This window comes from Sminthopsis crassicaudata, chromosome 3 (genome assembly GCF_048593235.1).
Source record: "Sminthopsis crassicaudata isolate SCR6 chromosome 3, ASM4859323v1, whole genome shotgun sequence".
Taxonomy (NCBI): domain Eukaryota; kingdom Metazoa; phylum Chordata; class Mammalia; order Dasyuromorphia; family Dasyuridae; genus Sminthopsis; species Sminthopsis crassicaudata.
In genome coordinates this window covers 579,373,403-579,482,799 of record NC_133619.1, presented here as the reverse complement: position 1 = coordinate 579,482,799, position 109,397 = coordinate 579,373,403, and the positions used below count along the sequence as shown (strand labels likewise).

General features: G+C 37.9%; 4 protein-coding genes across 6 annotated transcripts in view; 3 read left to right on the top strand and 1 right to left on the bottom strand.

Moving 5' to 3' along the window:
- Positions 1-2,703: 2,703 nt before the first annotated feature.
- Positions 2,704-9,613, top strand: TOMT (transmembrane O-methyltransferase). The gene is made up of 4 exons (XM_074304940.1): positions 2,704-2,745; positions 7,198-7,466; positions 7,930-8,126; positions 8,716-9,613. Exons 2-4 carry the CDS (start codon positions 7,208-7,210, stop codon positions 9,034-9,036), a joined length of 777 nt encoding a protein of 258 aa, XP_074161041.1. The 5' UTR covers positions 2,704-2,745; positions 7,198-7,207; the 3' UTR covers positions 9,037-9,613.
- Positions 9,614-10,846: 1,233 nt separating this feature from the next.
- On the bottom strand, positions 10,847-19,277 carry ANAPC15 (anaphase promoting complex subunit 15). Its single transcript, XM_074304947.1, has 5 exons — positions 18,359-19,277; positions 14,700-14,824; positions 12,410-12,469; positions 11,384-11,521; positions 10,847-11,084 (listed from the first exon to the last, which is right to left on the bottom strand). Exons 2-5 carry the CDS (start codon positions 14,817-14,819, stop codon positions 11,037-11,039), a joined length of 366 nt encoding a protein of 121 aa, XP_074161048.1. The 5' UTR covers positions 14,820-14,824; positions 18,359-19,277; the 3' UTR covers positions 10,847-11,036.
- Positions 19,278-33,554: 14,277 nt separating this feature from the next.
- On the top strand, positions 33,555-83,349 carry LOC141563598 (folate receptor alpha-like). Of its 3 annotated transcripts, none has more exons than XM_074304920.1 (5): positions 33,555-33,625; positions 80,236-80,394; positions 81,518-81,706; positions 81,820-81,955; positions 82,654-83,349. In XM_074304920.1, exons 1-5 carry the CDS (start codon positions 33,608-33,610, stop codon positions 82,932-82,934), a joined length of 783 nt encoding a protein of 260 aa, XP_074161021.1. In that variant the 5' UTR covers positions 33,555-33,607; the 3' UTR covers positions 82,935-83,349. The 3 variants fall into 3 exon arrangements, with proteins under 3 accessions (XP_074161021.1, XP_074161023.1, XP_074161022.1); XM_074304922.1 differs by lacking the exon at positions 33,555-33,625 and adding an exon at positions 78,606-78,727; XM_074304921.1 differs by lacking the exon at positions 33,555-33,625 and adding an exon at positions 79,592-79,800.
- Positions 83,350-106,972: 23,623 nt separating this feature from the next.
- LOC141563595 (folate receptor alpha-like) overlaps positions 106,973-109,397 on the top strand; it is a 10,623-nt gene continuing 8,198 nt past the window's right edge. The window contains exon 1 of the mRNA XM_074304915.1: positions 106,973-107,109. The gene's annotated coding sequence lies outside the window, so the exon portion shown is untranslated. The remainder of the gene's footprint in view (positions 107,110-109,397) is intronic.

Genomic DNA, 109,397 nt, shown 5'->3' with positions numbered 1-109,397 from the left:
AATAAAATGACAAAAGAACAAGCATGACTCAAAAGATATGAGAAGATATTCTAACCCTATCCCCTTTACAGAGGTGGGAGGTCTGAAATTGTGCTATATTGAATCAACTGTGTTGATCAGTTTTGCTGATTCCCTCTCTTCTCCCCCTCCCCCATTATGCCACTGTTCTCTTTTATTGTCCTGACTCAGTTTCCCTAATTATCCTGACTCAGTCCTGCCTCGGTTTCCCTGCTCAGTTCTGCAAAGCCTCCCCTTCCTCTTTATCAGAATATTTGATAAGGATAAAAGATCTTATGTTTTAGAATATCAGAATGTGTCTCCCCATCCCAAGCTATTATTGAAATGTCAGATACTGTCTTATCAAGATACCTCTCCTCATGTCCAGGGTGTCTTCCCCCTCCCCCTGATTATGTCATCCCTTTCCAGAGGCTCACCCCACCCTGTCAGAATCCTGTTCCTGATCTCAGTACCCTGACTCCACACCTGCCTCAGTCTATCCCCTGTGTCTGAGCCGCATGTATATATGTCATTGAGAACTGTGATTGTGGAATGGATTTTGGAGATAGTCTCATTCAGTCCTGAGACCAAACCATGGATCCATTTGGTTCCAGTATATCTCTCCATTTAATAAATTATTAAATATTCTCTAATCTCTATCTTGCCTTGGTTTCTCTGACATTACACCCCCACTTCTGCCTTTAAAAAATATCTGTAGTATGGGATGGCTCTTTGGTAGGAAGAGAGTGGGAAGGATACTGAAGGATATTATGGTGATATAAAAAGATATCAATAAAAACATTTTTACAAAGGAAAAAATCATTTGATATTCAGGATGGGAGTGAAATCCTATGAAAAGAGATGTTTGGGTTTTAATAGACTTGCAAATTCAAATGTGATTTTAAAAAAATTATTTTATTTTCAATTCACAGAATAAAACTCCAATGTACCACGCACAGATTATTATTCCCTCCAAATATATAAGAAAGTTATCATGTAAATTTTCAAGACACAATCCTACCTTTTTTGCTATTTAAAATATGATGTTCTAAGACCTATGTGATAAGGTGTGAGAACTGAGGTGAAAGTTCCCCTTTGGTCAGAGCTGCAGGTCCTATGCGAAAGAATTTGCAAACCCAAAATCTGTGGCAAAAAGAAATTTTATTTCCCATAAGAAGACAGCTTGTTGGGAAGTCAGCCTTTTTAGTGGGTGGGGAATATAGCAAAGGCGGATTACATGGAGAAGAAAATATCTTTCAACAGTGGGCAAGGTCCTGTTAGGACATCTGCAGGAGATTTGGGTTTCAGAGTTGTCTTTTATTAGCTGTCTGAGGCTTGGGGCTTCAATTCAATTCAAAATTGAATGAGATTGATGAGGTTGAGAGTTATCTAGATTCCTGGTGGTCTAGAGTTAGTGGCTATAAGAGAGTTATTAAGAAATCTCTATTAAATAGGCAGCAGGTTCTAGGAGTGAAAGAATTCACTCATTCCCGAATTATTATTTGCAAAATGAAAATTTATTTTCTGGTTTTCTGGTTATCAGTTTAACCAGGGACTGACTTCTATAGTGGCAGATCTATGGAAAATGGAGTTTTACACTGAGAGAATGTAGTTCTCAGTGGACAGAAAGTCCTGGCAGCTGAGGGAGCCACCGAGGACCATCTGCAAAGACTTTAGTTGATGGAAGCTGTTTTATTGAGTGTCTTAGTGGGGATTGGGAAGCCGAGCAGATCAGAATGCCTGGCGGCTGGCACAAGCCCGGATCTACTATTGGAATTCAAAGGGATACTTTTTGACCAGGATTTGTAATTGAATGTCTGGCATCCTGGAAAGATAATTTGTCTGGGGAGAACATGGCTCAGCCAGGAGGGGTTGGGAATCTGAAAGGAATCACAGATCAATAGGAAATAGTTTCTTAAAGGGACATGTATACATATATTTATACTTTAACGTATTTAACTTGTATTGGTCAACCTGCCATCTGGCAGGGGGGGAAGGGGAGGAGGTGAAAAATTAGAACAAAAGTTTTAGCAATTGTCAATGTTGTGAAAGTAGTGAAATAACCTTATGTAATAAGCTATGAACAAAATGGAAACATTTGAGGTACTGCCTAGGATTTCTAAAGAGGAAGGAAAAGCAATATTTATATTACTTAAACTGCCTGATGGGACATGTTACAGAAACCTAGATATAATTATAGTGGGGAAAATTTTGAAAACTGGTTCTTAAATCATTTATGTTGTGCAAGAAGATAGTGAAAAAAATTTAAATGGTCCTAGAGAGAGATGGACTTGAGAAAAAGAAAAGAATGTGTCAGGAGAGATAGAGCATCTTGCAGTTCCATACAACAACTAGGGGTAATTGTCAGGTATGGAAAATAGACCACTGGCCTACCAGGACAAATACAAGGTGTCTGATATATAGTTATGGCCCTTTTCAGAGTGAATGGGACTGATTGGATGAAGCATTTCTCAGTATTGTCACATGATCCCTGCTTCCACAACTTTGGGACCTGAAGATGGCATTTGTTCTCTGGAGGAATGGACTTTGAACCTGAGATATAGGAACTTGCAGGAAGTGATGTGATCTGTGGAAGGCAGCCAGTATTGGTGATTATTGGTCAAGGATGTTACCTCCTTTTAGTCTATCCAATGAGAAGGCTCAAGTCCTTTGTCTTTTAAACCCTGGACAAGCCAGAAGCAGGTCAGTTTCCAGGGGCACATAGCAGGAGCATGGGATAGCTCCCAGGTGTGTGTCTGAATAAATACATGTTTTCTCTTTGTACGTGATGATGTCTCTGATTAATTAATTGGATTGGGAAAGGGGTCTTGCACCCCACCCATCCCACATGAGGACCATTATTAACAAACGAGAGACATATTGAGTTCTGGTTAAGAAACCCAATGGATGCAGACAACTGCAAACAACTGGAGAAAACAAATAAGGAACCATAAGAAATTTGCAAGAAAAAAGTACTGAGTTTGAAGTCAGAAGGCTTGTGTTTGGATCCTTGTTTTGTCATTTACTACCTACTTGGTGATCTTGGGGAAATCATGTGATTATATGGGCTATGGGCCTCAGTTTCTGTATTTGTAAAATGAGGACTTTGGTCTAGATGGCCACTAAGATTTCTCTTAGCTCTAATCTTATGATCAATTGACCCTATCATTTAACAGCTCCAGCTAAATGAGACCTTAGAAATCTAGTTCCTTCATAAGGAAGAAGAAAAAGAAGGGGGGGCAGAACCAAGATGATAGAGAAAAAGCAGGGATTCACCCAAGCTCTCCCCCAAATTTCTTCAAATGCTTTCAAATAATGACTCTAAAATTTTTAACAATTTTTCAGCAGAAGACAACTTACAAGGTCAGCAGGAAAGGTCTACTACCCCAGGGTGGGAATCCAACAGGCAGTCCTGGTGCAGGCTGTGCCAGCACAGCCCCAGCCAGGGTTGGCACTTCTGAATCAGTGGCAGCACTGGCGGTTTCCAGACCTCTCAGCCCAGAAACCACCAAAGACAACTTGGAAGGTTGGCAGGAAAGGTTTGTTACTGGGTCTTGGGAAACCACTGGCAGTGGTCAGAGGCAACTTCCAGAGCTGTCAGTCTGGAGGTGGTAAGGAGGTTCAATAGCTGATCAGAGAAGGTCTCTTTATTAGCACTGAGGAAGCTCTCGGTTGCTTTAGCACATTAGAGCTTATAATCAAAGTGGAATGGGAACTCTCCTCAAAGTTCTAGATCAGTGCTTGTGGTCACTCAAACACACTTCTCCTTGGAAGAACTGAAAACTTACAGATTCCTAGAATGATCTCTGAAAACAACTGTATAAAACCCTGAAAACTTGAGACATTATACCCTCCCCCCTGGAAACAGAGCCTTACTTTGACAAAGAGCTAAAAGGCAAGTAATGAAATCTAATGACTTTATGAGAAATCGAGAAGTAATAAAACAAAGCCAAAAGAATTAAAAATGGAAAACAATGTGAAATGTCTTACTGGAAAAACAACTAACCTGGAAAATAGATCCAGGAGAGATAATTTAACAAAAAACCCGGACATCATCTTTCAAGACATTATCAAGAAAAATTATCTTGATATATTAGAACTAGAAGATAAAACAGAATTAAAAAGAATCTACCCATCAACTCTTGAAAGAGATCTGAAGATGAGAACTCCTGGGAATATTATAGCCAAATTCTGGAACTCCTAGGTCAAGGAGAAAGTATTATAGGCATCCAGAAAGAAGCAACTCAAGTAGAGTGGAGCCACAGTCAGGATAACAGAAGATTTAGCAGCTTCTACATTAAAGAATCGGAAGGCTTGGAATATGATATTCCAGCGAGCAATGAAGCTAGGATTACAAGCAAGAATTACCTACCCAGAAAAACTGAGTGCAATCCTTCAGGGGGAAAGGTGGATATTCAATGACATAGAGCACAAAAAGAACAAAACTGAATAGAAATTTTATTTTCAAATACAGGACTCAGAAGAAGCCTACGGAAGTAATCAGGAAAGAACAATCATAAGTGACTTAATGTTCATCTGTTTTCATTCCTACATGGGAGGATGATACTTGTAACTCATAAGAACTTTCTCATTATTATGGCAATTAGAAGAAATATATACAGTCAGAAGCAGAGGTGTGAGTTGAATGTGAAGGGATAATATCTAAAAAATAAAATTAAAGGGTGAGAGAGAAATGTACTGGGAAAGGGGAAAGGGTGAAGTGGAATGATATAAATTACCTGCAGTAAAAGAGGAAAGAAAAATCTGGAGGGGAAAGAGTTAACAGAAAGGGGAAAGAGTGATAGAAGAGAGGGTACAGCACGTTGGGAGAAAGGCTGGTTAGAAGCAAAACACTTTTGAGGAGTAATGGAGTGAAAGGAGAGAATAAAATGGGGAGGGGATACAGATAGCAATAGTAATTGTGAAAACAATTTTGAAGCAAGTTTCCCTGATGAAGTCCTCATTTCTCAAATGTATGATAAATTGAGTCAAATTTATAAAAAATAAGAGCTATGGTCCAACTGATAAATGATAAAAAGATATGAACTATACCCAAAGGGTTTTTAAATCATGCATATCTTCGACCTAACAATATCACTATTATACATGACTACTGAAAGAAATTAAAATAAAAAAAAGAAAAGAATCACATGTACAAAAATATTTATACTAATGCTTTTCTCAGGGCAAAGAATTGGAAACTGAGATGCCCATCAATTGGGAATGCTTGAATAAAACTGTGGTATATGGTTTTGATGGAATATTATTTTTGTATGAGGAACGATGAGCAAAACGCTCTCAAAAACACCTGGAAAGTCCTCCATGAACTCCAGAAAAATGAAATATACTGTGTACAAAGTAATAGCAATATTGTGGGATGATCAGCTGTGAATGACTTTGCTATTCCCATTAATATAAGGATCCAAGACTACTCTGAAGGACTTATGGAAAAAACTCTCCATACCCTAAGAATTATTTCTAAATACAGATTGAAGCATATTTTTGTTTACACTTAATTGTTTTTAAGAGTTTTTCTTTGGGGGGTAAACTTATGTTTGTTTGTTTTTTTTGTGGTTATATTACTTTTATGAAAATATTTTGCATAACTTCACATGTGTCTTCTCAATAGGAAAGTGAGAAGAGAATTTGGAACTCAAAAGTTTTCAAAACAAATGTAAAAAATTTGTTTTACTGGGGAAAATAAAAATATTAAATTTTTTAAGAGGGAGAAGGAAAAAAAGTGATTTGCTCAAGGTTACATGTCAACGAAGTGACAAAGTCCAAATTTGGAAAGGGATGTTTCTCAAAGTTCTCAAATTTAGGAAGGAGTCATTTACATAGGAAATCTAGAAATACAATGAAGAGTTCTGTGTTGGAAGTTAATTGTCTTCGATTTCAGGCCTGGCTCAATTTTTGGCTTTGAGGAGAGTCTCTAACCCTAACTTTTTTTTTTTTCTTTTTTGCTGAGGCAGTTGGGGTTAAGTGACTTTCCCAGGGTCACATAGCCAGGAAGTATTAAGTGTCTGAGATAAGATTTGAATTCAAGTCCTCTTGACTTCAGGGCTGGTACTCTATCTACTCTAACACTAAATCTTTTTCTTTTTTTTTTTGGGGGGGGCAATATATATTTTTTTATTATTATTAAAGCTTTTTATTTACAAAACATATGCATGGGTAACTTTTCAACATTGACCCTTGCAAAACCTTCTGTCCCAACTTTTCCCTTCCTTCCCCCTACCCCCTTCCCTAGATGGCAGGTAGAACAATACATGTTAAAGTATGTTAAATACAATATATGTATATTTATTTATACTTATCTTGCTGCACAAGAAAAATCGGATCTAGAAAGAATATAACCCTAAATCTTAAAAAAATCTGGCACCATACCCTTCATATAGAGAACTGAACTTTAAATCTACTTTTTGGAGAGGAACTATTGGGTTTCAGCAGCCATGATCTGGATCCAATCCTTCATTCTCTAAAAATTAGGATCCAGAAGTTTAGAAAGGCCATACCTGAGGCCCTTAGGGGTAAACTAGGAAGCAGACAGCCTGGGGTATGAGAGGAGAGCAGAGAAATAACTCCAGCTTCCACCTGGTCTATAGTAACCTGAACTTCTACTCTCAGGTAACAGTTAATAATTGAAGAGGACTGGCAGCCTCTCCTGGAGCATCTGTCTTTATCTTTATCTCTCTTTTCCCCAGTCTGGGGCTTCTCCACTCTTGTTTTATTCTCTGTTCCAGGCTGGGCCTTCAGATCAGGTAAGTAGGAACTCTAGGAAGCCCCCAACCCCACAACTTAAGGAGAGAGAGTGACAGTGCTAGGAACTAGAATCTAGGATTCCTAACTTATTTTTTCATCTTCTGGGAGTGAAAAGTAATGTTTTTCAAAGTTACCAAATTTAGGAAGAGGTCACTCATTTAGAAAATCTAGAAATACAGAAAAAGAATTTTGAGTTGGGAGTTAGTAGTTTTAGGTTCCAGGTCTGGCTCAGTGTGTGATCTTGGGGTATCTCTAACCCTAACGTCTCAAAAACACTCACTCACTAGCAGCCAGGTGTCTTATTAGAGAGGGTGGCACATAAGAGATTTCACAAGTTGAACCAGTCTAGAGGAGCTCTGAGGGCCCTTCTGGTTTTCTGTGGCTGTTCTCTGAATGTCCTTATCTGTCCTATCTTTTCCCTCCTGCAAATCCCTGGAGGAGCAAAAATATGTCTCCTGCCATTGCACTGGCCTTCCTGCCTCTGGTGGTGACCCTGCTGGCCCGATACCGCCACTACTTCCGGCTGCTGGTCCGGGCTGTGTTACTTCGGGGGATTCGTGACTGCTTGACGGGATTACGACCGGAGGAACGTGCCTTTAGCTATGTGCTGACCAATGCCCTGCCTGGAGATCCTGGCCACATCCTTGCCACCTTTGACCATTGGAGCAGCCGCTGCGAATACCTGGCCCACCTGGGACCTCTAAAAGGTCAGGCCCACCCTAAATTCACCTCCTCAGAAGCCCTCCTTAAGAACCAATTTGATAACAGACGGTCAGAGGATTTCATATTAAAAGAGAGCTTAGTTACTATTTAGTTAAAACAGGGGAAGGCACCAAAGCCCAGAATTATTGAATTGCTTGCCCACAAGTAGAAGACCTGGGACCTGAGTCCTCATTGGCTAATTCTAGCGTTCTTTCCACTCTCCCATGCTGCTGTGCTAAAAACGCTGATGTGGAAAATACCTCAGGCAGATCATGAAAAGGCCTGGCTTCTAATCCTGAAAATGCCATTAATTTACTCTGGGACCTCACCCAGTAATGTCCTTCTTAGACCCCAGGCTCTCCCAAAAGAGGGGTTGTGTGTTCCACCTCAAACCAGAGATTTCCTGAGAATGAGGGGCTCGGTCTTCTTTCTCCCCATGTCCAGCCTGTGGCTTGGTTCTCTCCCCAGGTCAGATCCTGACCCGCCTAATTACACAACAGGCCCCAGAGTTGGTGCTAGAGCTGGGTACCCGCTGTGGCTATGCTACCCTGCTCATTGCTCAGGCCCTACCTCCAGGCAGTCGGGTCCTCACTATTGAGATGGACCCTAAGACGGCAACCGTAGCAGAAAAAGTCATCCGCCTGGCTGGCTTTGATGAGTCCAAGGTGAGATTCTTTCCTACCCTTTCATCTCACTTTCCTTTGGGAGACTGATCCACCAAGTTCTCCTGGTCCCATATAGGCCGGCACACCCTGCCAGCCTTATGGTGGCAGGTCTTCCTCCTTCAGCTTTCCCCACCTAAGATGCTCTTCCCCACACCTCCACGTGAGCCCATATGGTGAGAGCCTCTACCCTGGGGAGGAAAAGCAAACAATGAATGTTAGAACTCTAAGGACCTTTAGAATATGTAATTGTTTTAAAACTGGAAAGAAGCTCAGAATGCAGACCACAATGTTAGAGCTCAAATATCTGCTATGGAAAGCACTTGATTTTTATAAAAGGGGAAACTGAGGTTTAGGGAAGAGAAAAGACTTCCTGAAATTCACAATATAAATTTGACTAATCAAGTTTGAACCTGGACTTCTTTTCACTCTCCCATTTTCTTCCCTGTCTCCCTTGTGTATGAAAGGAGGAATGACCACACAGGAAGTCCCTATAGGAAGAAAATAGGCTTTCTTCTGCCTATCATTTCTTCCCTCTCTCCTTACACTGCTCCTCCTGCTGTCCCTCTTCTCATATGTCCCCATCTGGCAGGTGGAGCTGATCGTGGGGCGTTCTGAAGAGGTGATCCCCAACCTAAAGACCCAATATAGACTACATGGAGCTGGACTAGTGCTCCTAGGGCACCGGCCTCGCTGCTACCTGCGGGACCTGCAGCTCCTGGAAGCCCAAGCTCTGCTGCCTACTGGTGCCATTGTGCTGGCAGATCACGTGCTGTTCCCAGGGGCACCACGCTTCCTGCAGTACGCCAAGGCCTGTGGTCACTATCGCTGTCGCCTCCACCACACTGGACTCCAATATTTCCCTTCCATCCGTGATGGTTTGGCCCAGCTCACTTACTTGGGGCCAGGCTGAGGAAGGCCCATTCTTCTTAGGATCATAGGACGTCGAGCTGGAAAGGCCCTCTGACCACAGAGTTCAAACTCCCCATTACAGAGGAGAAATCTGAGACCAAGGTCATACACATAATAAGTAGCAGACTGGTATCTGCACCCATATTTTCAGACTCCAAATCCAGCCTTCTGCCTCCTTGAACATCCCTCCTAGCACACTACTGATAATAGAAAAAACATTGTTTCTCATAGGAGACTCTGGGAGCAACTGATAAGGCTTTCCGTATTCCCTCTGCTTGGTCAGGGTCTCCTCCCCTACAGCAATCTAGTTCCACAAAGGTCTGGGCTCAGCTTGGACCCATAGTCCACAGAGGGATTGAGAGAAGACAAAGAGGCCAGGAGGAGGGGAGATCTAAGGGCAAAGGGTATCAGTGTGGTTGAAAGAACATTGGGCATGGAGTTAAGAGAGCCTGATGTGAGCTCTAGCTCTCATGTTGGCAGAGTGACCTTGGACAAATCACTTCCCTCTCTGAACCTATCTATAAAATGGAATGCCTATGCCACATAGTTGTTGTGAGCAAAATTAAGTCTTGAAACACTAAGGAATGGGAGCTTTTATTCTTTCTACAGGCCACTGTAGTTCACCTGTCTGGAGACCTGCCTCCTTTCCACATAGGCAGGGGTAGGTATGTCCAGAAAAGCTCAGCATCTATTTTTAGGGCTGTTTTCCACACTCCTGGACTTCTCTGCCCATTCTTTTCCTTTTCCCATTCCAAAACTCCTCATTCCTCTTCTCCAGCCTTCTGGTCTCTAGGACATAGGCTTCTAGCACTTATAGAGTCTTATGTAAAGGAAAAAAGGATGCAAAGCTGGCAGAGTTGAAAGAATCCTGAAGAATCATAGGATTATAGAATATTAGAGCTGGATTTCCAGAAAGTCAAAGACGACTTGTATAAAGTCACATGGCTAATACATAGCAGAACCCAGATCTTCTGATTCATAGTCAAGTCACTTTTTGTGCTGGTTCATATGCTTCCACAAGTCAGAAGACCTTGTATGATTTCCACTTATTAGCTGAGTGACAATAGATTTGGACTTACTTTCCCTTAAACTATTGCCTCATCTGAATATAGAGATAATAATACTTACATACACTAAGTAACACATGCTAACCTACTATAGAAATGTAAGCTATTATTAGTTCCTCTTCTCCAATCAGTCCTCAGCATTAATGTCTAGCCCTTCTACTAAGCAAGAGGTATGGGTGTCCATGTGGCTACTCAAAGACACCAGGGACCAAAATGGTACTAAGGGGCATGCCCCTATCCCTGTCTAAAACCCATCTTGGGGCCCTGAATTTCTAGGAAGGCTAATCATTTTCTAACTCAATTAAGAGTCAAAGTCCTGGGACTTTTAGGGTCTCCTCTCAGTCTCAGGCAAGAACTCCATAGTCTTTTTTCTAACACTGTAAGGTTTTTGCAAGGCACTTTCCCATACCAGCTGTGAGGTAGGTACTATTTTATCTTCATCTTAAAAAAGTTAAGGCTCAAGTGGGTCAAATGACTTGACCAAGGCCCATAGTTACAAAATTATGAATACTGGAGCCGAGAGGCCATTCAGCTCAATAAGCATTAAGTACCTCCTCCAGGTCAGGCCCTGTGCTGTGGGCTGTACAGAAAAGACAACAATATGTCATCTCTGGATGCCAAATGGAGTGCACTTTCCACTAGGTCATCCTGTTCTGAGCATGGCAACAAGAGCAACACTCCCACATTCGAAGTAGAACAATAAGGGGTAAATAGGGATTCCATAACAGATGTGGAATAGAAGACTTTGAAAAGAAACCACTCTGTGTCTTTATTAAAGGTTAAGAGGTGGAGGCTGGGAAGCAGATGGAGGAAGGCCAGCAGCCCAGCCAAGCAGCTCTTAGGGCTTCAGGGGGTAACTGCCCTGTACCCAAGAGACCCAGAGAGGGAAGACAGCTCTGGAGTCTGGTGTGCAGCATTGTCCTGTCAGTCCCTGCTAGATCATCCACTGGTCCTGGTCCTGCTCAGCACCTTCCATATCCACCTGGGGAAGGTACAGGGAGGCAAGCAGAAGTGATAGGCTGCAAGTACCCATGGTCACTAAGCCAATTGAACCAATTCCCTTTCAAGCACCACCCCAAGGGGAAATCCAAGAAATCCCAGACTTAAGAGGGCTTAGGTTCCGGGGATAGTGATAGGCCATGGGTCTTAGACCAAACCCCATCAGAGGATACAAAGTTGTAACCCATGGAGGAATTGTAATAGTGAGGTCCTTTGATTGAGATGCCCCACCCCCCCAACCTCTCACCAAATAGGGCTCTAGAAAGAAGACCCTCAGCCTACCTCATTGATTTCCCCATCATCAGGGGACTCATTATAATCATTCATTTCATCCATGTCCTGCATGTCCTCATCATCTTCTGAGTCTTCCTCACTGTCCTCGTCATCCTCATCATCCTCTTCTTCCTCATCATCATAGTGCTACCAGAGAAAATGGTCGACAGTTTAGGAGAGGGACGAGAATATGGGGCTGACCTCCTACCTGGGAAGGGAAGGTCCTATCACATATGAATCCCTCATATTCCAAATTCCGCACAAGGAGATTAATTCATCCTCCAATCTCTTGTATTACCCTTTAGTACAACGAGGAGACAGGAAAACAGAGAAGGGGCTGGGGGAAGGAATCCTGCTCTTGGGATACTTTCATGGTTTTTATCATTTCTAACCATGACAAGGCTCAGGTTCTGTTTTCTATCTGCTCAAAGGGCAATAGATAAGAGTCTGTCAGGCCCCAATGACAAGTTGTGGTAGCTACAGCCATCATCTCTCTTGTGCTCTTCATAAGGCAGAGAATGGCTTAAGACTACTTCTGAATACATCAGGAAATCCATAACAAAGAATTTTTCTTTGACCCTATTTGGATTCTGTTCCTACTCCTTTTTCAAAGACCTGAGCTTCTCATAGGAATTCTCTTTCACACAGCAACCTTATTCTACAAACAAGCTATGAGAAAGGAGATGGAATCTAGAGAGACCCAAGCTCCAACTCCAGGTGTGGTGCTTATGGAGGAAGGGGGATGTAATAACTTTTCTGTGAAGTAGAGGATGAGCACTTACACCGACTAGTACTGTCTGAGGCGTGCGGATGGTTCCCCCCAGTTACCCATCTCACCCCATTCTTGTGGAGTCTGTTTATAACTTGCCTGAGGGACTCTTCTGCCTGAGTACTTCTTTCCAGTGTTCAGAGACTAATCTGCCCCTCCCCACTACCATCCTTTTTAGGCCTCATTTCAGCTCCTTATTCCCTCTTGGCCCCTGAAGTCCAGAAACCACAGAGTATCCCAATGACCAAGAGATCTGCTGGGCTCACCTCTGAAGCTGGTTTCCCAATGGGTACTAAATTGTTGTCTCTCTCAGCAATACTCTGGAGCTATTGCAGAACACAACAGGAGATAATGGTTACACAAGAGATAAGGAGCACTCATCCTGCTCCCAGACCCTCACCTCAAACGAGGAGAACATCCCTTTCCCCTGGGACACCTCCCCATCTGTCTGTTCTCTTATAACCTTAGACTGTTTCTTCCATGGTAAGAGAGAACATCATCTAAAAGAAATGTGGCTGGGTCTTAATATTAAGTCACAGCATAGTAGGTATAATTTAGATATAGTAAGTATAATTTCTCTCTGAAAAGGGATGTTGAAGTACAGTCAAAGTAATCAGGTTGTTGTTAAACAATCAGACTAGAGATTAAAAGTTATTGATGTTCTGCCTGGCACTAAAAGTTGGTAGCCCAGGGATGGAAAGGAGAACAACCTCGTGTCCTTGACCTATAGCTCACCAGCACCTAGTTTGTCAGGTCTACTTAGGGAAGGTAATGCTAAGGCAGCAATGGTTTTGGGCCAACTGTTCACTCACAAAGACACAGAAAGTATTCCTACAAACAACCAATGAATCATTTTTAGTTATTTTATTGGAAGAATAAGTGTTCTTAACCTTACCTGGCAAGCCAGGAAGAAAGAATAGAAAGCAGGAATACTGTTTATCCATGAATTCCCTATCTCTCCTTCTACAATTCCTTTGGCGCCTTTAGGTAGAAAGAGTGAAATGACTTCATATCACTTGGATGATATTGGAGTCACAACTAACATTCATACAGATCTCAAGACAACTGAGCACTGCCACTTGATCTGCTGGTGTATGTAAACTTAGGATACCAGGGCTTTGCTATCTACTCTGAAGTTGAATTCTTTGTATATAATTTTATTTCCTGATTAAATTGTAAACTCCATGAAAGCAGGAATTGCTTTTTTTGGTGTTGGTGTTTGTTTGTTTTTTCTTTCTCTCTCTGTATCTCTAGAGTTTAGCATAACATTTGGTACATACTAAGTCCTTAATAAATTATTTTTAATTCGTTTATTCACTCATTCATTCTCTGCTGCCCTTATGCCAGATTTCACTTCAAACCCTAATTCAGAATTTTAGCTCAGAAAACACATTTCCTTAAGTAGTGTGGTAGAGGAGAATAAGCCCTGGAGTTAGCAGAGAGCGCCCTATGCTCAAAGTTTACCTCTGTGACCATAAATGTGCTTCCTTTCTCTGGGCTTGCTTCTTTCTCTATAAAGCAGGGTTCATAATACTCAGACTGCTTCCTTCAGAGAGTTGTTAACTAGAAAGTTCTTTGTAAACATTAAAAAAAAACTATAAAAAGGGGAATTATCACCATGTTGAGAGGAAGTCTTATGCTATTTTGTCTTCCTCTGTCATGTCTCCATGATGCCCAGGCTAGACCTTTCTTGCCAATAGCATCATACTTCCCAAGCTGGACTCCATGTTCCCTGTCTGATATTTTGTTTCATATAGGAATGCCTTTCCTTTTAGATTCAGTATCTCTAAAATCTTTGCACTTCACTGCCTAGTTCAAGGCCTACCTTTTCTAGGAAGCATTTTGTAGGCTACATGATTTGCTAGATGAGGTTCTCAATGTATATCCTACCTCTGTGCTCCTTAAGACCTGCGTATCTTTAGACAAAGACAACCTTTATTGGTCTCAATTCTTGCCTTTATAAAATAAGAGAATCAGTCAGATTAGCACAAAATGACATGCAAAAGAAGAAAAGGAAGAAGTTGCACAGAGCTAGATAGAGGCTCATCATGGAAGAGAAGTAGAACTACAGGCATAGAACATTTGAAATGAGAAGGCTGTTAGGTGTGATCTGGTCACTTTCAACAGAAGGAAATAGTCTCAGAAAAGTGATGTGAATTACCCCAAATTGCAGAGATGCAGAGGAAGTGTTCTAGTCAAGATCTGAACCCAGATACTCAAATTCAGTATTCTTTCTATAATCATCCAATTCAATTCCCTCTTTTTATAGAGGAAGAAACATGTTAAGTGAAAGGAAGAGACTTGTCCAGAGCCACATCTTATCAGTGGCAGAATTGAAGTTTGAATGCAGGTTTCCTGATATCCATCCAGTCCAGGGCCATTTCTAGGACGTGATACTATTACCTTTTTTAACATGGATAAAACATGGATAACATGGTGAGTTTCTATGTGAATGAAGAGAGCAGTTGGTACTACAGCCAGACTTCCCTAAAGGCCCCCTCTCTTGGTTTTATCCTAAGAGGAAAAAGAATGCATTTTGGGGGTTTGACTACTCACCCAGGCCTGATGCTGCTGTTCTTGCTGCTGTAGCTCATTTTCATCCACACAGGGTCGATCCAAGTTAAACCACAAGGACTCAGTGACACGGGGAAGTAGTGAGGGAAACAATGTAGACATGACTTCTGTAGAAAAGAATGGATCCCAAGGGATATGGGAGGTTAGGCTGAAACCTTGAGGAATAAAAAGGATGGGGAACAGGCAATTCTATCTCTCTTTTCTCATCAGGAAAAGAGATCAAAATTGTTTTCATTGCAAAAAACTGGAAATTAAGGAACTGCACATCAATTAGGGAATGACTAAACAAATTATAGCATATAAATATAGTGGAATATTTTTGTCCTTTAAGAAAATTATGAAAGACAGTTTTAGGGAAATAGAGAAACCTGCAAAGATATGAACTAATGCAGAATAAAGTGAACAGAAATAGGAGATTAATTTACATAATAACCACACCAGTATAAAGACAAAGAACTTTGAAAGATGTAAGAAATCTGATTAAAACAAAACAAAACAAAACCTCTGGTTAATGCAATGACTAACCATGATACCAGAAAATCAATGATTAAGTGGCCTACCTATCTCAGGAAAAGGAGGTGATAAACTCAAAACAGAACTGAAATACATTTTAGATATGTCCAATTCTTAAATTTTTTTTGCTTGTCTATCTATACATATTTGTTACAAAGTTTTTGTTCTTTTTTAAATTTGAAAGTTGGAAGGATTAGAAAACAAATGAATGTTTATTTTTAAAAAGAGAGGGCACTGAGGTCAGAGGAAGAGGTAAAAAGGTCAGAGAGAAATAAAAAGAGCTCAGAACTAGGGCCAGAATATGAAGAAGAGAATTGCAATCACAGAACAACAGAACTATATTTATAGAGCTGGAAGGTATTATTCCTTCCTGAAAACTTCTACTTTGTTCTAATATTTTCTTATGACCTTTATCACATCACATTTGATGTTAAAGTGAGCACTACACTAGGAGAAAAAGATTCATAGTTTTAGTTTTGCTTTTATCACTGGCTCTACCACCTTGGAAATTCTTTCTGCTCCTTGTTTTCTTCACTTCTCCATTAGTTAAACTGCCCTTTGATTAGCCTATAGTATCAGAAATGTGAAATTCTAATGAGGCAGATGATCCATGCCTACCAATTACCCTATGCTACACTCATCTAAATTTTCCCACAAGTGTTCACAAAAGATTGACAACAGGTGTTACTCATTCACTTGATCTCTGTAGTGTGGATAGTTTGGCCAAAATTCTTTTGGTTACAAATCTCACTTAGGAGACCCTGCCACATTCTGGGGCTTGATTCATTTGGCACATCATCTTAAGGAGAAAAAAAAAAAAGGAACATTTGAAAGACCTCAATATTTAAAGAAAATCTCTCTTCAGTAAGAACATTGCTAGATCTTTCTTATGACAGTGTCAAAACACCTTTGGCAAATAGGTAGTTTGCTTTGTCTTACTTGATATTAAAGATCAGAGTATGCCAAATTATTTCTCTTATTTCTTTAAAGGAAAATTATATAATGTTGACATGTGCATAGGCAATACCTTATTGGAGGAAAGTTTTTAAGGCATTATTTTGATCTATTAAACTAAATGCATTTTTATAATAAATAACAATTTTCTGTATCTTTCAGCTAATTTTATAATTGTAAAGATGTGGTTTCCTATGAAATATCACTTTGAGAAAAACTTGTTTCCTTCTGATGCCTTTAGATAAAAGATGTTCTCCATGCAAGAGTTTATTTTCATAAAATTTAAATTATATAAATGGAAAATATGTCAATAGTTATTATGGTTTTTCAGTTGCTTTTATTTTTTCAGTAATCATAAAGCCTGAGATTTTAATGCCTTTGATATGTTCTCTTTCAGATAATTTAAGAACATTCAGTGCCTTCAAAATTGTTGTATCATTGCTCCCTTCTATCAAGCATCCCACATGCTTTTCCATCTTGTTTTCTTAAGTGCCAGTTTACTTTTTCACATCTGCAAGATTAGACTCTAAATATAGTGATTCTACTGTTCTTGATATTGAAAACTTTTATCACAAAAATGTTAGCTTTATTTAAGCAAGCTATGCTTGTCCTGTTTTTGAATGTTTTATGACATGCTTCTGCTCACAATCTTTACACTCTTTCTTTGAACAATTTTGAAGATGAAAATATATGCTAAATCCAGTGTTTCTGTCCCTGGTTTCCACATTTCTCTGTTTGGCAAAAGCAATTCAGTATTTGTTAACTGAGTTTATGTTAGGGTTCTTTTGGTTTTCTTGTTATGGGGCTTGGTTTATATTAGTCAAGCTTCTGAATGAAACTGGTATAGTTATACATACATACATACACACACATAGGGTGATAGTTATATGTATATTTATAGTTATGTAATTAGTACATTTCTTCCTCAGGGCAGCTAGATGGCAGCAGATTAAAGACTGGTGGGCCTGGAATCCTCAGGACTTGGACAGTAACTGTGTGATCTTGGGCAAGTCACTTAATCCTCAGTTTCCTCTGTAGAATGAGCTAGAAAAAAAAAAAGGCAAACCGCACCAGCATCTTTTCCGAGAAAACCCCAAATAGGGTCAGGAAGAGATGAACAACACTGAAAAATGACGGAGAGGAAAATAGTTCCATCCATTCTCCACTCCTTTAAGAGAAGATAACTGGACTTCACATTTAGATTTGCTTTTCTAATAAACTTTTGGGGATGGACAAAAATTTTCACTCTGGAAGAAAAATTATTTAATTTTTTTCCCTAACAGTTTGAATCTGAATATCAATGAGGCAAGAGACTCTCTTCTTGTTCCATTTTTTTTTTTCAGTCCCATCAACTCTTCATTAGCATATTTTGAGTTTTCTCTTAGCAAAGACGCTGGGATGGTTTACCATTTTCTTATGCGGCTTTTACAGACGAAGAAAATGGGATAAACAGGGTTAAGTGACTTGCCCAGGGTTACACAGCCAGGAAGTGTTAAGTGTCTGAGGTCAAATTTGAACTCAGGGCCTCCAGGCGTCAGGGCTGGTGCTCTAGCCACTGCGCCACCTAACGGCCCATACTCTTTCTCCCATGTTAAGTCGAGTCCAATTTTTCTCACTGCAGAGCTCACATAAGTAACAAGGTCAGGTCAGATAAAGATATGTGGGGACACAGGAACAGCGTGGCCCAGGGAACATGCTAAACATGGCAGGCAGCTTTAAGGCTTTAGGGGAAGAGAGGCAAGGAAGTACAAAGAATGGAGGAAGGCGTGGTCATTTGAGAGCCAATAAAGAAAAGGCAAGAAACTGGGGTCCAGGAAAGCAGAACCGGTGGGAGGAGGGAAAGGAAGGGTAGCACTCGGGTTGGGGGCCCGCTGGCAAGGGGTACGCCCAGAAAAAGAGGGAGGCGGGGCTTAGAACATGGAGACTGGGCCAAAGGCCTGGAAATGCGTATTTGTTTCCAGGTAACGGAGAGAAAGGCCAATGATCAGAGTTCTAGAAGCAAGGGGCGTGACTTCGGGAATAGGAATGTGGTTAATACAAGAGCCCAACCTAACCCCAGAAAACAAGACAGGAGCAGAAAGGAGCTTTCTAGGGCTCGGAGATAAGGTTGAGAATATGGAACTAATCTTGAGGTGTCCCGTAACGCCATCCATAGACCCGCTGCTCTTACTCACCGCGCCAGGAAGTGGTTACCGGTGGCGACCCGGAAGTACTTCAGCTTCCTTTAGCATAAGGTTGCGTCAATACTTGACAAAGATTCGTTTCTCGCTTAACGGTATCCCCGCCACAACCGCCTTCCCTAGTAACGCGCATGCGCGAACCGAGAGATTGGTCTCTACGCTCCCTCTATCGTTTAGAACGTGATGTCGTCTCTCACAAAAGTGTTAGTAGTTGGCTCTGCCCGGTAGCCCCACCCCTTTCTCGATGAACCAATTGTCGCTACTCGTCTGGTTCCACCCACTTCGAACCGCTTCGTGGCCCGAGGATCTGTCCTCTACTCCTTCCTGGGCGTTAACCGCCGCTCCTTTTTTCCTTGATGGCCCCTGGCCCTTTAGAGTTCCGGGAACTCCTCTATCACTTATGTATTCCAAGGAGGGGAAAGCGACTACTTAAGATGAAAAACCGCCGCCCTCATTTCACAAACGAAAAACCCAGGTCCTGGTAGTCAAATGGATCCTTGGTACCAGAATGAATTAAAACAAGCGTTTATAAAGTTTCTACTGTGTATCTGATAACTGGGAAGGTCTGGGAGATAGGACCAAACAGAACCGAACTTGGACCCAGGCCTATACAAAATAAATTAACCAAGGGAGACTAGCTGCGGAGAGAAACCGGAAGGCCTCTGGTCAAGTCGGAAGTAACAAGCATTATTACGCGGAGAGCGGCAAAGAGCCGGGAATACAGCTTCACGGGCATACAAACATACCCTGCTCCATGAGCCTTAGCTTCTAACGGGGAAAGCTGCGCGTTAAAGGAAGCTGGGGGGGAGGGGCGGTAGAAGCGTCTGCCCTGGAGGGCTTGAGTGAAAAAATTAAGGCTAGTCAGGCAGGAGTAATGAACATGAATAAAGGCCTAGTTGTCCTAGGAACTTTGCTTAAGTGAACTGTGAGAAGAGGAAGGGACATAGAAATAGAGTGAACTTCCGGGGTCGAAAGACCAGCAAGGGAATGGATTTCCAGGATAAGGAGGCCGTTTCAGAGGTCTGAGATGAGAGAGGAAACCACAGAAAGGAGGGAGTGCATTTCAAGCACGGCAGTGGATCTGAACAAAAGCAGGAAAGCGGGAGATGGGATGTCATTTGTAAGAAACAGTACGATCTGTTCGGGAGCATCAAGTGGAGAGAGTCTCATAAATTTGGGAAGTTTTTTTGGGTGTTAAGTCAATAAGCATTTAAGGCACTGTGCTGAGATAAGAAAGACAAAACCAGTCCCTGCTCTCAGAGATCTCAAAGTATAAAAAGGTGAATAAGTTGGAAGTAACCAACAAACCATACAGGATAAAGAAGAAAGACATTAACATTAAGGGAACTGGCAAAGAGGTGAAGACACCCATATGTACAAAGATATTTGTGGCAGCTGTTTTTGAAGTAACAAAGAATCCGAAACTTTGCAGGGCTGGTTCAATATTAGGAAAACTATCAGTATGATTATATCAACCAAATGAACAAAAACCATATGATCATCTCAATAGATGCAGAAAAAGCATTTGATAAAATCCAACATCCATTCCTACTAAAAACACTTGAGAGTATAGGAATAAATTGACTTTTCCTTAAACTAATCAGTAGTATCTATTTAAAACCGTCAGTATGCATCATATGTAATGGGGATAAACTAGAACCTTTCCCAGTAAGATCAGGAGTGAAACAAGGTTGCCCACTATCACCATTACTATTCAATATAGTACTAGAAACACCAGCCTCGGCAGTAAGAGCTGAGAAAGAGATTCAAGGAATTAGAGTAGGAAATGAGGAAATCAAACTATCACTCTTTGCAGATGACATGATGGTATATTTAGAGAACCCCAAAGACTCTAATAAAAAGTTATTAGAAATAATCTACAACTTTAGTAAAGTGGCAGGATGCAAAATAAACCCACATAAAAAAAAATTTTTATACATCACTAACAAAATCCAACAGCAAGAGATACAAAGAGAAATCCCATTTAAAATAACCATTGATAGTATAAAATATTTGGGAATCTATCTGCCAAAGGAAAGTCAGGAACCATATGAACATAACTACAAAACACTTTCTACACAAAGTCAGATCTAAACAATTGGAAAAATATCAAGTGCTCTCACATAGTTTGAGCAAATATAATAAAGATGACAATACTCCTTAAACTAATCTTATTTATTTAATACTATACCAATCAAACTCCCAAGAAACTATTTTACTGATCTAGAAAAAATAATAAAATTCATCTGGGACAATACTACCTAAACTAATTTATTTATTTAGTGCTATACCAATCAGACTCCCAAAAAACTATTTTAATGACCTAGGAAAAGTAACAAAGTTCATATGGAAAAACAAAAGGTCAAGAATCTGAAGGGAACTAATGAAAAAAAAAATCAAATGAAGGTGGCCTAGCTGTACCAGATCTAAAATTATGTATAAAGCAGCGGTTACCAAAACCATTTGATATTGGCTAAGAAATAGACTAGTTGGAATAGGTTAGGTTCAAAGGACAAAATAACTTTAATAATCTAGTCTTTGACAAATGCAAAGACCCCAGCTTTTGGGATGAGAACTCACTGACAAAAACTGCTGGGAAAATGGGAAATTAGTATTGCAGACACTAGGTATTTCCCACACTTAACACGGTACGCCAAGGTAAGATCAAAATGGGTTATGACCTAGGCATAAAGAATGAGATTATAAATAAATTAGAAGAATAGTTTACCCCTCAGAACTGTGGAAGAGGAAGGAATTTATGACCAAAGAGGAACTAGAGATCATTATTGATCACAGAATAGAAAATTTTGATTATATCAAATTGAAAAGCTTTTGTACAAACAAAACTAATGCAGATAAGATTAGAAGGGAAGCAATAAACTGGAAAAAATATTTTTACAGTCAAAGGTTCTGATAAATGCCTCATTTCCAAAATATATAGAGAATTGACTCTATAAGAAATCAAGCCATTCTCCAATTGATAAATGGTCAACGGATATGAACAACAATTCTCAGACGAAGAAATTGAAACTATTTCTAGCCATATGAAAAAATGCTCCAAGTCATTATTAATCAGAGAAATGCAAATTAAGACAACTCTGAGATACCACTACATACCTGTCAGATAGGTTAGAATGACAGGGAAATATAATGTGGAATGTTGGAGGGGATGCGGGAAAACGGACACTGATAAATGTATCAAATGTATTGGTTGAATTGTGAATATATCCAGCCATTCTGGAGAATTATTTGGAACTATGCTCAAAAAGTTATCAAACTGTGCATACCCTTTGATCCAGCAGTTTTATTTCTGGGCTTATATCCCAAAGAGATATTAAAGAAGGGAAAGGGACCTGTATGTGCAAGAATGTTTGTGGCAGCCCTCTTTGTAGTGGCCAGAAACTGGAAACTGAGTGGATGCCCATCAATTGGAGAATGGCTAAATAAATTGTGGTATATGAATATTATGGAATATTATTGTTCTGTAAGTAACGACCAGCAGGATGATTTCAGAAAGGCCTTGAGAGACTTACATGAACTGATGGTGAGTGAAATGAGCAGGACCTCCTGATCATTATATACTTCAACAACAGTACTATATGATGATCAATTCTGATGGACGTAGCCCTCTTCAACAATGAGATGAACCAAATCAGTTCCAATAGAGCAGCAATGAACTGAACCAGCTATACCCAGTGAAAAAAACTCTGGGAGATAACTATGAACCACTACATAGAATTCCCAATCCCTCTATTTTTGTCTGCCTGCATTTTTTATTTCCTTCACAGGTTAATTGTACACTATTTCAAAGTCCGATTCTTTTTGTACAGCAAAATAACTCTATGGACATGTATACATTTATTGTGTTTAACATATATTTTGACATATTTAACATGTATTGGTCAACCTGCCATCTGGGGTAGGAGGTAGGGGGAAGGAGGTGAAAAATTGGAACAAAAGGTTTTGCAATTGTCAATGTTGAAAAACTACCCATGCATATATCTTGTAAATAAAAAGCTATAATTAAAAAAAAGAAGAAGGAAAAAAAAAGAAAGAAATGACCAACAGGATGATTTCAGAGAGGCCTGGAGAGATTTACATAAACAGATGCTAAGTGAAATGAGCAGAACCAAGAGATCATTATACATGGCAACAACAAGACTATAGGATGATCAATTCTGATGGTTATGAGTCTCTTCAACAATGACATGATTCAAACCAATTCCAATTGTTCAGTGATAAAGAGAACCATCTACACCCAGAGAGAGGACTATGGGATCTGAGTGTGGACCACTACATAATCTTTTCATTCTTTTTGTTATTGCTTGCTTGCATTTTTGTTTTCCTTCTCAGGTTTTTTTTTTTTTTTTTCTAGATACGATTTTTCTTGTGTAAAAGATCACTGTATAAATATGTATACATATATTGGATTTAACATATAATTTAAAATATTTAACTTGTATTGGACTACCTGCCATCTAGGGGAGGGGGTAGGGGGAAGAAGGGGAAAATTAGGAACAGAAGATTTTGCAAGGGTCAATATTGAAAAAATTACCCATGCATATGTTTTGTAAATAAAAAGATATAATAATAAAAAATTAAATTAAAAATTAAAAAAAGACTTGGAAACTTGAGTGCCTATTAGGAAATTCTTGAACAAGTTATGGCATATAAATGTGATAGAATATTGTACTATAAGAAATGAAGGCAGTTTCCCTTTCCCCTTAACCCAGAATGAGCCAGAATCACTCCAGAGCTTATCTAGGAGAAGGGATTACAAAAACTAGCTATTAGATTTAGCTAGACTTCTGTGGAGGATGTCTTCGGAGGATGTTTACAGCTCACTGCACTTCAGCTGATGCCCAGGCTGGCTAAAGGAGGCTAAAAGTTCATGAGCTGGAACCCTGGCTGCCATCAAAAAATAAAGTTGCAACAATATTGGGAATTTTGAAACAAGTATATGACATCACCAAAATATTAAATGAATTTTACTTCATTCCAAAAAAAAGAACTAATGTCTATTTGGGGGGGGGGTGAGCTGAGGAAGACTGCACTCTTTGATTTTGTCAATGCTGTCAAAGGGGATTGTTTCCTTTGATTTTCATCAAGCCATTTCATCATCCACTTTTTTCTTTCACCATATCTCCCCTCATAAGTCCCAAGAGACCCTTGGAAAAGTGTTTGTCTTTGGTCTAAAGAGATGTCCACATTACCATTTTAAAAAATAATCATTTGTCCTTGTTAACAAAATGATTAAATTGCTCAAAAAAAAAATCTAAAAGCCAAATCCAGTGAATTGGATTTGATCTTGGTAGCATTGGATCCTTTGATCCAATAAAAGAAAAAGAAGTAAAAGTAAAGTAAAAGAAGATAAGGGATAAACTTACTGATTAAACAGATGACAAAGAAAATGAAAGATACATTTATGTGATCTATCACTATATTCACAGTATTCAAGCTTTTCCATATTGTTATTCAAGTCAAGACTCTGGATGAAACTAAATTGGAAGGGCCATCTCTTTTTTCTTCTTTTTTGATTTTTTTTTAAGCTTTTTATTCTCAAAACATGCATAGATAATTTTCAACATTGCAAAACTTGTGTTTCAAATTTTTTTCTTTCTCTACCTCCTCCCATAGACAGCAACTAATCCAATATATACTAAACATGTTAAATTCTTCTACATATATATATATATATTTCTACAATTATCATGCTGTACAATATAAATCAGATTAAAAAAGGGGGAAATATGAGAAAGCAAACAAAATACAAGCAAACAACAAAAAAGTGAAAACTGAAAAGAAGATTCTCACCACAGAGGAAATTAAACCAACTTGACAAAAATCCCTGAACTCATTCTAGGGTTTTAATGTTCCACAACAATTTGATCTACTCTACTGTAGATGTCCTTCTTGGTTGAGATGATAAAACTTACTAATTCATATAAAACAGTGTTCATTTCTTCAAATGTTTCTGGCTTATATTATCATGTTCCACTTCAAACAAATATTAACAGCTACCTTTGTGCTCTTTATTTGTACTGTTTCTTCTTGAGATGGCATGTCCTGGCAAGGAACTAGAAACTAAGCGAAAGCCATCAGAGAATGGCTGAATAAGTTATGGCACATGAGTGTTATGGAATATTATTGTTGTATAAGGACGATAAGTTGGATGATTTCAGAAAGGCCTGGAGAGACTTACATGAACAGATGCTAAGTAGAACCAAAAGAACATTGTTCACAACGATAAGATTATATGATGATCAATTCTGATTGATAATCAAAACTGATTCAGGCCAGTTCCAATTAGTCTTGTGATGAAGAGAGTCATCTGCACCCAGAGAGAGGACTGTGTATGAATCACAACATAGTTTTTTACTTTTTTTTTGTTGTTTGCTTGCAGTTTTTTTCTTTATCACTTTTTTCCTTTTTGATTTGATTTTTCCTGTGCAGCATGATAATTGTGGAAATATGCATAGAAGAATTGCATATGTTTAACATATATTGGATTTCTTGCTGTTTAGGGGCAGAGGTGGGAGTAAGGGAGGGGAAAAATTTGTAACACAAGGTTTTGCAAAGGTGAATGCTGAAAAATATTTTTGCATATGTTTTGAAAATAAAAAAGTTTTAACAATTAAAAAGCTGTAAAATTATAAAAAAAAAAGATTTAGCTTGCCAGAAGGGCATGCCCAACCTCTTGGGGTGCTCCCTTTCTACTGAGTAACTTGTCTTTCATATGCTCTCCCACTCTTTAATATTTATCATTCTGGGGTCAGCGAGGTGGTGCAGTGGATAGAGCACTAGCCTTGAATTCAGGAGGATTGGAGTTCAAATCTGGTCTCAGACACTTAACACTTCCTAGCTGTGTGACCCTGGGCAAGTCACTAACCCTAGCCTCAGGGGGGGGAAAATTTATTATTCCTCAGCAAAACAACTATTTGGACATGTGTACATATATTGTATTTAATGTATTCTTTAACATATTTAACATGTATTGGTCAATCTGCCATCTGGGGGGAGGGAAGAAGGGGAAAAATTAGAACAAAAGTTTTGGCAATTGTCAATGTTGTAAAATTACCCATGCATTTATCTGGTAAATAAAAACTATTAAAATAAAAAAAAAATTATCATTCCTGGTGTCTATTGTACTCCTTTATTTTGTCTGTTACCCCTTCTCTAAATAAGTCTACCTTTTGCCAAAGAAAATGGCCACTGTGAATTCTTCACATGACCGAACTTCAATTTTTGATGCCAAACCCTACATCATAAATCACATCAGTTTTAATTGCTCAAGATATATTTTTCTCATTATTTTCATTCACCTAAGACAAGACTGGCTACATTTTTTCCTCAGCAATTTGAGAAGTCTCTTTAGTGTTATCAGCTTGAGCAATCATTGTAATATATTCCTCTACTGCCTACAATCTCTGCTACAATCTCTGCCTACAATACACTGCTCTACAATCAGTGATTGGTGCCCTAGATTAATTTAACCAATATCAATTAGCTTTTGCAAAAAGACATTTATAGCAAATACTAAAGACAGGAGAATGAATCTTTTTCCCCAACTGTTTGTTATACCACCTTAGTCCTAGGGGAGAATAGACCAAGACTTAATACATTTTCTACATGGCTTTTTTTCCACTTAATTCATTGTAGCATGTCATTGTATGTAGCATGTAGCATGGTCATTGGATAAATGAGTCCTCTGCTGCTGCTGAAATGAACCAGGCAAGTTGCTAGGTTCTTTGCTCCTCATTGTCTTTCTTTTAGCAAATCCTGACACAGACTCTACTCCTGGACTTGTGATGGCTTTCTCCTCTGGCTTTTTTGAATCTCACAAGGTTATATCTATTTTCTATCTACTTCACCTAAAACAAGGTAGAACAAATGTGAAAGAAGCAAAGAACAAAGGCCCAAATTCATGAGCCATACATTGGTCTTAGTCAAGGCTCTTACTTTACAGCATCATATCTCACCTGAATAGCAAGTAGAAAAGGAAGATACCAAGAACCAAGCAAGGGCCAAACTCTTGCTGATTAATTTCATGTTTTTCTTTGCAACCAATAAAAAAAGTCTTCTTTTTATTTTATCAAATTTTATTTTTTTTTAATTTACAAAGATCTCTCTTAGCTTCTTGTCATTAGGGGAAAAAGAAAAGAAAAAAAACCTCTAACAAACATGCATAGTCAAGCAAATAAAATTCCTACCTTTTACAAGTTGTCCCCACCCTCCCTCCAAAAAACCAACCAACTCATTCTTCATTACTCTTTTAAAAAGATTTCTTTTCACCATGTGGCTAATGAACTAAAACTAGTTACTGAATGTTTGCTCATGCTCAAGTTGGCAGAACACATTGTGGATGCTTTTAAGGATGGAGCTTATTGGCCAGTTCCTCATTACATTCAGATAACAGATTCTATGTTGTAATACTTTGAAGCATATTCCATTTCTTCTTCTGAACTAAATTGAACTGGTCCTTTGGGAGGTTAACACACAATCTACTTCAGAGCCAAATACTTGTCAGCACTATATTGGAGCGAGTAACCTAAGTGTTTGTAGGCTCTGGTGCACTCTTGTGGCCAGAAAAAAAGAGTACAGCTTATTAATAAAACAAATGTTCCTTCAGAAAGTGACTAAAGAGGTCAAGGTTAGTATATATTCTAATCTTTTTTTATTTTTAAAATTCCTTTTGCTGTATAAATAGTGCAGAGACATCCTATCTCCTCATATGCTTAAGCCAAGCAGGACTGAACCACAACATTACAAAAATAGTCATGAAAATAATATGTATGTTCAGTAGTAGTAGACCTTAAACTATGTTACAAGGCAAAAGTGTTGTTAAAGTATAAAATGGATAATTTTGATTATTTTAAATTAAAAATCTCTTGTATAAATAAAATCAATGTAGTCAAAAATAGGAGAAAAGCAGAATTGGGGTAAATATTCATATGCAATCTTTCAGATAGGATTGTGTTGGAATACTACTGTAATATAAAAAACAATGAGCTATGCTAAAGATGCAGAATTACTTTTAGCATCCTTCATCAGGTCAGTTTCACTTACATGCACTTAAAGCTGTTATATGGGCTAGGGAAGATAACTGAAGTGTCATTTGTGAAAAAAAAAAAAAAAGATTCACAGATAAAATGAAAGATGTTCTTCACTAGCAATATAGCAACAATGTATTTTTAAAGCTTAATTTTATCTTTGAATATTTATCTCCAAACACTTAGCTTACACAGATGATGAATCTAGAAAATATAAACAAATATTGCTACATACGTTACCATAATGAATGGGTATGAGATAAAATTGACGAAATAAAAATGTGACAGATTGTAAATCACATTTCTAATGAGTTTCAATGACAAAAAATATTACAATTTTTTCTTTTCCAATGATTTAATTTAGATCTTCATATAAATTCTCATTTTTTTTTTTTCATGACACAGGTGGCTTCTTTCATTTTTGTTGACCCATATATCTCTTGCTTGTTTTGAGCATGAGTAAAACTTTCCACTAAGGACAAATATTAGCTTTCCTGTTTTCACTTTAATATGTAAAAAAGTCAGAAAACCCTTCGCATTAGGATGTTATTTTTCTTATAAAATGCACATTTTAACAATTCAATATGAGGGAAAGATTTGCTAGTTTTACAGAAAGATTTATTAACTTAAACTGTGTTTTTTCTATTTTCATGTAAACAACCAGGATGTTATATTTTAATTCTTCCAAGATCATGCTTGTGAAATTAACAGTATATGAAAGCCTTCTTGCCATAAACATTATATGTAGTCAGGAGTGTTGAAAAATCCTAGCAATGTGAACTCTTTAACCAGCTCATTCTACAAATGCTAAAAGAAGCCCATCCTGTTCCCATTATCAATCATAATCACATGCAAAAGGAGGTCAGTTTCTCTATTATTAGCATATTAAAGACAATCTCAACCTTCTCATTACACATCTTGTTACTTGAGTTTGTCCCTCCCTAACTCCTCCCACATTCCTTCCCTTACTCCTCAGATCCTGCCTGCCCTTGCTCCTCCTCTCCCCTGAGATTTTAAAGGTTCCTGAATCCGAAAGAAAGCTGCTTAATCACCTTTGATTTCTGCTTTGCTTAGGTTCATGAGTTATTTCATATAATGAATGGCAAATTACAAGTGAGGAAGTCTCTCTCTCCCTCCCTCTCTCTCTCTCTCTCTCTCTCTCTCTCTCTCTCTCTCTCTCTCTCTCTCTCTCTCTCTCACACACATACACACACACACACACACACACACACACACACACCCCCACACCAAATTAGATTGACCTCCCAACATAGGAAAACATGGTCAAGAATTGCACAAGATATGCAAAATGGGTAGTTTGTCATGTCCATTATCAGAGGTAGAACCACATTTTTGAGACCACAGATCCATTTGTATATATGTTACTATTATTGTTGTATTCAATTAAAAAGTAGTGGCATGTAGGCTACCAAATATATAGAAAAAATAACAAACCTTATTAGTGAGAAGAATAATTGAGAGAATGCCAATACCTATTACCTTGGTTGCCTTTCTCCTTTTTATAATAAATGAAAATTATCTACACATTATCAGGCACATCCTTGATAAACCTATAAGAAGGGATCAGGCAGCTTTCACAAATAGTATTTTATTGTAGACAACATTTTCACAATCACATAATTTACTGAAAGGAATACAGGATTCTATTGGGTTTATTACATGCTTGATGTGATAGAGTGAAAGATAGCTTGAAAGATGCTCCTCCAATATAACACTTATGTATATGTAAATGTAGTGGCGATGATCCTGCGGAATATGTACTCTGACTCTGGTAGAGAAGAACTTGGGTATTGCTTTTTTGCTGAGGGCCAGGTACTTTTAATTTGCTGATGTGATGTAGCAATTATTGATTATTGTCTGTATGTTCCCACAATTGGAGGGTAGAAGGTAGGTGTCTATCAAATAGTAATGGTTTCTTCCCTTAGGGATCAATTACAACTTCATCATAGCTGCTGATAGAAAGATGAAAAGTGACATACTCCCTACCCTGAAGTAAGTTATATAAGGGAGAAAGAATATGAATCTCCTTTTCTCAAGTTAGTTCATGTAGTAACAGTATTTAGTCATAGATGATCAGGTTCCGGTGTGTTAATAAGTATAAAGTATAAAGTAAGGACTCTACTTTTAAAAGGTATGAATAAGTCCGTTGAATGAATCAAAAGGGGCAATGTGATTGGCTGAGCAAAAAACAGATCATGCTTCCATGGGCCATTAAAAGACATGGTTGTTAGAATTTTGGCAGCTTTAAGCTGGGTGTCAGAGGTGGCCATTTCTGGACGGGGAGGTGTCACTTTTCAACTTTCTATCTGCAGCTATGATGAAGATGTAATTGATCTCTGAGGGAAGGAATTTCTGGCTGGGCCTGAGAAGGTGTGGTTATAGGTACCTGAAGGCCAAGGTGAGTACATGGGGGCAAAAAAAGAATCCTAAGAACCTGATCCATGAAGCCGGGGACGCAGAAGGCATTTTATTCTGAGTCTATTCCACTGAGACCTCTATGTCAACAGATTTACAGAGGAGACAGTCATCAGCTTTCATACTCTGGAACTGAGTGAAGAAATGAAGGTCATCCTTCTTTGGACTTGTTCTTTAGCCATAAAGCAGTTTAAAGAATAAGGGAAAGATAGCCAATAATTGGTGAGGTGAGGGATGCAGAAATGTGAAACAATAGCCATTGGGTTTCAGAAATAAAGTTTCCCTTCCAATCTCATAGAATCATAGAATCTTATGATAGGGTATGAGAGTGCAGAGATTCTGAACTGCAAACATATATTGGGGTTTCAGGACTCTCCCTGTATAGTCCACCAAATGTTGGGGAGGAGTTTGGACCCCAAAATATATCGGGGTCTCAGCTCAGTGTGATGAGATGCCAAGAGAATTTTTAGGCTTAGACTTTCTCCAAATCAAAAAGCAAAGAATTTATTATTATGCACTGGCATGCTGAGAGGAAAGACTTGAGGTAAATTCCCTGGTGGAACTCACAGTTAACCAGGGAGGAAGATGCTATAAGGCATGGCTACATTCCTAAAGAAGTTAGCCACTAGGATGCTCAGTAAGCAGGTTAACCCTAAAAGCAGATATAAAAGGGAGAAAGACACCATAAGGCAGGCAGAGTCCCTAGAGAAGTTGCTGCCATAAGGCAGGTGATTGATTCCTCATGAGCCAACAATGCCATAAGGGAGACTAAATTCCCAAAAAAGGAGTTTAACGGGGAGATTATGATACCAGTCGATTCTTTTATAGGGGAAAAAAATAACCTTGTGGATTAACATCAAAACTTGGCCTTCTGATTGGGTACATAATAACTGAGATTTGTCAATGAGAGAAATTTGACAATGAACAAAAGGTCCACGTAAGAGTTAATAATTTTGTCACTGCTCCTCTCTGCTTGCCTCTGTAAAGTAAAATTCAGGCTCGTTCTTGTCAACACCCATCTACCTACCCAGGACCAAGGACCCATCCCTTAAAGTTGGAAAATAACTCAAAGATTATTTATCCAAACCTCTATATGAATGTCAATCCCTTCTCCAGTATCACTTACAAGTGATCTTCTGATTTCCATTTAAAATTTTTTAGTGTGGGAGAATTTAGTTATTTCCTGAGGTAGGTCATTTCATTTCTGGATAGTGCTTAATTCTTAGGAAGTTTTTCCTTACAGTGAATTAAAATCTACTTCTCTAAAGAAAATACTAGTAATAGCTAGCATTTACATAGCACCTGCTATGTACCAGATATTGTGTTAAGTGTTTTACAAATATTTCATTTGAGTCTTACAACCACTGTGAAAGGAAGGTACCATTATTAACCCCCATTTTATGCTTGAATTAATTGAGACAAATGTAAGTTCAACAATTTGCCAGTGGTCATACAGTTAGAATCTGAGGTCAAATTTGAACTTGTACCTTCCAAATTCCAGGCCCTATGCTTTATCCACTGTACCTTCCAGCTGCTGCTAACATCTGAAACATCTTGTTCCTTGTTCTGCCTTCTGATTTATAGCAGAATGCAATCCTTCTTCCAAGGGACAGCACTTAAGATACTTAAAAATATCTGTTACACTCCATCCCATTTTGTTCTTCTCCAAAGTAAATATCCCCAGTTTCTTATCTGATTATCCTCTGGCAGGGACTCCAGGCCTTTGGCTATCCTGTTCACCTTACTCTGAATATCCATGGGTCCAATGACCAGACATGACTCTGGAGGGGAAAGTGAGGCAGGTGACCTTGTACAGCCCTTTTTCACTAAAATCCAATTCACTTGGACTCCCTGATGTCATGGTCTCCTTGGAGAACAAAGGACAAATAACAACTCTGAAAGTAATCCAGCTTATCAATATCTTTACTAAAATGTTAAATCCCAAATTGAACACAACATACCAGCTCGTCATAGAGCAGGGTTATCACCTCCCTCATTGTAGATTATCTGCCTATCCTAATTTTTCAAAGATTGTATTAACTCTCCATCGGCCATACCATATTGTTGACTTACAATGAATTTTTATGCTTTTTGTTTTTTAATACAAACTTTTACCTTGCCATCTCTTTCTCATCTTTTATTTGACAGTGAAAGAAACATATCTAGAGAAAGGAAATGACTCAAGAATTATATCATATCACCACTGGAAAAGATCTTAAATTTTAGCTTTCTCAATTCATTGATTTCTCCACATAAGGAAAGTGAAATCAGAGAAGTAATGAGAGAGGGAATCTCACCTAAGGCCAAGATTGGTTTTGTTAAAATATTTTGGAGACATCCTGTGCAGACTATGCCCTGAGCTTGGTATAACCATCTGTTGTGAATAACAATCTCAGTGAATGAGCATTTGTTTTCCACAATTATGAAAATTAAATTGGAAAAATGAAACTTAAATTAGAAAACTGAAACCCAAAAGATATCAAGGAATAGTTAAGGGTAGAGTTTATCTTCTCCCAAAAGAATGGAAGCTCCTTGGGGACAGGGACTGACTATGTAATGAGGGGTAGAGATTCATGTTTTGTAATTTCTGTAACATCTAATTAATGGGGAATCAGGGGAGGGACTTATGGTTCAGGATAGGAAATTAAAGCCTTTGGATTTTTAAAGATGTGCCTTACCTAGGCATCCATTATTGCAAAAATGTAAAATAAATCTTTCCTGCATTCATCAGTGAGTCAGTGGAGTTCTTGGTAAGATATTTTGTTTCTTACACTGGATGATCTCTCTGTCAAGGTTTATTGCTTTGTTCAGTGTCAGGTACTAACTGAGGGATTTATAATTTTAATCCTAATTTTGGAACCTTCCCCCCACTATTTTCAAGGAATCTGAGAGCCATCCATCACATGTGAGGATGTGATGTTCACAATCACAATTTCTTGTACTGCCAAATGAACTAAACCAAGGAGATTCTGTACCCCTCTGTGGGACAATCAACTTGGAGACTATTCCTCAGGACTGAGAAATACCTACATTGCCCATGCTTAAGCCACTACTACTCAAGACCTAAGAATGCAGGGTCCAATCCACTCCTGGCTTTTTAGGTATCTAAAGTCCTGCCTTTGCCCTAACATGTTAAAACCTTCCTTCTCAGGACAACTTCCACTTGCAAGCATTTCCCTTACAATGAAATTAAATAAATTTGATTCCCGACTTTCTTGTCTCTAGCCTGCTGTTTAGCTCTGGCCATTCTCGGATTAGAAGCCACTTTCGGGTCAGTTGACATTAATTGGTGTCAGAAGTGGGATTTGACATAGAACAGGGCCAAGTGGACTTTCACTTATCAGTGGGTTTTAGGACAGGCAGTAGTGGAGATTTCTCCAGAGTTCAATTTCCCCTCATCTAGTGAACCATCCCTTTCTGCTCAAATCCTCTGGGATCACCCTTAATTAAGTTCTCCTTTCTTTGTGAAGAAAACTCCAGTCCTTTGCTCCCTTGACCTGGTTTAAGTAAGGATAGCCTATGGATATCTCTGGTTTTTTGTGCATACACCAAGTGTATCCCTAACCTATTTTCCTTGCCTTCTCTGTTTGACTTGACCTCCCAGGCCAGGAAGCTTTTACCTGCCTCCCCACCCCCATTCCTAAGCCCCCAGGTCTACAGGTGCACCTCTGTACTTTGGCCTCTTTGGGTATCTCTAGTCTGTGCATACGTCTGGTTTCTCTTCCCTTCACCCCATCCCCTGTCCTCATATCTCTGGATGGCCCAAATCAACCAGGTAAAATATGATTTGAACACTTTGCTGTTTGTATTTGTCTTGTTATTTTTTCTGTGTCCTTGTCTTTGAAAAAGGCACAATGTCCGTCATGTTTGTGTTGTGAGCTAGATTCTGTTACCTTGAAAGACTTAAAATGCAGCCAGTGAGAAAAAAGTAGTAAAAGGGCTATAGCCAGAGGAACACTGAAAAAGATTAATGAACTTTCATAACTGAAGCAATTGTCCCAGTAAGCAGGACTAGCTTCACTTTAGGCTTTCTGCTAGAGAATAGGTTATAAAAAAAAACAAAAACAAAACCAAAAATAAACCTTGTAAGATACTTTTTCTTATCATTTCACTTTTGGCATGCTGAAATTAGAAAAAAATGTCAAATAAGCAGAGTTTGTAGAACTGCTAAAAAACCACTTTAGCAAATTCTGGAGTTTTTGAGGTTAATCATTAAGGAGTTTGGTAATTAATCACTTCAGGAGAGAACTCCTGTGACTTTGGGGGTAATTCCAGGAAATCACTTCCTCATGAAATTCTTGATAAGCTTTGGAGTACTACTCTACATCTGCTTACCAGATATTTGAAAATCATTAAATATTTAATGAAGTAATAATATTTACTGTAACAGCAAATTTTCATTTGAAAATTTTGGCTATTATGAAAGTATATAAGGTAGCTTAAAGATCTGGCTTCAACACAATGTTTCATGTCTGAAACCCCAGTGGTAGTTTTTATTTATAAATAAAGGATTAATGACGTGTTAACTATTAGGGAAATATCAGGAAAAATACTCAAACTTCAAGCTGTGGTAAAAAAATGGCCTGTGCTACAGTATGGAACTGCTAAAGGTAGACATCCCTTTTGGGGATGACTTTGGACATGGTGTAGGTAGGATCCCCCTGACTCTATTTCCCCAACATGCTATTTTTCTTTTTTAAAAAAAGGAAATTCCCACCTGGTTAATCCTGCACCTTGCTTTTAAAACTCTGTGACTAGATGATTGGCTATTAAATACGACTCCTGCCTGGAATTAAACAGAGCTAAGGGAATTTTTCTCTCTGTTGAAAAATATGACATTATTATAACTATATCTCTCTTTTTCCTTCTATAACAAATTGATATAATCAAGAAATTTTGTAAATACAGCAATAAATCTCCAAATAATAGGTTGATACTGGAACATCTGAGTTACTATAATAGGATACAAAAACACCTTGAAATTTTCACCAATATTTGTGTTCAAATGATAACATAGGAATAATATGCTCCTAAGAGGGGAATGATTAGACAAGATAAGTAAATATAATAATAGACATTTTGAGAAAGCAATAGAATGATATTATTTTATCAAAAAATTATATACACATCTATATGATTGCTTCAAAATTTATTTATCATGAAAATTTAAGCTTGAGTTTTAGTTTTTGAGTTTTAAGTTTTAGTAGTTATGTTTAAAATTGGATTAAAGATTTTAAGCATAAATTGTACTGGTACTGGTAAAGAGTAAAATTATTGGCTCATTTTTAAAGAATCTGATAATTTTAAAACATTTTTATATCAAGCACAAGATTAGATAAGGATAGATATAGCAAATGGTATATAAATTGAAATTCTTTGAAGTTGTGATGTCAGAGAGGTTTTTCTTTAGTTCCTCCCTTTAGCTTCATTTGTTGTATCCTTTCCTCCATGATCTTGTGTCTCTTTTCTTGGACTATTGCTTCATGCTCTAGTCCTCTTTGTGGACTCATCAAAACCGGCATCCATTCATCTCTTCATACTTTGGTACTTCCTATTACTCTGATCCTTAATTTCTTTCTCTGATTCTCTGAATAGAATCACAGAACTTCAAAGTCAGAAAACAACCTCAGGTGGCATCTAATTCAACATCTTAGGTCAAAGAATGTCATCTGCATCTGCATCCTTCCTGATGGGGGGAAATGTCACCCAACATTTGCTTAGATACCTTCAATAAAACAGGGAGTTTATTTCTTTCTGAAGCAATTTGTTACATTATAAGATGAGTCTGATGGTTATAAAGATTGATAAAAAATTCTGATTTGTCGTTACTTTTTTTGTTATAAAATTGTTATAAATTATTGTAATTATTATATACTTGTTTGATATAAAATTCTTATTATTGAACTTAAATCTGTCTCTGCTTCTTCTGTCCCCTTAACATAATAGGAATAAGAGAGCTAAACCTCTTAAAAAATCATTTGCAGGTGAGGAAACTCTGGGGAAAGTCTGGGGATAGGAGGTGGCTACTTGTCCAAGTTCATAGACAGAATTTTAGAACTGCTAGTATACTTCCAATAGAAAAACAACAAAAACAATTTTAAAAAACCTATTTGTGTACTCTAATAACAGAATTCTCTGTCCCTTGAGGTAGATCAAACTGGGATTACTTTACTATTCCCAATTCTTCCTCATATTGAGCAGTGAATCCATAGTAGAGCTAAGAGTAGAATCTAGAGCTTTTGTCCCCTAGTTCAGCTTGTCTACAATCTCATCTGACATTCAACACACATGTTTTATATTACTTTTAAATTCCTGTCTAATTTCTCAATAATGTGTATTGATTGATTGCTAGGGAAAGCCAGATTGGTGGTCAGAGGAGATGCAAATGGAAGAAAGTGAATGGGGGCAACCCTGCTAGCTCAGATCAGCCCCCAGGAAGCAGACTGGATTTTTGTTTTCTGGAGTTCTTTTTCCCTTTGTGCAATGTTGCAGAAGCCAGGGACCTGTGTGAGGCCAGGAAAAATTTGTAAATAATTTGTTAGCCCATAGACTTTAACAGTAACTGGGAAGTTGCCTGCTCTTTCCCCTTCCCCCAACTACTCTTGCCTTTTATCTTAAACTTACACTAACCAAGGGAAGATCGGACAGGAACATGGAAGACCCTATATATAATCACCTCAATTTAATCTTTAGAACTTTTCCTTTTGCTAAATACTAAGAGTCAGAGCCTTACAGAATATTAAAACTGGAAGGAACCTCAGAGAATATTTCTGCCTTTATTTTATACCTAATATGTCTCTGGTATTTACTCTTCCAAACTAAATGTGCAGGAATCCCTGGAGAACAACTACCTTTCCCCTTAAGGGTCCTAGCATATATACCCACAAGGGGCCAGAAGTGTCTTTCTGATGCTACTGACTTAAGTTCCCACTTTAGTATGTTCTCTTCAATATTAATCACCAGGGCCAGATGATATGTTTTCAATAGAATTAACTACATTTTCCTTACCTCAATTTTTAAAAATAGTTTTTATTTACCAGATATATGCATGGGTAATTTTACAACATTGACAATTGCCAAACCTTTTTTTTTTTTCTAATTTTTCCCCTCCTTCCCCCTCCCCAGATGGCAGGTTGACCAATACATGTTAAATATGTTAGAGTATAAATTAAATACAACATATGTATACATGACCAAATAGTTGTTTTGCTGTCCAAAAAGAATCAGACTTTGAAATAGTGTACAATTAGCCTGTGAAGGAAATCCAAAATGCAGGCAGACAAAATTAGAGGGATTGGAAATTCTATGTAGTGGTTCATAGTCATCTCCCAGAGTTCTTTTGCTGGGTGTAGCTGGTTCAGTTTATTATTGGAACTGATTTGGTTCATCTCATTGTTGAAAACGGCCACATCCATCAGCATTGATCATCATACAGTATTGTTGTTGAACTATACAACGATCTCCTGGTCCTGGCTCATTTCACTCAGCATCAGATCATGTATGCCTTACCTCAATTTAACTAGTTAACAAAACTGTTCTGATTTCTCAAAGCAATTAAGTTTAGATCAAAATCTGCCCCCCATATATCAACATAAGCTCCCAATGAGTAGATGAACTATGCAGATTATCCATGCAGATGATTCTCAAATTTATTTTTCTTTTTTTTTTTTTTAAATTAAAGCTTTGTATTTTTAAAACATACATAGATCATTTTTCAGCATTCACCTTTGCAAAATCTTGTGTTCCAAATTGCTTTTTCTTCCCCTCCCCTGACCCTCTCCCCTGGATGACAAGTAACCCAATATGTTAAAACACCTGCAATTTTTCTATAAATATTTCCATAATTATCATGGTGCACAAGAAAAATCTGATCAAAAAGGAAAAAACTGAGGAAGAAAACAAAATGCAAGCAAACAACAATAAAAAAAGGTGAAAATACTATGTTGTGATCCACACTCAATCCCCACAGTCCTCTCTCTTCATCATAAGACCATTGGAACAGTCACCTTGTTATTGAAAAGAGCCATGTCAATCAGAATTGATCATCATATAATCTTGCTGTTGTTGTATATAATATTCTCCTGGTTCTACTCACTTCACTCAGCATCAGTTCATGTAAGTCTCTCCAGGCCTTTCTAATCATTCTGTTGATCATTTCTTGCAGAACAATAATATTCCATAGCATTCGTATGTCATAATTTATTCAACCACTCTCCAACTGATGGGCATCCAGTCACTTTCCAGTTTCTTGATACTACCAAAAGAGCTGCTACTAATATTTTTGCACATATAAATCTTTTTCCCTTTTTTATGATCTTTTTGGGATACAGGCCCAATAGAGACACTGCTGGATCAAAGAGTATGCACAGTTTGATAACCCTTTGGGCATAGTTTCATTTTGTTCTCCAGGATGGTTGGATCAGTTCACAACTCCACCACCAATGTATAAATGTTCCAGTTTTCCCACATGCCCTCCAAAATTCATTATCTTTTCCTGTCATCTTAACCAGATCTGTTTTTCAAGTGCTAACCTCTCTTCTGACCTCTAGGCTTGTATTCCAAATGCTTATTGGACGTCTTGAAATGGATATCTTGCAGACATCTTAAGATTTAAGATATCCAAAACTAAATTAATTATCTTTTTCATCAGATATTCCCTTCTTTCTAACTTCTCTATTACTGTTGACGGGACCATCATCCTCAGTCACTGAAGTTCATAACCTAGATATCATTCTTGAGTCCTCACAACCTCCTATATCCAATCATTTGCCAACACCTATTATTTCCATTTTTATGACATCTCTTCATCTCTTTAAAATTGCCACAACCCTGATATAAGCCGTTATCACCTCAAATCTGTACTACTGCAATAACCTGCTTGTTGGTCTCGTTCTCTTAAATCTTCAAAGTGATCTTCCTCAAATGTATATCTGACTATATCACCCTCTTATTCAATGAACTCCGCTGGCTTCCTATCACCTTCAAATCCCAACATAAGATCTTCTGTTGGCTTTTAAAGCTCTTTACAACCTATTCCCATTCTTATCTTTCTAGTTCTTTTAGACCTTAATTTCCTCCAAGTGCTCTTAGAAATATAAGTCTTCCTGCTGCTCCTCATGTAAATCAGTCTGTCTTTTGGGACTAGGCCATAGATTAAAAAGGAAGAAACTCAGACTCATACAGCTTTCTCCTGAATCCCCAAGGTCCCCTGGCTACCACAGGAAGTTTCCTTCCTGTGTCATTCCTCATAATCTGCTTTCCTTTTTCCCAATTAAAGATAATGCCTTTTCCCTTTCCAAAGGCCAAATCTAGCTCCACCTCTTCAAATATTTACTGATTAGTTCCCTCCTGTCTGATAATCCCTTTGCTTGGCAACACTGGGTAGGAGGGAGCAAGTTGAGAAAAGATTCCAACTTGTGATTGTTGATATCTAGCTAGAGACAGGAAATACCATATTTAGAACAATAATACCAGCTTATATGTGTGCAGGGCCAATGAGGAATTCAGACTTTAAGGCTCTTTAGAGTTGTGAGAAGAGATAAGGAGATTTTCTGAAAGAGGTACCACTTGATATTAGTCTAATGGACAAATAGGATTAAATATAAAAATATTAAAATTTAAATTAAATTAATTTAATAATTAATAATAAAATTAAAATTAAAATAGGAAAAAATGAAAATATGGAGAGATTCAGTAAGTATTCCAGGTTAAGGAATAGCTTAAGTAAAGTTTGGAAGAGTAAATTATCCTATTGTTGGAAGAGGATAAGGGATCCAATTCAGTTTGAAGTAGGAAAAGATGTTAGAAGGTTGAGATCAAACCTTGGAGACTTCAAATACCAGACCAATGTGTTTTCTTACAGTGAACTATTTCTTCCCTATCAGTGTCAGCTTCTTCAATGATCTTCCATTTGCTTAGAGCCCTAGTTCTTAAAGAAATAGTGCCTTTTTCCCAGTAGGACCTCACATGTTTGCATTGTTTTACATACAATTTACATAATGTGGTTCCAGCTGAGGACTTTTCACTGTGTGGATGCAGAATATATCAGGAAGGAGCTCCTGACTTTTAACCTTAGAATGAGACTGGCCACAAAGACAAGTCAAATTTTGGGGGGATTATTCCAATAGTGAAGCCAGATATGACTGAGAGACAAAGCATCTGGGGATAGGGAAGAAGTACAAAGGTCTCTTTATACAGAGATTGAGTAACCTAGAGTGAAGAAAGAAGAAAAATGTACACTTATTTAATTCAATTCCATAAGCATTTATTACTCATTCCATGATTCTATCTCTGTTTGATTCATTAAGTCACTCATTCAATTACTTAGTGACTCATTCCATCACTCACCAAATCACTATTTTTTCATTCATTTACTCCACTTTTCACCCATTATTTCACTCATTTGCTATTTTCACAGATCTGTGATCTCAGCAATGAGTATATATCACAGTCTATTTGTGATTCCTTATCATAAGTAATTTTCCCCACCTCCTACTCCATGTCTTTCTATAAATCTTCCCCCAAAAGCATCTATTCTATGTATTGGAGCTCTTCCTTTGGATCTCTTAATAAATTTGCAGTTGACAATCCATCTCTTACTATTGCCATAGTCAATCCACTTTCTTTTCTAGGCACACATGTTATTGCTAATATCTTTTGTACTGCCCTTGTGCCCAAGTCATTGTGGGTACAATGTTTCAGCCTATCATAACCCTTTGTATTATTTTGTATTCATTGTCTATCTGGTGCTTACCACAGGTCTTATTTCTTTGGAAAGCTGAGTAGAACTCTGAAAATTCTGAGAGAGGGGAACAGATTAGTAAGACACTGGGAAGAGACTTGTTTTCAGAAGCAAATGTTTTTAGAGTTGTGAAGAACTTCACAATCTATCTCCAAACCACTTTTCCAGATTTATTGAGCATTGGTTTTATATTCCAGTCATACTAAATTGTTTGCTGCTTCCCTTAAACAACATTACATTTTTCATCTCTGTGACTCTGTGTAGTTACTTCACACTTGGAAGTACTATTTCTTTACCACTTTCTTACCTTTAGAAAATTCCTGCCTTCCATAAAACCTTAGCCCAAAGGTTCCTACCTGAAGTCTAGTGCTTCTTCCTTTAAATGACCTTGTTTCTTCCTAATATTTGTATAATTTTACATTTACTTATACGTGAATATGGAGGTGTAGATCTTTTCACAGACCTAATAACAACAAAGGGGCCAGACAAAGAAGTGTAAACTGTAAAATGCATTAATGCCCAGCCATCTCTTTAGAATGAGTTCTTGAGAATGAGACCAGTTCTCTGCGAGTGGAGCTGCTAGGTATTTGGACAAAAGTTGTATTACTGACTCTCCTCTACATCCTGTCCCTACCCCATTCCCAACTGAAGATCCCAATGTGATGATCCTATATCTTCTTTCCCCAATTAAATAGCTTCAAAGAAGCATGAAGCTTTTTTCCCCCCAAGCCATAAGGAAAGAGGATTTTTTTTTTTTTTTACCTTTGTCCTTCTTAACACTAATAATTTCTAGTATGGAAAATATTTATTGGGAATATCATTGGAAGGAAGCAATTAAGTTAAAGGAGGAGAGGACCATCATAGAGAGAAGACAGAGAGATAATCCTAACACTGTCTCTGAATGGGGGCTTGGAGCTAATGAAAAAACCAAGAAAGAATTGCACATTTTTTATTCTATTTTTCAAAGTGGAAACTAACTATTTATATTGGAAAAATTCATTTGGACAAGAGCTAAGTTGTAAAGTGAGTGAAACCACCAAAGGACTAGATGCCTGTGTTGTTTCTTCTTCTTCTTTTTTTTTTTTTGGTGAGGCAATTGGGGTCAAATGACTTGCCCAGGGTTACACAGCTAAGAAGCACTAAGTGTTTAAGGCCATAATTTCAAATCTGATCTCAGATACTTCCTAGCTGTGTGACCACATACATGTTCTATTGGTTCTGCTCACTTCACTTAGTATCAGTTCATATCAATCTCTCCAGGCTTTTCTAAAATCATCCTGCTGATCATTTCTTATAGAACAATAATTGAATCGCCTTTCCTTGCAAATGCAGGGAGCAGACAATGGAGACCTGTTGCAGGTGAACTGAAATTGTCTGTCTTGTGACTAAGCTTGTCGCTTAGAATTAATCACCCACCTTCTTAAGATTCCTAGGAGATGGAAAGGGACCTGTATGTGCCAAAATGTTTGTGGCAGCTCTTTTTGTAGTGGCTAGAAAATGGAAGATGAATGGATGTCCATCAATTGGAGAATGGTTGGGTAAATTATGGTATATGAAGATTATGGAATATTATTGTTCTGTAAGAAATGACCAGCAGGAGGAATACAGAGAGGCCTGGAGAGACTTACATCCACTGATGCTGAGTGAAATGAGCAGAACCAGAAGATCGCTGTACACTTCAATGTTGTATGAAGATGTATTCTGATGGAAGTGGAAATCTTCAACATCAAGAAGATCCAACTCACTTCCAGTTGATCAATGATGGACAGAAATAACTACACCCAGAGAAGGAACACTGGGAAGTGAATGTAAATTGTTAGCACTACTGTCTATCTACCCAGGTTACTTATACCTTCGGAATCTAATATTTAATGTGCAACAAGAAAAGTATTTACACACATATATTGTATCTGGGTTATATTGTAACACATGTAAAATGTATGGATTGCCTGTCATCAAGGGGAGGGAGTAGAAAGAGGGGGGGGATAATTTGGAAAAATGAATACAAGGGATAATATTATTTAAAAAATTACTCATGCATATATACTGTGGGAAAAAAATTCTAAAAAAAAAAAAAAAAATTCCTAGGAGAAACTAGGTGTCAAAGTTAAGAGAGCACGGTACCTGGAATCAGGAAGATTCATCTTCTTGGGCTGAAATTTCGCCTTCGGCACTAGCTATATGACCTTGGGCAAGTCTTTTAATTTTATTTGTCTTAGTTTCTCATCTGTAAAATTAATTGGAAAAGGAAATGGTAAAGTACTCCAATATCTTTGCTAAGAAAACCCCAAATGAAGTCACAAAGATTCAGACATAACTGAAAATGACTTAATAACCTGGATTCCCATAAAACAACAAAGATAACAGTTTTCAAGGTATAGGAAGCAGAGACCAAAGTGCTAGTGAGACTCAAGCTCCCTGTCATATGAGCAGAAGACTGGACCAAACCACCATGGATGGTAAGTAGATCTGAGAGTCATTTGCATAGGTATGAAAATTGAAACCATGGCAGCTGATGAGCTCACCAATTTTGCCAACTACCATGACTAAAAGTTCTGTTTACTGTGACAAAGGCTGGCAATGAAAGAGGTAAGAATATTTTAGTAGAATGAAAGCCCTTTGAAGGTAGAGAATGTTTAAATCTGGAAGCCAGGAAAAACATCTCTTCTCATGCAAGCTTTGCCAACTCTGTTCTTCATACAGTCATGGTATGTTGGATAATTATTCCTTCTACTAATGAAGAGGATCTTATGCAAATGTTCTGTTTTAAGCCCTAGATTACATCCTTCCCTTGGGCCCAAACCTTTTGCAATCCCTTGAAAAAAATTACCAAAGGCAAAATTGAAATTAAAAGAGCTCACCTCTAATAGGAGAATCAGAATGCAAAGAAGTATGTATAAACAAGATACATATATATGTATATGTGTGTGTATATACAATAAATTGGGGTAATTTCAGAGAAAAGGTGAAGATTAAAGACTTCAACAGCCTTCTTGCAGAAAGTAGGTCTTTAGCTGAGGCTGGAAAGAAGGGAAACAAGCATTTATTAAGCACCTACTATATACCAGTGCTAAGTACTTTAGAAATATTATGTTATTTGAACCTCTCTGCAATCCTGGGAAGAAAGTACCATTATTATCCTCATTTTGTAGTTGAGAAAACTGAAGTAGAAGTTAAATGATTTGCCTAGGGTCCTAAAGTCAGTAAGCACCTGAAGCTATATTTGAACTTCAATCTTATAAGTCTCTAGGAAGTCAAGGTATTATAGAAAAGTCAGAATAACCAGGAGATAGAGATGAGGAGGAAGAACTTTCTAGGACAGCCAGTTAAAAAGCCCAGGGGTTTAGAGATAGAGTGTCTTGTGAAAAGAATAGCAAAAATGCCAATATCCCTAGATTATAGAATATGTGAGGTAAGGTATAAGAAGACTAGAAAAGCAAGAAAGGGCCAGATTATGAGAGATTTTAAAGCCAAACAGGATTTATATTTTATTTCAGAGGTAAAGAGAATCCCTGGAGTTTTATTAAATCAGGTTGGATGGGCTAGAACGAGGTGAATTTGGTTCTACCTTTGTTTTAGGAAGATCAATTTGCTCCCTGAGTGAAGGATGAATTGAGGAAGACTTGGGACAGGAAGACTAAAGAGTTGGCTATTTCAATAGTTCAGATGTGTAGAGATGAGGGCAAAGGAAAGAAGGGTGAGTATATGAGAAATATTCCACAGGTAGAAATGAGAAAACTTGGATATTGAAAGTGACAGAGAATGAGCAGAGGATGACAGAGAAGTCTGTTGCCAATCTAGGTGAACGGGAAGATGGTGGTGCCCTCTGAAAATAACAATGCAATCTGGAAAATGGGAGAGTTTGGTGAGAAAAATAATGAATCTACTTTTAAATTTGTTGATTTTTTTTTTTTTTAAGGAAGAACTTAAAATGTTTTTCATTCATTCAATCTAGCTTCAGATACTGACTAGCTGTTTGAATCTGAGAAAGTCATTTAATCTCTGTTTGCTTCAATTTCCCCTCAGTAAAATAAAGATAATAATAGTACTACCTCCCAGGGTTGTTGTGAGGATCAAAAGATATAATTACAAAGCACTTCCTTCAGGGCCTCATACATCATAAGTACTATACAAATGTTAAGTATTTTCTGTTTGTATTTACTGTTTGTTATTGAGATAGTTGGAGTTTTGAAAATGGAGGTCAAGAAAGATGTTAAGGCTTGATAAGTAGATCTGAGAGTCATTTGCATAGATATGAACATTGAAACCTTGGCAGTTGATGAACTCAACAAGTAAAATTGCATAGAGGCAGAAGCAAAGGAGGCCCAGAATAGAGCCTTTCATGCCAGCCCCACCCCAACCTCAGTTAGTGAGCATTGAACAAATGATATCCTGCAAAGTACACCTAGAAGGAATGATTAAGTAGAATGATTAAGAGAAAGCAAAGTCACAAAAATCTAAAGACAAGAGAATATCAAAGAGAAGAGGGTAATCAATAGTGTTAAAGACTGCAGAAAAGTCAAGGACCCTCAGTAACTAGGTGTGGTTGGCACAGAAAGAATGAAGTATTGATGGAATTGCTCCCTGAGGCAGGCAGGGAGGAGTAGAGATGGGGATCAGTTTAGCCTCACAGTCCCACCCTCAGTGGAGGTCACCAGTGGTTCCCCCTTGCTATGTCCTCTCAGAAATCGGTTATGTCATAACCCTGAGGTTGAATTTCCCCTATAAATCTGTCCATGGCTCACACCATCTTTGCTGAACCCCTTTTGGTTCAGTCCACTATAACACTCTTCCCTCATTGTGTTTCTCCTATCCTCCCCCACCATGTCTCTATTCTTTTATCTTCTGAAGGCTAACTGTCTCTTGTAGGGTGCTAAATCTCTTTGGCAATTTAACCTGCTAGTTAAGGGGATATTTTAGCCTCATGGAGTGTTCCCTTTTTCTTAGTTAATTGTTAGTTCCTCTGAGGAACTTGCCTTTGCCATTATTCATTGGTAAAACCCCTTTCCTTGCTAACTATATATTTTTCCAACCATATTTCATACTTAACATTGCGGGTGTCTATTATATCCATTTTGTCTGTAACTTCTCCTAAATAAACCTACCTTTTGCCAAAGAGAATGGCTATCGTGTAGAAGTGCAAATTGGGACAACTCTGAAGTGCCACTTTGGACCTCTTGGACTGGCTGAGATGACAGGGAAAGATGGTGATAAGTGTTGGAGCGGATGAGGGAGGGCGAAGGCACTGGTGCATTGTTGGTGGAGTTGTGAACTAGTCTGACCATTCTGGAGAGTGGTTTGGAGCTGTATGTAGGGAGGTTATGGAACTGTGCAAGCCTTTTGATCCAGTGTCTCTGCTGAGTCTGTATCCCAGGGAGATCATAAAAGAGGAAGGGGGACTCAAATGTGCAAAGATATTTGTGGAGGACCTTTTTGTGGTGGCTGGGGGTCAGAGGCTGGGTGGATGCCCATTGGTTGGGGAGTAATTGGATAGGTGGTAGTGTATGAATGTAATGAAATATTTCTGTAAGAAACAATTATCAGGCTGATTTCAGAAAGGCCTGGAGAGATTTGCATGGAGTGACATTGGGTGAAGTAAATAGAACCAAGAGAACATTGTGCAGAGCAAAGCAAGATTATGTGATAATCAACTGTGATGGACTTGGCTCTTTTCAACAATGAGGTGATTCAGGCCTTTTCCAATAGACTTATGATAAAGAGAGCCATCTGTATCCAGAGAGAGGACTATAGGGACTGAATGTGGATCACAACACAGTATTTTTACCTTTTTTGTTGTTCTTGTTATTTTTTCTTTTTGATCTGGTTTTTCTTGTGCAGTATGATAAATGTGGAAATATGTTTAGAGGAATTGTATATGTTTTAACTATATTGGATTACTTGCTGTCTAGCGGTGAATGTTGAAAACTATCTTTGCATGTATTTTGAAAAACAAAAAAGCTATTGTCATTTTAAAAAAAGAGAGAGAATGACTTATGAATTCTTCACATGACTGAACCCCACATTTGATGCTTAAACCCCAAACACATTATTTTGAATCAGGAATTTCTCTCCTAAATCACATTATTTGGAATTAGAAATTGCTCTTCTAAGCCACATCAAAATGTCATATGATTTGTGCAGCAATAAATTATATTCAAAGCACATTTCAAATGGGTGATATATTATTAATGCTTAGATACATGTGTAACCTGTACAAAATAATTAATAGCATTTATGTACATTTTAAGTTTTGCAGAGTACTTCACAAATATTATTTCATTTTATCCTTATAACAACCCTGAGTGGTAAGTGCTATTATTATCTCTGTTTTATAGTTAAAGAAACTGAAGTAAAATGACTTACAATCACACAGATAGTGTATGAAGATAGATTTGATGGTCTTGACTGGAAGTTCAACATTGTCAGTTATACCACCTCATGCCTTGTATATTTGAATTTAAATTTAATGTGGTAAATTAGTGAAATTCACTGACAGGATTTCCTAGGTTTCATTTAAATCTACAAGATGAGGGAAGACTAGATCTTTAACTGAGCTCCCAAGGCAGCAAGTTCCACTTGGCCTGTGTTATGGGCCAGAACTCTGAACCTGAAACAAGGATTCTTACAAGGTACTAAGTGGAATTGATGAGACAATGGTTATCTAGTTTAGCATGGGTCAGTATGATTTATTTAATCTTACAACAAATAATGGTTTCCTAGTGATATAATGATTGGTTTATACTTAGTGTAGACTATGTAAGCTAGGAGTCTCAGCTAGCTTCATTCAGAGAGAGAGAGCTACAGAAGACAAGCAGACTGAGGTCTGGAACATAAGTCCTTGGATTCAGATTCATTCATTCTATCTTACACAACCTTGGTGGCAGGCTCTCCTCCTTAGTTTCTCCATTTTCTGCCCAGCATCAGGAAGGAGATAATAAAGAATCTGGCTGTTCTTGTGGTGATTACTGAACTGAAAAGAAGGCTGCCCCCAGACACCCCAAGAAAATCGAACAAAGAACATTACATTTTGGCAGTATTACACATACATAATTTCATAAATTCCATAAGCACATAGTAATACAGGCTAGTAGTGATGTGACAAATAACATGAATCAACATGAGGAATTATACATGTCCATAAGTCCTAGAAATAGTTCAAAACCAATCTATTGTCCATTACTTCACATGTGTAGGGAATCCAATGATTCCTGCAAGTTTTGAAATCCTGCAATAGTCTCATCAACAATTTTTCATTTCAGGGAATCCAGTGATTCCTGCTGGTTCTGAAGTTCTTCAACAGTCTCATTATCAACCATGCTCTTTCAGTGTCAGATGTTTCTTAGATCTTCACCTTTGTTTCAATGTTTTTCTCTTTTTCTGTCTCTCCCTGATGGACAAGGTGAATATGACTCATTGGCACCCATCTGATTCCTTTTCCATCTGTAGAGATACAAGTAAACCCTCTCCCCCAAGCAGTAAATCTATCTAGTCCCTTCCATTCACCACTTTCTGGATCTCTCCACATCACCTGGCGATTATTTAAAGATAGTGGAACTGCTCACACTGGACACTGCCCTTCCAGCGGGTTTTAAAACCTGTCTGCCCGAGCTAGTGCATCTTCATCAAAAATTAAAAAAAATTAAAGGTATAGAGAGCTAAATTTAGAAGTTCTTTAGGGTTACCTGTGGCTCCCCCTTTCTTTTGTTTTTGGAGAAGTGTCTTAATGTTTCTGTTTCTTTCTTTTTTTTTTTTTTTTTAAGTCCAGATTCTTTATTATCTCCTTCCTGATGCTGCACAGCTTTCTGGACAGCCTTTCAGACCAGCCTTGGTCTCAGTTGAGAAATGCAGGAGGCGAGACTGCCACCATGGTGTGTGAGATGGGATAAATGAATCTGAGTCCAAGGGCTTGTGCTCCAGTTTCCAGCAATTTGTCTTCTGTACTCTCTCTGAATGAACCTAGCAGAGGCACCTAGCTTACATGCTCTACACTGAGCATAAACCAATCATTATATCACTAGGAAACCATTATTTGTTGTAAGATTAAATCAATCATACTGAACTTAGAGAACTATTAAACAGCATTCTAAACTAGATAACCATTGTCTCATCAATTCCACTTAGTACCTTGTAAGAATCCTTGTTTTAAGTTCAGAGTTCTGGCCCATAATAGGCTAAGTAGAAGGCAAGGGCCAGGGGATTTAGTTGAATCATGGGACCCCTTGGAAAGGAAATGCTGGGGGAAAATTAGAATTACTATTATATTATTAACTGCTTAAAACTTTCATAGTGAGTTCTGCCTGCCACTCAGTTAAATTCTACTTTCCTGGCTACCAGTCAACAAAAGCAGTAGTTCTACTTTTCAAACTACTGAATCAAATTCAACTTCCATTGTGTAAAGATTTTATCTATGTTTTTATTTTTTGATTTGTTGTGCTTACTGTCTATATTTCATGATCAGCTTTCTGATAGGTACAATCATAAAAACAGTATAGAGGATTCTAGTTTACTGGAAAATTCTGCAAATTAGAATGTTTTAGAAATTAGAGTGACATGTTGAAGGAGAATCTAATCTACAAATTAGAGAGCCACTATACAAATATGATAATTCTGTTCTGGATATAGAATACTCTCTGTTATAGATAATATGATTTTTTTATATATATACAAAAGGATCCTAGCTACAGGACAAAATAATTATCTTACAGGTGCAAGAAGCTTTGTTATAGGTAAAGACATTGGTGTCTCAAAGATCTGAATCTCTAGATATCAGAGAGATGTTAATCTTTTTTTGTTTTATTGTTTTGTTTTCATTTTTCACATTTGAGTTGTGCTAGAGTCTTAGAGGACAGACTTTGAAATCTTTTAATTAATGGAGACTGACTCTATTGATATATATGCAGTGTGTTTACTGCATGCAGTTTATGTTTATATTTTTTGGTAGTTTTTCCTGAATGATAGACTCTGACTGAAAAAGTAGTATAGCAGATAGCACAAGGTTTCAAGCAGCTGGAAGAATCTTTGTTGTGCAACTTTTCCCACAAATAGAGGAACAGAACTTACTCTAAGCAAAAAGGTTTTTTTTTTTAAAGAAAAATTACTTCTCTTACAAATAGGAGCATCCCTGAGCTGCCTACACAAGAAACTTAATAATCAGGCTTTGAATCTGATCTTTGATTCTGTGGACAATACATATCAATTCTGTTTCCGATTGGTAACAAATAAGAAAAACTGTAGTACAAAGACAGCTCTAATTATTAGAAAACAAATCTTAATGCTAAAATAATAGGTAAAATTACAGGAAATATTAACATCATTTTTACTGGAGTTCCTCTAGAAAAGTTATTGAGATCATGAATCCAAGGAAATCTGTCAGTTCAACTGGGAGTGACAAGGAAACATGCCATCAAAATGAAATGTACTGTTTACAAAGTAATAGCAATATTGTGGGATTATTAGCTGTGAATGTCTTTGCTATTCTCAGCAACATAGTGATCCACAACAACTCTGAAGGATTTATGATGAAAAATGCTATACGTACCCAGAGAAAGAACTGATTATATCTGAATATATATATTGAAGCATACTTTTTTATATACTTCATTTTTCTTGAGCAATTTTTTTTGGAAGGGGGAATCTGTGTTTTCTTTCAAAACAAGACTTTATGGGATTGCCTGTCATCTAGGGGAAGGGGTGGAGGGAGGGAGGGGAAAATTCGGAAAAGAAGTGAGTACAAGGGATAATGCTGTAAAAAAAATTACCCATGCATATGTAATGTCAAAAAACTATAATTATAAAATTAATTTAAAAAACCCCAAAAAACAAGACTTTTATGGAAATGTGTTTGACATAACTTCACATGTGCCTTCTGACACTGCCCATAACTGCATTCAAACTACAATACTACTAAGTGTAGTACAAATCAAACTAAAATGTAATTGGAAAATAATTGATAAAATAAAGTAAAATGCAATAAAACAGATAATATTAATTTGTGCTTTTCTAAGTCAATATACATTTGACTTAGTGGCTCCCATTTTCATTTGAGTTTTACACCACTGATTTAAACTACCAAAATATTTTTAGATTTTTGACTTTGTCATCCAACCTTCTAGTCAGTATAAAATAACTTGACTTAAAAAAAAAAAAAAAGAACTTATCAGCTTTTTAATTACTGAATCTTAATAATTGAATCTTAAATTCAATGAGGAATCTGCAATTGTCATTACTCAATTTTAAGCCATATTTAGGGACTATAATTGCTTCAGGAGATGTTACTACTATGATTTAATGAAAACTCTTCTTTCTCCCTTGGAGAAAGGATCACTCATAGAGGGCAATAAAAATAAATTCAGCTGGAGAAGCAGCTCTTGTGGGTCCAGGTGCTCTTTCTAACTGGCCTTTACAAGATCTCTATTGTAACTCCCACCTTCTGTGGAGTACACCAAGTATTTACAGATATTCATTACCTAAAGGAGTAGAAACTTGTATCTTACATCCTGACAACTGCAATAAATTCCAAGAGACAATGAAAGGAGAGAATGAAATTCTTTTTTGCTTTTATGATAGATTATGCAAAAGGATTAGGTGATCTGCTGGGTTGGGCTCAATTAATCCAAGAGATGCTAGAATTCTTATTATTTTTCAATCAATCCCTACCAGAAATTTGTCATTACTTTCATAACCATTGTTCTGAGTGGCATGAAAAGAACACCTATGAATTTAAAAGGACTTATACCACCAATTCTTCCCTATTAATGTTTCTATTACCTGTGACTGTTTCTGGAAAGTCCTCTTCTCTTAAGAACTGGGGAAATATACATCTCATAACTAGACTTCATGGTGAAGTATGACGGGTTCTACACAACCTCAATATAATTGGACATCATGGATGCTGGGAGTGCCTTTATATGCATCAAGGAATTCCCAATTCATGCTACTATAAATAAAACAATTACTTAACAGATCAACTTAACCCAGGAGAAAATTATGTTATGAATGTCTCTCAATCTTGCTGAACCCTATTATATTTTTGCTCTTGTTAATTGCTATATTATTATCATTTCACTATGTTGAATAATGCCACAGAACATCACATTTACTCAATACAGTCCTGAGGATATCTATTAAAACAAAGGAGAACCATCATTCTCAATAAGTCTAAAGGTCTTTTTTTTTTTTTTTTGGCTACCTTTATCCCAGTTTAACTATTGATTGTATCAACCAGTCAAAGAGACTTTAGAATAACTATAGTTTAGGAAAGGTGCAGAATTGTAGAAACTATCATTTCCTACTATCACTTACTTGCTAGTGACTCCTTTGTATGCCCCCTTGCAAAGTAGTATAATAATTCTAAATTGATTCAATTATTTCTTAGAGATTAATCACTCTGGGACATCTTTTTCTTTATGATGACAATATCCCAGAATTTATTCAATTTGTTGTGCCACAGTTCCCTTTTAATGTTCTGACCCAGTTTCCCTAATTGTCCTATTCAGTTGCTCTGCCTCAGGTTATAACCATTCCCCCTTAATATTTGATAGAATAAAGGTCTTATATCTTAGACTTTAGGCTATAATCATTCCCTCTTAATATTTGATGAGATAAAGGTCTTTATCCATTTTAGACATCATTAGACTATCAGGAGCCTCTCCTGTATCTCCCATTATGTCATCCTGGGTGCCTCCCCCCATTAGGTCATCCCAATCCAGATACCTCCCCCTTTATGTCATTGTTCTTGTTACCCAGTAAAAGAATCTTGTATCTGACATTCGCTTCTGGATTATTTGAGATGATAGTCTCATTCAGGCCTGGGACCAAACCATGGATCCATTTGGTCCCAGTAAATCTCTCCATTAAAAAAATTATTAAATTGTTCTTTAATCTCTATCTTGCTCAGTTTCTCCGGCATTACAAATCCTCCCTTTAAAGTGGTAAGATGTGGAATTCACCAGCTTCTTCCTTCAGTTGAAGTTTTCAATCACTCTGTAAATTTGGTTGGAAAAAGTTCTATTAGGAATTTAAGACTGTGGGGGAGCAAAGTCATCAAAAATGGAATGTTCCTAATCCTATAATAGTGATATGAAATTACTTTGGTCCCTTCTTTCTTTCCATAGGAGTTATAGCAGTGGAGGAAACAACTAAAAACCTTTTCCTTGAAATTGAAAAGCTGGTCCAAAATACTTGTAATGTCACTGAGACCATTTATGACATACCAAATTCATGAAAGGCAGCTATTTCTGGCCTCCAAAATGATGTAAATTCACTTATCCAGGTAGCTATACAAAATCACATAGTTTTAGATCTTGCCTCTCAATGAGTATGCCTTTTCTCCCAGTTAATTGTGAGTTACCCTAGAGATCTTAACTGCTACAATGGATTATGATCAAACAAGGTATCTAATTTAGTCTCAGAAAGATGTAAGCTCAAAGAAGTAATAATCAGGAGCATGAATACAGAGTTGGATTATAGAAGAATGATTCATTTTTAACCATGTCATTCTGTTCGTATTTGTTTCCTGCTTTGGAAACTTCTTCCTTTTAAGAATCAAGGTAAATATGCCTCTGTTTTTTCCAATTTCCTATGCTTTGTCACTGGGAACTCCACAGATGGACTGTCAAACAGCCACATTTTGTTATACTCTTGAATTGCCAAGTTTGTGGAGATGTTGCTTGTTAAGGTTCACCATCCTCTTGTTTATTGTACTAAGAAAAATTATTGTTTAACTGATATATCTGCACAGCAATGCCAACTAAGGAAACTGGGCTGCCAGGTTGGCACAAGAACAAAATTGTAAAAGGATTGTTGTGTTCAAAGCATTAGATGCTATTTTAAATAAGGGACAACTCGTTGAACAGGTAGTTCAGCCTGGTAGAGTCTTTGTTGTAATTTAGGCAACCAAAGATCTTTCCCTAGAAACAGGAAAATTAACTCATTATCAGTGACAATAGTTTCCTTTCAGGCCTATACAAATTCAATGGCACTACTGATTAAACTACTTAGAACAATTGAAGGACTTTGAATTGATGAGTGATCCATAAATGACAAAATCTTTCAAGGATCTAAGAGGATAACTGGAAAATGTGATTTTGGAATAAGTTTTAAATGTAAGCTGTAACTCCATTCCCTCCCAGTTTTTGAAAGGAAGAGTTATTTATGAAGCTTCACTTAGCACAATACACCTAAAAGGAAATCATGATACAAGGAAAGAGTTAAATCAAGGCCTTAGAATTTAATACAAACACCAAGACCAAGTCCTAAAGTATCACATTGCATCTCAGAATTATCCCCATTAACTTAAAGAAAACAAAAACAAAAACAAAAACACCTTAAATATACATTTAAGGGCATGGTTTTTGAATCAATCATTAAGAACAGCTCTGACTTGAGCCTTTAATAAATCATCAGGCTTTATCAAATGACTTTCTTTCTTTCTTTTTATTTTTTTTTCCGGAGGCTGGGGTTAAGTGACTTGCCCAGGGTCACACAGCTAGGAAGTGTTAAGTGTCTGAGACCAGATTTGAACTCGGGTCCTCCTGAATTCAGGGCTGGTGCTCTATCCACTTCACCATGTAGCTGCCCCCATCAAATGACTTTCTATTGGGTAAAAGTAGTAAGCCTAAGTTCCCTGTTTTGCTAACCTCAAAAATGCCCAACTTTTTAATATTCTCCATGTTACTCAAGATTTTGTAACTTTTATTCCCTTTTTGCATTCCCCTTTACTGACTACAAAAGAGTTTTGTAAAACCCTCAGGGCATCCATAGTTTTCATGGGTGTGAATCATGAAACTGTATCCCCTTTAATCTGTAAAAGAAGGGAGATTGGGGGTCTCAAGCTCTCTCCTGGGAAAAGCATATCTCTCCCAGACAATGCGCTCCTAAATGATTTCATTCAGTTGAAAATCTTGGAGGGGACTAGTTGCTCCCCCTATTGAGTTGAAAATTAGTCCAGGACCACTCCCAGTAGCTCAAACTTATGTGATCTCATTCAGTTGGAGATCTTGACCTGATAGTCCTATTGAGTGGCTTGAAACTCCAAGATAAGTACTCTCTTTTCAATTGGAAATCTAGGCCTGCAGACATTGACAACATTGAGGGATTCTCATTCCATTTTGAATGGAAACCCTAGCCTCATACCACCAATAAAAGACAATTTTGAACTCTAAATCTCTGCAGAAGTCCGAAACAGGGATTTGCTTTGCCAGGAAGTTCTCTTCTTGGCAAAACTACCTGCCAGGACTCTTCCCCCCTGTGAAGATATCCTATTTTCAGTGTTAATCTTTGTTATTTTCCTGAAAGGACCTTGCCACTAAGAAGCCTGTCTTCCTAGCAAAGCTGGCTTCTTATTCTGGCCAGTAAAATTCTCTTTTGCCTCACATTTTCAGGTTTACAAACTCTTTCCAATTGGACCTGTGCCGACCAGGGAGCATTCCCCACTTCAATTCTCACACCACTAATACCACATCAGTTTCTGAGGAGTCTTAGATTCCATGTATTGACATTTGCTAATTTTGTCAATAAATTTATTGTGCTTGGAACTCAGAATCTTTTCATCTTAGATCTCAAGTTTTATACAACATAGATACAGGAATCCTCTGAGATTTATCTCTGAATGATTTAAAATTAATAAATGGGGACTTTGTAATTAAGATGGCAGAGTGAGAACAGAAATTCCTGAATTTCTCCCAAATTTCTCTTCAAAAAATTTTGAAAAAGACCTCACAACCATTTTAGGAGCAGAGAAGCAACTTACTAGCACAGCAGGAAGATTTTGTTTCTCTGGAGTAGGGGGGAGCTCATTTGGAGAACAGCAATGGCACTCTGAACCCCAGGGGCCTAGTCTGTGAGGTTCCAAATCTGGAGGCAGTCAAACAGTGGACCTGCCCAAGCAAGCCAGTAGTTCTAGACCAGCTGCACAGCTAGGCTCCACCTTAGAGCACCCCAGAGCCTCATTTCACCAATAAGGCTGACAAATTACTGACCAGCAGCAAGACCTTAGCCTTGGGGCTGGACAATAGCAAGGCAACTGTGACCTAAGGGGGAGGTGAGAGTGCCATCCAGGACTTGGACCAAGATCTGAGTTTGGGCAAAGCAACAAGAGTCCTCCCTCAGTGCTAGTTCAATCTCCTTACTATTTGTGGGTAGAGAGAGCCAAAAGGAGCTGCTGCTGATGATGATTCAGCAGCTCCCAAGGCCTATTTCTGGTTTGCTGGACTGTTCTGGTACAGCCTGAGCTAGACTGTGCTCCACTCTCAGACCTTCCCTGCTGACCTTTAAAATTGTCTTGAGCTGGAAAATTGTTCCATTTCTTTTTTCTAGATTCTGCCACTCTAGAATTTGTTTAGTCTTTATTTAAGTGTATTTTGGAAGATTTGGTGGAGAGCTCAAGTAAATCCTTGCCTTTACTCCATTAATTTGCCTTTACCCAAAAGAGACAATTTAAGAGTTAATTGTCTACCTGAAAGCATAATCAAAGCAAAAAGAGCCTAAAAATATATAATCTTTCTAGAAATTATCAAAGAAAACTGCCCTGATATCTCAGAGCCAGAGCTAGAGGGCAAATTAGAAATTAAAAGAATCCATTCAATTACTACCTGAAAATTCCCAGGAACATCATAGCCACAGTTCAGAGCTCTCACATCAAGGAGAAAATACTGCAAGAAGGTAAAAGAAACATTTCAAATATCATGGAACCACAGTCATGATTACATAGGATTGAGCAGTTTCTTCATTAAAGAACAAGAGGGCCTGTAATATAATATTTCAGAAGGCAGAGGAGTTAGGATTACAACCAAGAATCACCTACACAATAAAACAGAATATAACTTTTCTTTTTGTTGTTGTTGTTGTTTTCTCTCTCTTTTTAATTATATTTTTAAAATTAATTTTATAATTATACATTTTTGACAGTACATATGCATGAGTAATTTTTTTTATAACATTATCCCTTGTATTCACTTTTCCAAATTTTCCCCTCCCTCCATCTACTCCCTCCCCTAGATGACAGGCAATCCCATACATGTAAAATGTGTTACTGTCAGAATATAATTTTTCAAGGGGAAAATAGATATTTAATGAAATAAGGGAATTAAAAGAATAGAGCTGAATACAAAAAATTGATCTAAAAAACACAAGACTCAAGAAAATATAAAAAGAGAAAGCATAAGATGTTCTATAAGGTAAAATTGTTTATATTTCAACAGGGCAAGATGATATCTATAATTCTTAAGAACTTTATTACTCTAATTCTGGAAATCAGAAATATACATAGTTAAGGAGTGTGAGTGTAAGATGATTATAATGTGATGGTGTCTAAAAAAAATAAAATTAAGGAACAAGAAAGAAGATTGCATTGGAAGAAAGAGGGAAAGGTTAGATAGAATGGGATAAATTATCTAATATAAAAGAAATGTGAAAGAACTATTATAGTGGAGGGGAAGTTGGAGTGTGTGAGGTAGTCAAAGAAGGAATGACACACTTAGCTGGATATAGAACTGCATCTTACCCTATAGGGAAGTAAAATGGGACAGAGATTGTGTATTTATTCTATATAGCAGGTCTAAATCTCTTCCTCTGAATGAAAAAGTTCAAAAGTTTCTCTCTTAGATGCCAAAAGTTTAGGTTCTCTATGAATCATTTTAAAGAAAAACTGAGCTAAAGTTTAGAAGGTGAAACATTCTAATTATAAGGAAGTTATCTTAGCACTAAAGTCACTTTGTTCCAAGGAAGCTTGTTAGTCCTCATAATTTCAGCTCCTGAGAAACTGCATGATATCTTTGTGCTTATCCTTGAAGGTGGACAAAGCTGACATTGTTCCATCTTAGCTTCATCCTTAACAACCAAATATGGTCCTAATCTCACTTTGAGGCATCTGTGAGTCTGCTGCTCCTGTCTGATATCAATGACCTTGGGATGCAGCTAGGTGCCATGTATTCATAAAACATTTCTTTAAGACAAAGAAAAGTAGTCTTCATCCCCTGTATGAATATATGCCTACTTTTTTTCATGTAATCAATCACAAATATTCTCTTCACACCCATAATGTTACCAACCCTATATCCAATGGTATGGTATTCTCATTTACTTTGTTCTGTTCTTTGTTCTATGATTTAGAGTTGTTTCTCTCATTTTAGATATTTGGCCAAAAGCAGTGCCATTAATCCAGCCTTTATTAATAAGTTAAACATCCTATTAATAAGCTGTTAACAGGCTCAGAGCAAATTATCTCAGTCTAATTTTGTGAAATCTTTTTTTTGTTTTGTTTTGTTTTTTTTACTCATAACAGTTCCAGACTCTCTAATGATCCCTTGATTCATAGCACTAAAGAGAATTAATTTTAGTATTTGTGAAATTTTAGCAGGAAATAATAAACAACAAACTGGGACCCACTACTTGCACACTTTGACCATTCATGAAAATTAAGTTTTCTAAAACTAAAAGAGTTTCTAGCAAACATCTCAGAAATTCTAACTACTTTTTACAAATTTTAAGAACAGTTTTTTATTTTCAAAATGCATGTAAAAATATTATTCAACATTCACTCTTGCAAAACCTTTAGCTTCAAATTTTTCTTCTTCCATTCCCTTCACCCTCCTCCCTTTGACAACAAGTAATCTAAAATAGATTAAACATGTGCAATTCTTCCAAATGTATTTCTATCTTTATCATGCTGCAGAACAAAAATCAGGTCAAAATGGGAAAAAATCAAGAAAGAAAAAAACTAGCAAACTACAACAAAAAAGGTGAAAATACAAGGTTGTGATCCATATTCAGTCTCTATAGTCCTTTTGGATGCAGATGGTTCTCTCCACCACAAGTCTAATGGAATTGGCCTGAAACATCTCATTGTTGAAAAGAACTATGCCCATCAAGCTGGAACTAGATGACCATCACATAGTCTTATTGTTGCTATGTACAATGTTCTACTGGTTCTTCTCACTTCACTTAGTATCAGTTCATGTAAGTCTCTCCAGGCCTTTCTGAAATCATCCTGCTGATCATTTCTTATAAACAATAATATTTCACTACAATCACATACTATAATTTATTCAGTCATTTCCTATACTGATTATGGGTATTCACTCAGTTTCCAGTTCCTTGCTGCTACAAAAAAGCAGCTACAAACATTTTTTTTGCATATGTGGGTCCTTTTCCCTTTTTTAATGATCTCTTTGGGTTATGGACTCAATAAAGACACTTCTGGATCAAAGAGTATGCATAATTTGATAGCCTTTCAAGCATAGTTCCAAATTGCTCTCCAAAATGGTTGCATCAGTTCACAACTCCACTTACATTGTATTAGTACTGCAGTTTTCCCACGTGTCCCCCAACATTTATCAATATCTTTTTTCTGTCATGTTAGCCAACCTGAGAGTGGTACCTCAGAATTGTCTTAATTTGCATTTCTCTATTCTATAGTGATTTAGAGCATTTTTTCATATGACAAGAAGTGGCTTTAATTTCTTTGTCTGAAAATTATTCATATCTTTTGACCATTTATCAATTGAAGAATAGTTTGCATTCTTATAAATTTGAGTCAATTCTCTATATATTTTAGAAATTAAACCTTTATTAGAGCCCCTAGATATAAAATTCCCCCTCAGTTTTCTGCTTCCCTTCTAATCTTGCCCTCATTGATCTTGTTTGTACAAAACCTTTTTACTTTAATACAAACAAAATTATCCATTTTGCATTTTATGAACACATTTTGACCTTATCCCAATATGATTCATAAGGAAATATGTAGGGACAACTAGATAGTGCAATAAATAGAGCAGGAGCTCTGGAGTGAGGAGGAAATATGTTTTAAAAAATGATGTATAATCAAAAAAAAAGTTTGGTTTTTTTTTTACATGTAACCAGGGAAAATAAAAATTTTTTAAAAGTTTGGAATGCTGAAGCCCTAGAATTAGAATTAGAATCTTAGATCCTCCTATTACATCAGGCTCACTATCTATAGCCATCATCAATACAATATCTGCTTAAGTAAAGGCTAATTCCTCTGGGAGATAAATGAAATAAATCAATCAGATGGTAGAAAGATGGTTCAAATCCCAACCTCCTTGTGATAATCCTGAGGCTAATCTCCAAATAACTACATTTACTTTTATCTCCCCATTGGTTTCCTCCCTCCATTCTACAGCTTCCTAACTTCCCTTCTCTTGCACTAGTCCTCTGTCTATCAAAAGATTTATAACTCAGTTATACTCTAACAGCTATCTAGGTATTCAAAACCATAGGTCATAAAGTTCCAAAGAATTGACCAAACCTCTGTGGCATTTTTATTATTATTTTTATTTTGGATGAGAGAGTAAGGCATTATAAAATGCATTAAAGATCTTATTACATTGTCCTTCCTTAACAAAATCTACTTATCTTGCAAACTTCCCTCTTTGTTAATAATATCACTATCATCCTTCCCAAACTTAATATTATCTTCTACTCCTCCCTCTCCCCATACATCTAATAAGTTGCCAAGTCTTCTCAATTCTCTCTCTAATGCATCTTACTTGTATATGTCTTCTTTCAGTACAAGTCTAACTTTTCTCTCTAGGCTTGTTAAATGTTCAAACATTTCCCCAACTATGAGAGAACTATAGATGGAGCCAGGAAACCAGGATTCTAGTCCTAGCTCAGGATTCAACCTCACTCTAAGGATGTGCTAGAATTAGTTCAAATTAGCTCAAAAATTATTTAATTTTCACTGTGAGCATTTATTCTTCATAACTGGCAAAGGCTAGATCAAGGCTTGATTTCTCCTTTTGATGACTGTCATGGTTTAAGAAAGTGGTGGAGAAAATGTCAGTTTATAGATTAAACTTAAAAGTGTGTTGTTTTCTTTTTTGAGATTTAGTTAAACATTTACCAACATACTCTTGTATTTATGCCTCTCTGACCTTGAGTTTTCCTATCTATAGAATGAATTAGTTAACCTAATGAACTGGATGACCTCTAGGATCTCTTGAAGCTCTTAAATTTGATGAGTCTATGAGTCAGTGATTAACTCACTAGACCTGACTAAATGTACCTTACCACTTGAGAACACATGATTATCCATCCATAAAAACAGAAGAATTTTGCAGGTTGTTTATTCTAGGAGTTTGATATGGAAGATCAAGTAAATTTTTATTAGTTTTTTGGTCAAATTAATTGATCTTGTCCAACTTCTTTATCTAAAACAGATAAGGCACAAAGCCAGAGCAGCTAGATTATATTTACTGAATTAAAAATCTCACAGTCATCTTGACTCTACTAATTAGAAAAAAGACAATACTTAGAATTGATTTGAGAAAGAGTTTCTTTTAGAGTATACACTAGACAGAAAATATCTATGATGTCCTTTATCTAAAAGGATATATGAATATGATATCCAGAAATTCATATATCTAAACTATTGTATAATAAAACTGAAGGCTCCCTATATACCAAAATATAAATGGATGTATAATTATTGGGAAAAATTGATGTGTTTTGACATAAGAATAAATGGAATATTGCTGTGCTGAAACATAAAATGTGACAAATACAAAGAAGCATGGAACCGTATACATAAACTGATGCAAAGTGACATAAACAGATACAGGAAACCAATATATGCAATGACTATAACAGTGTAAATGGAAAAAGTCTAAAACTGTGCTGGAAAATAATGATGACATAACTTGACCCCAAAGAAGAGATATAGGAAGCTCTCTAATGTCTTTGCAGAAGTGGCAGACCATGGATAAGAGACATTGCTTTTGTCAGGCATTTTCCATTTTACTCAACTGTTGGCCCCTCTTTTTTGTATCCATTGTCACAAAGCATGACTCTCTGGGAGAGGGAAAAAAGGATCCTGGAAAATGTAGGTAATATAAAAATAAAATGTATCAATAAACACTCATTTAAAAAAGAAAATAGGGATGGAGATTAGACAGGATTTCACTGAAATGATTAAGAGGCCCCTCTACCAAATGTGCGAAGCTAGTACATTCTCTTATAGTTTTAAAAAATTTGGCTCTTCCGAAGTCACAGAAATGGGACCTGAACCCAAGTTGGAAAACATGGCTCTGTGTGAAAAAGTTAGTTCCATGCTTTAATCTTTGTGTACATGTGCATCATCTTGCAGGGTAGAGTGGTCCAGAAATACCCTGCATTCTAATCCGGTCTTCCTATGATACACAATGGGAAAGGAGCTGAGACAGGACTAATTCTGCCACCTCATTGGAAAAAACAAAACAAAAACATGAAAACTATGTGCTATTCCAGATAGTCTTGCCCTTGTATGGATGTCACTATAGAAGAAGCTCATAGTTTGAATCTCAGCAAGCTGAAACTAATCATAAACCACTTTGGTGTACTAAATAAAATCCTTTTACCTTTCTTTTCCTGAGTTTACCTTATCAACCAGAGTGAGGAACCAATTAAGATTTCTTTTAACATCTGAACATCTCTATTCAAAACAACTTCATTTAACATGTGTGTGTGTGTGTGTGTGTGTGTGTGTGTGTGTGTGTGTGTGTGTGTTTGTGGGTATATGTATCTGTCTTTAGTTAGATAGGTACTCTTCTTTTTCAAAAAAATTATTTATTTATTGTGGACTATGCTCTATCCACTACATAATATAGCTGCCCCAATAGATGTTCTTTCAAATGGAAGTCCATTGTCCCTCAATTGTTGTAATGCACCAATTTGCCAATTTATCATTTTTTTTTAACTCATTTCATATTTTGGCAAAATATATCAGAGTTATACATCAAAATTTTTTTTTAAATTTCGGCCTAAGTCCAAGAAATAAAAATAAGATTCAGGCTCCTGCTATTCAGAGGCATTGACACCTATCTGCTAACCATTCTCAATTTGACTTCCCGATTCACACCTATGTGCAGTGGTTTTGATGAGGGTTGGGGTCTCTTTAAGATTCCTTTCTAATTGCCCAATCCATGGCTGACCTTGATTCACAAATCCTGGTCAAAGGCACTCTTTGAATATCCAGGCCCAACCCCACTATCAGCTCAGCTTCCCCCAGCCCTCTCTTGATCTGAGTTAACTGAAAAGCCCGCCGAGAACTTAGGGGTACTGTCCATCATATATAAAAAGGGTCAAAGCCGGAGCCCTCTTTGCAGGAGCCCTCCCAGCAACACATGGTATCCTTCCAGCCATGTAGGGGTTCCTGCCCACCCAGCGGCCACCTTCAGCCCTGGCATCTTTCTAACTGAACTTGACTTCCAAATTCCTACAATAAACCTTTTATTTATCAATCTAGGTTTTCAGGCCTGTAAATTCATTTATAGGGGACACTGTGCCTCATGGGATTATTTATGCGCCGAGAAATGGGGTTCCCCCTTTCCTTTCCCTCATTACATGGTGGCCCTCATGGGGACCCCGAAAATTGTTATCCCGAAAACTAACCTTAACCTTTTCAGGTCTCTCAGAACCAATCTTTGTCCTTAGCAGTTTCGAGCAGCTTCCAAGAAGAATATATGTGTTCCTACCCTCGTCTCACTCTATCTCTAAAACTGCCAGCACCCAGACCAGGTTTGGGGTATGAGCAAAGTCTCCTGTGGAGACTACTTTTCAGGAAAAAAGTTCTCTTTTTGTTTCACTCTGTCTCTAGAGGCTGCTTCTAGAGCCAAGACATTTCTAATCCCTTTATTTCGCCAGAAAAGCCTGCCCACAGGCCAGAGACACTCAAGAGAGTGTCTCTTCTTCACCCCTCCCCCCATCACATGGCCAACCCCCTTGGGTACCAGGCCAGCAGTCTCCTTGATCTCTTCTGGGGGAGATATCTGTGTTTGAGCCCCTCTCGCACTCCACCGTAGTGGCCAGGCTGTAGCCACGAGGAGACGGTCAATGGATCGGGAGAACTTGGAGATGTGTCTCTACCCCACAGTGTGAGCCTTCACTTTCGCCACCTGAGAAGCACTGGGTAAGATAACATCTCTCCCTTCCCCCATCCTCTCTCTTTTCCAACCTCTCCCATGTGGCTTAACCTGCCATTTAAATGCTCCCATCCTGTCCCCTTCTTTGGTTACAGTGGGGAGATTTGGGGACTCTTCAAGATCTCTAGAAATGCCCTCCCATAACTTCTACCTGGCTCTTAAAGGCTTCCAGCGCTCTCAGAGAACTAGCTTGTCCCATACCTTTTAAAATGGGACTCGGTTTCCAGATTTAATCATCCTGCATTAGAACATGCTCTCTAGGCTGGATATAGGATTTTCTAAGCCTCAGGGCATACTTACCTGCTCTCTAAAGCCTAGACAGAGAATTTAAGTGGCTCAAGCTTTTCTCTGTCTTAGGAGCTCCTAGCACACTCTCTATTTCTCTTGATTGGCATCCTATGCCCCACATGTCAATAATTAAAGGTTTCTTTTCTGAAGTGCAGCTTTGGCCACACTGTCATTTCAGAAATGAGATCTTTGTAATTTTGGCTGGGGAACAAAATTCCGAATCCAGGCAAATTAATTGTTAAGAGAGTGAAAATAGTTTCTTTTATCTTTCCCTCAATCTGACTGCAGCGGGAGGAGAATTAAGAGATTGAAACTATTTAAAAAGCACTCCTTAACTACTTTTAATTTGGCACCTCTAGAATCTTTCTCTGTTCTGACAGTTCTCTTTTACTGCCTCAGTTTTCCTTAAACTGTCTTTCTTGCCTCAACTTCTTTGGCTTCAGTCCAGGAAGCCAGGGATATAGAATAATAGACTCTCCCTCAAGCTGCCTTTTAGAGAATGGCTAAATTAACACCTGAATCTATGTAGAGTTCCAGTCGATCTCTATTCACCCAACCCTCAACTTTCTTTTCAGGAGTTGAGTATCTCCAATTTTTAAATGCCCCAAAAGCCCCCACAACCCTACTCACTAAAAGATGGGTGGGGGTAAGGTCTTTTGTCTTCAACTCTGCATTAAGTACTTGTAGCCTGAGGTAAATGCTAGCTGCCTTCCCCTCCCCCTGCCTTTTGTAACAGAGTAGGGAGGGGCCACATGGAATTTCTTCACACCCACCTTCCTCAGAGAAGGTTCTGAGTGAGATAAGCCGGCTTTCAAATTAATTGATCTGTTTTTTTTTTTTAAAGACTCATTAAAACTGGGGGACTCCCTAAACTGTTTGACTATTGTTCTGTATGAGAAAAACTTTTAACTATTGCTGTATAAAACTGTTTGACTATTGCTGTTTCAGGAAATTTACTAGTCTGTTATGAATAATCTGATAATTTCTGTAAACAGGGGAGGAAGGAAACTGGGATTTCAGCTGGTCAGGAAATTGGGAAAACCTGATGTCTTATTTCAGTTCAAGCCGAATTGGAAACTATTTTACTCTTTGCTTAAAATTTACTAGACTATGATTTGCTTAGTTATATTTTAACTTTGAAATCCCTTATTCAGTCTTTGGCATTATTCTTTATAACAACCAAAAATCAGACACCTGTCCAAGGACTGGCAGCCTCTCTGATCTGTTTCTCCACTCTTGTTACCCCAGTTCCTTTCTTATTTCAACATTTCGACATCAGGACTCTAATGGTTTGGAGTGGCCTGTCTTGGTCTAATTGCATAATTTACTCAGGAATCTCTCCTCCCCAGAGAGAGAGAGAGAATGAAGCTCTCAAACTCCATTTTTTGTCTCTCTCTCAGAGCCCCTCTCAGTGCCTTCTCAGGGCAGCGGGACTGCCTGAGCACTGCTACACAGCAGACGCTGAGTTTGTTTATTATTGTCCTGACTCAGTTTCCCTAATTATCCTGACTCAGCCCTGCCTCAGTTTCCCTGCCTCTTAGTTCTGCAAAACCTACCCCTGCCTCTTTACCAGAATACTTAATAAGATCTTATCTTTCAGAATAGCAGAATGCCTCTCCCATCCCAAGCTATGGGAATGCCTTATCAAGGTACTGTTTCCACTGATTATGTCATCTCTCTAGAGACCTACTCCAATATTGCTTTTGCCTCTATTTCAGTCTTCCTGTTCATGAGGGAACACAAACCCCCACACTCTATCAGCGAGGTGGGACAGCTCAATTTCCCGGACTTGATTGATGCTCTACACTCAAGCCAAGCATTGCTCATTGAGACGTCATGGCACAGCTCTGGAGAAATAAAAGTTTTTGTCGTAGTTCTCTCTCTCTCTTAGGGATGCCTAAAGAGAATGAAAGCTATAGAGTTGGGGTCCGGTTACTGCCACTCAATAAACTCCACTGAACAGATTATCTAACCTTATCTCCACCCACCTTGACAGGGCACCCTTTGAATATCCGGGCCCAGCCCCACTATCAGCTCAGCTTCCCCCAGCCCTCACCTGATCTGAGCTAACTGAAAAGCCGGCCAAGAAGAACTTAGGGGTACCGCCCATCATCTTCTAGGTATAAAAAGGGCCAAGTCAGAGGCCTCTTTGCAGGAGCCCTCCCACCAACACATGGTATCGTTCCAGTCATGTAAGGGTTCCTGCCCACCCAGAGGCCACCTTCGGCCCTGGCATCTTTTCTAACTGAACTTTACTTCCAAATTTCTACAATAAACATTTTATTTATCAATCTAGGTTTTCAGGCCTGTAAATTCATTTATAGGGGACACTGTGCCTCATGGGATTATCTATGCTCCGAGAAATGGGGTTCCCCCTTTCCTTTCCCTCATTAGTTTGATGAGAAATTAGGATCTCAAAGAGCTGAAATAAAGGAATTTACAAGTTTTTCATTATGTATTTTCTTTCTGAATAATAAATATTGCCACCTGATTAATTCTGATTCTGTGAATAGTGTGGAACTTTGCTGTTGATTGATTGTTAACTATGCCCCTCTACCCAGACTCCAGCAAAATTAAGGAATTTTTTCAGTTATGCTTATGTCAGGTCAATCTGTGACCTTGAAGGGACAGTTTTGATAGTATTATAACCATGTCTCTCTTATTCCTTTTATTGCAATTTTTGTCTATAAATACCAGTGACTTCTCTGAATTTCTAGTATAAAACATGTTACTGTTTTTAATCTGAATTAGTGGTTAATTTCCTATACACACACACCACACACACACACACATAGATGTATATATACATACACATATTTACATAGGGTGTGTGTATATATACACATATATGTATCTATATATACATATATTTGCATGGGGGTATGTATCTTTGTATCTGTGTGTCTGTATGTGTGTTGCTAGTGGGATAAATAGATTTTGAATCTATTTTAGTAATAAATAATCAAGATTGAATTAAGGATTTTACATATAAAATTAAATTTCCTATTTTGCCTAATTATATTAAGTGACATTTTAATAAGACAGGCTCTAATGGATGCTTTAGGAATTTTCCTTCAGGGAATGGGACTCACATAAGCAAAAATGTTTGTGGCAGCCCTCTTTATAGTGGCAAAAACTGGAAACTGAGTGGATGTCCATCAATTAGAGAATGGCTGAATAAATTGTGGTATATGAATATGATGGAATCTTATTGTTCTGTAGGAAATGACCAGCAGGATGATTTCAGAGAGACCTGGAGAGACTTACATGAACGGATGCTAAGTGAAATGAGCAGAACCAGGAGATCATTATACACTTTAACAAGAATATTATACTATGATCAATTCTGATAGACAAGGCTCTCTTCAACAATGAGATGATTTAGACCAGTTCCAAAGATCTTGTGATGAAGAGAGCCATCTACAGTCAGAGAGAGGACTGTGGGAAATGAGTGTGGATCACAACATAACATGCTTGCATTTTATTTACTTTCTCATTTTTCCTCTTTTGATCTGATTTTTCATATACAGCAAGATAATGGTATAATATCTATGCATATATTGGATTTGACATATATTTCTACCATGTTTAACATATATTGGACTACTTGCCATCTAGGTAAGGGGGTGGGAGAAGAAGGGAAAATTGGAACACAAGGTTTTGCAAGGGTTAATGTTGAAGAATTATCTATGCATATGTTCTGAAAAATAAAAAAGGTTTAATAATAAGAATCAAAAAGAATCTTCCTTCAGCCTGGGTATGGTGTTGTCCATATCAAGTAGAAATTTAAGTAAAAATAGAAAGAACAAGTGGTATTTAAAAACGGACATTCTCTGAACATTCAGGGAATTATGGATTCCTAATTTAGTGGTTTTCTTATATCTCTGTTGTTAATTAAATTAGCCCTATAAGGTTTGATATGGTTTTCACACATGAACTAGTCATTGAAAAATCAAGTTTAGGAGATTTTCCTAAATTCTTGTATTATTGACAAATATCTCCGGAACCTCTTGATACCATCTCTGTGCAAACATTGTATTGATGACTCTAGTTATGTATATAAGGAAGGTTGAAAAATGAAATCTTTGCATTTGGTGTATACCAGCCAATGCCCATCAACTGACGTCCCCTTGCAGGCAGTCTGGTCTTCCTGAAGGCCAAATCTCTGTGTATCCCTTTACTATCAATAAAGACTTTGTTTCCATACAGCATAAAGTAGCAAATTCCTTTGCTGCCGACCCTGCCCTTGGTTACTTTGAGGAAGGAAGGAGAGAGAGAAAAGGAACTGACCTATCTTGGTTTATACCTCAGTTTACTCCTCATCAATTAGTCTACTACCATCAGACTAAGTAGCCTGAGGGCAGAGATTATGACTTTTCAGTTTTATATCTCTATCCAGAAGCACAGAATTCATGCATTTAATAAATGATTTTGGAATTAAATTTAATCGCTAATCTCATTACCCCATCTTCTTTCCCTCTCATTGTTGTAGTGAGGGGTTTTAGGAAAAAGAAGCATTTGTATAGCACTACTATGTTCTAGGCATTTCACAAATATCTCATTTGCTCCTTACAATAATCTTGGGAGGTAGGCATTATTATTTCCTCATTTTATACTTGAGAAAACAGGCAGAGGTTTGTGTCATATGTCTTTAAGGATTTTTCTGGTTCTAGGCCCAGAGTGTACCCATTGTACCCATTTAGAATGAGAATGAAACCTTGGAGCACAGAGAATGGAATTCCAGAGTTAAAGAGATATTAGGGGCCATTTAGAACAATGCTTCCCTCTTCCATTATTTAGAGGAGGAGGCTGACTCCCAGAGAAGTCAAAGAACAAGAACTAAAAGAACTGATTGGCAATGGCTGGCTTTTAGCCCAGGGGCTGAAGATTTCCAATCCTAGGGTCTGGCAAATAAATCTCTGGTTGGAGACAGTCAAGAATGAACTAAATTAAGCCCTTAAGTCTCCCCTTGCAATCTGGGATTCAAATCTACAAGATCTGGTATTAGATGAGCCCTGACTTGGTTGGGTTCCAGTCCCATCTAGAGTCTTAATAGGCAGTTAGGTGGTATAGTGAAGAGAGTTCAGTTCCTTTCTTCAGCCCTTATTAGCTATGTGACTAACTTTTATTTGCCTTATTTTTCTCACCTGAAAATTCTCACCCACCTAATGAGGGGTTATTTATAATGCTTAGTCCAGTGCCTGGTATATAATAGGTGCTTAATAAATGCGGATTTCTTTTTATCAGCTTTGAGATCTTTGGAAAGTTATTTTAATGTCTCTACTTTCCTCATCTGTAAAATGGTAGCAGTAATACTCTATTTTATAGGATTGTGAATTTAGAAGGTACTTTAGAAGCCATCTAGTCTTACCTTACAGATGAGGGAACTGGTCCAGAATGGTTGGAACTTGCCTAGTCACTCTAGTAGTACAGTTCAGGGGTAGGATTTGAACCCAAAGTCTGGGATTACTGTAAAAATATTGCCTCTCTGTCTGAGCTATGGAAGGCAATAAGTCAAAATGCCATAGAATATGAATTAGTATTGAATGAGAACACTATTGTTCCTTTTATCCTATTCTTTGGTTCTCAATCCCTCTCTTTCAGCTTCTGTCCTTCATCTCTTCCAATTCCACTTCCTCCAGGAAGCCTTTTCTTTTCTTTTTTTTTTTTTTTTAGCCATTATGTCTTTTATTCACTAATGAATATGTTTAGGAAGAAATCATTGCATAAACGGAAGGTTACTTCACACTGGCCTGGCACTGAAGCTGATTTTTTTGTATTTGCATGTTGCATTTTTTTAGTTTCATGGTATTGTTATTAGTATTAGTGTTTGCATTGTTTTCTTTTTTTTTTAATTTTTAAAATTAATTTTATAATTGTAAAAATTTTTTGACAGTATATATGCATGAGTAATTTTTTTTATAACATTATCTCTTGTATTCATTTTTCCAAATTTCCCTCCCCCCTCCCTCTACTCCCTCCCCTTGATGACAGGCAATCCCATACATTTTACATGTGTTACAGTATAACCTAGATATAATATATGTGTGTAAATCCAATTTTCTTGTTGCACATTAAGTATTAGATTCCGAAGGTATAAGTAACGTGGGTAGATAGACAGTAGTGCTAACAGTTTACATTCAATTCCCAGTGTTCCTTCTCTGGGTGTAGTTGTTTCTGTCCATCATTGATCAGCTGGAAGTGAGTTGGATCTTCTTTATGTTGAAGATATTCAATTCCATTAGAATATGTCCTCATACCGTATTGCTGTTGAAGTGTATAGTGATTTTCTGGTTCTGCTCATTTCACTCAGCATCAGTTCATGTAAGTCTCTCCAAACCTCTCTGTATTCATCCTGCTGGTCATTTCTTACAGAATGATAATATTCCATTACCTTCATATACCCAGGAAGTCTTTTCTGACTATGCAAGCCCACCAGAAGCTCCTTTCTCTCATTATCAATACCACTTGCTCTATCCACTGCTTATAAGACAATTCTTACTTGCTCTGTTCTCCCCTGTTTTCATCCTGTTTGTAAACTGACTCTTCAATCAAGTTGAGGGATTCCAAAGCAAGGCACCACTTTGTGAACAAAAGGGGAAATAAAATAGGGTTTCATATGCTATCTACAGATAGCTTTAAGTTCATTACTAGGATAGGTCTGACACTGGGATAGGAGAAAATGAGGTTTTCTTCCCTCAAAATGCAGATATATAGGAGAGTGTTTCTTCTTCACCTCTCCCCCCACCATGTGGCCAACCCTCTTGGGTCCCAGGCCGGCAGTCTCCTTGATCTCTTTTGGGGGAGATATCTATGTTTGAGCCCTTCTCACACTCCACCATAGTGGCCAGGCTGTAGCCACGAGGAGACGGTCAATGGATCAGGGAGAACTTGGAGATGTGTCTCTACCCCACGGTGTGTGCCTTCACCTTCACCACCTGAGAAGCACTGGGTAAGATAACATCTCTCCCTTCCCCCATCCTCTCTCTTTTTCAACCTCTCCCATGGGCTTAACCTGCCATTTAAATGCTCCCATCCTGTCTCCTTCTCAGGGTACAGTGGAGAGATTTGGGGACTCTTCAAGATCTCTAGAAAAGTCTCCTATTCACTTTTAAAAGGTGCTCTGCTGCAACTCTGAACGCCCCTCCCATAGGTTCTATCTGGCTCTTCTAAAGGAGCCAAGGCTTCCAGCGCTCTCAGAGAATTACCTTGTCCCATACCTTTTAAAATGGGATTCGGTTTATATGCTCTTTAGGCTGGATAAAGGATTTTAAAACTTCCCATTTTCCTTCTAAGCCTCAGGGCATACTTACCTGCTTTCTAAAGCCTAGACAGAATTTAAACTAGCTGTTCAAGCCTTTCTGTCTCAGTAACCTTGCAGGTGGGAACTCCTGACTTTTCTCTCAGTCCAGGACTTTTAGCAAGTAGAGCACTCTCTATTTCTCTCGATTGGAAGCCCCCTCCCAAAAGTTAAAAGATGCCCTTTCTAAGTTCTGATCCTGGCCAGGCTAGAGCTTCAGAAAGGACATCTTTGTAATTTGGGTTGGGGAGCAAAATTCTGAATCCAGGCAAATTAATTGTTAAGAGAGTGAGAATAGTTTCTTTTATCTTTTCCTCATCCTGACTGCAGCAGGAGGAGAATTAAAAAGAAATTGAAACTATTTTAACACTCCTTAATTCTTTCAATTTGGCGCCTCGCTAGAATCTCTGTTCTAGTGTGCGACAGTTCTTTTTTTTACTGCCTCAGTTTCCTTAAACTGTCTCTTTCTTGACTGAACTTCTCTGGCTTCAGTCCAGGAAGTCCAGGGACATAGAATAAGAATAGATTCTCCCTCAAGCTGCCTTTTAGAGAATGGCTAAATTAACACCTGAAAGAGTTCCAATCTCTCTCTACATTCCCAACCCCCAACTTGCTTCAGGAATCGCTTATCTCCAATTAGGGTCTGACCTTTCTAAATGCCCCAAACACCCCCACACCCTAATCACTAGAAGAAGGGTGGGGGTAGGGTATTTTGTCTTGGACTCACTATTCTCTGCATTAATGTTAGCTGCCTTCCTCTCCCTCTGCTTCTTCTAACAGAGTAGGAAGGGGCCACGTGGGATTTCTCCACCCACCTTCCTCAGAGAAGGTTCTGAGTGAAATAAGCCGGCTTTCAAATTAATTGATCTGGTTTTTTTTTTTTTTTTTAAACTTCTTAAAACTGGGGGGATTTGCATAAAACTGTTTGACTATTGTTCTGTATGAGAAAAACTTTTAACTATTGCTGTATAAAACTGTTTGACTATTGCTGTTTCAGGAAATTTACTAGTCTGTTATGTATAATATGATAATTTCTGTAAACAGTGGGGGAAGGAAACTGAGATTTGAACTGGTCAGGAAATTGGGAAAAACTGATGTCTTATTTCAGTTCAGGCCAAATTGGAAACTATTTTACTCTTTGTTTAAATTTGCTAGACTATGATCGGCTGACTTATGTTTTAACTTTGAAATCCCTTATTCAGTCTTGGGATTATTCTTTAAAAGCAACCAAAATCAGACACCTGTCCTAGGACTGGCAGCCTCTCTGATCTCTTTCTCCAACCCTGGTACCTAATTTCCTCAATTATTATTTCAGCATTTCAAGATCAGAAATCCAATGTTTTGGGATAGCCTGTCTTGGTCTAATTGCATAATTTACTCAGAAATCTGTCCTCCCTAGAGAGAGAAGAGAGAGAGAGAGAGAGAGAGAGAGAGAGAGAGAGAGAGAGAGAGAGAGAGAGAGAGAATGAAGCTCTCAAACTCCATTTTTTGTCTCTCAGAGCCCCTCTCTGTGCCAAAGGCACCGGGACTGCCTTGAGCACTGCTACACAGCAGACGCTGAGTTAAATGCACAAATGACCACAGACCTAAAGACTGTCCATCTCTGGCTGAGATGCCCCCCAACTACAGAGATCCAAACAGGGAGGCGTGTGTCTCTCTGAATAAGGAGTGTTTCTATACTAATAATTCTGGGGTTAATCAGGGAGAAACTGGTCCTTGCCACAAGTCCTTGCATTTTCTAGTTTTAGTCTGGTTTGTTTTATGTCCTGACTCAGTTTCCCTAATTATCCTGACTCAGTCCTGCCTCAGTTTCCCTGCCTCTTAGTTCTACAAAATCTCCCCCTGCCTCCTTACCAGAATACTTAATAAGATCTTATGTTTCAGAATAGCAGAATCCCTCTCCCATCCCAAGATATGGGAATCTCTTATCAAGATGCTGTTTCCACTGATTTTGTCATCTCTCTAGAGACCTACTCCAATATTGCTTTTGCCTCTATGGGATAACAAACCCCCCCACACTCTATCAGCGAGGTGGGACAGCTCAATTTCCTGGGACTTGATTGATGCTGTCTGGAGCTCTACACTAAAGCCAAGCACTGCTCATTGAGACGTCATGGCACAGCTCTGGAGAAATAAAAGTTTTTGTCATATTCCTCTCTCTCTCTTAGGGATGCCTAAAGAGAATGAAAGCTATACATTTGGGGTCCAGTTACTGCCTCTCAATAAACTCCACTGAACAGATTATCTAACCTTATCTCCACCCACCTTGACAGGGCTTCTACACTGAGCAAAGCTAACTCCTTTGAAGCCAAAAGGTTGGGAAAGAGCAATATTCACACTTAGCCTGGGTTTCTGTGAATGCCATCCATAATTCTGTAGGATTTATTTCTAAAAGTTTTAATGGCTAACTTCTTGAGTTCTCTTATGTGGAATTAGACATTCTGTATATGATCATATTTGCATTGGGTATTTTAAAACAAACTGATTTGTATGAATAATTTGTATGAATATCATCTACTTGCATATGAACCTACGGGGACAAATTCCTTATTGTTATCAACATAAGATTATGATAAATATTTGTTTAGAATTTATGTTCTTGCATTTTTCCTCATGTAACTTATTTTAACATCAGAGCAATAGTCAATAGAAATTGTTAATGCAATTCAATTATGCCATACCTTGCTGTTTCTGGCCTGATTATATGTAATCATTGTATCCTAAATACTTGGGCAAAGAAGCATTTAGCATGGTCATCTGTCTGCTACTGGACAACAGACAACTAATAGAGATCTGCAAGACCAAAACTGATTTCTAACACTTGCTGGTTTCCTTTATTTTGTTAACCTGAGACTCTCAGTTCTCTTCTCAAGGCAACTCCTGCCTTCAGACGCTCAGAAAGAAGCAGAGGTGCTCTTTTAATGCAAATCTCTTCTAGACTTAAGCCTTAGAAGAACCCAGTCTCTGTCCTGAATCCGAGCAGGAGGAACTGCTTTCTCACCACCACAGAACACCACAAGGGTTGAACTAGCCCCCCAGCGTCCTGCTCCCTGGTAGGAATTTGAGGTCTGGCCCTGTTTCCTTTTTTTCTCAGGACAGCCCGAACACCTCAGGGGCCGGTAAGCTGGGTAGGCTATGCTGATACTTTTCACCCCTCCTCCATAAAGAGTGGGGAAACTAGGAAGGAAAAACAGCAGTTTTTCCAACATTTCCAAGAGCTTAAACTGCATTCTTATCTTGATCTGCAGCTCTCACAACTGGGGGTATGCCCATCCCTGGACCCTGCCTTACAAAAGAGCAGTAGTTCATTAAATCTACTAGATATCAAGGTTTCTTGCCTCTCCTGGCTTCTGGTCCACACCTGTTAATCCCAAACCCAGGAGAAATTAGCTTTCCTGGTGAAAGAGCTAGGCTACAAATGATCTTTTTCTCTCAGCATTTTCTCCTGTTTCTCTTTGATAATTAGATGGGCCATCAGACAAGCAGCCCACAGAAGGGACCTGATGCATTTCTTGCTAAAGGCCCCATTCTCCTGAATGTCACCACTCCACCCTGGATGACACCCCACTTTTAATGTGTTCCCAAGATCTGTTTTCTCTAGGCTTCACACTTTGGATTCTCAGCTGGCCTTTCAGCCTAGAGAACATTGACTGGGGACAACTGACCGGGGACAACTGACTGAGACACCCCCTCGATGCCCTGCTGCCATTCCCCACACCTCACGCCTCACCTCCTGGCATGGAACCCCAAATCTCTACCACCTTTGTTAGCTCGAAGCAGTTAAAGAGGAGATTGACGCCCCTTCTCCCCCATGCATCTGGAAGTGATGGTTTGAGGGGGAACAAGACGAGGGGCTCCTGCTACTCTGAAGATCTTTGGAGAAAATCTTCAACCCTTCCTTAAATGAAGGACACTGTCCAATATTTTCTTTTTTTTCTTAAATCAATTTGTCTCAACTGTTTAAGGGGGGAACTGATGGGGGTTGAAGTCCCTTTAAGATTCCTTTCTAATTGCCCAACCCATGGCTGGAATATCTGGGCCCAGCCCCCACCATCATCAGCTCATCTTCCCCCAGCCCTCACCTGATCTGAGCTAACTGAAATGCCTGCTGAGAACTTAAGGGTACCGCCCATCATATATAAAAAGGGCCAAGCAGGAGCCCTCTTCGAAGGAGCCCTCCCAGCCAACACATGGTCCAGCCATGTAGGGGTTCCTGCCCACCCAGCGGCCACCTTTGGCCCTGGCGTTTAACTGAACTTTACTTCCAAATTCCTACAATAAACCTTTTATTTATCAATCTAGGTTTTGGGGCAAATAAAATATTCATTTTACAGGGGACACTGCGCCTCATGGGATTATCTATGTGCCGAGAAATGGGGTTCCCCATTTCCTTTCCCTCATTATATACACCACAATTTATTCAGCCATTCTCCAACTGATGGGCATCCACTCAGTTCCTAGTTTCTTGCCACTACAAAAAGGGCTGCCACAAACATTTTTGCACATGTGGGTCCCTTTCTCTCCTTTAAAATCTCTTTAGGGGATATAATCCCAGGAGAAATACTGCTGGATCAAAAGCTATGCACAATTTGATAATTTTGATAATTTTAGCATAGTTCCAAATTACACTCCAGAATGGCTAGATCCATTCACAATTCCTTTGACCATTTATCAGTTGAAAAATGGCTTGAATTCTTAAAAATTTGAGTCAATTCTCTATATATTTTAGAAATGAGGAATTTATCAGAACACTTACAGGTAAAAATGTTTTCCCAATTTATTGCTTCCTTTTTAATCTTGTTTGCATTAGTTGTGTTTGTACAAACACTTTTAAACTTATAATCAAATTTATTCATTTGATATTCAGTTATGAGTTCCAGTTCACAAATTCCTTCTCCACAGATCTGAGAGGTAAACTATCCAATGTTCTTCCAATTTGCTCATAATATTACTCAAAGAGCTATATTCTTGCAATTGTAGGTCCTCTCACACAAAAATATTTTTAACTTGGAAGCAGAAGGTACGAGTTTTATCTCTGGTTGTATGTATCCAAGGGAGATCAGAAACTGAAGAAGTGGACTAGGCATTGTATTTAAAATTACTAGGGACTGGAGTTCAAATTCTTCTGCTTGCGGGGTGGGGGTGAGGGTGATACCTAAGACCTATTAAAAGGGAGTGACCTGTCTTTGCTTAGTTGCAAACAAAGGGACTAGATTAGAATCTGAGTTAACTTGGGTCTTGTTTGAAAAAATTAACTTGTTTGAAAAATTGATAACCATTTTAACATAATTGGTTTCCTTTGCTTTTTTTATTTAATGGATTTAAAAACATTGTTCTGATCCAACCTTTCTGGTGAACAATTTGGAACTATGCCCAAAAGACTTTGTCTACTCTTTGATCCAGTTGTGTCTCTATTAGGTCTGTATCCCAAAGAGATCTTAAAAAAGGAAAAAGGACACACATGTGCAGCCCTTTTTGTGGCAAAGAATACCCATCAGTTGGAGAATGGCTGAATAAGTTACATAAATGTAATGGAATATTATTGATCTATTAGATATAATCAGCAGGCTGATTTCAGAAAAACCTGGAGAGACTTAGGAACTAATGCTAAATGAAGTGAGTAGAACCAGTAGAACATCATATAAAACAACAAGAAGACCATATGATGATCAACTGTGATAGCTTTGGTTCTTTTCAACAATGAAGTGATTTCAGGCCAATTCCAAAATAATTGTGATGGAGAGAGCTGTCTGCATCTAGAAAGAGGACCATGGGGACTAAATGTGGATCACAATATAGTATTTTCATCTTTTTTTGTTTACTTGCTTTTTTTTTCCCTTTTTGATCTGATTTTTCTAGTGTAGCATGATAAATGTGGAAACATGTTTAGAAGAATTGCACAAGTTTAACCTATTGTAATGCCGGAGAAACTGAGGCAAGATAGAGATTAGAGAGTTTTTAATATTTTATTAATTGAAGAGTTTAATTGACTGGACAGGACTCTCATCTCAATGTATCCAGTAATGAATGCAGGAGTGATAAACGCTTTTATAGCTTTTCAGACAAATGAAGGAAGAAGAGCAGGAAAAGTTAGAACCCTTTTTTTTTTTTTTTTTTTTTTTTTTGTCAGGATGGGGAAAGTAATAAATTCTTACTAAAAGCTAGAGTCAGGAAGTCCGAATAAATAGAAATAAAGATGTCAGTGAAGTATCCGATAGTCTTATTTTTTGGAATATTTTAGAGGGGCAGTGTCATAAATTCTTGAGGGCAGAAGGAGCTAGGAGTCGGGAAGTCTGATCTGCTCCTCATCTCCCATTGACAATTTATAACCTTAGAGCAAATGGTCCTCAGTCTTAATGAACCAGAGGGGTTTTAAGATTTAAGGGACTGAGGCAGAACAGTTAAGGAAACTTAAGATAGAACAATTCAGGGAAACTCAGGCAGAACAATAAGGGAAACTAGTGCAGGGAAACTGAGGTAGAACAGCTCAAGGAGACTATGGCATAACACTATGTTCTATTACTTGCTATCTATGGGAAGGGGGTATCAGGGTGAAAAATGTGGAACACAAGTTTTTGCAAGAGTTAATGTTGAAAATTAGCTTTGCATGTATTTTGAAAATAAAAAACTTGGGGCAACTAGGTGGCACAGTGGAGCAAGCACCAGTTCTGAAGTCAGGAGGAACTGATACTTCCTAGCTGTGACTCTGGGCAAGTCATTTAACCTCAATTGCCTCAGCAAAAAAAAAGAAAAAGCTAATATTAAAAAAAATTTTTTTAATTGTTCTGTTAAGATTCCTCAGACTTCAAGGTGTGTCCAAGACACAAAAAAGATCTAGAACCTCTGGATAAATTTAAAACTATTTTTGATTTTATTTTTTTCAATTAATAAGCATTTTTTTTCTTTTCACCTCCCTCTGATGGAAGAAAGGAATCCCCTATAATAATACATTGTAAAGCAAAATAAATTCTCTCCTTTTCCTTGTTGAACTACACAATATTTAAATTCTCTTATATATAAATCTTATGATCAAATGAGATTATTATGTTTGTAAATCACTTTGAAACCTCAAATCACTATATAGAATGAATGTCAGTTATAATTGGGCCTCAGTTTCTCTTAAAGTAAAAGTTAATCTTTAAACTCTGAGTCATGATTCAGATATAGTAAGAATCTAGAATTCTGATTTTCTAATCTGAATATTACACAATTTAAAATTTCTCATGGGATTCTGTTTGACCAGAATTTAGGGGCCAGGTCCTAGGGAATGAGGGAGAAGGGAAGTGGGGGAGGAAGTTGTCTTGGGGGAAAGGAAAATCAGGAGTAATTTCAGAACCTTGATTCTCACTTTTTCAGTTGAATTTCTTTTTTTTCTTAACCAGTCTGCATTCCATGAGGGCAAAAAGTAATAGAATTGGGGAGGGGAGGGGTACATAGGAATTGCCCTTCAAACTTTGCCCCCTGAGATTGTTAGCTAATTCCTCCTCAACTGGGCAAGCCTCTCACCTGTCAATCCCTGGTCTCCTTGGTCACTAAACCTTCAGCTTCCCACTGAGCTGAAGTGGGAGGGACAGGGGGCCAGAACTGGAAACAAGGGCCTCTGAAGGTTTTCTGGCCTTTTTTTTTCTGGAGGTAGGACCTCTTCCCAACACTTTCCCTCCTTCTCAGCCTTACAGGTTCTGTCTAACTCCTTCATTTCAAAGCTGGGAAAGTTGAGGCTTAGAAATGGGGAAGAATTTGTCCAAAGTTACCCAGCCAGTCAGCAGCAGAGGTAAGATTAGAACCTTGTCTTTACTTCCAGGGGAGGATTGTAGATCCTAATCTCTAGTTGCTTTATCCTGCTTGTTCCTACCACAAATTGCTAGCAGTCTTCAGTGATTAGGGAAGAACTCCAGGGATTGTATGGGGTGAATGGGGGCCTGTGTTGTGGAACTGAGGAACAAACTCAGGGAAAAGAGAAAGGCACTGGAGAATCAAATGGGGTGGGGGGGGAAACTGCTGGGAGTAGGAGCTTCCTTTCCGATCTCTAGTATCTCTCAGAAAAATTGGAGATTTTAGGAGAGTTTAGAGTTGGGAGTGGGGATAAGGAGGAGGAGGAGAATCTAAAATCATATTTTTCTCAAAGAAGGCTGTGCCATTCAAATTGTGTTCTCATTTTTGACTTGCTAAAGGATATTGGGGAAATTCTATCCCCTCTTTGGATTTTAATTTCTTTAATTGTAAAATAAACGAATTGGACAAGATAATCTCTAAGCACCAATCTAGTTCTAATACTGTTCATTCTTAAGAGACTTCCTTGCTCTCACATTAAACATTCTGAGATCCCTCTCCATTTTGAAATGAAGAAGTGGCCATGTATTGAACTTAGAACCTAGGATAGAACATTTCTAGCCTGGGGTTTGCCCTGTATCCCAGAGGGCAATTTTATTAGGTGTCTGTTGAAACTGGGTCCAAATTTCTGCCCTAAGTAATGGTTGGAGTGGCAGAATCCCCTTTGTTTGGGAGGGGGAGAGAGAGAGAGAGAGAGTAGGATTTTTTTACTCTTTCCTTTCTTCTGACAGGTGAAGAGTACTAGATCATTTCCCCTAGATAAGTTGTGAAAAGGAACAGAAAGCTTTGGTCAAAGTCCAGAAATCACATTTTCAGGAAAAATCAAGTATCTGGGCTTCCTGTACCTCACCCTTATTCCACATGCTGTTTTCCCAGTGCGTTTTATTTTCTTCATTTCCCCCACCCCATTCCCTTCTTTCTCCCTTAAGTAAAACCTTACTCCTCTCATCTTAATCACCCAAGACTCCTTCCCAAATAAGTTTTTAACTTGGGATCCATGGATTTTTAAAAAAAATGTTGATAACTATTTCAAAATAACCAGCTTCCTTTGTGATCCTATATATGATTGTATGCATCAAAAGGATTTATTCTGAAGAGGAGTAATAAGGTTTGCTACACTACCAAAAAAGCTCTGACTCTAAGATTGTCTTAGCCTTAGATCCTAGACCTTCCCACCCCCCACCCCAGTCCTTCTACTCATCATTGTAGATACTTTTAGCCATGACTTCTCCATCTTCCACTCCCCTTCCTCTCTGACTCCTGGTCCCATCCTCTCACAGCCTCTGAATTCCTCTTCCCTTGGACTCCAGGTTTCACAGACCATGGCTCTACCAGGATGGGGTTTGATTTTGTTGTGCCTCATGACCATGGCAAATGGACTTCAGAAGGGTAACGATCTGCTCAATGTGTGCATGGATGCTAAGCACCACAAGTTCCAGCCTAGTGCAGAAGATAACCTTCATCAGCAGGTAACAGGCCAGAAGAAACCTCCTGGGATGAGAGGATTACAGTATGGGGTTCTAAATAGGAGAAAGAGGGGAGAGATAGTACTGCATATCCCTAATATGGGGACAGGAGTGTTCTTTATGATAGTTCCTCCTAGCAATTTAAGAGTTTACAAAGTTTCTTCATGACAGCAATAACCAGTTAAGGAGGAAAAATAGTAACACATTTTTCAAGTGGGGAAACTGAAACTCAGGAGCAATGGAATAACATATTTAGAGTCAGATAGCTAGCAAATGGACATGCTGGAACTAACTCTGGCAATAGAATCCTACAGTGTCAGAATTAGGGAGGAAGATAAGGGCAGAGAGAATGTTCAGAGAAAGTACTATGAGAAATTTTGAGAAATTAATTTAAATTTTTTTTACCTGACAATTTAAAAAATAAAATTTCATTAAAAAAAATAAAAGTATGCTTTACCTTTATAATTCCATCATTGGAAAAACAACTATTAGCCATGTCTATTGTCTTATTCTATACTTCCAGTCCATTATTAGTCCTCTAGAATTTTTGGTTGCTAGATTGTAGGTGCCTGGAGTACAAAGAGAAAAGCAAGATAACCTTAGTTGTCAAGATTTAGGTTGATTGTTGCTCTTCATTCATGAAGAAGACCAAAAAGACATCACTGTTGGGCTCAAGGTACAGCGTGTGACTGGTTGATCAGACCAAGATGAGCTTGAGAGGCTCTACCACAAGTTAGGCAAAAATTGTCTCTTGTGTCTTGTAGAGACACAAGAAGCATGCATTCTGTTTGCAAATGGATAAAAGGATAATTAAAGGAACTTTAAAGAGGGAAAGAAGACAGGTTGGCTCTTCACTGGATTGAATTTCAGAGTAGATGATGTGTAATGGCTCTGGCTTTGGGAGAAGCAATGTGATGTATGGATAGGGTCTTGACTTTGTAGTCTTATGACTTGTTTTCATTTCAGTTCTAACATTATATTTGGGATCTTGGTCAGTCATTGACCTTTTTGGTTTCCCAACGTTGGGTGGAAAGCTTGTGGTAAATCTTAGTGATTTCAAAATGAGTTTCTGTCCAGCTCCTTAGTCCTGGATGCCTTTCTTCCTCTCCAACTTCCTATCCTCCAGTGTTCTCCATGGAAAAAAAGAGCCTGTTGCACAGCAAACACAAGCTTTGCTGCCCATGAAGACACCTCCTACCTGTACAACTTTAACTTTAATCACTGCGGCATGATGACTCCAGCCTGCAAACGCCACTTTATCCAGGATTTATGTCTCTATGAGTGCTCCCCCAACCTAGGACCCTGGATCCAGCCGGTAGGTAGCTGAGAGGGAAACAAGACTGCTCCCCATATATTAAGACTCCCAAATTTCTACCCTTAGGGAGATATGCTAGTGTTTGAAAACTGATGTTCCCTCTTCTGAACAAGGTGTCCTCAAGCTGGCGGAAAGAACGGATTTTGAATGTCCCCCTGTGCAAGGAAGACTGTAATCAGTGGTGGGAGGACTGCAAAACTTCATATACCTGCAAAGAGAACTGGCATAAAGGCTGGAATTGGACTTCAGGTGAGGCTAGAGGGAAAGAGGACCAGGGGCAAAGGGGAAAGGAGTGGAGGGAATCTAGGGTAAACCTAGGGAATCTAGGTACAGTGGAGACTGTACTTCCCTTCCTTTGCAGGAAAGGAGTACTGGATGTGCAATACTGTATATAAAGTCTTTTTGATGGTTTGGTTATTTCTGCTGAATGTGACCCCTCCCTCCCTCCCTCAAATTTTTTTGTTATATTTTCTGGCTTTGGATGAGGAAGGAACTTGAAATTTGGGGAAATGGGGTTGATATGAAAATAAGATAAAGTGGAGGGCTGGAGTCTGGGTATGGAGAGGTGGGGGCTAAAGAGATAAAAAGCTCTCAGGTAAGGGGCTGGGATTTGGCATTAAGTATAAGAACTTAAATATAATTTTGAGTAGAGATGTAGATAAGTGGGCATCTGGGGGAAGGACTAGACAGAGGACTGGCTACAGTTCTGGTTTGTGGATCTGGATCCAGAGGCTGAGGGTATGGGTGAAATAATAGGAGTGGGAGAGGTTGTAAATACAAGCTGAGGATTTGGGGATCAGCACAAGAGCCAGGATCCAGAATTGATCATGTGGAGAAGGGAGCAGGGTAGCCTGGAAACTGGGGTTGAAGACTGGTGGAAGATGAACGCAGGATTATGGAGGAGCCAAAAGGGAGGAAACTGATATTTCTTCATTTTCTTTTCACAGGGATTAACGAGTGCCCAGTTAAAGCTGCCTGCCACCCTTTCACATTTTACTTCCCAACACCAGCCTCCTTATGTAGAAACATTTGGAGTGGCTCCTATAATGCAAGCTCTTTTGGCCGGGGCAGTGGCAAATGTATTCAGATGTGGTTTGACCCAGCCCAGGGAAACCCTAATGATGCTGTGGCTGAATACTATGCTTATGGTTCTGCCCCAGGCATCTTCAGTTGGAGGGCCAGTCTCTCCTTCTTGACTCTGACACTGCTGGTGCTTCTCTGGGCTTAAGCCTCATCAGACACGAAAGTCTAACCAATCTACATCCAAACCCATAACCAAGATTTCTTCCCAGTCTGGGACCCCTGACTCCAACTTCCTGACTGACATAGCTTGGCTCTCCTTGACACCCTAGCTTCCTAATCTGGTTTCTTCCCTCTCAAACTTGATCAATCTGCTTGTAAACCTGTAACCCCATCACAAGCTTTGGATGTCATATATCTCATCCCTCTACTGAGGGAGACTGGGAGTGGCTGCTTTCTCCAACTCCAGACCAAATAGCAAAATCTACCCCCTCTCCCATTCCATTCTTCTACCTTCTTTAAAGTTAAGTTCCCCTTCTTTCAATTCACTGATTATATTTGTATCCCTAGTACCTGGTTATGTAAAGTAGGTGCTTAATAAATGTTGATTGATTAAAAAAAAATTCCTTCCGTTATCCTTCCCAGTTTTCCCCTTGCATCAGAAATTTCACTTGTTCGACTCTTTGACTTTTCTTGGCCAACACAGATTTCCTTCTCCAGCTCAACTCAGGGAATGGGGTTAAGTGACTTGGCCAGGCTCACATAGTAAGTAGGCTGAACTGAAATTTTTCTGAGTCCAGGCCCAATACTCTATTCATTGAGCCTCTTCTCTCCCCTAGCCTATTTTGTCTGAAGTTGGAACTTTGAAAGGTCTCTTTTAAGAAAGCCTTTGATGTTCCTTGGCAACTTTTCATTACCATTGGGAGGTGGGATATATTCATTGATTATCAACTCTGCTCATCATCACCTGTACGACAGAATAAAAGAGTGGTGAGGTTAAAAAGATCCAAACTAAGCCTCCTCCTTCCCCAAAATGATCAACTAGGCAAGTTTTTTTTTTATTTTTATTATTATTTTTTTTTTTATTCTATTGGAGGAAGGGAGTTAGGCACAGTTGCCAGTTGTCTGTCTGCTCTAGGGCCAAGAAGACCCAAGGCAGCAAGGCTAAACACTAATACATTCAGTTGGGGCCAGACAAAGAACCAAGCAGGGAGGTATTATCATATCAGTGAGAGGTAAAAGGAGCAATGAGAAGTTTATGTAGTGAAAAAAAGGCTGTTCATAGCAGGACTGCATTACTGGAACATGGTTCCTTCAGGTGCTCTTCTCAGCTCAGGCCAACTGGGACTGAGTGAATTTTGTGATTCATTCACCTGCAGCAGAGTTCATCTAGAGTGTATGTGGAAAGGATTGTAGTTAAGGCCAGCTCAAGACACAGTTTGCTTGCTGACCTTAGTTCTGGAAAATGGTGTCTAACAATAAAAGAGCAGTGGTCTTGGCATGGGGATCCTAACATTAAAAAGGGAAACCTTTTTGACCAAAAGGAAGGAGTCTAGAAGAACCTCTGTCTGCCAGGTCAGGCAGCTTTAAACCAAGATACCCTGAGAGGCCATTTGGGCCAAGATGAGATGGATTGAAGGACAGCTGTGGGCTTAGGTTAGTGAGCTTGGGAGTTAAGGTGACAAATCTTACAATTGGTTAATACCTCCTTAGCAATGATTGAGAATAGATAAAAGATGGTATTTTTATCCCAGGAGGTTAGTTCCTTGAGGGAATCTATCTGGTTAGTGTACATTTCAGTATCTTTATGAAGCTTCTAAGAGTGAAGCACTTAAGCAGATAAAACAATAGGTTATCTGTTACAAGCAGAAAAAAGAGCTGCTAACATACACTTAAATAAGGGTCTTGGTGGTTGGACGAAACAAAATGAAATATCTGGATTTATTTACTGGATGAGACGAGATTCCTTGACAATTCTGCCATCCACTTGTTGAATGAGGGACTTTCTTCAACTGATTTAGTAGTCCATACTCACAAATTTGGCAGCTGTGGAAGTAGTCAAAAAACTTGTATCTGTATTTATATCTGGTTTGTTTCTGGTCAACATAATCCAGAATCTTGGTTGACTATCTTTAAATAATTTTTAAAAATTTTATAATTACAACATTTTTTTTGCCAGTACATATGCATGGGTAATTTTTTTTTACATTATCCCTTGCATTCCATTGTGTTCCAAAGTTTCTCCTCCTTCCCTCCACCAATTCCCCTAGATGGCAGGCAGTCCCATAAATATTAAATATGTTATAGTATATCCTAGCTACAATATATGTGTGCAGAACCAAATTTTTTTGGTTGTTGTTGCAAAGGAAGAATTGGATTTAGAAGATAAAAATAACCTGGGGAGAAAAACAAAAAATGCAAACAGTTTATACTCATTTTCCAGTGTTCATTCTCTAAGTATAGCTGATTCTGTCCATTGATCAATTGCATCAGAGTTTGATCTCCTCTTTGTTGAAGATATCCAGGACTGAGTTAAAAATCAAACTAGTTAACTCACAAAGGACCTCTTAAGACTTTATTCTTGTCTAATTACAACTAATCAAGGCTTTAGTGGTAATGCCTTGCTTGGGTCTCCTTGGTCCTAGAACAGATAGGGGCATCCTTGTCTAGTTTCCCTCCTCCAAACGAATTAAGCAAAACATTTTGCCTATAACTGCTATGAGCTCTTTGATTTTATTATATTTTTCAGAATTAACAGTTGGTTTAAAGCTTTCCTATAACTTCTGTGGCTCTGGACACTGTTGACAGTTGGTGTAATAACCTCTGGTGCTCTTTGGTTATTTTTCAGAGTTAACAGTTGGTGTATAACCTCTATGAGCTCTGGTATTTTCAGAGGTAGCAGTTGGTGCATAACTCCTCTGGCTCTTTAGTCATTTATTTTCAAGAGTTTGACAGCTTATAGCTTGATATTTACCATATTAGAAATTAAAACAAAAACTTTTAAAATGTTTGCTAATCTAGTTAAGACACATCTATTTGTGTTAACAAAAAGAGCACTTTAATGAAAAATATGGTCCCCCGAAATTCTTTTGCATGTTATTGCAAATCTCTTTTAAGCTCTGACTTTATAGAACACAGTTGGATTTTCCTTCTGTACAATGAATTTGTTGAACTATGTGAAGAAAATTCGGTCCCACAAAATGTAGTTGGAAAAGGGAGAATTTTAGTAGTATCACAGTATTATGAAAATCGTTTTGACCACGAAGATTTCTCGAAAGAGGCTCTGGGTTCTCTAATCGCACTTAGAAAAACACTGATTTAATCCAATCTCCTCATTTACTACATGAGGAAATTAAGAGGGAGGAAGTTATCCAAGTATTAGCATCTCCGACTCCTAAAACACTCCCTCAGTTGAGCATTTATAAGTCCTGGCCCAGCAGTGTAGCCCTAATGCCCAGTTTCTTAATTTCCAAGCGAAAGTCCTGGGAAAACAAAGTGAGGGTGGTGAGGGGTTGGAGACCAGTAGTTTAAAAGTAGGGCAGATTTTGCTAAATAGCGCGATCCCCTTTTGCTCTAGGACACACAAAGGTGTGTGTGGGTGGAGAAGAGAGCTGGGATGGCTGCTAGACTCCCCGCTTTCATCCAGCCCAACGAGAAGTCCAGGGGGGCGGGCCAGGAAGTTACCACCCCTAGACTGGGCCTCGGGCAATACATTTTTGGCCCAGATCTGCCCGCAACTTCCCTGGCCCTGTGTCTTGGATCCAGAAAACAGACGAATGGATGGGGGGGTGGGGGCTGGGGACAAAGAATTCGACCATGGAGAGGACAGGATGGGAGAAATAGGGAGGGGTAAAGAAGGTAGGGAGACTAGGGGCGACGAAGGGAGCTGGGACAGGATGGGACTAGATGGGGAAAGGCGGCAGAAGAGGGTTGAGCAGAGATGGGGGAAGTGGGGAAAGATGGAGTGAGAAGGGGAGCATGGAGGAGGGCGGCTGACTGATACGGAAGGCTAGATTTCCCGGGCTCCGGGCTGAATCTACCAGGAGGCGGAGGGAAGCAGGAGGCGGGGAGAGGCAGCAGAGGGGCGGGTCGGAAGGCTGCGGGTCTGGGACCCGGGGCGGAGGAGGGCTTGCGGACGGACTGAGGGGTGGCTGACCATCTTAAGCCGACTGGCAACCTGGCCTGACCCTGCGTTGCCGGGGGAAGAGGGTGCCTGAGTGTATTCCCAGGTGGGCCAAGTGCTCCCTGAGCCCAGGCAGGCCCTCCCAGGGAGAGTGGGATTGGCCCTAGGAGACTTTTGCCTTTTTCGGGAAGAGGAAGGAGTTTCCCCGAAGTGTATCTGAGACAGGGGCCCCTTTCCCAGCCCGGCAGAGGCCTCGGGGGCTCCGGGTGGCGGCGGAAGAGACCCTGGAAAGTTGGGGGGAGGGGAGACGCCGGTCTCTGGAGGGCTGTGGGGACTTGGAGAGGAAGCCGCGCTGTGTCTCTTCGGGACTGTTGCGTTTCCTGGGAGTGTTGGGGAGGTCAGGCTGTGTCCCGGGGGATGTCAGGGGCTGATGGACGGGACTCCTGTGTTTTGGTTAATGGTAAAGAGTGTTTGGTGCTCAGGCGATTTTGGAGACTTGGGGAGGCTCCCGGATGTGTTGAGAAAGTCCTTGAACAACGTTTAGTCCTCGCAATGTTTGTGGGCTCTTTTGAGGCAGAAAGTTGGGAGCGGGTTTGGGGACTGAGACACAGGACCTGGGAGTGGAGGTTTGGGGGGACTTCGGGGATGTTTGGGGTGATTTGTAGGGGCTTTGGGGACTCCAATGGTTGTATCGAGGGGGTGTGGACCTCTGGGACTGTTTTTAGGGGACTCATTGGCAGAATTTGGCGATCTTGGGAGATTTTTGATAGGCATTGGGGAACCCTGACGGAGTCGTTCGGGAAATTTCAAGCATTTCTAATTAAAAGGATAGAGCTGAATAATAATTAAAAAAAAAATTGGTCTAAACAACACAAGACTCAAGAAAATATAAAAAGAGAAAGCATAAGATAATCTATAAGGTAAAATGGTTTGTATTTCAACAGGGAAGATGATATCTATAATTCTTAAAAATTTTATTATTCTAATGGAAATCAGACGTATACATAGACAAGGAGTGCAAGTGTAAGATTATAATGTGATGCTATCTAAAAAAGTAAAATTAAGGAACAAGAAAGAAGATTGCATTAGAAGAAAGGGAAGGGTTACAAAAAATGGGATAAATTATCTAACATAAAAGAAGTGTGAAAGAATTATTTCAGTTCAGGGGAAGTTGGAGTGTGTTTGGAAGGCAATGCTTGAATCTTACATTCATCAGAATTGAGTCAAAGAGGGAATGACACACTCAGCTGGATATAGAACTGCATCTTACCCTATAGGGGAGTAAAATGGGACAGAGATTGTGTATTTATTCTATATAGCTAAAGAAAAACTGAGCTAAAGTTTAGAAGGTGAAACATTCTAATTATAAGGAAGTTATCTTAGCACTAAAGTCACTTTGTTCCAAGGAAGCTTGTTAGTCCTCATAATTTCAGCTCCTGAGAAACTGCATGATATCTTTGTGCTTATCCTTGAAGGTGGACAAAGCTGACATTGTTCCATCTAACTTCATTCTTAACAACCAAATATGGTCCTAATCTCATTTTGAGGCATCTGTGAGTCTGCTGCTCCTGTCTGATATCAATGACCTTGGGATGCAGCTAGGTGCCATGTATTCATAAAACATTTCTTTAAGACAAAGAAAAGTAGTCTTCATCCCCTGAATGAATATATGCCTACTTTTTTTCATGTAATCAATCACAAATATTCTCTTCACACCCATAATGTTGCCAACCCCACAACCAATGGTATGATATTCTCATTTACTTTGTTCTGTTCTTTGTTCTATGATTTAGAGTTGTGTGTCTCTATGCCCTTCGACCCGACCAGATATATTTGGCTTATATTCCAAAGAGAGCTTAAAGAAGGGAAAGGGACTTTTATGTGCAAGAATGTTTGTGGCAGCCCTCTTTGTAGTGTCCAGAAACTGGAAACAAAGTGGATGTCCATCAGTTGGAGAATGGCTGAATAATGGCAGAAATTAGATATGGACCCACACTTAACACCATATACCAAGATAAGATCAAAATGGGTCCATGATTTAGGCATAAAGAGGGAGATAATAAATAGATTAGAGGAACAGAGGATAGTCTACCTCTCAGACCTGTGGAGGAGGAAGGAATTTATGACCAGAGGAGAACTAGAGATCATTATTGATCACAAAATAGAAGATTTTGATTACATCAAACTAAAAAGTTTCTGTACAAACAATACTAATGCAAACAAGATTAGAAGGGAAGTAACAAATTGGGAAAATATTTTTACAGTTAAAGGTTCTGATAAAGGTCTCATTTCCAAAATATATAGAGAATTGATCCTAATTTATAAGAAATCAAGCCATTCTCCAATTGAGAAATGGTCAAAGGATATGAACAGACAATTCTCAGATGATGAAATTGAAACTATATCCACTCATATGAAAGTGTGTTCCAAATCACTACTGATCAGAGAAATGCAAATTAAGACAACTCTGAGATACCACTGCACACCTGTCAGATTGACTAAGATAATAGGAGCAAATAATGATGAATGTTGGAGGGGACGTGGGAAAACTGGGACACTGATACATTGTTGGTGGAGTTGTGAAAGAATCCAGCCATTCTGGAGAGCAATTTGGAACTATGCCCAAAAAGTTATCAAACTGTGCATACCTTTTAATCCAGCAGTGCTGCTATTGCGCTTATATCCCCAAGAAATACTAAAGAGGAGAAAGGGACCTGTATGTGCCAAAATGTTTGTGGCAGCTCTTTTCGTAGTGGCTAGAAACTGGAAAATGAATGGATGCCCATCAATTGGAGAATGGTTGGGTAAATTATGGTATATGAATGTTATGGAATATTATTGCTCTGTAAGAAATGACCAACAAGATGAATACAGAGAGGCTTGGAGAGACTTGCATCAACTGATGCTGAGTGAAATGAATAGAATCCGAAGATCACTATTTACTTCAACAACAATACTGTATGAGGATGTATTCTGATGGAAGTGGATATCTTCACTTGTTACACAGGAAGAATTGCATTCAAAAGGTAAAAATAACCTAGGAAGAAAAACAAAAATGCAAACACTCATTTCCCAGGATTATATTAAATTAAAAAGGTTTTATACAAACAAAATCAATCAGGGCAAAATTAGAAGGGAAGTAGAAAACTGAGGGGGAAGGGGGAATTTTATATCTAAGGGCTCTAATAAAGGCTTAATTTCTAAACTATATAGAGAATTGCAAACTATTCTCTGTGTAACAAGAAATTCGATTCTGCATACATATATTGTATCTAGGATATACTATAACATATTTAACATGTATAGGACTGCCTGCCATTGAGGGGAGGGGGTATAGGGAAGAAGGGGAAAATTTGGAACAGAAGTGAGTGCAAGGGGTAATGTTGTAAAAAATTACCCATGCATATGCACTATCAAAAAAAAAAGTTATAATTATAAAATTAATTTTAAAAATAAAGTATATATATAAAATTTAATATAATCACAATTACCCATTTTGCATTTCATGAACACATTTTGACCTTATCTTGGCATAAGGTATTAGGTATTGGCCATTTCCTAGTGTCTGCCATATTATTTTCCAATTTTTCCACTAATTTCTGTCAAATAATGAGTTCTTATACCAGAAGCTGGAGTCTTATGGTTTATCAAACCTATTTCCCTGATCCAGTACTCTATTTCTTAGCCAGTACTAAATGGTTTTGATGATCATTGCTTTATAATACAGTTTTAGGTCTAGTACAGTTAGGCCACCATTGTTTACATTTTTTTTTCCATTAAAGGAATTCTAAGTATTAAACCTTTAAAGTAAATCCTGAGGTATTTAACTTTAGATGCACTCCAATAGCTAGAGTAGAGGATAGGTTGAAGTCAGAGCTGTTCAGCAAGAAAACAGAGTTGTTCTCATTGTGTAAGTCACATATAGGATGTGTTTGAGGTGCAACTCGTAGAATCCTACTCATCAATTTTATTTTAAACATTTTAAAATAATATTTCCCCTAATTACTTGTCAAAACAATTTCAAAAATTTGGCTCTCTTGTTTTTAGGCTTGAGTTGCAAATTCTCTCCCTCTCTCCCTTTTATTCCTCCCTGAAATGGGAAGCGATCTAATATAGGTTATACTTATTCAATCATGTAAAATATTTCTATATTATTAATTTTGTAAAAGAAGACTTGAACAAAAAGAAACAAATAGAAAGAAATCGAGAAAAACAAATATAGTATGTTTCAGCTGTATTCAGACAATATCTATTGTTTTTTTCAGGGGTGGGTAGCATTTTTCATCCTTTGGAATTGGTTTGCATAATTGTATTGTCAAGAATATCTTTCTTAGGTTTGGAAAGACTTACATGAACTGATGCTGAGTGAAATGAGCAGAACCAGAAGATCTCTGTACACTTCAACAACAATACCATATGAAGATGTATTCTGATGGAAGTGGATATCTTCAACATAAAGAAGATCCAACTCACTTCCAGCTAGCTGATCAATGATGGACAGAAACAACTACACCCAGAGAAGGAACACTGGGAAGTGAATGTAAACTGTTAGCACTACTGTCTATCTACCCAGGTTATTTATACCTTTGGAATCCAATACTTAACGTGCAACTAGAAAATTGGATTTACACACATATATTATATCTAGCTTATACTGTAACACATGTAAAATGTATGGGATTGCCTGTCATCTAGGGGAGGGAGTAGAGGGAGGGAGGGGAAAACTTGGAAAAATGAATACAAGGGATAATGTTATAAAAAAAAAAATTACTCATGCATATGTACTGTCAAAAAATTTATAATTATAACATTTTAAAAATAAATTAAAAAAAAAAGAATATCTTTCTTTTGGAACAATATTTTGTTCCAACCACTTAGCACAACTTGTTCAGCCATTTCCCAGCTGATGGTTATCCCCTCAATTTCCAATTCTTAGCCACCATAAAAAGAACTGCTATAAATATTTTTGTACAAATAGGTTCTTTTCTCTCTTCTAAAAGAACCTATTTAAGATACAGACCTAACAGTAATATTCCTGGATCAAAAGGAATGTACACTTTTGTGTGGTACGGAAATGGTGAGGGGTCACTATTTAATAAAAAAAGCTGGAAAGAGCTCTAGAGAAAAGCAAAGTTTATTTTACATTCTCATGAGAAGGGCGTCCCACCCTTCCAGTAGACAACTGAAGAAAGGAAGCACCTCCTGTGGACAGGACAGCACTTTTAAATCCTAAAGCAAAACACTCCCTCCCACCACTGACCCTCATCCTCATTGGCTGAGAGTCTTACATTCTAACCTCGAGATCTACCCACGAAATTGAATTTGACCAATAAGTACATAGTTGCCCATATTTGGCTGAAATAGGGAGGAGATATCATGAGAGGGGAATGCAATTATGCCCTTGACTCCATGTTCAGTGTCCTTCAGGCCTACTCAAACTCTGAAGTAGATAAAGCCTTACTCGATTTTCACGACTGTCTTGAAAGATCTCACCTCATCTCATTCACTTTTATAGCCCTTTGGATATAGTTCCAAATTGCTCTCCAGAAAAGGTTGGATCAGTTCACAACTTCACCAACAATGCATGGATTTTCCAATTTTCAACATATCCTCTCCAACATTTGTCATTTTCCTTTTCTTTCATATTACCCAGTCTGATAACTGTGTGGTATCTCAAAGTTTTACTTTGCATCTCTCTACCCAATAGTGATTTAGAGCATTTTAATATAGGTATAGATGCTTTAATTTCTGCCTCTGAAAACTGCCTATTCATGTTCTTTACCATTTACCAATTGGGGAATGGCTTGTATTTTTTATAAATTTGACTCAGTTTTCTATGTATTCAATAAATTAGGTCTTTATCACAAATACTTGCTGTAAAACCACTCCTCTTTCAGTTTTATCCTTTTTTTTCCTTCTGATTTTGGTTTTTGGTTTTGTTTATGCAAAAGCTTTCTAATTCTATATAATTAAATGATTGGCCCTAAATTATTTCCTTCTCCAAAAATCTAACAAGCAAATTGTCCTATGCTCTCCTAATTTGCTTAGGATATTATCTTTTATATCTAAATCATGTAGACAAGTATTTAGTGTAAGAGTTGCTATATAGTGTTAGTCTGCTCTAAACTTTTTTTTAAAATTAATTTTATAATTATAATTTTTTGACATTACATATGCATGGGTAATTTTTTTACAGTATTATCCCTTGTACTCACTTTTTTTCCGAATTTCCCCCTCACCTCCCTCTCCCCTCTCCCCTAGATGACAGGCAATCCCATACATGTTACATGTGTTACAGTATATCCTAGATACAGTATATGTGTGTAAAACCGAGTTTCTTGTTGCACAGTAAGAATTGGATTCAAAAGGTAAAAGTAAGCTGGGTAGAAAGGTAATAGTGCAAACAGTTTACACTCAATTCCCAGTGTTCCTTCTCTGGGTGTAGCTGATTCTGTCCATCATTGATCAACTGGAACTGAATTAGAACTTCTCTACGTTTGAAGATATCCACTTCCATCAGAATACATCTTCATACAGTGTCATTGTTGAAGTGTATAATGATCTCCTGGTTCTGCTCATTTCACTCAACCTCAGTTCGTGTAAGTCTCTCCAGGCCTCTCTGTATTCATCCTAATGGTCATTTCTTACAAAGCAATAATATCCCATAATATTCATATACCAGTTTCTAGCCACCATGAAAAGGGCTGCCACAAATATTTTGGCACATACAGGTCCCTTTCCCTTCTCTAGTATTTCTTTGGGATATAAGCCCATAGTGAGTTTGCTCTAAACTTAATTTCTGCCATATTGTTTCCAGTTTTCCCAGCAGTGTTTGTCAAATAATGAGTTTTTATCCCAAAAATTTGGAATTTTTTGGCTTATCAAACACTAGATTACTATGGTCATTTATTACTGTATGCCATATACCTAATGTATTCCACTGATTTACCACTCTATTTCTTAGATATACCCAGATTGTTTTGATAAATACCACTTTATAATACAGTTTGAGATCTAGGCCATCTTCCTTTACTCCTCCCCCACCCAATTGATTCCTTTAATATTTTTGACTTTTTCTTCCTCTAGAAGAATTTTGTAATTCCTTTTTTTCTAGCTCTATAAAATATTTTTGGTAGATAGATTGTACATAGTACTTAATAAATAGATTAATTTAGATAGAATTGTCATTTATTGATGTCATATATTGATTCAACCTATGATCAATTAATATTTTTCTAGTTGTCTATAGCTATCTGTGTGAAAAGTATTTTGAAGGTGTGTTCATATTGTTTCTGGGTTTGTCTTGGCAGGTACGCTCCCAAGTATTTTATAGTTGCCTATAATTATTTTAAATGGAATTTCTCTTTCTCTTCCTTGCTGCTGAACTTTGTTGGTAATATATAGAAATGCTGAATATTTATATTTATTTTGCATCCTGCAACTTTACTAAAGATATTAATTATTTCAACCAGTTTTTTAGTTGATTTTCTACTAATATATATATATATATATATATATATATATATATATATATATATATATAATTTTGTTTCCTCATTGTCTTTTTTAATTGTTTCTATTTCTTTTTCTTCTATTATTACTATTGACAGCATTTCCAGTACAATATTGAATAATAGTGGGGATAATAGATAACTCATGCTTCACTCCTGATTTTATTGAGAAAGTTTCTAGTTTATTTCTAGCACAGATAATACTTGCTATTGGTATCAGATAAATATTCCTTATCATTTTAAGGTAAGTTTACCTTCCTTTGTTTAAAAAACAAACTTCCCCAATTAGTAAATGGTCAAAATTTATGAACAGACAATTTTAAATGAAAAAGTAAAGCCATCTATAGTCATATGAAAAAATGCTCCAAATTACTATTGATTAGAGAAAAGCAAACTAAAATAATTCAGAGGCACTACACACTTAATCAGATTAGCTAATATATCAGGAAAAGATAATGATAAAAGTTGGAGGGAATGTGGGAAACTGAGACACTAAGGCATTGTTGGTGAAGTTGTGAACTGTTCCAACTATTCTGGAGAACAATTTGAAAGTATGTGCAAAAGGCTACAAAATTATGCACATTCTTTGGTTCAGCAATATTTCTACTGGGTCTGTATCCCCCCCCCCAAAAAAAAAAAAACAAAAAAGAGGGAAAAGGACACACATGTGCAAAAATATTTGTAGAGGCTCTTTTTGTGGTGGCAAGGAATTAGAAATTGAGAGGCTACCCATCATTTGGGTAATGTGTATTGGTATATGAATGTTATGTAATACTATTGGTATATGAATGCAATGGAATACTATTGTTCTCTATGAAATGATGAGCAGGCTGATTTCTAAAAAGCCCCCCAAAACTTAAACTTTGTCTTAGACTCAGTTTTTCTCAGCAATACAATGATCCAAGACCATTTCAATAGACTTTGTATGGAAAATGTCATCTGCATCCAAAGAAAGAACTATAGAGAATGCTGATTGATATATTTTCATCTTTTTGTTTTCTTTTGTTTTGTTTCTCATTGTTTTTCCCTATTGTTCTAATTTTTCTTTCCCAACATGACTCATATGTTAAAAATAATCTGTCAGATTGCTTGTTGTCTTGGGGGAAGGTAAGGAAGGGAGAGAGAAAAAAATTGAAACTCAAAATCTTATGAAAATGAATATTGAAGCAAGTTTTGTGCGATGACCAACTATGACAGACTTGTTTCTTCTCAGAAGTTTGGTGACCCAAGGCAATCCCAATAAACTTTAGATGGAAAATCCCATCTACATGCAGAGAGAGAACTATGGAGATGGAATGTAAATCAACACATGAAATATTCACTTTTTTTTCTATTTTTTCTCTCTTGTGGTTTTTCCCTTTTGTTCTGATTTATCTCTTCCAACATGAGTCATAAGAAAATGTTTAAAATATATAACAAAAATTTTTTTTATATGTATCTCAGGAAATTAAAAAAAAATACTAGCCATAAAAAATGAGTGTTGAAAACTATCTTTACATGTAACTGGAAAATAGTGTTATTAAAATTAAATTTTAAAAATTTAAAATTTAAAAAACTCTCTCCATCTTGTTGGGCTGTTAGCATAGGCTGTGAGTCCCTAAATGCATATGTTACATCCTTGCTTAATAAAAAAAAAAAGCTTGAATTAAAAGGAAAAAAATAGTGGCTTTAATTGTATATTCTCTCACACCTTTCTTTTTCCTGCCCAATATCTTTTAAAATGTTCTTAAGGCATGGGTACACCTCTAATAGTAAGAAACATTTATGAGTTGCAACTCTAAACCAAGATGATCGCCTTGATTCCCATCTTTTTTAGAGTTTGTTTCATTAATACATAAATGTTATTACAATCAATAAAAGTGCAGTATTGTAATACTAATGCTCTATTGCATTGTTATGCTATGTTTAAACAATATAATAGTATAGCAATAGACATTCATTCAAACTGGCCCACAACAACTTTTTAATGTATCATCATATAGCAATTATGCATGCAGTCGCATTCATAATTTTAAGAGTTGTACCATATCAATAAATTCAGCTACTGAATAACAGTAACTGAATAACCTCAAGTTGGGGTGAAGCCAAGAAAGCTTGGATATGATTATTATACCATATTTATTCTTGGCTCTATTCCAAGCTCCTTTGCCTTTTGGAATATCAGATTCCAGACCCTTCAATCCTTTAAGGTGGAAGCTGCTAGGTCCTGGGTAATCCTTATTGTGGATCCTCAGTATTTGAATTTTTTTTCCTGGCTATTTGCAATATATATATATATCTTGGTCCAACAGTTCTGAAATTTAGCTACAATAATTCTTGGAGTTTTAATTTTAGGGTCTCTTTTAGGAGGTGTTCCGTGAATTCTCTCCTCCCCCCTCCCTGAAAACAGTTACAAGATACAACCAGGAGGAAACAAAATTGTCTTTGCCTCTAAGTATTGCTACATCTTTGCTGTATATTCTTGGTGCATGTCTTTTCTGTGCTGAGGCAAAGTAATGTACCTCCTTTATTAAATATTTGGTGACTAGTCACTGGTACCTCATTTCAACGAAACAAAACTAACTGGAGGAAGCCAACTTTAGGGCCAGACCTACAAGGAGTGGTATTGCTGAATTAGACAATACATTGTTTAGTGACTTTTGGAGCATGGTTTCAAACCAGTTACCAGAATGGCTGAACCAATTTACATATCAACCAATACTGCTCTTTTCATGTGGCCCTTCTGACAATTGTCATTTCCCTTTTTTGTCAACTTTGCCAGTCTGATGGGGGTAAAATGGAATCTCAGAGTTGCTTTAATTTACATTTCTTTAATTATTTGGGATTTGGAGTATTTTTTTCCCCACACATATGATGATATTTCATTTCCTCTGACTATTCCTGAATTCTATGGATGTATCATAGAGTTTGTGGTGAAGAGTTGTATGAACTAAGGCTGGAAATGATGATGAGATATGAGAGAAGAGAGAATATAAAGTAGAGAGTGGTCATCATTCTTGGGATTTTTTTTTTTTAAATAGCTGTAACATGCCCTCCTGGAATTTACTATTACCAGTCTGTCCTAGGCCCAACAGAGTACCTTTGACCACTGACCTTTGCAGTGTCAACTCTACCCGGCTCACCTCCTCTGAGGCCTTCAAAGGTCTCTGGCCACGATTTCTTGAATCTATAGTTTAATAATTGGTAGCGCACTCAAGAACAGCCACGTGTAATCTTTAAAGCCTTTATTATACCTACTTACATAATGCCCTGACTTGTTAACTCCTTAGTGAACACCTGGTCTGAAGACCCACGTGTTCTCTACCAAACTCCTTACCTCTCTGGATATCCATCAGCTTGACTCAGCTACCCCAGGTTAGGGAGCCAAGTTAAAGAGAGCAACTGCTGTCTGCAGTGGGCTTATAAAGGGCCTGTGAAGTCACACACACAGCCAACCAGCAAGAGAGCCGTCACCCATTACAAAACTATCTCAATATGGACAGGATCCCACTCACGGGGCAGTCCTATATCTACAGAGATTACTTCTGGGGCACTCAAATCTCCTGTTGCGCTGTGGCGCCGCCCACTTAAAGGACCCTTACAAATAGCTGGGATGGTTATAAGCCCTGAATCTTTCTGAGTGCCCTCAACTTCTCCCTGTCATCTCTCTTCTCTCTCTCTTTCTTCTCCGTTCCCATATCTCTCTCTCTCTGTGTATGTCTATCTCTGTCTTTGTCTCTCTGCCTCTCTCGTTACAAAGGAGGAATGAATTTCGTTCCCTAGAGGGATGGAGCCTAGAATTTATATCTTCAGAGCCCTAAATCTTGAGCTAAGGAATAGGATAGAAATTAGTTGTTTTAAATGAGGAAAGTATCAGACTCACTGTTCTCTGCTTTGAGTCAGAGAACATATAGATCATTGGGTTCCTTTCTCCCATAACAAGAATGCTCTCCCACTTCATAACTTGTTCCTGGCTTCTCTGCCCTTTTTCAAGACCCACCTAAAATCCACCTTCCACAGTAAATCTTACCTGTCCTCCTCTTGCCTTCCCCCTGCTAATTATTTCTAATTTATCACATGTATATACATGTGTATATATGTTTGTATATATCTTTCTTATTTGTATATAGTTGTTTACCTGTTGTCTGTGATCATTAGATTGTGAGCTCTTCAATGGCAGGGAATGTTTTTGCCTTTCTTTATATCCCCAGCACTTAGCAGTGTACGTGGAACATAGAAGTTGCTTAATAAATGTTTTTTAATTGACTATTTATACACTTCTTTCTTTAAAAAAAATTCAATTGTATTTTATTTTTCCAAATACATTTAAAGATAGTTTTCAACATTCTTTTAAAATTTTATTTATTTATTTGTTTGTTTTTATTGTAGCTTTTTATTTACAAGATATATGCATGGGTGATTTTTCAGTATTGACCCTTGCAAAACCTTCTGTTCCAACTTTTCTCCTCTTTCTCCTCCATCCCCTCCCCTAGATCGTAGGTAGACCAATGCATGTTAAATGTGTTAAAGTATATGTTAAATGCAATATATATATACAGTTATCTTGCTGCACAAAAAAAATCAGATTTAGAAATAAGGTAAAAATAACCTGAGAAGGAAAACAAAAATTCAAACAGACAATAACAGAAGGAGTGGATATGCTATGTTGTAATCCACACTCATTTCCCATAGTTCTTTCACTGAGTGTAGCTGGTTCTCTTCATTATTGAACAAATGGAACTGATTTGGTTCATCTCATTGTTGAAGAGAGCCATGTCCATCAGAATTGATCATCATATAGTATTCAACATTCATTTTTGTAAAGCTTTGTGTTCCAAATTTTTCTCCCTTCCTGCCTTACCTCTTCCCTCTCCAAGATAGGAAACAATCTGATATGGATTAGATATGTACAATCCTTTTAAACTTATTTCCATATTTGTCATATTTATAGTATCTTTTAAGGAGGGCATTGGAAGAGCATCCAGAGGAAGACAGCTAGGTTTAGTAAGGAATCAGAAACTATAGTATAGTAAAATTATCTTAACATATCTTTAACATATAAAATTATCTTAACATATGACAAAATTATCATGGCAAGTTGTAATAGGCTTTCTCTCTATGACTCAGTGAAGTTCACTTATTTGTTGTGGTTTAATCACAGAGTGTCAGAGGCAGAATTTGAGTTCAGATTTCTTGTAATTTCATGTCCTTTGCTTTACAGCACCAAGTTGGGAAAAAAGTAGACTTTGCTTTGATGTAAGAAAGAACTTTGATCTAAATGAGATCTGTTTCAAAGTAGAATGGGTTATTGTGACAGGTGGTTAGCTCCTCAGCTATGGATGATTTTCAGGCAGGGATAATTAACCCTTTATCAGAAATGTTGTAGGTAGGATTCCTGTTACGATATGGGTTAGATTAGGTATCTTCTAAGATCTTTTTACAACTCCAAGATTCTTTTATTCTATGGTTCTAATAAATGGGAAGGAGAAAGAACCTTGACATAAAAAGACCATTGAATTTGGAAGCAGGAGTCATGAGTAAAAGGTCCAGCTAATTCTCAGACTCTGGATAAGTTATTTGAGCCTCAAGTTCTGCAAATAAGTTTTTTTGATCCTGGACAAGTTATTTGAATCTCAAGCTCTGAAAAATATAGCACCCATCTCATAGAGTTGTGAGAAAAAGTACTTTATAAACTTTAAAACAATATAGAAATATGAAGATTATTATGATTATGAAAGATTATAAAGGACTCCACATTTTCACTGGCTGGAATACTCTTTTTCATGCTTTCATTTCATACCTGGAATAATCTACCTCATCATCTCCACTTCCTGGCTTTCCTGGTTTCCTTCAAGTCTCAAATAAAATCTCATCTTCTAAGAGAAGCTTTATTTTGTCCCTTCCTCCTGTTGATTATTCCAGAATTATCCTGTGCATACCCTGTTTGTTTGTAGTTGTTGTATGATGTTCTTTTCTTTATCTACCTAGCACTTAACACAACACCTGGTGCATAGTGGGCCCTTAATAAATGCTTATTGACTGATCAAGAAATGCAATGACATTAATAATATATACACATGCTTAATGTTTATATTCGTCTCTTACAAATACATTATTTTTCTGGCTTAAAAAAAAGATTGCTTAAATTGAGAAAACATTTTTACATTTAAGAGTTCTGATAAGGGCCTCATTTCTAAAATATATAGAGAATTGATTCAAATTTATATGAATTCAAGCCGTTTCCCAACTGATAAATGATCAAAGAATATGGACAATTTTCAGATGAAGAAATTAAAACCATTTCTAGTCATATGAAAAGATGTTCTAAATAACTATTGATCAGAGAAATGCAAATTAAGACAACTCTGAGACACCATTACACACCTCTCATATAGACTAAGCAATGACAGGAAAAGATAATGATGAATGTAGGAGGAGATGTGGGAAAACTGGGACACTAATACACTGTTGGTAAAATTGTGAATAAATCCAGCCATTCTGGAGAGTAATTTGGAACTATGCTCAAAAAGTTATCAAACTGTCCATACCCTTTGATCCAGCAGTGTTTCTATCTTGTTTATACCCCAAAGAAATCTTAAAAGAAGGAAAGGAACTCATATGAGCAAAAATGTTTGTGGCAGCCCTTTTCATAGTGGAAAGTAGAATATACTAGAAACCGAGTGGATGCCCATCAGTTGGAAAATAGCTGAATACATTATGGTATATGAATATTATGGAATATTATTGTTCTATAAGAAATGATCAGCAGAATTATTTCAGAGAGGCTTGGAGAGACTTACATGAACTGATGCTAATGAAATGAGCAGAACCAAGAGATCATTATACATGGCAAAATCAAGATTATACAATAATCAATTCTGATAGATATGACTATTTCCAACAATGAGATGATTGAGGCCAGTTCCAGTGATTTTGTGATGAAGAGAGAGAACTGTGGGAACTGAGTATGGATCACAACATAGCATTTTCACTCTTTTTTGTTGTTTTTTTTCTCAATTTTTTTCCTTTTTGATCTGATTTTTCTTGTGCAACAGGATAATCATATAAATATATATACATATATTGGGTTTAACATATATTTAACATGTTTAACATATATTGAATTATGTGCCATTTTGAGAAGAGGGTAGGATGAAGGAGGGGAAAATTTGGAACAAAAGGCTTTGCAAGGATCAATGTTGAAAAATCATCCATGCATGTGTTTTGAAAATAAAAAGCTTTAATTTAAAAAAAAAAAAAAAAAAAAAAGATTCCTGAGGGAAACAAACAGAACCAAGAAAACATTGTACACAGCAACAGTAAGATTGTGTGATGATCAACTATGATAGATTTGGTTATAATAATTACATAAATATATATACATATATTGGATTTAACATATATTTTATCACGTTTAACATATATTGAATTATGTGCCATCTAGAGGAGAGGGTGGGGCAAAGGAGGGGAAAATTTGGAACACAAGGTTTTGCAAGGGTCATTGTTAAAAAAGATTACCCATTCATATGTTTTGTAAATAAAAATATATAGGAGCAGCTAGATGGCGCAGTGGATAGAGCACCAGCCCTGAATTCAGGAGGACCTGAGTTCAAATTTGGTCTCATCCACTTAACATTTCCTAGCTGTGTGACCCTGGGCAAGTCACTTAACCCTAATTGTCTCAGCAAAATAAATAAATAAAAAATATAATAATATAAATCAACACATGCTATGTTTACTCTATTGTTCTTTTCCTTCTGTTTTTTTTTTTTTTTTTTCTTTTTCTTTTCCCTTTTCTGGTTTTTCCTTTTTATTTTGATTTTCCTCTCCCAACATGATTCATAAGGAAATATGTAGGGACAACTAGATAGTGCAATGAATAGAGCAGGAGCTCTGGAGTCAGGAGGAAATATGTTTAAAAAATGTATAATTAATTTTTTTTTTTTTTTTTTTACATGTAACCAGGGGGGGTGGGAAAGTTTGGAATGATGAAGCCCTAGAATTAGAATCTTAGATCCTCCTCTTATATCAGGCTCACTGTCTATAGCTATCATCAATACAGTATCTGCTAAAGTAAAGGCTAATTCCTCTGGGAGAGCCATGAGATAAATCAATCAGATGGTAGAAAGAAACCAATATATGTAATGACTATAACAGTGTAAATGGAAAAAGTATAAAACTGTGCTGGAAAATTATGATGACATAACTTGACCCCAAAGAAGAGATATAGGAACCTCTCTAATGTCTTTGCAGAAGTAGCAGACCATGGATGAGAAACATTGCTTTTGTCAGACATTTTCCAGTAGGTTGATTAGTTTTACTAAACTGTTGGCCCCTCTTTTTTGTATCCATTGTCACAAAGCATGACTCTCTGGGAGAGGGAAAAAGGGATCCTGGAAAATGTAGGTAATATAAAAATAAAATGTATCAATAAACACTCATTTAAAAAAGAAAATAGGGATGGAGATTAGACAGGATTTCACTGAAATGATTAAGAGGCCCCTCTACCAAATGTGCGAAGCTAGTACATTCTCTTATAGTTTTAAAAAATTTGGCTCTTCCGAAGTCACAAAACCATTATACATCAGAGTTGGAACCTGAACCCAAGTTGGAAGACATGGCTCTGTGTGAAAAAGTTAGTTCCATGCTTTAATCTTTGTGTACATGTGCATCATCTTGCAGGGTAGAGTGGTCCAGAAATACCCTGCATTCTAATCCAGTCTTCCTATGATACACAATGGGAAAGGAGCTGAGGCAGGACTAATTCTGCCACCTCATTGGAAAAAACAAAACAAAAAAATGAAAACTATGTGCTATTCCAGATAGTTTTGCCCTTGTATGGATGTCACTTTGATCTATAGGAAAAACTCATCGTTTTAATCTCAGCAGGCTAAACCTAATCATAAACTATTTTGGTGTACTAAATAAAATCCTTTTACCTTTATCTTTCTTTTCCTGAGTTTACCTTATCAACCAGAGAGAGGAACCAATTAAGATTTCTTTTAACATCTGAAACCAACTCTGTATTCAAAACAACTTCTTTTAAGGTGTGTGTGTGTTTGTGGATATATGTGTATACACACACACACACACACACACACACACATACATATTTACATAGGAGATATGTGTATCTGTGTGTATGTATGTATGTGTGTTGCTAGTGGGATAAATAGATTTTGAGTATATTTAAGTAATAAGTTATAAGTAATCAAGATTGAATTAAGGATTTTACATATAAAATTATATTTCCTATTTTGAAGTATCTGCCTAATTATATTAAGTGACAAAAGACCTCATTTTATAAGACAGGCTCTAATGGATCCTTTAGGAATCTTCCTTCAGGGAATGGGACTCACATATGCAAAAATGTTTGTGGCAGCCCTCTTTGTGGTGGCCAGAAATTGGAAACTACGTGGATGTCCATCAATTGGAGATTGTATGAATAAATTGTGGTATCTGAATATTATGGAATATTATTGCTCTGTAAGTAATGACCAGCAGGATGATTTCAGAAAGGCCTGGAGAGTACTATATGAACTGATGGTAAATGAATGGTTCTGTGTGAAAGGGAGATCATTGTACACAACAACAAGAATATTATACTATGATCAATTCTGATAGACAAGGCTCTCTTCAACAGTGAGATGATTCAGACCAGTTCCAAAGATCTTGTGATGAAGAGAGCCATCTACAGTCAGAGAGAGGACTGTGGGAAATGAGTGTGGATCACAACATAACATGCTTGCATTTTATTTACTTTCTCATTTTTCCCCTTTTGATCTGATTTTTCATATACAGCAAGATAATTGTATAAAAATCTATACTTATATTGGATATGACATATATTTCTACCATGTTTAACATATATTGGACTACTTGCCATCTAGGTAAGGGGGTGGGAGAAGGGAAAATTGGAACACAAGGTTTTGAAAGGGTTAATGTTGAAGAATTATCTATGCATATGTTCTGAAAAATAAAAAAGGTTTAATAATAAGAATAAAAAAGAATCTTCCTTCAGCCTGGATATGGTGTTGTCCATATCACGTAGAAATTTAAGTAAAAATAGAAAGAACAAGTGGTATTTAAAAACAGGCATTCTCTGAACATTCAGGGAATTATGGATTCCTAATTTAGTGGTTTTCTTATATCTCTGTTGTTAATTAAATTAGCCCTATAAGGTTTGATATGTTTTTCACACATGAACTAGTCATTGAAAAATCGATTTTAGGAGATTTTCCTAAATTGTGTCTTGTCACCGGCACATTTTAGTAACATAGGGAATCTCTGCAAGTGAACCAGAGAAATAGATCTGCTAGGAGGAGGACCTCTTAGCAGACCCCTGCTCTGGGAATGAAGTCTATTCCAGAATTTCCAAGAAAAGATGTTGCCAGGGACCAGATGATTACATGTGATAGTTGGGATTCAAGGTGAAATGTGGTGATCAAGTGGACAATGAGAGGAGGTTTCTAGGAAGAAGATTTGATGTTACTTCATATTGATGATCATTATTGTACTGATGTAACATGATTTTGTGGTCTTATGTGGGGCTTCCATTCTAACAATAAATCAGTAAATCCTAAATCTTTTGGTTTTGGAGTCTGCCTTGGGAAACTCCCATGCCCAATCTGTCTGATTCTGAATAGACCACTCCTCAATTCCTGGCTGACTGATAATCTGGTCAGTGATAACCAAATTCTGGAGACCATTCCTTGGGGCCATACAATTAGCATGTCAATGATAGAAAGCTGGATAAATATGTCTCATTGCTAGTTGCTCAGCAGAATTCTCTTAGAATCTAGTGTGCTGTAATTGGCATTACAATTGCAATTAACTTTACTGTCTCTTTTAGAGATCATCTGGGTGTAGTTGATCAGGACTGTTGAAGATGGCCCAGGAGGCAATGGAAGCTAAGGTCTTTTCCTGGTCTGTTTGTCAGAGGCAAAACCCATTCAGTGATTAAGGTTAGATAAGAAATGGGACTAGAAGGTTCTCTTTTAAATAGCCATAAAAAAATCAGTCTGGGAATTTCTGACCAAAAGAGAAACAATTGCTATTTACATTCATTTTGGAAACTCTTTAGAATTCAAATCCAGTTATTTGACCAAGCCTTAAACTTTTAGGTCACAGTTTGGGCAACATAGGTCCCAGCCCAAGCCTTGATAGTTTTAGGGTTGGGCTTCAATGGCTTTTTGTGACTATGAAAAAGAGGCCATTTTGCTTCATTTTTTATCTAGTCTTAATCATTTATTGATTTTGACCTCAACTGAGACCTGGAAAAGAGCTTATTTTTAAAAAAAGCCAAGTCCTCCCACTGCATCCAGGCTATGGACAATTATCTTCATCTATATTTTGCTATAGGACCCAGTAGACCCTGGAGGTAACTTTGTACAGCCCTGCCTCACTTAACTCCAGTTCACTTGCAAGATAAGATAGCACCTTCCAGAAGTCATTGGCCGTCTTTGACAAAGGACAATATATATAAATATTTGCCAAGAATCAAAATCAAGCTGATTGGTCTATAGTTTGTGGACCTTCCTACTCCCCCTACCCCCACAACTTCCTTTTTTTTCCTTTATTAATTTTATAATTATAACTTTTTTTTTTTTCACAGTACACATACATGGGTAATTTTTTTTTTTTTTTTTTTTTTTTTTTACCACATTGTCCCTTGCATTCACTTCTGTTCCGAATTTCCCCTCCTTCCCTCTAATGAGGGAAAGGAAAGGAGGAACCCCATTTCTTGGCGCATAGATAATCCCATGAGGCGCAGTGTCCCCTGTAAAATGAATTTACAGGCCCGAAAACCTAGATTGATAAATAAAAGGTTTATTGTAGAAATTTGGAAGTAAAGCTCAGTTACAAAGATGCCAGGGCCAGGGGTGGCCGCTGGGCGGGCAGGAACCCTTACATGGCTGGAAGGATACCATGTGTTGGCGGGGAGGGCTCCTGCAATGAGGGTGTTCTGGCTCACCTCTTTTATACCCTAAAGATGATGGGCGGTACCCCTAAGTTCTCGGCAGGCTTTTCAGTTAGCTCAGATCAGGTGAGGGCTGGGGGAAGCTGAGCTGATAGTGGGGCTGGGCCCGGATATTCAAAGGGTGCCTTTGACCAGGATTTGTGAATCAAGGTCAGCCATGGGTTGGGCAATTAGAAAGGAATCTCAACCCCCATCACCTCCACCCTCTCTCCTAGCTCAGTAATCCCGGTAGCTCAGAAATCACCTGCCTGGTGTCAGTGCCAGAATGTAATTTGTGTATGTCTAGTGACTTGAAGGCATCCACTTTTAAATGGGCAAGAAGGTCATTCTTAACATTGTCCTACTTGGTCTTTGTGGGCCACTTGGTAACCAGGCAGGGCATCTCAGAGTGTGATCTTCCCCACAGAGCACAGAGTCCCTAAGTCTTTAAAACTGCATCTAGCCTTTTTTGGATACCTCACAGGAGGAAAGCACTTTCTTCTTTGAGGCTCCAAGTCCCAATTAACCCTATTTGTTCCAGACCTCTTAAGGAAAATTACTGCTAACATTGAGGGAGGGAGAACTGGTGGGGCTAAGGGAAAGGAACAATAGACAATAGATCTGGATCTAGATGAAACTTGGTCAGTGATTTCCTCCCTTACCTAGAGGTAAGGTGTAGATTTGAGGCTTGATTTCTCTCCTCCCACCCTTCCGGTAGCCACCAAAGCACAGGAAACTTCCCTCCAGAGCGAACTTTGTTGTTATTGCCCTCCAGTCTTCCTTGTGGTTTCTGAGAACCTCCAAAAGCCAGGTAAGGTGGAATAGATACTTGTGGCTAAGGGTTTTGGAGAGACTGGGGGTGAAACAGATGGGACAAATTTACTCTTCTATCTCTATATCTTACTTTGCTTGGGCAATGTCATTCCCTTCCACTCCAAAATTCTTGAATCCATCTCTAAGTCTGACCTCCTTCCATATTCAATCCCCTTTCTACTTGGTTCTCTTACTCTTCCTTCAAATCATAGCCTTCTTTCCTTTTCTCTCCCTATCCACTCTAGCTTCCCCTTTCACATTAAATCAGCTCCTCAAATTGCTTTCATTCCCTGTTCAAGAAGATGAATTTTGTACCTCCCACCCCAATTCTCCCTCCCCTCCCCTCCCCCTTTAAGGTATTATAAAAAATTCCTTTTTCTGGATTCCTTTGTCTGGAACTCAAGGCTCTCCAATAATCTGCCTTCATTTAGTTAATATTTTTCCAGCCATATTTTACTCCTCTCTTTACTCCTCTATTATGTATCTTCTTTAACCTGTGGGATTATTTCCTAATCCCTCTGCCTATATGTTCAGTTCTCCCTTTCCCCCTTTGTTAATCAATTTTGTCTGATTCTTTGTGACCCCATTTGGGGTTGACTTGGTAAAGATGCTAGAATAGTTTGCCATTTCCTTCAGCTAATTTTATAGATGAGAAATTGAAGTGAAAAAAGTTTGGTTGACTTGCCTAGAGTCGACCATTAGATGTCAGATTTGAACTCTGGAAGATGAATTTTCTAGACATAAAACCTGCCATTATATCCTTCGTACCAGCTAGTTGTCCTCTTCTTTATATTTTGTATTGCCCATTTTTCTCATTCTATCACCTTCCTCCCTACTCCCAGCAAGGCTTAGCTGCTATAATTCTTTTCTAGCTCATTAATAATTATAATAGGTAGCTTTTATATTTTACTTTAAGGGTCTCTTTTAATGCTCACCTTGGCAAGTGCTATTTTTATCCCCATTTTACAGATGAAAATACTGAGAAGTTAAGTGATTTGCAAATATTAAGTGTAAAGTTGGATTTGCAGGCTGATCTATCTACTGAAATATTAGGCTACTACTATTAGACTAAGTAGCCTGAGGGCAGAGATTAATGACTTTTCAGTTTTATATCTCTGTCCAGAAGCACAGAATTCATGCATTTAATAAATGATTTTGGAATTAAATTTAATCGCTAATCTCATTACCCCATCTTCTTTCCCTCTCGTTGTTGTAGTGAGGGGTTTTAGGAAAAAGAAGCATTTGTATAGCACTACTATGTTCTAGGCACTTCACAAATATCTCATTTGCTCCTTATAATAATCTTGGGAGGTAGGCATTATTATTTCCTCATTTTATACTTGAGAAAACAGGCAGAGGTTTGTGTCATATGTCTTTAAGGATTTTTCTGGTTCTAGGCCCAGAGTGTACCCATTGTACCCATTTAGAATGAGAATGAAGCCTTGGAGCACAGAGAATGGAATTCCAGAGTTAAAGAGATATTAGGGGCCATTTAGAACAATGCTTCTCTCCTCCATTATTTAGAGGAGGAAACTGACCCTCAGAGAAGTCAAAGCCCGAGAACTAAAAGAACTGATTGGCAATGACTGGCTTGTAGCCCAGGGGCTGAAGATTTCCAATCCTAGGGTCTGGCAAATAAATCTCTGCTTGGAGACGGTCAAGAATGAACTAAATTAAGCCCTTAAGTCTCCCCTTGCAGTCTGGGATTCAAATCTACAGGATCTGGTATTAGATGAGCCCTGACTTGGTTGGGTTCCAGTCCCATCAAGAGTCTTAATAGGCAGTTAGGTGGTATAGTGAAGAGAGATTCTGGGCCTGGAATAGAGAACAAGTTCAGTTCCTTTCTTCAGCCCTTATTAGTTATGTGACTAACTTTTATTTGCCTTATTTTTCTCACCTGAAAATTCTCACCCACCCATTGAGGAGTTATTTATAATGCTTAGTCCAGTGCCTGGTATATAATAGGTGCTTAATAAATGCTTGTTTTCTTTTTATCAGCTTTGAGATCTTTGTAAAGTTATTTTAATGTCTCTACTTTCCTCATCTGTAAAATGGTAGCAGTAATACTCTATTTTATAGGATTGTGAATTTAGAAGGTACTTTAGAAGCCATCTAGTCTTACTTTACAGATGAGAGAACTGGTCCAGAATGGTTGGGACTTGCCTAGTCACTCTAGTAGTGCAGTTCAGGGGTAGGATTTGAACCCAAAGTCTGGGATCTCTGTAAAAATACTGCCTCTCTGACTGGGCTGTGGAAGGCAATAAGTCAAAATACCATAGAATATGA

What these genes read in the sequence shown, in the direction of transcription:
- TOMT (XM_074304940.1), top strand. Translation starts at nt 7,208, where the DNA reads ATGTCTCCTGCCATTGCACTGGCCTTCCTGCCTCTGGTGGTGACCCTG. An exon ending in CCACCTGGGACCTCTAAAAG is followed by an intron (nt 7,467 to 7,929) that starts GTCAGGCCCACC and finishes TTCTCTCCCCAG; the next exon opens with GTCAGATCCTGACCCGCCTA. An exon ending in CTGGCTTTGATGAGTCCAAG is followed by an intron (nt 8,127 to 8,715) that starts GTGAGATTCTTT and finishes CCCATCTGGCAG; the next exon opens with GTGGAGCTGATCGTGGGGCG.
- ANAPC15 (XM_074304947.1), bottom strand. Translation starts at nt 14,819, where the DNA reads ATGTCTACATTGTTTCCCTCACTACTTCCCCGTGTCACTGAGTCCTTG. An exon ending in AACAGCAGCATCAGGCCTGG is followed by an intron (nt 12,470 to 14,699) that starts GTGAGTAGTCAA and finishes GTTCTGCAATAG; the next exon opens with CTCCAGAGTATTGCTGAGAG. An exon ending in ATGATGGGGAAATCAATGAG is followed by an intron (nt 11,085 to 11,383) that starts GTAGGCTGAGGG and finishes TACCTTCCCCAG; the next exon opens with GTGGATATGGAAGGTGCTGA.
- LOC141563598 (XM_074304920.1), top strand. An exon ending in AAGATAACCTTCATCAGCAG is followed by an intron (nt 80,395 to 81,517) that starts GTAACAGGCCAG and finishes CCTATCCTCCAG; the next exon opens with TGTTCTCCATGGAAAAAAAG. An exon ending in TAGGACCCTGGATCCAGCCG is followed by an intron (nt 81,707 to 81,819) that starts GTAGGTAGCTGA and finishes CTTCTGAACAAG; the next exon opens with GTGTCCTCAAGCTGGCGGAA.